General features: G+C 44.7%; 3 protein-coding genes, 1 long non-coding RNA gene, 1 other non-coding gene and 1 pseudogene across 5 annotated transcripts; 2 read left to right on the forward strand and 4 right to left on the reverse strand.

The window, feature by feature from the left end:
• The first annotated feature begins 19,945 nt into the window (after window positions 1–19,945).
• On the forward strand, window positions 19,946–20,898 carry LOC114699340 (S-phase kinase-associated protein 1-like). Its single transcript, XM_037208379.1, has one exon. The coding sequence runs from the start codon at window positions 20,033–20,035 to the stop codon at window positions 20,522–20,524; it is 492 nt and encodes a 163-aa protein (XP_037064274.1). The 5' UTR covers window positions 19,946–20,032; the 3' UTR covers window positions 20,525–20,898.
• An 8,359-nt stretch (window positions 20,899–29,257) lies between these two features.
• Window positions 29,258–29,329, reverse strand: Trnae-uuc. Its single transcript has one exon. It is a non-coding gene; the product is annotated as a tRNA-Glu (tRNA).
• A 1,943-nt stretch (window positions 29,330–31,272) lies between these two features.
• LOC119088572 lies at window positions 31,273–34,354 on the reverse strand. The gene is made up of 2 exons (XR_005092242.1): window positions 32,318–34,354; window positions 31,273–31,570 (listed from the first exon to the last, which is right to left on the reverse strand). It is a non-coding gene; the product is annotated as an uncharacterized LOC119088572 (long non-coding RNA).
• A 17,300-nt stretch (window positions 34,355–51,654) lies between these two features.
• Window positions 51,655–79,084, reverse strand: Nufip1 (nuclear FMR1 interacting protein 1). Its single transcript, XM_028878335.2, has 10 exons — window positions 78,627–79,084; window positions 77,975–78,057; window positions 75,935–76,033; window positions 75,169–75,231; window positions 74,282–74,358; window positions 65,542–65,634; window positions 63,237–63,421; window positions 60,512–60,625; window positions 53,699–53,925; window positions 51,655–51,925 (listed from the first exon to the last, which is right to left on the reverse strand). Exons 1-10 carry the CDS (start codon window positions 79,036–79,038, stop codon window positions 51,800–51,802), a joined length of 1,479 nt encoding a protein of 492 aa, XP_028734168.1. The 5' UTR covers window positions 79,039–79,084; the 3' UTR covers window positions 51,655–51,799.
• Window positions 79,085–79,135: 51 nt separating this feature from the next.
• Gpalpp1 (GPALPP motifs containing 1) lies at window positions 79,136–100,845 on the forward strand. Its single transcript, XM_028878323.2, has 8 exons — window positions 79,136–79,331; window positions 83,676–83,808; window positions 84,810–84,908; window positions 88,163–88,268; window positions 92,690–92,821; window positions 93,295–93,459; window positions 95,374–95,472; window positions 100,501–100,845. The coding sequence occupies exons 1-8, from the start codon at window positions 79,244–79,246 to the stop codon at window positions 100,717–100,719; spliced, it is 1,041 nt and encodes a 346-aa protein (XP_028734156.1). The 5' UTR covers window positions 79,136–79,243; the 3' UTR covers window positions 100,720–100,845.
• On the reverse strand, window positions 96,228–99,847 carry LOC114699774 (annotated as a pseudogene).
• Window positions 100,846–144,179: the final 43,334 nt, after the last annotated feature.

Consider the following 144,179-nt stretch of genomic DNA (forward strand, 5'->3'; position numbering starts at 1 on the left):
CGCCCATCCCCACAGTCTGCATTCCCCCAGTCATGCCCGGCTCCATTGTCCCTCAGCTGCTCAGACCCAAGTAAACACACAGAGGTTCATATTACTTGCAAACTGTATGACCTAATGGCTCAGGCTTCTTGCTAGCTAGCTCTTATAACTTAGCCCATTTCCATTAATCTATGCTTTGCCATGTGTTCTGTGGCTTTACCGGTTCTTTCACATCCTGCTTCTTCTGGTGGCAACTGGCGTCTCTCTCCCTCTCCTCTCCTTTTCCTGTGTCTGTCTTGGTTTTCTGACCTGCCTATAAGCTGCCTTGCCATGGGCTAAAACAGCTTTATTTATCAACCAATCATAGCAACACATATTCACGCCATATAGAAAGACATCCCAGCTGGGCGGAGGCAGGCGGATCTCTGTGAGTTCGAGGCCAACCTGGGCTACTAAGTGAGTTCCAGGAAAGGCGCAAAGCTACAAAGAGAAACCCTGTCTCAAAAAAAAAAAAAAAAGAAAGAAAGAAAGAAAGAAAGAGAGAAAGAAAGAAAGAAAGACATCCCACAACAGGGTGTTAGTGGTGCATGCCTTTAATCCCAGGACTCAGGAGGCAGAAGCAGGTGGATCTCTGAGTACAAGGCCAACCTGGTCTACAGAGTAAGTTCTAGGACAGCCAGGGCTACTGAGAGAAACCCTGTCTCAAAAAACCACAATAATAAAAATAATTAAGAAAATGGCTCATGGATTGTGGCACAGGCCAATCTGATCTGGGAAATTTTTCAGTTGAGGTTTCCTCTTCCCAGGTGACTCTAGGTTTGTGACAAGTTGATGGCTGAAGCTAACTCTGACAGGGGATGTCTCCTGACATGTCCTAATCCCTCCTTAATTCCATAGTTGTAGAATTTGAGCCAATCAAAGGCCACATCTCACAGACTCCTCGGCAGCTTAGGTGTGGCCATCAGACAAAGCTCTCTACAACAGGAAGTGAACAAAAGGTATATTTTTCATTTCCCAAGGGTAAACTCGAAAAGTTCCCTTTTAACTTCGCAGAATTAAATGCACATACGGGCTGTAGTGCCCTCCATGCAGACGAGGAAGGGCACTTTCCAAAGACGGCAGGAATAGAAGGCGTCTGGGTCAACACTATCATAGCTGCCATGCACTCTGAGGAGGGCATGACTACACCTCTTCCGCCTTTCCCACCGAGAAAGCCCCATCTCCATGCTGCCAAACTGAGGTTTTGAAAGAAGGAGTATGCCCACAGCACTCTGTAAAACCCCCAGGAATCTGGAGGTGGAGCCAGCACCTCCTGGGACTTTTCCCTCTACCTCTTCTGCCAGACAAGCTTGTCTCCGCTGACCTGCCCTTCGCCTTCTCTCCAGTCCAACCTTGACCCCGTCATGGACACCAATCAGGTAGCAGCAGCATCTGGGTAATAGATATTTTGTAGTAATAACTATATCAGAGGCCCCGCGCAAGCTTATCTGGCCCCAGCAGCGCCTCGTCACATTCCCAGAGGGAACTTAACCCATTTCTTTTTCTCAGCCTTCCCTGAGGTTTCATTTAAACAAGATGGAAGCTTTAGAGACGGCTTTAGAGACGTCTCCAGAACATGTGATCAGGGCTGCTCACTGGCTTGTTTTCAGGTCATGGGAGTCCTCCTGAAACAGTAATACTCTTCGCTGATATCAGAGCGCTTTGAAGTGATCTCAGCTTGCCCTTGACTAGTCCCCATTTGTTGGAAATAGATGATTTTCGTGTCCCTGAGTAGCCTCAGCCAAAGCAGCCAAGAAAGTAAGCAGGCAGACAAGGGACTCATGCTACAGATGCCCGGAGCCTGCGCAGACTCTCCAAGGCATGGGGGATTGCGTGGGAGACCGGTAGAGAAGGACACAGAGATCCTACTTTAACTGGAGGGACACATACAAGGAAGAATAGATGAAGAAGGGAGGGGAGCTCGGAGGAAAAATAGCCATCTCAGACTCTTATGAGCAGGGGATGAAGACAACACAGTGCTTGGGGGCTGGGGAGATGGCCGCCTTGGTGTAAAAAAAAAATTGCCACACAAGCCTCCAGGCCTGAGTTTGATTCCCAGGACCCATGTCAAAGCCTGGAGCAGTGGTGCACATCTATGTCCCCAGAGTAGGATGGTCCCTGGGGCTTGCTGCCCAGCAAGTCTAGACAGGTCAATGAGTTCCGGGTTTAGTGAGAGACTTGAGTGCTACAAATAAGTTGGTTAAAAGCATTTGCTGTGCCATAGTAAAGACCAGGGCTCAGATTCCTAGAACCTGTGTAAGTTCTGGGCACCCACGGCTGCCCACCACTCTGTGGAATCCTAGCACTCCGGAGCAAAGCCAAAGATTGCCAGGCAAGGACGGCTAATTGGGCTTGCTGAACAGGCAGTTGTTAGGTTCAAGTGGAGAGCAATTCAGAAAAACACCTGGTGTCAACCTCTGCCCCCCCCCATACGTGTGCACATGCATGCATACACAAATGCACCCTCACACATGCAAACACATGTACACACACACACACACACACACACACTCAATAAATACATTAATAAATGGAGAGTAGTTGAGGAAGACACCAATTTCGACTTTTACCCTCCACATGCACACACATGAATATGCATTTAGGCGCACGCACCACAAAGATGTACACATACATACACAAATGAAAACAGAGTCCTCCACAGTCAGGGGTACTCTCCCCAGAGACACTCACTGTTCTGTATGGAGGCTCCAGAGACACAAGGTCAATCCTGGGGATGACGGCCTGAGGCAGGGAGCAGATGCCAATGTCCTGGGTGTACTGAGGGGCCGATAGGAAACACAAGACCCCAGCGATTTAAACTATAGGGTAAAAGTATGAGATGGTTTCCATCCCTGCTTTTTTCAGACCATCAAGAATACATATAGACATGACAAGGCTGCCTTCAACTTCCCAGAAAGAAGAGAGGAGCTTAAGAACCTTCTGGAACTCCAGGTTCACGTCCACACTGCCAACAGTACTCCTATAATCATAGCAGTAAGTACTGATAGTGGCCGCGATGCTGAACTTCAGTTAAAAATTACCTCCTGCATTGTCTAAAATGCATTCTTTCCAGAGCTCCCAGAGTGTAAAATTTCTCTTAACAGGCCCAAATGTTTAATGGAACACCTCATCCAAACAGCAGGCCTGGGACTCTGAAAAAGGACATTGCCTCAAATTCCCTTTCTCTGTGCTTGAGACATCGCAGCTTTGAGTTGCAGCCAGGTTTGTGCCACGGATGAGATGAGCCGTGGGGACTCACTTTTGCAGCTCTGGACTTCAGAGCAACCTCTGAAGTAACTATAGTCGCTGGGATGAATGTCAGCCGGATGCCGTGTGGAGTCTAGACTCTTACCTTCTGCCTTGGTTTGCTAAGCGATCACAACCTCACTGTCTGTTGTGACGTGGCCGCCATTTCACAGCGATGACCTGCTGGCACACCCTGGTCAGTTACTTAGTGTCTGTGCTGTGGGCGGGGGGCCAATGAAGGATGGACCATGGCTCCTCTATCCAATAAGCTTAGGGCTAGCAAGTAACACAGACACCAGCAAGTCGTTTCTAGGCTGATAAGAGCTGTGGACGTCTTGGAGGAAGAAAGTCCTGTGATAACAGCCATCGATGCCACGCCTTGGATTCCTCAGAGAGCCCAACACTCCCCAAAAGACTTGCCCAGTGGGGCACAGGGGTAGGAGCAAAGTTGAGGCTGGAGAGATGGAGAGATGAATCTGTGGATAAGAGCACTGGCTTCTCTTCCAGAGGACCTAGGTTTGATTCCCAGCACCCACATGGCAGCTCACAACTGTCTGCAACTCTCTTGCCAGGAGACCTGACACCCTCTTTAGGCCCCCGTGGGTACTGCATGCACACGATACACGTGCAGGCAAATACTCATACACATAAAATAAAATTTTAAAAAATTTTTTAAGGCTCACCCCAGAGAAATTTGTTCTATGCTTTGAAGACAGCTTTACTTTGTGATGGACATTAAAGGAAAAGATAAGAGCATCCATCCCACTATCCTGCGGGGCGGGTGTTCCCTCTCATCCTCCTCATCCAGAGTCAAAAAGAACCTTTGAGCTGTATATAATGCAGGGTGGTAGGATGAGCCCAACGTTTGGCGGGAGATGCTCTGGGCTCCAATCCCAGCTTGGCCTCTGAAAAGTCCCTGCAAGCTCTGAGGATAATGACTCCCATCCTCTCTTCCCAGGGTCATTATGAGGATGCATGAGATCATTTACATGACAATGCTTCCCAGACTCTGCGGCTTTATTCTCCTGTCAGCGGCTGTTTCGCAGGCTTAGCACATTCTGGACTGGAGCGTTTCCTGACACTAATATGGATTCCCGCTTCTCTGACACCCTCCGCGACCGCGCCCCTCCTTCCCTCTTTTGTTCGTGTTCATTTAAAGTCAGAGTCCACGGCCATCCCTCGCCACCACGCTGCTGCCTCCTCTCCGGGCTCCTTTGTTGGGGTCCCGGCTCACGTACAGATGAGGGTGTCGTCGGAAGCTTCACTGCGCAAGTCAGCTTAAAGCCCAAACCTCAGACTCCTTCCGGGGCCGTTTTACAGATAAAGAAAGTCCCTTTCATCCAGATGAAAGTTGTGTCTGTGAGGCCGAGGCCAGGAGAGCCCGGCCTAGCCCTCAGCTTTTCCACGGAATCCATTTCCTCTGGTGGCGGTCCTGGAAGGACCGTATGGAAGCTAGGGAGGTCAGAATCCCCTGGAGGGTCAAGTACTGAACGTCAGCGCCTCAGCAATGGGTCTACTCATCCTCTCCCTCCAAAGCCACCTTGGTGCTCTCAGAGCCACCTTGAAACAAGCCTGGACAAGCTAAGAGGTCCCCTTCAGTGTGGCTTGCCCCGCAGCAGCCATGTCTCTATTCTCTGTCTCCATGGGGGGAGCATGAGCTTGGCTCCCCCCCTCTCCCCACCCCCTACCCGCCCCCCAAACCCCGGAAGGCATTTGCATCTGGATGGGGCAGCCTTGGTAGATCTCCACCTGTGGGTGGGGAGGGGCACTGTCATCACCGACTGCTCCAAACTGCACCGAGGACTGACTTTGTATGGGAGCATCTGGAGTCAGGAAAAGTGTGTCATAGCCCTCCATGTGGACACTCGGATGATTGCCAGGTGGCATGGTAGTGGGGAGAAGTCTTGAGGCTGGCAAGCAACAGAAGCTGAGAATTAATCTGGTGTCCACACAAACGTGTGAAAACTCAAGCATGCGAGAGGAAGTCAGCATCACCTTTTCCCACTCCAGTTAAAAAGGTCCCTGGGTGATTGCGATTCCTGCCGGCAACAGGAAATGGGGAGGTCCGCGGAATGGATGACAGAGGCTAGGTGTTGGAGTGGCAGCCTCTTGATGCTGACCCACGGAACACTGTGCAAGCTCCTTCTGAGAGGAGGAGGGAGGCCAGGGATCCAGCACGCCTAGTGTCTTCATCCCAGAAGCCAGCTCATTCCTCCTGGCCAAGGCAGGGTGGTCTTCAGAAACACACTCCAAAGAGCAGCCCACTAAACAGTGCTTTTCTTGAGCAAAGACCCAAAGCATATAGGAGTTATGCCTGTGTTCAGGTTCCCAGCCTGTGGCCTCTGCTTTACCTACCACAGTTCCCTCCTCTCAAGTGACTTACGAGTCACCCAAAGAGTGCACATGCCATCGAACACACAGGAGCTGTTTGGTTACAATGCAGAACCAAGTACTTTCCCTTTCTTTCCGTTCTTAAGCCTTCCTAATTCAATCTGCACTTCTTTCATCGCTATTACCAAATGTCACCAAACCCCCAAAGACAGACAGAAACACCATTGTTCGCTTGGAACACAGGTTCATGTTTTGGCTGGCATAGGACACATCATATCAATGGCAACTTAAGAAGCATTCTGGAAAAGAAGCACTGGCCAGAAGGGGAAAAAAATGTAACTTTTTATTGCCCAAAACACTCAAGGGGGCAGGATGCCTTCCTTTTCTCCTCTGCCATTAGAGCCGTTAATAGAGCTTGTCTTTCCAATTCTGCACACTTGTTTAAAATATGCATCCCTTTAGGTTCTGGCCAGGAAAGCTTGAGGATTTTGCTGGTATTTTGGTCATTAATTTGGAAGTGTTTAATGATTTTGTGGGAGTTATTTAAGAAAGTATGCCCTTTTTCTTTTCTGACTCTTTTTTTTTCCAGTTTTATGGAAATGTTGACCCATCGGGATTTACTTAAATCCTGCTTGCTTGTGGACCTCCAAAGACAAAGCCATATCCATGGCAACCACAGGCTACCCAGCAGAAAAGAACTGCATCCAGACACTAAGCATTCTAGCTGTTTACTGATGACTAAGGACTTGAAAGCTTGCAGCTTGGGCCAGACTCCAGACTGTCACCATCCTTCCAAGCCCAGGATCTATAATCAGAGACAAAAAAAAAAAAAAAAAAAAAAAAAAAGACTTTTCCCAGCCTTGGGGGTCAAAGGCATGTGCCAGTTGCTCCCACAGCTTAGGACAGCCGTGCAGGAAATAGTGGGCCATATGAGAGGGAGGCTGGATTAAAGAAAGTCAAGAGGACTCTGGAGCCCTAGAGCCCTGGGGCTTTGCCTGTTCAGCTCCAGAGGCTGATGTCCTCAGAGGAGATCTCTCCCCCAGAGATGGTCCCCTTGGGCCTGAGAGGCACAGACAGCAAAAGCAAGCCCTGCTAGAGTTTCTATCCAAGTGCTTTGTGATTTCCCGAGACTCCGAGCACCAGGAGTCTCGTTCAGCCGGTCTTTTCCATGTGCCAATATAAGCCTGGTAATGCTGCGTGAGGCAGGCAACAGGACCCTTGTCTGGCTTTGGATAATTCATCTAAACATCCCATTGGAAGTCCCTTGATTTCTAAGCCCTCCCTAAATAGCAGGCCACATAGGTCATTCATAGTTAAGCTCAACACATGTGTCAGAATTTCGGTCCTAGTGTCCGCTGCCCAGAACAGGTTGGAGAAAGGGAAACCTATGTCTTCCTATGCATCTGCAAGTCCTGGAAAGGCTCTTACTGCTGCTGCCGTGGACATCAGATGGGGGATAATCAATGCATGATCCCTGTAAATTTCAAAGGGAATGTCAGGTTCTTATTGTTATGGGTTTTGTTTGTTTGTTTGTTTGTTTTCAGTTGCTCATTGGTGTTTAACAGTCTCTGCCATATTCCAGGCTAGCCTAGAATTCACAATATAGCCAAAGATGACCTTGAATTCCTAATCCTTTTGCTTCCAACTCCCAGGTGCTAGCATTATAGGTCTGAACCACCATGTTCCGCTTGGTTTTCTCTGAGTAGAGAAAATAGAATACAAGAGAGGACCCAGGGCAAATGTAAGTTCCTCTGGATTCTCCTCAGCCTCCAATGATGGCTTCTAAGGAGGACCGTGGAAGTTGGGCACAGTGGTGTATGCTTTTTATCCCATCATTCAGAAGGCAGAGACAGGTGGATCTATTGAGTTTGAGGCCAGCCAGGCTGCACAGTGAGTTCCAGGACAGCAAGAGATACCCAGTGAGAGCCCATCTCAAAACAAAAAAACAAAACAAAATGATGGAGGAGCATGGACCTATGCTGAGGCTTCCAGAAACTCTGCCATTGCTGAAATTTATATCTGAGAGGGACTCTGGTTCTGAAGGGACAGTCTCAATCAGTTGATAATTTAAGATTGTCATGTTAAACTATCAGTAAACTCTCAGGGATGTGCCCTTTGGCTGTGGGAGTGGGGTGAGCATGGGAGGTGGGAATCCCGATGAACACACAAACCCACGTCAATATCTGTGCACACCAAGTATGTGGGAGCTGCTCATACACATCAAGAAGCAGAATCAGACAACGTTCTCAGCAAATAGCTCATCACCACATGCTGAGCTCCTCAAGAAGCAAGGCTATGGTTTCCTCTTACTGCAGATATCAGGACTATTTCCTGCTAACTAATAGGATGTTTTCACCTTTATGTTTAGCAATAATAACCAGGGACATACCCACTGAATGTATATGAGAGACAAATTATCCCGTTGATCCAACTTTCTTTTGCTGAACTAAATCCATTCCAAGTGAAGTCTGAGTGATGCAAAGGTCCCCCACCCATGCTCTTAGCCTTTGGCAAGCACAAGGGTGTGCTGGAGTCATATCACACACACACACACACACACACACACACACACACACACACACACACACACACCATTTGTTGCTCTTGCCTTTAGATTTGGGTGGCCAGGCAGACCCTCGAGTGGCTAGCACTGGCAGAGAAGGGACAAGTCTGCAGGCCAGGTAGCCCACACCACTTTTCCTTCACCAAGAGGCAGGTGGGTGGTCCATCTTTGTATGCTGAAATAAAAGTTCGCTGCTTGGCCTTGCATAGGACATGCCAGCTTAGTGGTATGTGACTTTTTGTTCTTTATTTAATCAACATTGTCAAACATTCATGAAACGCTCCAAATTTGGAAGACTTTGTAGTACATTACCCTCGTACCCTGGAATCTTTTTCATCTGAGTAATTAGTTCTTTGCCGGAGAGTAGCCTTTCCTTACTGTTCTTTAGTAAATTAAATCAAGTGCTGTGTTGTTCTTCTTCTTCAAATCTTGAAGAAGAGAGCCAGTGAGGTGTCTTGGTGCATCACCAAACCTGACAATCTTTTTCTTTTTCTTTTCCTTTTTTTTTTTTTTTTAAATTTCAAGACAGGGTTCCTCTGTGTAGCCCTGGCTGTCCTATGAACTCTCTCTGTAGACCAGGCTGGCCTTGAACTCTGAGATCCGCCTGCCTCTGCCTCCCGAGTGCTGGGATTAAAGGTGTGTGCCACCACTGCTGGCTACTAACCTTGACCCACAGGACCCACATGGTTAGAGAACTGACTTCCATAATTTGTCCTCTGACTTCCACAAGTGGGTCATGACATGCATGCATGCTTGCACGTGTGCACACACACCTTCGCAAACACCTGCATATACATAAACATAGGAATAATTTAATAACAAAATAAATACTGTAAGAAGGAGTTTTTGATATACTCCTTCTCAGTCAGCTTTGGGAAACCTTGGGAGACTTTATGAAAATGAATTTCTATGTAGAAAATCACAATAGCTGGGCAGTGATGGCGCACGCCTTTAATCCCAGCACTCGGGAGGCAGAGCCAGGCGGATCTCTGTGAATTTGAGGCCAGCCTGGTTTACAGAGCGAGATCCAGGACAGGCATCAAAACTACACAGAGAAACCCTGCCTCAAAAAAAGAGAGAAAGAAAGAAAGAAAGAGAGAAAGAGAGAGAGAGAAAGGAAGGAAGGAAGGAAGGAAGGGAGGGAGGGAGAGAGAGAGAGAGAGAGAGAGAGAGAGAGAGAGAGAAAGAAAGAAAGAAAGAAAGAAAGAAAGAAAGAAAGAAAGAAAGAAAGAAAGAAAGAAAGAAAGAAAGAAAGAAAGAAAGGAAATCACAATAATCTAAGCTCTTATTTAAGGTTTGGCAGAAACAGTGGCAACTTTTCCAGGCTGAAAAGAGATGAATGCTAGATAAGATGAGTGAAATAATAAAAGGAGGGGATGGAATTCTGTTCATATTGGCTCAGCAGTCACAAAAACATGAGGAAGAGCTTGACTTCTTAGTGGCAGCTCTTTGCCTCCCAAATATGCTCTTCTGGGGACAAGATCATAGAAGCGCATGTAACCATTCTGTGCCCGGGAAAGTCAGATCCAAGAGGTCAGCGTGTGGCTTACTATTGGATTTTGTTCTTCTTTACTCAGGTTTCTTCCTCATCAATAAAGGAGCCTACCAGAAAAGACACAGCAAGGCCACAGCTCTCTCAGATAAATTGCTATCAAAAGAAGTGTATGCAGGTGCTGGAGAGATGGCCCAGTGGTTAAGCGCTCTTACTGCTCTTCTAGAGGACCCAAGTTCAATTCTCATCACCCATGTGGTGACTGACAACTATCTGTAACTCTAGCTCCCAAGGACCCCCTTCTGGCTCTGCAGACACCAAGCACACAGATGGTACAAATATATGCACACAGGAAACATGCATATATATGGCATAAAAAGAAATAATTTTAAAAGTGTTTATAGCCAGGCATGGTGGCACTCCTTTAATCCCAGCACTTGAGAGGAAAAGGTAGGTAGATCTCTCTGAGTGCCAGGCCAGTAAAGGCTACATAGTGAGACCTTGTCTAAAAAAAGAATTTTTCTTTGCCTACTTCTTTTTACATATAATTATGTGATAATAGAAAATTGATAATAATAAATATAAGGGTGTTACTAGTGGTCAGAATCAGGCCTAGTATTTTCATCTTCTTGACATCTGTCTTAGGGTTTCTATTGCAGTGAAGAGACACCATGTCCATGGCAGCTCTTATAAAGGAAAACATTTAATTGGGGCTGGCTTACAGTTTCAGAAGTGCATTATTGTCATGACAGGAAGCATGGCAGTGTAGCTGGTTGTTTTTTTTGTTATTTGTTTTTTGTTTTGTTTTTTGTTTTTTGTTTTTTTGTTTTTTTGTTTTGTTTTGTTTTGTTTTTTTTTTTGCTCTTAGCTCTTTGGGAACCCACCATCCAGGTCCCAAATAAATACACAGAGACTTATTCTTACTTATACATGCCCAGTCTTAACTTGGCTTATTTCTTGCAAGCTTTTCTTTTCTTTTTAAAAATATTTATTTGTTATGTATATAGTGTTCTATCTGCATGCCACAAGAGGGCATCAGATCTCATTATAGATGGTTGTGAGTCACCATGTGGTTGCTGGGAATTAAACTCAGGACCTCTAGAAGAGTAGCCAGTGCTCTTAACTTCTGAGCCATCTCTCTAGCCCCAGCTTGTCTTAACTTAAATCATCACATCTACCTTTTGCCTCTGGGCTTTTACCTTTTTCTATTTCTGTATCTCTTTGCTTTCCTTCTTACTCAGTGTCTGGCTATATGGATGGGTGGCTGACCCCTGCCATCCTCCTCTCCTCCTTTTCTTGCTCTTCCTTCTTCTCTCCGTCTATTTATTCTCTCTGCTAGCCCCACCTATTTCTCCTGTCTAGCTATTGGCTGTTCAGCTCTTTATTAGACCAATCAGAGGTTTTAGGCAGGCACAGTAACGCAGCTTTACAGAGTTAAACAAATGTAACATAAAAGAATGCAACACATCTTTGTATCATTAAACAAATATTTCCTCACATAAAAGACTGTAACACATCTTTAACTAATACTCCACAACATGGTGGCATGCAGGTAGACATGGTGCTGGAGAGGTAGCTGAGAGTTCTATATCTAGATCTGCAGGCAGCAGGAAGTGATGTTGACACACTGGCCAGGCTCAAGCTTCTGAGACTCCAACCCCACCCCCTAGTGAGATACCTCCTCCAACAAAGCCACATTTCCAATAAGGACACACCTCCTAAGAGTGTCACTCCCTAGCCGGGCGTTGGTGGCGCACGCCTTTAATCCCAGCACTCGGGAGGCAGAGCCAGGTGGATCTCTGTGAGTTTGAGGCCAGCCTGGGCTACCAAGTGAGCTCCAGGAAAGGCGCAAAGCTACACAGAGAAACCCTGTCTTGAAAAACCAAAAAAAAAAAAAAAGAGTGTCACTCCCTATGAGCCTATGGGGGCCTTTTTTATTCAAACTGCTACAGCCTCTTACTCAGGACGTTGAAATAAAGGCTCACCCAGTTTGCAAAGCAGTAAAGAAACTTATTCCAAAGCAAAGCAATAGTACAGTTAAAAGAGAAATATACCGTCAAGAGTGACAACAGGTCCTATGAGTGAGGGCACTCAAGAGCCCTGACTATTGTCTGAAGCCTCCTCTTGTGAGTTTCAGAAGAAGTTTTGTTGCTGATTGACAGGCTTGGATTGTGTAAGGCTTTGCTCACTGCTCATGTCTCTCCCCATGAGACTTATGACGTCATCATTTGAATGCCTGGTTGTGCATGGACATAAGATGCTAGGTAGGAAATTCTCCCTAAGCATTCACTCAAAGGACATAGTTTGCCTGTTGAGCATGTGCCCCAAACTAGTTCAGGCCAGACCGGCCCATAGGTCTTGGTTTCTGTGACCTGCTTAATAGACATGGGGCATTGACAAAAGGTTACTAAGGGTAGTAACTTATTTCCAGTTGTTAAAATGGGAATACAGGAGCTGGAGAGATGGCTCAGCAGTTAAGAGCACACCAACTGCTCTTCCAGAGGACCTGGATTCAATTCCAGCACCGGAATGGCAGCTGACAACTGTCTCTAACTCCAGTTCTATGGAATCCAATGCCCTCTTCTGGCCTCAGAGGACACCAGACACACACATGCTACACAGACATGCATGCAAGCAAAGGATCCATATACATAAAACAGGTAAATAGATGCTTTGGGAGGGGCCAGGTATACAAGGAGCCTGGTGCAGGTAGGGGTTCCAGGCTGCCAACAAGTTTCTCGGCACATTGTACAGAGAGGGGAATGTACACACAGTACATGCAGGTGAGGGTTCTAGGTTTCCAAGTGTGTGTGGATAGCTTCAGTCACGCTTTGGTTGCTAAGGTACTGCCTGTGCTTGTCTGCCTCAGAGGGAGCCTACAGTCTGTATGCAACACACTGACTATAACAATTCACCAGTGTCCCTGAATGCATGATTGGAAAGCCCAAAATGGCTCCTTTGACATATGAAGGAAGAAACAGTTGACTTTCTTGGTTGTTCAGTATTCAACAGCCAGATATAGATTCATACCTCTGCATCTCAGGTGGATCCCAATGTGAGCTGCCTGGTTGTCTGTTCCTTTCTTCTTTTTCTTTTTCTTTTTCTTCTTCTTCTTCTTCTTCTTCTTCTTCTTCTTCTTCTTCTTCTTCTTCTTCTTCTTCTTCTTCTTCTTCTTCTTCTTCTTCTTCAGATGGTTTGTTTCTTTCTCCCTAGTTCAACAGCCTCTGGGGAGGTTCTGAGGATCAGGCGTACACCTAACACTGGGTGCTTTTGCAAATCTCTGTCTTTGATTTGTTCTCCAGCTTTTGCTTGGGCCAGAAGCTACTTTAAGCAAATTAAGCTCTAAGTCCAGAGTCTGAGCAGAAGGCATGGCACTCAGGGCATTGTGATTGTCTGGACACTCCAACTAAACACAACTTCTTTGGCAAGAGTCCCAAACTGGTGAATTTTTTAAAAAAGCAATCGGATCTAGTCCAAGACTCTTGGCTGCTTCCACCAGGCTTTTAGTTGGCACAAAAGCTGGTCCCCCTTGTAAGCGGTTGCCCTCCCAGGGCTCTGGGCCTGCCTTCCAGTCGTTTGCAAGCCCTTCTCCCTTGGACTTGTAAGCTGAGCTCACCCTCCCTTTCTGGCAAGGAAACTGTGGAAAATTCCCTGTCTGTGGAGAGCTGGCTGTATTTCCTAGCAATTCTACGAAGTTCTTTTCCTGTAACCATCTTAAAAACACAGAGCACCTAACCATCCTCAGTGCTGACATCCTAACCCAGAGAGTCCCTAAACGCTGAAAAATAAGACCCACGTCTCAGTGCAGAGCTTGACTGGATTTTACAATAAACCTGGCTAAGTTGTGTAGCTAGAGTTTTCCTGCCTTGCCCACAGTCAGGACAAATCTTTGTCACCCGCCAGTCCCACAGCCACTCAGACCCAACCAAGTAAACACATTATATTGCATACAAACTGTATGGCCGTGGCAGGCTTCTTGCTAAATGTCCTTATAGCTTAAATTAATCCATTTCCATAAATCTATGCCTTGCCACGTGGCTGGTGGCTTACCGGCGTCTTCACATGCTGCTGGTCATGGCGGTGGCTGCAGTGTCTCTCCCCTCAGCCTTCCGCTTCCCAGAATTCTCCTCTCTCCTTATCCCACCTACTTCCTGCCTGGCCACTGGCCAATCAGTGTTTTATTTATTGACCAATCAGAGCAATTTGACATACAGACCATCCCACAGCAAAGTTGTACTGATTATTTCAACTTGGAGCCTGTGCAGACCTTAGCAGACCCCTTGTGAGTTTCTTGGGGAAACAGTGAAGCCTACGTCACCCTTCTTGGTGTCACCAATACTATGATCTGTAATTATAGGCAGTTACTATTTGTATAGAGAAATCAATTGGAGAAAGGAGGTGATTTGTTACCTTGGAGCAGCTTCATTTCTTTACACAAAGTTTTGAATGAGTGTGCCCATGTTTGTGACCTTGGGAGAAATTCTGCACTTTCTTCCAACCCTTGTTTCTCCCTTCTCCCCTCCTCTCCCCTCTCTTCCTCTCTCCTCCCCTCTGCTCTTTCTCCCCCTTCCTCATTTACTCTCCCCACACCCAGACAGGGTCTCCGTACACAGATGTGGCTGTCCTGGAATTCACTATGTAGACTAGGATGACCTTGAACTAATCACAGAGACTCCCCCTGCCTCTGCCTCTCAAGTGCTGGCATAAAAGGTGTGGGCCACCATGCCTGGCTCAATCCCTGCTTCTTGGGTGTCAAAAAGGAAAAGAGGAAGATGAGGAGGAGGGAGGAGAAAGAGGAAGGGGAGAGGGGGAAAGAGAAAGAGATGAAGAGGAGGAGGAAGAGAAGAGGAGGGACGAGATAAAGAGGAGAAAGAGAAACCCAGCAGCAAACACAGTGCCTCCTTGATGGTCACTGTGAGGATGGTCAACTAAGTCAGCGCAGGGGCTGGAGAGGTGGTGCAGTGGTTAAGGGACCCGGCTCTATGCCTAACACCCGAATGGTGGCTCACAACCCATCTGTAGCTCCAGGATACCATCCACTGCCCTCTTTTGGCTTCTGCAAGCACCAGCCATGCACATGGCCCACAGATAGGCATGCGTGCGGGAAGAACACCCATACACAGGAAGTAATAAAATAATGAATTGAAGAAGTCAGTACACACCCCAGGTGACTTGCTTCCAACAGGCACATCAGTGTTCTCTCTCTCCTTCCCATTCATCCCTCCTCCTCCTCCTACTGCAATCTCTTTCTTGAGCTGTGATTTTCAAACTAACTATAGGCACTTTAAAAAAATTCAAATAAATACGTATGTAAAAGCCAGATCCAGAGAATGGGTAAAAGCCTAAATGACCACAAATGAAGCACTGGGTTTGACCCTTTTTCTCCCCTTGGTGGTGGCTTCCTTAATCTAAATACTCTAGAGAGGGTCTCTTTTGTTCACTGGAAACCCTTCAGGGGTTCATACACGTAGGCTGCACCCCACTTTCCAGGGCTGAGCTCTCGGGAAGTGCACTAGTGTTGTAGGATATTATTTTAAGATGTGTTACGTTTGTTTATGCTGTGGAACATTTGTTTAATGATGCAAAGTTGTGTTGCATTCTCTTATGTTGCATTTGTTTGACTCTGTGAAGCTGTGTTATTTTGCCTGTCTAAAACACCTGATTGGTCTAATAAAAAGCTGAATGGCCAATAGCAACGCAGGAGAAAGGATGGGCAGGGTTGGCAGGCAGAGAGAATAAATGGAAGAAGAAAAAGAGGGATTGGGAAGCAAGAAAAGATCAACGAGTGAGAGAAGGGGCCAGCCACCCAGCCACACAGCCAGACAGGGAATAAGAAGGAAAGAAAAGATATACAGAAATAGAGAAAGGTAAAAGCCCAGAGGCAGAAGATAGATGGGATAATTTGAGTTAAGAAAAGCTGGCTGGAAACAAGCCAAACTAAAGCTGGGCATTATAAGTAAGAATAAGTCTCTGTGTATGATTTATTTGGGAGCTGGGTGTCAGGCCCCCCAAAGAGTAAAGAGCCAAAAAGAGTAGAAAACAAACAAACAAAAAACATGCTGGTGTGTTTAGGGTTCAACCAAGACTTCTGGGGCCAGAGTTCTTTCCATTCTTCTGGAATGGCTGGGCTGGCAGCCGGCAGCTCTTCCCAAGCCCCAGCTTGACCAGCATCGAATCAAGTGAACAATTTCTGTCTCATATATTCAGTTGAAAATTGAGCCCTGGATCCCTTGAACTGAACATGATGATTACAAACACAATTATCTCTTCGTTTCCCAAAAGTTGGAAAATTAGCATGAGTGTAAGGGGAAAAAAAAATCTATCACGTGTGATTCCACCCTCTAGAAATAGCCATTGCTGACATTTGGGTGTATTTCCTTCCGCTTTCATGTGTGTGATACTTACTTATATACATATATTAATAAGTAACAAGAATCTCAATTCCAATTATGCATATAATTTGGCACCCTGGTTTCCTCCATGCAATTAAATGATTGACTATAAATAGCCCTGCCTGTAAAATATTCTGTCATCTAGAAGTATTGTTTGTTCATTCTGTTACAGGTCCTGTTATCATTCTTAAATATTCTTAATTAAAATGATGCTGTATTTTTTTAAAAGCCCTTATTATGATTAATATTAACTGCCATCTTGACAGGATCTAGGATCACCTAGGAGACAAACTTCTGGGCATGTCTGTGAGGGACTTTCCAAACTGCGTAATGGAGGTAGGAAAACCCACTCTAAATGTTGCAGGCAGGCAGTCCATAGGCTGAGGTCGTACTGGTTAAAGGGGAGGGGGCGAGGTCATGAGCATTCATCTCACTCTCTTCCTGACTGCACACATACTTTCCCGCTGTGGTGAAACACCTGAGCCAATGGAAACGTCTTCCCTAAGTCACGCATGTCAGGCATTTTCTCATAGCAACTGCAAAGAAAATCGTCTTTCTCTGCAAAGCTGTGTCTCTGCCCGAGATACTTGGTGCATCGAAGATGTCAGTTCTAGAAGTAGAAATAGAATTCTCAAAGTAGATGAAAGCAAGAAGTGTATGGTGGGCTCTTGCACATGTAATATGTTCAATGAAGATGAAACAGCAAATGCACATGAATCTGGGTTACCAGCATCAAATCGCTCGGCTTACAAAGCTATCACAGGCTCTCACATAGTGTAGCAAGATCAGAACGGACTTGAAAGTTTGCAGACTCTATCCAAGGCTTATTAAAAAACAAAACAAAACAAAACAAAAACAAAAAAAAAAAAAAAAAAAAAAAAAAAACTAACAAGCAGCCCAGAGGCCCTGGTAGCTCATATGACACTTTTGCACAAATTATAAAAACTCACACCTTCCTCAGGAGACTCTCCTGCCCCTGCACGAGGTCACAATGAAGGTCAAATCTATAGTGAGTGTGAAGGGACTGGAGGTCATCTGAACCCTGTGTGTCCGTGTGGCCCTCTAAGGTATCTGCCACTGCAGGTGGAAAGGACCCCACATACAAGAGGTTGCTTCTGCAGGCCAGATCGGAGTCTGGACTTCCACACCTGCACTGTGCAGATTCAGCCCGCCTCTGCCCACCACCACCCACTGCTCAAACAGCCAGCACTGTTCAGTTAGAAAACCCCTAAGCTTCCGAAGTCTGGCAATTAGGCTGCTGGTAGGTGTCTGCTTTCACAGGTGTCCCGGCCTGTATTTCCTGTTCTCTCGCTTGCTCCGTTTACACAGCCCAGCAGCACCTCCGATGTGTCAGAGGGAACAAATCTCCTCCTCTCTGCCCCACTTCTCTGTCTCTCTGGGGATGCTTATCATTTGGGGGTTGTCAACAATCATGCCTTCCCTTCACACCCTACCGCCCAGCTGTTGCCAAATTCTGATTATCCCTCCAGCACCGCCCTCCCACCCTGCCCTGCTCTCTCTGCCTTCCCTGAATCCATTAACCTCAATCAGGACGTTAATGGAAAATTACCCCTGTTTCTGATACCTGTCCGGTTCCCTACTCCTACCTCGGACTGAATGGACACGTTTGATGCATACACAATCTCCTGCCTTGTCCTGCGCTCCCACTTCCCCTCATTAGGTCTCAGACGGACAAACAGCCCCGAGTGGGGGGGGGGGAGCAAAGAATGATGCCGCTAGTTTGGTCGGGGGAGACCAGCAAACATGGCTGACCCCATTGCTAACAAGGCAGGGTCCCCAGGTCTGCCGCCCAATGCTGCCAAATTCTGACAAAAGCTGCATATTTGCCACTCACAGCAGCGGTCCAACCCTGTGACTTTGCTTTTGAGCATCTAGTGCAGCGGTTCTCAACCTGTGGGTCGCGACCTCTTGGGGGGGTCGAATGACCCTTTCACAGGGGTCACCTAAGACCATCGGAAAACACAGGCGTTTACATTACAATTCATAACAGTAGCAAAATTACAGTTATGAAGTAGCAATGAGAATAATTTTTTGCTTGGGGCCCACCACAACATGAGGAGCTGTATTAAAGGGCCACAGCACTAGGAAGGTTGAGAACCCCTGCTCTAGTGGAAATGATTCTTCAAACTAATCTGCAGCTCTGAGGAGGACAGAAGTCCCCACAAGGGCTCACTGTCTCCACTGTACAACTCAGAGGATGTCACTGTGAAGCAGCAAGGGGATTGTGTGGGCGGGAGGGGGGATGTGGGAAATGTGCTATTCTTCCCAGTCCTTTCTCTTCCATCTTTAGAAATTCCCCTTAGAAAGCCTAGAGAATGGGGGCTGGAGAGGTGGCTCAGTGGTTAAGAGCACTGGCTGCTCTTCTATTGGACCCAGGTTCGATTCCCAGCACCCACATGGCAGCTCACAACTGTCTGTAACTCTGGTTCCAGGGGATCTTACACCCTCACATGGGCAAAACACCAATGCACATAAAAATAAATGAATTCTTGAAGGAAAAAAAATGCCTAGAGAGTAGATGAGACACCAGAGTCAGCATGTCTGAGGCCTCAGCATGTCCTGAGCACTTGCTTCTCTATTAGCAATCCTCTCTCCTCCATATCTACTAAGAGGAAATCTGGGGGCCAGTGAGATGGCTCAGTGGGTAAAGGAGCTTGCCACCAAGCCTGACAGTGTGAGTTCGATCCCTGGGACCCACATGGTGGAGGAAGAGAACCAACTCCTGCAGTTGTCTTCTCACTTCCACACACATGCGTACACCCACACACATGCATACACCCACACACATGCGTACACCCACACACATGCATACACCCACACACATGTGCATCCGTTCCCTATAGTAAACCGCAACCATGTTACAGCCTCTGGGAAATTCTGAAGCATCATCAAACTGGAGGTGGTTCTGGGACTCTCTTAAAATTGCAGTTGGTGCTTGGCCTGGTGCCCCTCCCCTCACAAGTGCCCCTCATGTAATCCCAGAATTCAGGAGGCAGAGGCAGGTCGACTCTGTGAGTCTGAAGCCAGCCTGGTCTACACAGCGAACTTCAGGTCAGTCCAGGCTACAGGGTGAGCTCTGTCTCAAATAGAAAAACTACGCACAGGGATGCTGTTTACGGCCAATTTGCCAAATTCTGAAGATGAAGTGATGGGACCCTGCTCAAGTGATAACCTTTCAGCCCAGCGTGGTGGCACATGCCTTTAATGCCTTTAATGCCTTTAATGCCAGCACTCGGGAGGCAGAGGCAGGCGATCTCTGTAAGTTCGAGACCAGCCTGGTCTACAGAGCGAGTTCCAGGACAGCCAGGACTACACAGAGAAACCCTGTCTCAAAAACAAACCAACAAACACATCTTCCTACCAAAGAGTGACATGCTCTGTGGGCGCCATCAAAGCGGCAGCAATGAAAACATCCATGTGGTGACAGATCCGTAGGATGACGGCGATGGCTGCCGGCATTTGCTGGCCTTCAATCAAGCCAAGCACACTACATGCATTATCTCTTCCAACACTTAAACCCTCTGGCGTGGGTCCTACTAGACACCCCACTTTAGAGATGGGGAAGCTGAAGGGCAGAGGGGTGGCAAAGAGTCCCGGTGACACCTTGGACAGTAAGGAAATGGGCAGGGGGGACTGAGGAGGGAAAGATGACTTCTGCGCACATTGAGTTTAAGTTACCCTATTGCTCGGAGCCAAGCTTCTTGCCTGCCACACAAGAGGGATCTTTCCTCCATTTGCCTGGGGACAAGACACAAAATCCCAGGTTTTCTTAAGTCAGGAAAGGAGCCTTGCCTGCTCCCCCGCATCCACCATGCCTGGCCCTCGGTGACAAAAGGAAATTAGATTCATCCAATAACTTTGTTTTTCATAAAGTAATGGGGGTGGAGTAGTGGCCTCGTCCTCGGTGTTTCTCTTCTCCTCTGAACGCCGCCCGGCTGCCTCGGGCCCGCGGTCTTGAGACCGAGCACCATGCCTTCGATAAAGTTGCAGAGTTCTGATGGAGAGATATTTGAAGTTGACGTAGAAATTGTCAAACAATCTGTGACCATCAAGACCATGCTGGAAGATTTAGGAATGGATGATGAGGGAGATGATGATCCTGTTCCTTTACCAAATGTTAATGCAGCAATTCTAAAAAAGGTCATTCAGTGGTGCACCCATCACAAGGATGACCCCCCTCCTCCTGAAGATGATGAGAACAAAGAAAAGCGGACAGATGATATTCCTGTTTGGGACCAAGAATTCCTGAAAGTTGACCAAGGAACACTTTTTGAACTTATTCTGGCTGCAAACTACTTAGACATTAAAGGTTTGCTTGATGTCACATGCAAGACTGTGGCCAATATGATTAAGGGGAAAACTCCTGAGGAGATTCGTAAAACCTTCAATATCAAAAACGACTTTACTGAAGAGGAAGAGGCCCAGGTACGCAAAGAGAACCAGTGGTGTGAAGAGAAGTGAAGTGCTGTGCCTGACACTGTAACACTAGAAGGGTTGTTCCAAATGCTAGTTGCACTGCTCTGTTTATAATTGTTAATATTAGAGAACAGTAGACAAACGCAGCCTTGTCCTCACTGCATGTGTAGTTCCAGTACAGATCTGACCTATGGCTGAGTTTCTTCTATGAGCAGAAGTTTCTTTCTTTCTTTTTTTTTTTTCTTTTCATTACTCTGAATAAAACTGAACTTTGGGTTCTCTGTGGAAAGTGGCATTTTGGGCTTTCCCTCTCTCTGTAAAGTGATTTCTGCCTAATTCATTGTCCATTTAACTTCAGTGAGCCTTTCAAAGTTGGCATTGTAAATAAAACAACATATGAGAAGTATTCTGAACTAGAATTAACAAAACATGATCTTTGTTCATGAGTCGGAAACTGGAGCAAGGCAACTTGAAGTTAATGTTGGACTCGGGTGGTTAGGTTAGGGTGTCTCCCAGCCTCTCTGCTGCTGGTAAGCTTGTATCCATCCAATGGGCTCTCTCAATTGGATCTGAGGACTTGTTTTGTCTTGTTTCCCCCTTTAATTTTTAATCTTTTCACCTTTGAATATGTTCAGTTTACTACCCGGTTTGGTTTGGGAGGGAGGCTGTAACTAGACAATTTGTTAGCTTTTCAATTAAAAAAGACACTTACTTCAAAAAAAAAAAAAAAAAAAAAAAAAAAAAAAAAAAAAAAGTAATGGGGGTGATTACCCAGTGCCCTGTGGTCTTGTAGGTGTTTGCAAATTGATTTTTTTGTTATTATTTGTTCCAGTGATTTTCCAAGTATTCAGTGTTTTTCCGAGTCAGACTTCCAATGCGAGGGAGCTCATTTTGACCCCCACCTTCCCTTTCCTGTGCTAGTACTGAGTGTTAATGCTGCAATTATTAAGGATGCCCACGTGAGGCACCAGTCAAACTCTGAGGGAGCACACATATGACAATTTGAAGTCTACTTATTGAAGGATATAAAACAAAATTCTTCAGAGTGTGTGACTATGTGCAAAAGCAAATGTACTGAGAAATATGTTAGTTCAAATGCTCCAAATCAATTTGGCTCATTAATTTAAAAACAACAACAACTTGATTGGGGAGCTCAGAGTCCCCAGAGTAAACTCATTGCTATTATTTTGTCCAATGGACACAGTGTCAAGCTGCCCTCTCAATTCTTATCTGTATCCTCATAGATTAGCTCAGCTCTCAGACCTTATCAGAGAAGCTTCTCTGTGTCGCGGACAGTGGTTAATGCAGAGACTCCCAACTGATCAAAGTACAGAAGGTGTCTGTGGATCGTACCACCACAGAAGGGGCATCTGTCTACGCCACAGCCCCTCCCCACAAGGCGCAGGGAACATCCAAGAAGAGGAGACAAAAAGACCATGAGAACCAGGGAGCTGGGAGAACCAGGAAGGAACAGTGTCTTCTGGACATGACAGGACCACACACTCATGAACTCTCAGAACCTGTGGTTGCCTGCACAAGACCTGAACAAGACCAAGCCGGTCAACATTCTGGCATGGAACATGAGTCCTCACGCCTAGCTGAGGAGCTACTGACAATGGTTTCCGGGGAAGGGAGAGGCTGCTTTCTTTAAGCATGTGGTCCCCAGTAGGCTGGACATGCTCCAGGAGATGTCCCCATACCAGCTGACTGTATGGAAACCACAAATTGGACTCTGTAGACAATAATAATAATAATAATAATAATAATAATAATAATAGGACTCAAAGTAGAGAAGGGGTGAAGGATGGGAGTGGATTGGGAGGAGTTTACGGTAGGAGCGGAGGGCAAATGTGATCAAAATATAATGAAAGCATGTATAAAATTCTCAAAGAATTAATAAAACATTGTTTTGAAAAATAAAATTTAAATATCTAAAAAAAGTAACATATCATGTTCATGTAGTTATAGTGTAAACATGGACTGAAAGAAGAATTCAAATGACTTTAAAATCCATCTTCTGCTATATCCAGCCATTTGGAAATTCAAATTCGGTTTTGAGAATGTTCTTTTGGGCTCATATAAAATCCAATACCCACTGTTAAGTGGTAACTTAAAACAACCACCTTGATTAGAGGTGGGACCTTTGGGTGGCAATTACAGTTACAGAACATCATCAAAGTCAAGTCCCCTGAACAGCACTGGTCTCGTCTGATCTTGGAAATCAAGCAGATCTGGGCCTGGTTAATCCTTGGATGGGCGAGGCATAGTGCAGAGGGAAGTTTCCCCGGTCCCACCGGGCCGGCCGGTGTTTGTCCTGCCCGGTCCCGAGGTCCCGCAGCCGCTTATAAAATAATTATTCAGAGGCTTAATATTAATTGCAATATATGGCCTATGGCTCAGGCTTCTTATTAGCCAGCTCTTATAACTTAACTCAACCCATAACTATTAATCTATGTATTGATATGTGTTCTGTGACTTTACCTGCATCCCATTACATGCTGCTCCTTGGACATCAGTTCGGCGTCTCCCCTTCCTCTCCTTTCTTCTCTCACTCTCTCTCTTGGATTTTCCCACCTGACTCCATCCTGCCCTGCCATAGGTCAATGCAGCTTTATTTATTAGCCAATGGGAGTAACACATAGTCACAGCATACAGCACACAGAAAGACATCCCACAATAGCTCACTATTGAAGATGGGTATTTTGTGTAATGAGGGAGAGGGGGGCAAGGAGGAGCACATATCTCCTGGTTTGGGATAATCCACATCTCTTGAACTCAGCTAGTAAGAAGGCCAACTTAAGGAAGTCACTCCACCTCAAACTTCCAAGCCCCCAAATTGTGAGCTGTATAAACCACGTTCTTACTTATGTTATGTTATGTTCCACTAACAAAGAACAGAGTAAGACACGATCTAAAGTACTAGCCGGCTGTGGCAGCACACACCTTTAACCCCAGCACTCAAGAGGCAGAGGCAGGAAGATCTGAGTTCAAGGCCAGCCTGGTCTAGAGAGTTCCAGGACAGCTAGGGCTACACAGAGAAACTCTGTCTCAAAAATTAAAACAGAGAGAGAGAGAGAGAGAGAGAGAGAGAGAGAGAGAGAGAGAGAGAGAGAGAGAGAGAGCAAAACAAAACTAAAGTCATGAGTCGAATGGAGGTCTTGATTAAAGAATGCAAAAGGTATTTCTAGCTCAAAAAGTCAATGAATTCAAAGACTGGTTTGAGGATGACTAATGAAAATTATGGCAGAGTTGCTGCAAAAACACAGACCCGTAAAGATGCCACCTAGAACTTAAGTACCCTCTCCCTGCAGAGTGAAGCCCCTCTGTTCTTTCTACTAAGTACTGTGGGAAATGTCGCCTGTGCTCCGAGTCCCTTAAACATTACAAGAATCTAGAGGGTTTTCTTTCCCCCTAAATCCATGGGGCCAAAATTGTGTTTTATGGTGAATAGAATGAACAGATCTAGCAGTTTGTAGGGATGGGCTCACCCACCTTCTGAAAGCAAGTTTTAAAACAAAGAAAATACTTCCCTGACCGGAAGTCCTTGCCATCATCAGTCACTTTGTTATCTTCTCCCTTTGTTCCCAGGAGCACCGAGGGTGCTGTATAGGCAGGATTCTCGGGAGGAGCAGAACTAAGAGTGTGTCTGTCTGTCTGTGTGTGTGTTTATGTCTGTATGTGTGTGTCTGTCTCTGTGTATGTGTGTGTGTTATGTTTGTGTGTGTGTGTCTGTCTGTGTGTATGTGTGTCTGTCTGTCTGTATGTGTGTGTTTATGTCTGTATATGTGTGTGTGTCTGTGTGTCTATGTGTATGTACGTAGTGTTATGTCTGTGTGTCTGTGTATATGTGTGTTTATGTCTGTATGTGTGTCTGTCTGACTGTGTGTATATGTGTGTGTCTGTATGTAATAAAAGGAGACTTATAAGCTAGCTTACCCATTAGAGGCTGGGTAGTTTGACAATGGCCATATGCATAATGGAGAGACAGAGACCCTGATAGCTGCTCACCCCATGAAGTTGGATGCCTCACAGTCCAGTTCAGCACTGGAGACCTGCAGCTCCCTGGAAAGTTGCAGTATTGAGTCTACATTGGAAGGTCAAAGAGGTTACTGTCGGATGTCAGAAGGCGAAGAAGTGCAGGAAAATAGGTGCACACTGCCTCCTTCCTCAGACCTCTCTATCTGGGCCACAATGAAAGGTGCCTCACATGTTGAGGGTCTCACTCCTCCAGTCAATCCTTTCTGGAAGTGTCCTCACAGACATGCCCAGAGGTGTGTCTTCCAAGAGATTTTAAATCTTGTCAGGTTGACAATCAAGCCCCAAGTTTTATATATATATATATAAAACTACTCATTCCATATTCACTCCACCCTTCCAAACATTTCAGCAAGTCTTGGTTGGAGTTGCAACACACATCCTCATTCTAGAAGGATCTGGACCATTGATCATCTTCCCTAGATTGGATCATTGTAGTTTCCCATCCACCTTAATTATAAGACATGATTACACCAAGAGATGCCCATCATGGTTGAATAAGAATTCACCCCACATAGGCACATATATTTGAATGCTTAGTTGCCAGGGAGTGGAATTTTTGAAAGAATTAGAAGGACTAGGGGGAGTGGCCTTGTTGGACAAACTGTATCATTGGGGGGTAAGCTTTGATGTTTCAAAAGCCCAGGCTAGGCCCAGTTCTCTCTCTCTCTCTCTCTCTCTCTCTCTCTCTCTCTCTCTCTCTCTCTTTCCCCCACTCTCCCTGCAGATCAGGATGTAGCCCTCCACTAGTCTCCAGTGCTCCTGCCATGATGATAATTGGCTAAACGGAAACTGTAAGCCAACCCCCAATTGAATGTAAGAGTTGCCTTGGTCATGTTATCTCTTCATGGCAATGGAACAGGGACTAAGACAGCTCCCTAGAAAGGATTTCCTGCATGCTCCTTGCCTCCACTGTGGAGAAGCTGCCTGGTTTTCCCATCTGGATCACCTATCCCTCCAAACACCATAACCCACTTCTTAGCCTGTTGACTCAAGGGCATCATCAGCCCAAAGTGGCCAGAGGAAGGCTTAGCTTCCAGTTTACTGAAATGTTTGTTGTGTCTCCTGGAAGGACACTCTCTGTGGAATATTCCTTTACATTATGTAAATATATGCCGCTGTGATTGGTTTAATAAAACAGCTGATTGGGCAATAGCTGGATAAGATTAGGCAAGAGAACCAGACTAAGGACACTAGGAAAAAGAAGGGTGGAGTCAGAGGAGTCACCAGCAAGACACAGAGAGGAAACAGGAGATGTAAGATAAAGAGAGGTAATACCATGTGGCAGAACATAGATTAATATAAATGGGTTAATTTAAGTTGTTAAAGCTAGTTAGTAATAAGCCTGAGCTATTGGCTGAGCATTTTTAATTGATATTAAGTCTCTGTCAGTTATTTGGGAAGTGGCTGGTGGGACAGAGCTGATCAATGGTCTAGACAGAAAATTCTGCCTACAACTCTCCTCTCTACAATCAAGATTTCTTGGCCAGCAGAACACAAGGCCAAACTTTCCTAATGAAACCATTCCCATTTCTACTTCTTGATTTTGGACCCTTGGATTCTGGCTATTGAAGAAACAACACCATACACTGTATACTGATTCAGGGCATGCACCACCTTCTAAAGATCCTTGTCCCAGCTCTACAAGCCACTGCCACCTAGTTGGTATTGTAACTATCTTCAAAGGCCATTCTACCATTCTAACAAGCCAGCTGCTTCAGGATAGTGGGGAGCACAGTCAGACCCGCAAATTCTGTGACCATGAGCCCATCACCTTACCTCTTTGGCTTCAAAGTGAGTTCCTAGACCAGAAACAAGGTTTTGTAGAATTCCTTGATGGTGGGTAAGGTATCATGCATGTCCATAGTGTTGTGTGCAGGTGATACATCTACAATCAGAATAAGTATCTATTCCATGAAGGACAAAATGCAGCCCTTTCCATGATGAAAGGGATCTAATATAATCAGCCTGCCACAGTGTTCCTCTCTGCTGCTGGCAAGTTTGGCGCTCAGCAGCAGCCACAGCCAGGTCGACCTTGGCAAGTGGAAGGTCATGTTGCTGAGCCCATCTGTAGCCTCCAGCCCTGACACTTTGTCATGAACCCATTGCCCAGTGACAGGAATGGCTGGAGAAATCACTGACTATACTATGCACAGAATGGACTGTCCTGTCTATTTGATCGTCCTCCTCTGCTGAGGTCACCATCTGATGGGCATTTACATGTGACACAAATATCTTCACATCCTTAGCCCACTTGGAGAGGTCTAGCCACACATCTCTTCCCAGAATATCTTTCTCACCAATCTTCCAGCTCTGCTCCTCCCAAGCCCCCAACCATCCGATCAACCCATTGGCTACAGCCCATGAACTAATATATAATAAGCCACATTGCCCTCCAAGTGAAATGTTTGACATTGTACACTGCCTGGAATTCTGTCCACTGCAAAAATTTCCCCTTACCACCGTCCTTCAGGGATGTCCCAGGACGGGGCTATACTATGATAGTGCCAATATCTTTTCCCCACATGCTATCTGTATAGCTAGTGTGTGGCACCATCTGTAAACTAGGCCCCAGACTCCTCTTTCTCAGTCACTGAGCTTAGGACCCATTCCGCGAAGCCGTCGAACATGCTTGGGGATATAAGACACCATGTCGGGAGTATGGATTGTAGGCATTTGGGCCACTTCTTCATGTAACTAACTCACCCATGCCTTCAGGAACTGCTCAAGCCCAATCCCGTAGATACCACTTCGATTTACTGCTGTACACATCCAGTGTTATGGCTTGGTGGATCAAATCACTCCCGGTTCACGATGGGCAGCTCAGGCTGCATGGTAAGTGGGTGGCCTGTTGTCAAGGGTTGAGTTCCCACCAAGGCCTTGCAGCAGGCCAGAAACTGTCTCTCAGAGGGAGACTGTCTGTTTGCAGATGGCCGTAGGGCCCTGCTCCAAAGGTGCCCATTGTGATTCACCTGGGTGGGCCTGCCAAACCTGCGAACAGCATTGCCACCGGCCTCTGACCAGTGACAAAGCAGCTGTCACTTGTCACACAGAACCTTCACCCCTCTTCTGGGTCCCAGTCAGGACGAACAGCTTTTGAAGTAGAAGGGGCCGCGTGCAATGACGTATTCCTCTCTTTAAAAGGAATATAATTGTATGTCCCCCCACCACCACCACAAGACTCACTGACGCTCTTTATTACACTTATTTATTTTTGTGTGCATGTGAGCATGCACATGCCATGGCACTCATGTGGAGAGTCCGAACATAATTTTAGGAGTGGTTTGGGGGCTAGAACCCCGGTCATCATATCAGGCTTAGCAGAGGTAGGCGGCCCTTGAATTTTGGTTGGATTTACATCTCATCCCCTGACAGGAAAATTCTGTAGTCCAGAGGTGCACTTCCTCCCACTCACACAGCACAATTAGCATAATGTCACCCTTGTAATAGACTGGTGTCATGCCACCCATATAAGGACCGTTGTCAGGCATGCTTATTTATCCAAAACTCTGTGGAACATTTAAAAGTCCATTTATTGGGGCTAAGTGCTTGCCTTCCTAGCAACAAGGACCTGAGTTCAGCCCCCAGAACCCACAAAAGCCAGGCAGACCAAGCCTGAAGAACTACACCTAAGACTTCCCTCCACAGCACACACACTAAGTTCCTTTATTAAACACTCTACTATGAACGTGCCACCAAATCTCCCTGACAGAAATAATGCTATCTAATAATAACATAAAGTGTGCTAAATTATCCTCGTTCACATTAGGTGCTCAATAAATATCACCTGCTATTGTTAGGATCTGCGTTTTCTGATCAGATCAGCTCTAACTGGTTTAATAAATAATGAACTGGCTAATCGATCGTTTTCTCCTCTAAAATCCCGTTGGTGGTTTTGTTCTGTTGCGTTTTGAGACAAGGTCTCACTGCGCAGCCCAGTCTGACTGAGAAATGGTGCAGTCCTCTTGGCCTCCCAGATTGTGGGGTGGCCAGGCATGAGCCACCGCAGCGGCAGGGATTTTAATAAGCATGCATTCTGCCTTTGGTCCTCATGAACGATGACGTTTGTTCCCCTTAGAATGTGAAAGAACTTGGATGGAGTGGGTTTCACAGCCACGGGGAGGCCAAGTAGTTTTCATGGACATTTTTCAGTGTGGTTGGTAGTTTGGGAACACACTGCGAGTTTCAAAGAATTCAACCCCAGTGGAGGCGAATGGAACCTCAAACCCTTGTGGGGTTTCCTATCTGCACATGTCAGGACAGGTAAAGGGGTGCAGGGTTGGGGCGGAGAGGGGTGAGACACCTGAGCGCTGGCCACACCGGAATACTGCGATTTCTGATTCTAGTCAAACGTGAATGTTGGAAGGTTTCGCTCACTCACTCACTCACGTATGCATGCATGCATACATTCATTCATTCACTCATTCATTCATTCAGTTCATTCATTCAGTTTTAAACAGACTGTCAAATATTTTCGAAAATCTGCTTTTCCTCCCTCTCTCCTCTCTGAACATTAGCGAAATAGGACGTGCGATCGCCAAGTCCGGGAGTCCGGGAGTCCTGCTCTCCTAGGAGGAAGGAATAAGCACATACATGCCTGTCCTCAGGCGACCGCAGTCTCTAACCCTGTTTCCGGTCGTACTTTGGTCTTTCTACTGCCGCCACGGCTCAGAGAAGGGTCTGTTCGTCTAAAAACTCTCCGCCAGTGTAAACCTAGTGTCTCTATTCTAAAAGGTTGGGGCGTTCCCACACCGGGAGTCGAACCCGGGCCGCCTGGGTGAAAACCAGGAATCCTAACCGCTAGACCATGTGGGAGGCGACGAATGTGAGGCCGAGCTCAGGCAAATTGAGTCTCTTTGCTTTGCTCCTCCCACGATCTGCAGATAATGCACATGACGGCGAATCTGATTTGCGCATGCGTGAACCCACTTCCCTGGGGTGCGCTCCGCTCTGCTCCAACCCTGGCTTTTTGTCGCACATCGGATCCACTGGACGCGGTCCTGCCCTGGTTCTGCTGGTCTCCACGGGACCAGAACCTCGCAAGGAGCACGCAGGCCACCCCCACTGCTGCAGCCACGCGGGGCAGGAAGGCTGGGCTGCGGCAGTCGCCACGGTGCCCGGCCGCCGATCCTCTTTGGGACCCGGGGCACCCGGTGCGCCGGGTGTCTGCCTTCCTTCGCGGGCCTTTCTCCGTGGGTCGGAGCCCCGCGCAGAGGCGGATGCTCAGCCGCACAGTTCTTTCCGCAGACCTTGGGTCCCCTTTAAACGTCCCGCCTGGCTCCCGTCCTGGTCCCGGGGACTTGGGAGGGCCACGGGCGGGTCCGCTAAGGCTTCTGAGTGACACCCAGAGGCCAGCCCGAAATAGAAACTGTTCGCTGTGCTCGCCTTACAGGACGGAGCTCCACGGCGGGAGAGCGCGGGATCCCAGCACCCAGCAGTCAGATGACCCTAGAGAGGCCGGCAGCTCCGACGGCAAACCTACTGTGCGCAGAAGGCGCCGCTCTGTGGTCGCCGGTCCACCCGCCGCGACGGTCTTCTGTGCTAGCTTGGAAGATTCCTTTGCTTTCAACCCGTGAGATAGCTGCTTTCATTTTGGGAGACACCTGATTGGGAACACCCAGAATACTCTGCAAAACTAACCCTACCAACTACAGAGAGCCCTGCATCCTGCTTCTGAGTTTAGGGGGTGGAGCGGGCAGGGATTTCAAGTTTACTTTCCGATTTTTCGTCTCCTGGGACAATAATTATTACTTTTAGGTATCTTGCAGTTTTAAGGATACAAATCACCAGTGCTACCCATTCATTGGGTGGACGCCGTCCTTGGGATATAAACAAATGCAAGTTTACTTTTTTTGTTTGTTTTGTTTTGTTTGAGACAGGGTTTCTCTGTGTAGTTTTGGTGGCTGTCCTGGAGCTCGCTCTGTAGACCAGGCTGGCCTGGAACTCACAGAGATCTGCCTGGCTCTGCCTCCCGAGTGCTGGGATTAAAGGCGTGCGCCACCACCGCCTGGCTTACTTCTTTTTATTTTTTTGTTTTGTTTTCGAGACAGGGTTTCTCTGTGTAGTTTTGGTGCCTGTCCTGGAGCTTGCTCTGTAGACCAGGCTGACCTCGAACTCACAGATCTGCCTGTCTCTGCCTTCCTTAAAAAAAAAAAAAAAGTTTCACTATAAACCAGGCTGGCTTAGAGCTCACAAAGATCCGCCCCGAGGGCTGCAACTAACAGCACGCACAACCTTGTCCCGCTGCCAGTTTACTTTTTAAGTTTTATTAGCATTCATTAGCTGTACACAATAACGGATTTCGTTGTGACATTTTCATACGTCATATATTTTGGTCACACTATGTTACCCTCCGACAGTCCACCTCCAGCTGGTCCTCTCCCTCTTTCCCACTATTCTCCCGAGTGTGTCTGTGTGTGAATGAGTTTAGGGATAGTTACAGAAACACGGGGAAAAGGTTGTTGACAGGAGCCACCTTGCTAGTGGCTCCGTCACTGAAGAGAGTCCCCTCCCCCAGCAGCCATTAACCCAGTAATGCCTCAAGAATGGGCGGGGCCTCCTGAGTTCTGCCCGCCCTTCTCCCCCCACCCACCCCGCATCTTAACTGTCAATCACATGGGAGAGAGTGGCCTCCCCCTCCCCGTGCAAGCACCTCCCCAACAAAGTTCACTTTTGTCTCACCGCTCCCTGAACCGAAACTCCACTGAACAGTAATTACCAGAAACTTTCAAGGCTCCTTAAGAAACAGAACACAGAAAAATTCATGATTCAGCAGCTCGATCTTTATTGTAGAAAGTTCACCACCTCTATCCCATCCCTGGCTTGGGAATAACTGCTGGCTGATAATGGTTCTCAAAGTTCACTCTGGGTTTCTCTTCCTGACTCTGTGTCAGGATGTCGCACTGGCAGCTGGAGACAGCCACTGAGACCATGGAAGTGAGGAAATGTTGCAAGGCCGGATGGATACCTTTCCTGGGAGAGCAGGCAGACTAGTGATGTTAAGACCTAGTTAAGAATTAGTGTAACAGCCAGGACTGCTTCACAGAGAAACCTTGTCTTGAAAAACCAAAACAAAAACCAAACAAACAAACAAAAAAGAAAAGAAAAGAAAGAATTAATGATGTGCTAGTTAAATACCACACCAGGGAGAGACAGTCTGCTTCTCACCTCCAGTGGACACTCTAGGGTGTGAGGGAGAGCTGGACAAAGGGAGTCAGATGCAGCCCAGGCTTGCTGTAGGTGTGTGCCTGCACTTGCTTTAGGCTGCCTCTCACTGGACATGGGTTCCGAGAAGGCAACTGTCTTAGGGTTTCTATCGATTCAAGGAAACACCATGTTCAAAAGGCAAGTTGGGGAAGAAAGGGTTTTTTTCCGTTTACACTTCAACATTGCTGTTCATCACTGAGGGAAGTCAGGACAGGAACTCAAACAGGGCAGGAACCTGGAGGCAGGAGCTGATGCAGAGGCCATGGAGGGGTACTGCTTACTGGCTTACTCTCCATGGCTTGCTCAACCCACCTTCTTATAGAACCCAGGACCACCAGCCCAGGGATGGCACCACCCCCCATGGACTGGGCCGGCCCCAATAGATCACTAATTGAGGAAATGTCTTACAGCTGGATCTCATGGAGGCATTTCCTCAACTGAGACTCCTTCCTCTCAGATGACTCTAGCTTGTGTCAAGTTGGCACACAAACCCAGCCAGCACGGCGATCCTTCTTGGGCCCCAGAGACAGGGCCTCACAAGGAGGCCAGGAGACTTTCCCAGTGACTGTGTGGATCTAGAGTCCCTGCTTCACCTACCTGGGACTTCCAAGTGAGAGCTTCAGGACGCAAGGCTGGAAGTCTGGATGTTAGCAAGCACCCACCATTGTGACGTCCCTAGATGTTGAGACGTACCAAAGCAAGGACTAAGCAGCCAATTTCTTCTAAAAGCATGTGGCCACTGAAGCCCAGAAGCTCGGGTCCACGTCCACTTCTGGTTGTCTGTAAACTCCAAATTCCCCAGCCAAGCCTTCGCAGCTTTCCACACCCTGCCCTGGCACAGCCTGCTCCCATCCACAGAGCAGCGTACCTCCTCCACCCTGCTTGTCCCTCGGCCAGACCAGCCTCTTTCCACTCTGAGCCAGGGCAGCTCCATGAAACTGCCTCAGGTCTCCCAATCGCAAGGCACTCCCATTTTCTCTGAATCTCAAAACACAAGCCTGAATATTAAAAAATAAAAATTAATAATAATAATACATGCATCAATAACTACCCTTAAGTTATTCAATAAGATGGCTCAGGAGTTAACGTCAGATTCCATAATTCCCCTGAGATCCTAATCCCGTACCTAATCGTTTGGCCAAGCAGTCCCTCTTTTTTCTTTCCTTTTATCTCACTTAAATACTTCCTGCTGTATTTCTATGTGAACGTTGCCACCTTTTACCCAGCAGCAAGAACAAAATGTTCCCTGGGAGAAGGAAACATACACACAGACAAAGCTTTCTTGTTGACACAAGGAACAGTTATTTCTGTCCCAGGACATACAAGGCCGATTCTCTGAGGGACCGCTCCCGTTTTATCCACCATTTGATACTGGGAAAGCCCCAAACACACTGCACTTGCCAGAGGCTACAGTAGCCGAGGGGTACGGGTGTGATTCAGGCCTGGCTGCCAGGCTCTTAGGTGTGAAGGTAGTTTTCATTTCAGGGGGCCAGAGAGTTCATTTTTCAGAAGAGCTGTTAACTCTGCTCTGCAAGGAACGTTCTCATCAGTGGACTCAGCTGGACTCAGAGTTAACCTCGGAGCTCTTCCGGGTAACACCCCCTCCCCGGCTGAGCACCAGGGCAAGTTAATCTCCACAGCCTGGGCCAGGTCCAGCTTCTAAGACTGGGTGTGATCTCAAAAGGTCGCTGGGATGGCAAAGCTTCCCCAACAATTTGTTCAGATCATGTAACTTTGCTCCAAATCTAGCAACATCTCCATGTCCCATGACTGGGGCGAACATCTCTGTGCCCTCACACTGGGTCAGCTGCTCATCCTGGGCCCGGCCCAGCCATCACTAGCTTGAACCTATGTGCTTGCTTCCTTCTGAGACTGGCTGCTCCCCATGGGCAGAGGATGGCCCCTTCTGTTAGTCCCAGCTGCTGCACAGTGCTATGTACACATATATCTCCATCCTCGGGTGCAACCATGTCCACAGCGTGGTACATTTCTTATATATTGGGTTGGTTTTCCCGCCCCAAATGATCCAGTTGAGAAAAATTCCTCACAGGTGTGCCCAGCCACTTGGGTTTTAGTTCATTCCGGATGTACTCAAGTTGACCACCACCTAGATTCGCCATCACAAGTCCACCTCTTGGAAGCAGCCTTGGCTTACATATACGTGTGTGTGTGTGTGTGTGTGTGTGTGTGTGTGTGTGTGTGTGTGAAAACACCTAGAGTAGGGATGTCCAATCCTGAGAGTGCATGGGTGCAGAGCTTTGAATGAGACCCAGGAGGGGGAGGGGTCATAAACTTACTAACTGTGAGAATTCTGTGTGTGTGTGTGTGTGTGTGTGTGTGTGTGTGTGTGTGTAGGTAGTTCTATTGTGCAGTTCTCTAGCATCAATTTATAGGTGATGTCATGCAAAATAAGCATACATGTACTCCTGCTGTTTACACACAGGAATGGCTTCAGTCTCATGGTGTGAGAGGCTTCCACTGGGTCACCTCCAAGGGCAGCTGAACTGACACCTTCAGATGTCACATTTGCTCTGAGTGACAGTGAAACATCAATGCTCAGTGAAGTTGGCATGTCCCATTGCAAAGGACAGGCAATTGATGTTGTTGAGAAGCAGGGCGATGGTCTTAGTGGATTGTTAAGGGATTGCCACACCTCAGCAGGGCTTCACACCTTCTCCACTGCACTATGCAATCGGCCCTCTGATTTGTTCTGCACCAGCAACTGAGATGTGAAAGAGTCCAAACCTTGTTTTCTATTTCCCTAGCAACTAGTTTTCATAATAAAAGCAAATATAGTCCCTTTTCTATTGTTTTATACATATATATGGCTTGTTTGTTTTGTTGTTTTTTCAAGACAAGATTTCTGTGTGTAGACCTGGCTGTCCTGGAACTCTCTCTGTAGACCAGGCTGCCCTCCAACTCTGCCTGCCCCTGCCCCACAAGTGCTGGGATTAAAGGTCTGCACCACCACCCAGGTCTATTATTATATTTTTAATCCCAGGACAGCTTCTGCAACATCTCCAAGGGGAACAGAACCCCAAAAGAAAGGTCATGAATGAAGACAGATTGGTTTTTGTCAAGGTAAATGATAAGGTTCTGTTTATTCTGTAGGAATGTATGAAACTGTGGAAGATTGTTAAGAAGGCCTTATGTCAACCAGATCTCAAGCAGACCAAGGATTGTTACCAGGACAAACCAGCAGAAATAGAAACAGGCTGCCTTTGCCACAGTGTGTGTGTTTTGTGAAGATGTGTATGTATTGGTGTTGGTACATAACTAACTGTAAGCCACATACACAGGGAGGCCAGGTCCCCTGGAACTGGAGTGAGAGGAAGTTGTGAACCACTTCTTCTGGCCTGGATACTGGGAACTGAAGTTGGGGCCTTTGGAAGAGCAGCAAGTGCTCTTAACCTCCGAGCCATTGCTCAAACCTCTCCCCCATTTTTTTAAAGTTAAAACTGAGATAATTCCATTGTAAAAGCTATTTATGTAGAAGCATATTTGATGGCAAAAAAGTACTTTTTACTGATAGTAAATTTATTAAGCAATATATGGAGAGAAGGGTAGATAGACATAATATGCCTATCTATAGGGAAAAGGGGAATGTTTCCAAAATGGGTTTGTCTCACCAGACAATAGCTAAACAAACTAAGGAATCTGGAAAATCTATTCAAAGAAGTTTGGAGAGCAGAACTACCAATTTTAAATTTAAAATCTTCGGTAATGGATGACCAAATGGATATTACAAATAACGGCTCCATTTGCCATCTTTATTCATGGTATTACTGATGAATATGATGTCACTGGTGAAATGGTTCCAAGAGATTACACGAAGCAGCAAGAATACATGCTCTTGTGGTTGTGATTGTAATTGTTGTCAACATATCTGGTATGGTTACTGATGGTGCCCTAGTGATGGTAGGTAAGAGAGGGGGCCTTAGAAAAATAATAAAAGACAGTTCAATTGCTGCCCAAAACTCACACTTAATGAAGTATCATTGTATAGAATATCAATAACATCTATGCACAAAAGAGTTAAAAATGGGTAACGTCATGCAAATCACCATCAAGACGATGTCTATCACATGGGCCAAGAGACTAAACATTGCCAAGCCAGGGACTTCTGAAAAGGGCTGGTGCTGAGTTGAGGTCACATGTTGAAATTTTATATTACTAAGTCATTTGGTATCAAAACCAAAATTTATGATGAAAACTGGCTTGCAGGCAGCTTAGCATTTTAGTTATTGTAACCACTTATTTAAATGGGTTGAACATGTGTCTTCAAAGTGAAAACCATCTTAACAACACAATGTTTCAAATCATAACAAGATTCCAAATGAAAGCGAAATCATGGTGAGCTCTGACTGAGGCAAACAGTCTCATGGGTTTGGACACTTGTCTAAACACAGCCCTGTGAACAGAGAAAACATGTAGGCTTGTGTTTCAATTTGACACAAGAATTTAAAAACATTTCAACATTTCTGGGAAAACAATAGCTTAGTATATTTGCAACTCCATTTTCTGCTGACATAAATAGCCTCCAGATTTTTATTTAATTTGTGAAATTTTGGCAACCTCATACTTGTGTACAATGCACCACGGTTCCATATTCTCACAGCACCTTCTCATCCCCTCCACCTCCACCCCTTCTTATCACCAACTAGCCCTCCCTCACCCTCACCCTCCCTCCTCTTTAGAAAGGTTTTTTTCAGATTTATGGGTTTCGCCTGCATGTATGTATGTTCACCACATGTGTGCAGTGTCCTGGGAGGTCAGAAGAGGGTAATCAGATCCCCTGGAACTGGAGTTACAGTTGGTTTTGAGGTACCACATAGGTGCCGGGAACGGAACCCTCTGGAAGAGCAGCAATCTCTCCTCTCCTCTCCTCTCCTCTCCTCTCCTCTCCTCTCCTCTCCTCTCCTCTCCTCTCCTCTCCTCTCTCCTCTCCCCTCCCCTCCCCTTCTTCCTCTTCCTCTTCCTCTTCCTCTCTCTCTCTCTCTCTCTCTCTCTCTCTCTCTCTCTCTCTCTCTCTCTCTCCTTCCCATGCAGGCAGTCATAACTGCACTGTGTTCATGAGAACAACCTCCATGTCATACTCAGAAGTCAGCACCCACCGCTCTCCTTCACTTCCCACAGTCCTACCTCCTTCCCCAAAGTTCCCTGGGCCTCAGAGTAGGTCACAAGACTTCCTGGGGGGGAGGGGGAACTCCACACTCAATTACTTTCAGCACTTTAAGCGGTCATGGGTCCCCACTTGGATCTGCCCACTCAGGCTTCTCTGACCCAGGCTGAGAGAGCTGCGTTAGACTCTGGGCACAAGCATAAATATTTAAAAGGAAGATTAACATGTCCAGTTGGCTTGCTAATTTTCCAAGGGAATGCACAGAGCTGGTCTGACGTTCAACTTGAAGAAAGATTTGCTCATGACTTCCTCCTAGACTTTAAGTCCCATCTTCCCAAAGACTGAAACCCCTCACCACATCACCTCCTCACCTCCCTCACCATCCTCACCTCATCGCTTTTGGGCATCACCTACTTTTATGAACAAGGATTTTTTTTTTTCAAGAATGAAGGGCATTAAGATGAAAATCTGAATCAAAATATCTGCGGATGAGCTTGAGAAATCGCTGGAATTAAAACATCTCTGTCAAACCAGCTGTTGGTGCATTCGTGTCTGATGCAATGTGAACTATCCACATTCCCAAGAGCACTCTGCCCACAGATTCCAATGGCTGTTCAGAACCGTGCACTCCCGCTTGGATGAGAACAGGAATTATCAATGGGCTAGGCAGCTGAGGGGCGGGGACCTGGAAATCAGTAGGACCAGGAATGTCCTTGGTTCTCTGGTTTCCTGTCTCCCAAATGATCACCCTTACCCAGAAGTTATGCTTGAGGGTGTGACTAAAGCGTCAGTCACGCCTTACCTCACCACGTCTAAACCTCCTAGTGACCAGCTCTAGAATTGGACCCCTGGATTTCCATGGTAAAAGTGGGCTATCTCTAGTTCCCAATTTCATTGCACCTCCTGTGACTGTAGGGTTATCTCTTCAGAGAGATACACAGAGAGAGGAATGTTATGGTAGCCTTGACCTGGGCTCTGTGAAGGCACATTAGGGAAAGCTATTTCTCTAGCCTGGGTACGGGCCTAACATTCTAAGCTCCCCTGCTTCTAAGTGTTAATCCAGTTAAGAGGTCAGCCACCAGCCTAGGAGACCACACCTCAGCAAGAGCACTTCACTTTTAGCGCGATAAAGACATGGTGGGTTGTTGGTGGTGGTGGTTAATTATCTGTTTAATGCGATCATGTAGTTTTCCTTCCCAAAACTCAACCCTGGTGCAGTTAGCTGTGGAGACTGACTCGGGAATCTGTAACTCTCCCTTTTTCTTTCTTTTCGATGTCGACCAGCATCTAAGTACTTTGGGCTTTTTTACTTTTGTACTCTTTTCTTCTGAAGTTGTCTCCTCCACACCCCTTTCCTGCCATGTGGCTGCTTATAACTGATACAGTTTTCTCGCTTCATTCTCCTTTGGGCAGCTGCTGAGATCTACAGCTTGTCTGTCATCAACTTCTGATCCTGCTGCCTCAATCCCCCTAGCGCTAGCTTATGTGGTGCTGGGGCTCGAACCCATGGCTTTATGCATGCTGCTAGGCAAAATCTACCAAATGAGTGACTTCCCTAGGCCAGTGGCTAACAATTGTTTATGTAACGTCCATACTCTTAATGTTGCAAGGTTATGCCACCAGAGGCCACCACACAGACACTCTTAGAGCCAGGCATAATGATGCATACCTTTAATCCCAACATGAGGCAGAGGTGGGCAGATCTCTCTAAGTTCAAGGCCAACCAGGACTACACAGAGAGTTCCAGGTCAGCTAGAACTACACAGTGAGACCCTGTCTTGAAAAAACAAACAAACAAGCAAACAAACAAAGCCGAAAGAAAGCCAGCAGCTGTATGGGAAAAGTTGCCTAAATCAAGCAGCACCAAGCCTTACAGCTGTCGAGAGATAGTTGTTCGCACTGACATTCTGAGACTGCCAATCAAGTTTATCTTGAGTCAGAGGGTGGAGTCAATGATTGACTGACTGGAATTACCATAGAGGTTTTGGAGGACTGAGATAAGAGGGCACAGGAAGTAGCAGGGAGGGGCTTAAAAGGATGTGTGGTCTTTTCTGGTGGGTTGTGACTTTCTCTGGGCCCCCTCCTCAGCAGATTTGGTGAATCAATTGGGATTTCTAGAAGGGAGGAATTAGTGAAAAGAAAGTTTTTTTTCCCTCACATTAAAAAAATGAAATATTTTTACAATGGAGGACATTTGGTCTCTGTTTGACTATACATTAAATGATATGAAAATGAACAGTTAAATGAGAGGATAATTGATGTTGATGGAATTTATATAATGTCAATTATAAATATTATTAGTTGACCATTTCTGTTTTATCATAAAAAAAAAAGTTGGCTAATATGAGTGCCAAGATAAAAGTTTTAGAAAAATCTGTTAAAACAGATCTATTTACTACAGAAGTCAGTCTTTGTAAGAAATCAGTGAAGGTTTCTTTTGGGCCCTGTATAACTTTAGTAAATGACTCAATTTTTTACCCTTCTTCTTCAATTCTGTCCCAAGCATTCAAGGCTGCCATTCAGCATTAAACGAGGGTGTGGTCATCACATAAAGATTGTCTTTGTATATCAGCATAATTGCCCTCCCCAAGAAGTAGACCTTGGGAAATTTGTTCCAGATTAAGATACATCAGGTTTGACCAGCCAAGACCCCCTGAAAGGTCTCCAGTGACATCATGGCCCAGATGATCCAACATCCAGAACTGTTTCAAGGCAATTGGCTCAGACAATACAGCCTCACGGACTACTCCATAATCCTAAAATTTTCTTTGTGTTCCCATAAGAATACAGCACCCTTATCCAGCAGGAAGTTGTATCAGAATTCCCAAATATACCAAGCTGGCTTTGAAGATGGAATTGGCTCACTCCTTCTCTAAACCCAAGCATATTGCTTAAAAAAAAAAAAAAAAAAAGGTTGAGAGATTCTTCTGTCCATATCAAAAGAGCCCTCTGGTGTGGGACAGAGGAAAACCAATGTTTTTATTTAAAACAGGTTGATTATAAATACAATCTCTTTCTAAAGAAGAAAAGGAGACAGTTTAGATATGATAGATGAAAGGGTAGATTAATGAACCTACTTTTAAAGGGCAAAAACTTGTTTAAAAATGTTTTACATTGCTATGGATTTTAGTTTATTAATACAAGTTTAAACTTAATTTTGTTATACTGTGTATATATTTCTACTCTCGTTTGAGGTATTATGTTTATGTAACTCATTTAGGTTGTAATGAATAATTAAAAATACAGATTAATAATAGTCTTCTATGATAGTCAAATTTATAGTCATGTTAAGTTTTCTAGGTATACATAGATATAATTCAATTAGATAGGTAATCTTCAAACACTTCAAAGACCTACAGAATATGGCATTTAGAATGTTTTAAAAATTTAGACTTTTCTGGACAATGAGACAGTACCAAATACGTCAAGAAAGATGATGGGCATTGAAGACCTCTATATGGAGTTTATCTTCTTCTTGGCAAAAATAGCCATTTGGGCAAGAAACTGTTCTTGCCTGGACTGCTTGACAAAATGTTGTATCGACTGGACATGCAGGACCCATAGAAAGGTGACCACTGAATTTTGCAAGGTGAGATGGTCCTTCAGGTTCCTGCTTCACAGAAGAAACTGCCAAACATTCTACAGGACAGAGAGAAGTGACTGAGAGACTCTAGGCCTGTGGGCTGAAGAAGGGGTCCCACGAGACAAAGGCATCCCTTTGCTCCGGAACAGGTCGGAGGCCTGATGAGGCCATGTCTTTAACAGGACACCCTGAAAATCAGAGGCAGCCCTGGGCCTCTAAGGCAAGGACTTGGAAAGGACAATTTACCCAGTCAAAAGCCAATCTTAGCCTGGCGGAGAGCAGGTGTGAGAGAGAAAGGTATTTTCCTACCATGCGGCCCCAGGCCAGTGGAGGAAAAATCAGCTCCCATGGTGGAACCTCCAGCTGAAAAGTTTTTGCATCCTGATAAGCCTCTTCACCAAAGTAGCAATCCAAATCAGACCAAATCAGACCGAATTAGAAAAAGCCCTGGTTTAATGGGTAAAGAGTTCCCAGGTGATTCTCCAGCCCCTCAGGGAGGAGACAGGGCGAGAGACTGAAAAACCATGTGTCTGTTTTCTAGGGTATAGTTTAAATACCCTGTGGGAGTGGTCTTGAGCATCTCTGGGGGAGGAGCCATGTTTGGCGGGACTTTCTGGGGGGGGGGCAGGTTCTAGGCAGAAAGGTGGGGCTTCCACCAGAACACAGGGGTTATATTGTCCCCTCAGCTTGAACAGAAATTACTCTCTGCTTTACATACTTACAGAGACAGTTGAGCAAGCAGGATCCTATAGTCAAGGCTAGAAGGAGAAACAATGGCCCAGCAATGGTAGTAAGTAGCATAGTTAACCATGGAGACCAGGAAAACAAGGTTGGTACCAATTGTCAGATTCTTGTTGCCTTTTTTCTCTTCCCTTAAGGTTATTTCTGACCATAGCTAAACTTTCTCTAATTACCCCCAACTGGTTAGCATAGAAGCAATACGTTTCTCCAGTGCCACACCAAGACATCTTGTTTCATGAAGAGGTCCTCTGTATTCTGAAGAACCTCTGCTAAGGAGTGAGTCTCCCTGGGCTTCCAGATGGGAAATAGAATTTTCCAGATGGCCTCGGTCTATGTCCACTTGAGCACCGAGGTCCTTTAAGTTTTTATCCTTCATCATTAGGGCTGAAGTTCCAACTGCAGCACAGCCCATGATGCCTGCCCCTACCAATGAGGGAATTCGAATGGGGATAGCTGCCATGCTCAAGGGAGCCCCGAATCTAGATCTAGATCTTCTCCATTACAGATGAACACCTGTAGTATGACATACATGGAGTGGAGTCTCCTCCACTGCAAAACATTCAGAAGATGCACACTTGGTCAAAGAGTTAGTGCAAGCAAGCCAGGAAGCCTCCAGGACCTGAAATATCCTCGACTGCCATTTCTGGAGTTAATCTGCTGTGTGTGGCTACAGGAAACTCATTAGGGGAGTCTTGGTGTGGTAGTTTGAATGTAATTGACCCCTATAAGCTCATAGGGAATGGTATTATTGGGAGGTGTGGCTTTGTTGGAGTAGGTGTGACCTTGTTGAAGGAAGCATGTCACTGTAAAGGTGGGCTTTGAGGTCTCATATATACTCAAGCCATACCCAGTTGCAGACCAGTTCCTGTTGCCTGTGGGATCAAGATGTCGCTCCTCCACTTTTAGCTCCTTTTCCAGCACCATGAGAGCCTGCATACCATCATGCTTCCACCATGACGATAATGGACTAAATCTCTGAAATTGTAAGCCATCCCAATTAAATGTTTTCCTTTATAAGAGTTGTTGTGGTCATGGTGTCTCTTCACAGCAATAGAAACCCTAACTAAGACACTTGGTGACATTAGGCAGACACCTCCTTGGAGGCTCCTCAGGGTGAACTTTGGTTGGTCTCATTTACAGTTGTCAGCGTTAGAAGTGGAGCTTATTGTTTGGTTAGTTCCAATCTAATACAATATGGGGACTTGGGCTCCAAACATAGCCATCGATCTTTACCTATGTCATGTTAAGAATGGTTAAGGAACGGATATACTCCTGGCATCCTTTAACACTGAGGGGCTGGCTTCTGCTGCTTCCTAGATCTTTATCCCTATGGTTACCCAAGGAATTCCTGGGGAAATTGGAGTTTTGGGGTTTGCCTCCTTAGGGGCTTATATTCCAGGGATACCAAGATGGGCCTATGAGCCAGATGACCCTAGGTGAAGGTTTCTTTTGGGTACTAAATTTGTTGCCAGGGTCTTGATAGTTTACATAAAACCTGACTCTCCAGGTTCTGCCAATTTCCCAATAATGACCTTCAGTTTCCTGCCAGGCCCCAACCTTTGTAGATATGGTATTGAGACCACAGGTAGGTTGTGATAGTTTCCTTTCTAGGGCCTGGCATGAAGGAGCCAGTGTGCTCCCAGGAAGACTCATTCACAGCCCCATTGAGCACAGGGGCTTGGTGGTTTGAGAGGCCATCACCAGGGCCAACACCATTCAGCTTTGTTGACTGCAACACAATTCTCTTGGGCTGGTTCCACTTCCTGTTGGCAGCTTTCCTTGGAAGGTATCCCATGACTCTGGCATCTCCTTGATTCTAAAGCCAGAACCACATGGCCAAAGCTGCCAAGTTCTGCTGCTTGCTGGGGCTGGAACATGGACCCCTCACATAGGTGTACTTTTTTGTCTCACCAGCCAATTCCCAAATAACCACACAGAGACTTTTTACTAATTATGAATGCTTGGCAGATAGCTCAGGCTTGTTACCAGCTAACTCTTAGATTTTAAACTAACCCATATTTCTTATCTATGCTCTAACATGTGGCTTGGTACCTTTTCTTAGTACAGTAAGTTCATCTCCTCTGAGCCTTCTCACAATTCTGAGACTCCTCCTTCTTCTCAGTGTCCTCTTAATCCCATTCTTCCACCTAACCTTATCCTGCCTAGCTATAGGCTAGTCAGCTTCTTTATTAAACCAATCACAGTGACATATATTTACCCAGTATAAAGGAATATTCCTCACCCTCATTCAATTACATCTTCACTAGTTTTCTGTTTTTTTTTTTCCCCCCCGGGGCTGAGGGCCGAACCCAGGGCCTTGTGCTTGCTAGGCTAGCACTTTACCACTGAGCTAAATCCCCCAAACCCCCTAGTTTTCTGTTTTCAATGGTTACCTTCACTGCCCAAGCTCAGCTGTCCTGGAACTTGCTCTGTAGACCATGTTGGCCTGGAATTTAGAGATCCACATGCCTCTGTCTCCCTAAAGACATGAATCACCACACCTGGACTTATACTGTTCTTTAATTCCTATTCACAAGTTGTAAGCTTAGCTGGGTGGGGTCTTCCCCTGAGGTCACCAGTCCCTTTATTCCATTTCTTAATCTGTTTATCTCCTTAAACACAAGATTTAGCTCCATTCCACTCCCTGGAGCCCCCTTTCTCCAAAATCTGTATGTTTTGAATTTTTACTTGTTCAGCTTGCTCCTTTTCATTATAAATTTATTTCTTTATTTATATATTCATTCATTCATTCATTCATTCAGTTATTTAATGTGTTCTGCCTGCATGTCGGATCCTCTGGGACTGGAGTAACAGAGAGTTGTGAGCTGCCATGTGGGTGCTGGGAATTGAACTTGGGTTCTCTGGAAGAGCAGCCGGAGTTCTTAACCACTGAGCCATCTCTCCAGCCCTATAAATCTTCTTAAGAGTGGCCACTAATAACCATAAACAGAATCAATATTAGGCTGTTTTGACATTTCCTCTGCCAATATAATTAATCCAAAATTCTTCACTTTAGCCTCAGGCAGACTTTTTGGACAAGGGCAAAACCCAGCCATATTCATCACCAAAATATCACAAGACAAGTCTCTCAACCACATATGTAGGTCAAGCCAGGAACCTGCCATAGAGTAGCTCAAGCATGCAGGCTGCGACTAACTTGAAAGAGAGACAACTAGGAAGCTGTTTTAGAATCTTCTTTCTCAGGTTTTAGGTGGAAACTCTTGCCCCACGTTCTGGCACCTTTTGTAGCAGGAGTTTTCCTGTGTCCGGGCCTGCCTACAGTCGGGACAAATCTCTCCTACTAATGTCCCCTAGGTAAACACACAGAGACTTACATCACTTACAAGCTGTATAGCCATGGCAGGCTTCTTGCTATCTAGTTCTTATATCTTAAATTAACCCATAATTCTTAATTATGTTTAGCCACATGGCTTGGTATCTTTTCCCAGTTCTGCCTCCACATCTACACACATACTAACGTTCTCCTCTGAATCAGGCTCTCACAGTTCAAATCACCCTCAGCACCACTGTCTTCCATGCTCCTACTAGGATAACACACACACACACACACACACACACACACACACACACACACGTGCGCGCGCACATACACACACACACACAGCAGCAGCAGCAGCAGCAGCAGCACTTAAAGCATTCAACTTCTTTTCTAAACCACAGTCCCAAAGTCCACATTCCTTCAAACAAAAACATGGATCATCCCATCACAACACCACCCCAGTCCCTGGTACCAACTCCTGTCTTAGTTAGGGTTTCTATTGCTGTGAAGAGACACCATGACTATGACAAGTCTTATAAAGGGGAACATTTAATTGGAGCTGACTTACAGTTTCAGAGGTTTAGTCCATTGTCATCATGGTGGGAAGCAAGGCAGCATGCAGGCAGACATGGTGCTGGAGAGGTAGCTGAGAATTTTACATCGTGATCTACAGGCAGCAGGAAGTGAACTGTGTCCCACACTGGAAGTAGCTTGAGCATATGAGACCTCAGAGCTCGCCCCCACAGTGACACATTTCCTCCAAGGCCACACCTACTCCACACCTCCTAATAGTGCCACTCCCTATATGCCAAGCATTTAAATGCATGAGTCTATGGGGGCCATACCTATTCATACTGCCACAGGGCCAACCTAGGATCAGTCAGCCAGTTCAAATCCCTACAATGTGCATAAAAAGCTGGGTGTGGACACATGTATCCCTGTAAAGCCAGTGCAGGGTGGAGCAGACAGCAGCATCCTTGGGATTACTGGTCACTCCAGGGAGTAAGGCAGCAGGGTGACAGAGCAGGCCGGTGACTCCTCCTTTGGCCTCTGTGCTCACAGTCACACACATACATACATACATACACATTCACATACCACATACAGACACACAGACACACACAGAGATACATAGACACACAGGGGTGGGGGAACTAATCTGTAATCTCCATGGGAACAGACAGTAGATTCTACATGGCATGCTTGTTGTATGTAGCCAAGACATGTGGTGATATTTTGTACTCTAATAAAATTTGCCTGAAGATCAGAGGACAGAACAAGCCACTAGATAAAACACAGAGGCCAGGAAGTGATGACACACACCTATAATCCTAGCACTCAGGAGGCAGAGATCCATCTGGATCTGAGTTCAAGGCCATACTGGGCTACATGAGATTGACTCATAGGAGAGAAACAGAGCCAGGCAGTGGTAGCACACACCTTTAATCTCAGTATCTAGGAAGAACACACGCCTTTAATCCCAGCACTATTCCAGGCTGAGGTTAGGAAGTGAAATGGCTGGGCAGAGAAAGGCATGTACAGCGTGAGGAGACAGGAACCAGGCCCTTTCGGCTGAGGACACAGAGACATTCAGTCAGAGGATTCGTGGAGCTGGTAAGGTGAGAAGTGGCTGTGGCCTGTTCCTTTGTCTCTCTGGTCTTTCAACATTTACCCCAGTAGCTGGCTCCGGGTTTTTATTAAAAGACCATTTAGGATTTGTGCAACAAAGACAGAACTCAGAAGAGTGGTTTTGTCTTAAATACATCTGTTACAAAATACAAAATGAGCCGAGGGGGTGCAAACCTTTTATCCCAGCGTTTGGGAGGAAGAGATAGGTCCAGCTCTATGAGTTCCAGGCGAGCCAAGGCTGCACCGTGAGACCTTGTTTTAAAAACAAAACAAAAACAACAAAAACCAACCAACAAAAAAGAAACGGGGAAAGTACAATGATTTGTACCTAGCTTCACAGCGATTGCTAATACCCTTTGAAATATGGCGATCCAGGCAGTAGTATTGGCATCTGGGAATTCATTCCTAAACCTTACGCCTGAGGAATTCACATGCTAACTGCTGGCAAACTGCTGACTCAGCACTTTAGGGATCCACTCGGTTTGTGACTTGAGTTCCTCCCAGGAAGATGAACTGGGTTGAGAATCACATCACTGAATATATGAAAGTTAATGAGCTTCTTGAAGTCAGCGAAGGTCTGTTGTACTGTACTATGAGCACAGGAAGGCACACAGGTCAGGCTCAACAGAATTACAAGCACTGAACTGGGCAGACTACCTTTCCAAAGCAGAGCAAAGTTAGCTGGAAGAAAGGGATGAACCAGTCAAACAGGCTGGGAAACGATGACTGATTGTCATCATTTACCTGGGATCTTCGGTGTCACCAGCGCTGAAAGTCAGGCGGTCCAGGGTCCTAGAGAGTTCAGGGCCAATACAAAGGGGCAAGCTAAGGTCCACGAACTTCAGTAATCCAACACCAGGACAAAATTAATTCTTCAACTATACTAACAGACTGGTTTTTCAGAATCTTGAACCTGGTAGGCATGCATGACCCAGCCTTTATAAGCCGGCGCTATATTCCCGGCTTCCTTCTTTATGCACGCGTCCGTTCAACAGGCCTGAGCACACCTGTCTCTCTCTTATCTTAATAAAACTCTAGTTAGTGAATTCTGTTGTGTTTCGTGACATTTCCTCGCAGGGTAAGAGTGCCGCCAAATAACTAACAATTGGTGCAGCGGGAACATCCATGCACATAAAATAAAAAATAATACATTTTTTTTTTTTTTAAAAAAAGGAGAAACTTATCATGGTTAGGTTAGCTCAACGCTAGTGAAAGATCCAATTCCCTGCTTTTACATGAGACATGATCTCAGTAGCCTTCATTTACTTTAAAACATTACAGGGGAACAAGAGAGAAGGGACATGTAACATGGAATGGGGGACTATTTGGGGACAGGCAGGATTGGGAAAGTCAGAATAGCAAATACAAAGTATGATAAAAGGTCAGAGCGGAAGCCATTGCTTTGTATGAATACTAAAGAAAATGAAAACTCTTAAAAGCTCACTTACTATCTATCTCGGACCGTGGGAGACCAGCTCCCGCGATCAGCTCAGGGTAAGCCAAGGAATGCCTCGGAGTAGTGAGGGAAGCAGCTGAAGCATGCTGGGATAACCCAGAGGTTGATAGATCGAAACCATCCTCCGCTAACAAGAGACATTTTTAGAGTAATAGGCGCGGGGGTTGGGGGGGGAAGGGGCAGTTGGAGAAGCAGCTCCCGCGTGTTGAGAGAAAAGTGAAAACGGGGGTGGGGGTGGGGGTGATCTTCTTTTGAATTTCCAATCAGTAAGTCACAGAGGCAGACTGCTCTGAATTCCACGCCACAAGCAGTCGGCAAGTTAACTCTTTCAATTCTGGAAATGTTGTAAGAGACCTGTTTTTTCTTCTTATTTCTGTATACCAGTCAAACTCTGATTAATTTATTCTGAGGGAAGGACAAAAACACAAAGAAAAAAACATAAGGAAAGTTAGGGAAACTACTCACCCAACTTTTCACGGTGCTCTCAACCGAGGGATCTCCAGCATCCTCGCCTCGAACCAGGGCTATCTGAGGCCAACCATTAGAGTGTCTCTCTTGAACACTCCCAGAAGGCGCCACCTGGGGCTTTACCTCCGATCTTCTCCCTAGGATAATTTTCTGGTGGTCCTTTTACTGGTCCCTGTTCAGGCGCCAGAATAACGAACACCTTGGGAGACCAGCTCCAGAGATCAGCTCAGGGTAATAAAGGGAATGCCTCAGAGTAGTGAGGGATTGTAAACTTCCTTATCTGAGGGTAATTAGGAATAAGTTTTCATCTCTACGGCTGGTGAAATAAGGAAACACACGTGATTTCTGGTGTTAATGTTGTCTTTTACTTTATCTTAAAAATGGTCTCTGACTCTGTCTCCACACAGCTACATATCTCCACACCACTGCGTACAGTTACATATCTTTACATATACATTTTTACATATATACATTTTTTCACATGGCTATACATCTTTTGCATACATTTCTCTTCTACGTCTCTTTTCTATACAGCTTCATCTTCCTTGCCTCCACACAGTTACAAATCTCCACACAGCCATAACTAAACATCTCATATAGTTTTTTTTTTGTTTTTTTTTTTGTTGTTGTTGTTTTTGTTTGTTTTTCAAGACAGAGTTTCTCTGTGTAGTTTTGGTGTCTGTCCTGGATCTCACTCTGTAGCCCAGGATGGTCTCGAACTCACAGAGATCCACCTGGTTCTGCCTCCCGAGTGCTGGGATTAAAGGCGTGCGCCACCACTGCCTGGCTACACAATTTTCTTATCAACACTTTACACAGTTCCAAGGCAGAGCTCTATGTAGCAGCAACTCACTCACTCACTCACTCACACGTCTCTCATGCTTCTTCATCTCACTCAGTGCATACGCACGAGCACACTTCCCTCACCTTCTGCGGCAGCGCTCACGTAGCTCTACACAGCCGTCTCTCTCCACAGCCGTCTCTCTCCACACCGACACTACTGCTCCCTCACAGCCAAACTGTGGACAATTATAAATTACATTTTCAGGGTCCTATCCATTCTCACCACACAAGATAAGTCACATAGTTTCTCTTAGGCGAGTAATGTCACACTGACCCATGCCCGTAGCTCTAAGTTGGTGAGGGGTCCCAGACAGTAAACAACTGGCTGAACCTTGAGCAGTCAGGGTATGTGCAGAAAGGGAGCTACTACTGCAAGGAGCCAACCTCAGTGTAAACAGCCTGGCCTTGATTTAGCAATGACCAACACCTCGGAATTAGAATTAGTCTTTGTGTATATTCTGTAGGGGCAGCTTAGTCTGTTTTGGACTAGTTCGAAGGTCTTTGCAAAACGTGTAAAAGGCTGTCTTTGTGACTGAGAATACTTTTACTTTCCTGTGTCAGTAAAGAATATTCTGGTAATATTTCTGCTCATCAGAATTATACAGCCTAAACAGAAATCTACAGCTAAATGTGTGCCCAGAGATGCAAAACACACTATCCGCGGGCTGTGGAAAGCACCTCACAGCTGTTCTTGTAGGAAGGCATTGCAGTGGTACCCAAGAAAGTTACAGACAGAAAACAAGGGATTTCCACAGCCAGTGACCCCACAGCTTTGTCAGGTGGGGCTCCCCATCAGGGAGTTACATGTCAAATTTGTCAAACACTAATCACCCGCTGTATACTTCCATGGCCCTCAGCAACTATCTTCAGAAAATAAATCTTAATTGTGTATCTTGAAACAGATGAACACTTACATCACCTCACAACCACTCCTTCTGCTACAAAAATCAAGTTGGAACTCACTGAGTACTATATATTCTTTTTTTTAATTGGTTTTTTAAGACAGAGTTTCTCTGTGTAGCCTTGGCTGTCTGGGAACTAGCTCTGTTTACCAGGCTGGCCTCTGAACTCACAGAAATCTTCCTGACTCTGCCTCCCAAGTGCTGGGGTTAAAGGCATGCACTACCATCACCCAGCTTATACATAATTTCTAGTGTGATATTAGAAAAAGGTCTGTCTGATTTTGAACCTTTTAAGAACCACTTCATTTAGACCACATTATGGTCTTCTAACTTCAATATTAGAGCTCTGTGGTATAAAGAAAAATTTTAATTCCAAGAGTTCCTGATTATATTAATTTGATGTTTATTTTTGAATTTTTATTTATTAGTGTGTGTGTGTGTGTGTGTGTGTGTGTGTGTGTGTGTGTGTTAGAGAGAGAGAGAGACAGAGACACACAGAGAAATCATGAAGGTCAAGAAGACAACCCTGTGGAGTCGGCTGCCTCCATTTTTATGTAGGGTCTAGAGACAGAGCTCAGGGTGTCAGGCCTGTGTGACAGGTGCTTTACCCACAGAGCCATTTTGCCAGGCTCTTTAAAATACTACCCTTTGCCATTATTAAAAACAACTCTCAGGTGAGTGGCGGTGGCGCACGTCTTTAATCCCAGCACTCAGATGGCAGAGCCAGGCGGATCTCTATGAGTTCGAGGACAGCCTGGTCTATAGAGAGTTCCAGGACAGTCAGAGCTGTTAAACAGAGAAACCCTGTCCCAAAAAACCAACCAAACAAACAAACAAAAAAACCCATTGCTTTTGATTAAAACAAAATATATCTCCCTAATTATGTCCAGCTAAATTAAGCATTTAAAAGTGTGGCCTATTACTACCCAGTGTCTTCAATTCTTAATTAACCAAACCACAGTCTTCCTTACTTACATGACAGCAATCCAGAAAAACATACAGAATTGAAAGGTTCTCCCAGCAAATGCTACACACCCGGCTCCTTCAGCTATGGGCGTGCAACTGAGTGTGGCAACAGGAAAAAGTACAAATGAACTATGACCACAAACAATTCAAATACTACATGTAAGGAATCCAAAGAGTCTGGTTGTACATGCCAGTGCTGTGGTTTTAACTTTGAACACACAGTCTGCACTGTGCCTACCATCATACCCCTCAACAAATGCCATCCCAGCCTCAGCTCAGGTTCCAGACAGCTGGGGGACTGTGAACTGCAGTGTTCTTACTATGCTTACGGTGTTCTGCTCTTATGGTTTAGTTACAGAAAACAAAGACATTTAGTTTTTTCCTATTGCTATGCTTCTCATGTTTGTATCAAATTAATCTATCACTAGGCTGCATAGTGTTTGATTTAAAAAACTGCTGTTTGCATTGCTAATTTGAGATTCATAAAAACCCTTACATGGATTCTGGTTTGAGATTAGGACAGAATTTCCAACAATTTCTGAAATGGCACTCTACATAATACTGCCATTTGGTACTACATACTTATATAAAGCAGCGTTTTCAGCATTAACAATTACAAAATCAAAATATCAATCGACTCTGGAAAACGATGAAGATGTTCTACATCATGTGGCATCAAATACTCAGCCAAGATGTAATTCTTCTATAAAAACAGACAGATACATCTACCTCATTAATATGCAAATACGCTCCTCTTGATGAAATTATCTGCACACCAAAGAACTATTTTATAATAATTTCCTTTATGTCTTTCTATCTTTGACTTGTACACCTGTCTTGTACACTTATGTGAGGTCATACAAACATTCCTTGGGCAAAAGAGGTCATGAGAGGAAAGCTAAGAAGCCCTGCTTGGTCACCACCCCAGTAACAGACACACTCTCTAAAAAGACCAGCTGTGCATTTATTTGCATAAAGACAAAGGTCAGACTTAAAATCCAAGCTAACAGCCATGAGGCTTACAGTTTCACACTGATCCGGTCTTGAAAAGGTCTTGGTTTTCTCTGCTTATGAAGATGCTGCTCTCTTTCATGCTTCACTTACACCTTCAGTTTTCACAGAATCAGTATTAAGTCCAAAAAAGTCTTTTTTGATGATGTACCGAACACACTGCAAAATCACATTTCTTTCATGTCGAATGTCTGGAGCTAGAAGCTAAAATATACATTAAAAAAGATTAGCTGTTTAAAAAAAATGTCCAAGAAATACAACTTAAAATACTAAGTGTCCCCTCCTAAAAGAAAGAGCACAGAACAGAGGCAGATTTGTCAAAATACACATTTCCTTTTTCCATTTAACTTACAGCGAAACTATCTTGTTCACATTTGGGCTCCTCTCTAGGGACACAGAGCAAAGAACAGGAAAGCAGGACTTAAAAGTCACGACCTTTCCTCTTCACTGGGTGTGTGGGTGTGTGTGGGAGGGGCACACTCATTGATGCAGGGGTACTCCCCTGCACACTCGGCTCCTTGAGACAAGAGCAACCACTTCAGCCCAGGAGTTCCACGGCAGCCCAGGCAACATAAGACTCGATAGCTTTAAGACTCTAAAAAGTCAGTAAGAAATAATAAAGAGGATCCTCCAAATGCAAATCTATAAACGGCAAAAAATGAAATGTGTTAAATACAGTAAGAACTGAAACTAGCACTAAAAACAACTCCACATTCCTTGATTTTCCTTATCACCATTGAAAGCTAAAATTCCCTGGTATCCAGAAAAAGTACGCAACCAAGGAGTCGTGTTATCTGCCAAAAAGGATTGAATTCCATCTGGATGTCTTTCTGATGTCTATAATACAGATCAGGAGCACCACTCGGTGACCTTCAATAGCATCAGATAAACGTCTGAAAACTGCAGCTGGCTGTATCCAGCAGTTACGGTCATACCACAGAGTATTTTCTAGATCTGACTTAATAAGAAGCAGCTGTGAGAATCTAACCCTGACAGGACAAACAGGACACTCTGGCCACAGCAGAAGCACTCACCTGATAAGCAAGAGACTTCCCAGCTCCACTAAAACTGTTTCTCTTAGACACAAATAGATTTTTACCTCTGAATAGCATCATTCCCTTCTTAGAAGCAAGACACAAGTGCTCCCTTTCTTACGGATTCAAGCGTTTAGTAAATGTTTGAATACATAATGGTGGCAAGACCATTAAAGCCAAGACAGACACAAATCAAGTGTAGTCAGAGGAAAGCAAATGGAAATGTGACCTGGAGGAGCACACTCCAGGACTTGTCTGGACATTACTTTTAGGCTGTTTCAAAGGCATTTAAAAAAAAAAAAAATTCATTCATTCATATATTCATGCATTTTCATTTTATCTGTATGGGTGTCTTGCCTGCATGTATGTATGCATGGGTGCCTGTGAACCCAGAAGGGAGTATCAGATACCCTGGAATGGGAGCCATACACAATTGTGAGCCAGCATGTGGTGCTGGGAACTGAACCTGGGTCCTCTGGAAGAGCAGTCAGTGCTCTAAACTGTGGAGTCATCTCTGTAGCCCTCAAAAGGCATTTGTATTTTAAAACAGAAAATGATTTTCTTCTCCTTCAGCTTGCCACTGTATTTAGCTGTGCTTCCAATGAAAATTTCACCCTTAAATACATCCCTCCTTATCAACAGTTAAACTATACTTAAATACACTGGTGTTGAGCAGCGAGGGCAACTGTAATTGTTCTGCATATACTGAATACCAGCCATGTATATGCCAGACAGCTTTAGAGGACAGACAGCCACACATGAGTCTCCAAGGAACATATGTAGCCTGGAAACACACACACACAGCACCCCAGTGACCCCACGTTCACTACACACACACACACACACACACACACACACACACACACACACACACACAGCACTCCAATGACACCACTTTTACGACAAAAGCACAGACATCTCAGCATGAACAAATACCACTTACCATTTCCAAGAGGTATGGGTGATGTGTTCTTGGTTCAAATAATGGGTGGCAGTAACTCTTTTTCCTCTTAAGGGCCATCTTCCTGAAGCCAATCTTCTGGCTCTCCCACTTGGCTCTTGCGACAATTCTACCAGCTATTTTAACATTCTGTCTTGGACTCTTAGGAGGACTGCTGTAGAGAACATGGTTTTCTGTAGGGACATCTGCTTCAGTCTTGATAGGGATTTCTAAGTGTGGTGAAAGACAAACATAAAAAGGTGTAATAATCCTCCCAGCCACAACACTGGCTACCCAATCACTTTTTAAAAATGGTTTTTCCAGACAAGGTTTCTCTGTGGAGCCCTGGATGTCCAGGAACTCGCTCTGTAGACCAGGCTAGTCTTGAACACACTGAGATCAGCCTGCCTCTGGTTCCTGAGTGCTGAGATTAAAGGCGAGTGCCACCACTGCCTGGCTTAATCTTTTTTTTTTTTTTTTTTTTTTTTTTTTTTTTTTTTTTTGATTACCCAATAACTTAAACCCAAGAAGGATTTTTACAACAAGCCTCCACCCCCCAACTAGGTGCTTAAACTACCAAGAACTAAGGACAGTGCCTCAAGAGTCTGGAGAGCACTCACAGAAGCAGCAGCTTGGGACTACTCCAAAGAGTAACAGACACCAGGGAACAGGACATAATGGACAAACCTAAAGATGTTCTTTGAAAAGAGTTAAACTAATGACTATTGAAACGAACAGCAGAGGAGAGAACGATGCTATCAGATGATATTGCAGTAAGAAAGGGAGAAATGTAAGTGTGTGGCCACACATCTCAAGCTTTATCAACAGACAGTTCTATATGGATGGCCTGGACACGCCATTTAACAGACAGAAATGGTCAGACCAGAAACAAACAAGACCCAAAACGCAGGCACGCCTCTCCTTACAGTCTGCACCAGCATCACATCCTACCTAGCGAGGAAGCACACGTGACAACTGTGTACACCAAGTCAAACATCCCAGGCAGAGGACGGACGGAGACACAACACACACGTCTATCAGAAGAGAGCTGCAGGGCTCCACCAGGGTCAGACGCAGACTCCAGGACAAGGACTATTGCCGGGAATAAAGCAGCTTAAAATGCCAAAGGGCTGAATTAATGACCAACACAAACACACAGGTACAGTGCTCCACACCTGTCCACCCAGCACTGGACAAGACAGGTGGGAAGCTGCAGGTTCCAGTCTAGCCTGGGCTGCATGGTGAGGCCTTGTCTTTCAAAACAAGAACAAAACCCTCATAAAGTATCAATTCTTTTTAAATTCTTTTTATAAACGGGTGTGCGTGTGTGTAAGCATGCACCAGGTCTTCAGGCTAGCTAGTAAGTGCTTTTATCCACTGAGCCATCTCACTGGCTCTACAACAGCAGATTTCCCCAAACTTCATGAAACCAAAAGAAGCAATATACAGGGGCCAGCCAAATCGCTCCGTTTCTCCAAGCTGAGTTCAGGACCCAAGTTCAGTCCCTGGGCCCAACATGATGGAAGGGGAAAACTGACTTCTGCAAACTGTCTTCTGTCCTCTGAATGAGTGTACACCACATCCCCCACCCCTCCTTGCACACACACACACACACACACACACACACACACACACACACACACACACAAATATACAAATCTATCATTAGAGAAAGAAGCTCCAATTCTCAGTAAAACAAAGAGAAAATGAGTGGAGATATAGAGGTCTATCACCAACACCAAAATCTGATAAAGACCATTCTATCCAGTGTGTATTCTTGTCCAGTTCACTGGCTAGTTGTGTTGGGCCATGAGGATGTCTCAGTAAATTGAAAACAAACAAACCCCAAAACCTAAAAGCATGTAAGTTACATCTTTGACTCAAATAGAATCAAATTAAACTAATTAACAGGAATCTAGGTAGAAGTCCTAATATTTGAAAACTAAACAATATTTCTGAATGAGTGCTATTCTAAGATATACATTCCCTCCCATTTCCTGTCATATAACAGCTACAGTTCTTGAAATCTACAGTCTTCCTGCACACCTCTGAGTTGCCTGATGACTGGCAGCCCCTGAGTAGCTTCAGGATGGGTGGGGAGGGGGACTTGCTCCTGGAGACCAGGCAGATCTTTCCACACACCCTCCAGCTCCCAGGGAGGGGAGGGCTGAAGGCGAAGGTGGTGCCCATCATGTCTATGCAATGGAACTTTCACAAAAACCCTGGAGGACAGAGTTCAGAGAACCCAGACAGCCATACTGAGGAAGAATTCTGGAGAGTGGCAAGCCTAGAGAGGAATGGACATGATTCCTTCCCCCATCCCTGGCCCTGTGGACCACTTTACCGGGTGTATATATTGGCATTCTCTGGAATACTCTATCTAATGGGCACCTTGACTTCTTGCCAATCACAATCAGATGCACGAGGACAAGACCCTAGGACTTGCAACTGGCACCAGAGAAGGGCACTGGTGGGAACTGACACTCCCTCCAGGTAGGCAAGTGTCGGAAATGGACTGAAGGTGTGGGAACTCAGTCGTCCATATTGTGTGGGGAAAACCCTCCCTCACAGTGGCCTCGGCAATCTCTGTGGTCGCTGCATGGACACACAAAACAGAGTTTGACTCTTTGTCTTCAGAATAACCCACACACTAATTTCTTACATTACTAGGTCAGTCACAGAATGTTTGACAATAAAAATGGAAAGGTAAGGCATCAAGTTTGCAGAATTTGGCTCAGGCAACACCTGAGGGCAAATTTAAAGGTTTGACGTTCATGTAAGAGAGGAAGAGTCTGAAGTTCAGGCACATATGAACGGGTGATATACAAAGGGAGATGAAGAGTGAAAATGTGTCGGCGGTGGTGGTACACACCTTTAATCCCAGCATTTGGGAGGCAGGGGCAGGCAGACCTCAGTGAGTTGAGTTCAGCCTGGTCTACAAAGCAAGTTCAGGACTGTTACAGAGAAACCCTGTCTTGAAAAAACAAAAACCAAACCAAACCAACCAAACAAACAAAACAACAAAAACAAAAGAGTGAAAATGTATGGATTTGAAGCTGGGCAATGGTGGCACACACCTTTAATCCCAGCACTTGGGAAGCAGAGCCAGGCACGTCTCTGTGAGTTCGAGGCCAGCCTGGTCTACAGAGCAAGCTCCAGGACAGGCACCAAAACTACACAGAGAAACCCTGTCTCAAAAAACAAAACAAGAGCTGGAGAGATGGCCAAGAGGTTAAGAGCACTGACTGCTCTTCCAGAGGTCCTGAGTTCAATTCCCAGCACCTACATGGTGGCTCACAACCACCTAATAAGATCTGGTGCCCTCTTCTGGTATGCAGGCATACATGCAGATAGAATACTGTATATATAACAAATAAATAAATAAATCTTAAAGGAAAAAAAGAAAAAGAAAAAAAAGTATGGATTTGAGTGAAAACCACTGAAAAATAATAAAGAAAAATTGATGAAGCCAGACTTAGTTCCTTGGAAAGATAAATTCAGTAAGTACCCAGCAAGACTTAACAAGATAAATGGGACATGGGGAGAATATTTAATACATGGAAAAAGTGAAAACATTACTATAATATTATAAGGAATACTACGACTGACTAATTTTATAGCAGTAAATTCTACTCAGAAGGAACAAGAAAGCTAATTAACCCTGTATCTATAAAGGAAACTTAATTCATAATTTAAAACCTTCCCAAAAGAAAAATGCTATGTTCAGAAAATCCTACAAAAATAAAAAAAGGTGAAAAAGTAAAAAATCCCACACAAACCCTTAAACAGACCAAATCCACCACAAAAAAGGGAAGGCCAGGGACCAGTTAGTGTCCCATCTGAGCACAGATGCAAACCTCCGACAAAATGTCAGCAAATCAAATCCATCAGTGCAATACAAGTATACCACACCATTACCAAGTGGATTTTATCCACAGATACAGGTTCACCCGACACCTGAAAACTGATTTCACAATATCACTGCAGAAGGGAAAAACACAAACACTGGACCAGTTACAGGTTCTACGACAGGAGTTTCTACCCCTCCTCCCAAACAGTGACTCTAGGTATTTATTTACCATGAACCAATATGGTATGACACTCTCCATATTCAGGTTTTATACAGGACCAAATGTGGAAGTTCTATCTCACAGGAATTATAGGGCATATATTTCAAGCACAGACTTGTGTGTTAGAATACTGGGCTCAAGTCAACATCACTCAAGAGTTTTCTGGCGAGCTATTTATCTCCGCTTACACCTCCTCATTTATACAATGCAAACAGTGGTATCCAGGTTACGAGGTCGTTGTAACTGATTAAAGCACACAGAACGGGCCTGGCACGGAGTGAGCACTGTATGAGTATTTGCCATGACCACATGAAAGATGCCTCTTTAGTGATGAGGAAAAGAGGAAGCAGAGGTCTGCAACCACTAAACAGTACAGCTGAGACTCCCTGAAGCCGACTACAGAGCCCAGCAAATGGACAGAATGATACAGTCACAGTATCTCTGTTATTCCTTAACCTTCAGTATTGACCACTCAGCCAAGGACCACAAAGGTCAGGTGAAGCAGAGCTTATACAGTCAATTTTCTGTTAAGGAATGAGGACACGGAGCCATCTGTCCGCTAACTGTCACATATTAATATAATGTCCACCAATTCAAATCAGTTCTAACTACAGCTACACTACCCTTTTAAATTAAGATCATTCTTTGGTTTGTGGCATTTTAAACCAGTTCTCAGTTTGGGGCTCTAATCATAGCTGAGCCAGTTTGCAGGGGGGGGGGGCACACACGACGACAACCAGTTGAAGCCAGGAAAAGTAGCAGGGCAACCCCCTCCCCCAAACAATTCTGGCCACCCCAGATTCAAGCATGACCTCTTCACGGCTTCAGTCTTGCCCGAGGGCCCTCCTTTAACCTGTCTAGAAGACAATTAACACAAGACATCTGGGAGCAGCTGGATGGCTTGATGAAGCTGAATTCAAATGACATAAAATAATTCTTAAGCTCTAACAGTACTAAACAAAGGCTTTCTCCTTAAAGCAGGGGCCTTCAAATAGTCAAAATAAAATGAATTCACATAAAAATCTGCTGCGGCTATTAAAGATGCTACATGTCCCTTCCTGTTCAGGGAGAGAGCAAATGACCCAGCGCAGAGGCTACAAGGGAATGCAATACAGTTAGTTGGCTTCTCTCTATTATTCAGTCCCCAGACCTACATTTTCACACAGGTTCTGCTACACACACCCCAGTGCTAACAAACTCGGCCTCTCTAAACCTGAGAGTGTGAGATTTCATAAAGCAGAGGTGTGAGATTTCAAAGACTTCTAATTTCTTTTCTTCCAGCCAACTAAAAAATGGTGGCAGCCTCCAGTTGAAGACCAGAGTATGCAAAGTATTTATTAAATGTTTCATCTCCAGAGGGATAGAAGAAAGCATTCGTTTACCTTGTTTTTATGGGGTTCATTAACCTGTTAACAGTTTTTTTCCTTATCATGTTATAAATACAACTGATAGGGAAGAAATACAATATGTGTTTAAAGAATAACTCCATCTACCCATCAGTATATGGGAAACAAGAGTAAGAAACAAATACTGTTTTTCTTAAAAGTAAAAGAAGGCAACCATCTGTTAAGGAACACGCTGATAAATCACAGCAGCTTATATTTCAAATCCAAGTAGCTTTTAACTACCAGAAGAGCCCATAGTCCATTAATAGCAAAGAATTTCCATGTCACAGATAGATACACAAGCACCAAGCTTTGTATCGAAGCCAGCTCTTCCTTAGTCTACATCCTCCAAGTACACAAACAGTGCTTATCTCAAAGAACTGCTAACTTCACCCAATGACACCCCCTTCATTCTGCATGAACACTTCTCTCTCACTCTTAACAACAGCGCCTACTCTGATCACACAGCTCCACCACAAACATATGAACTCTCTCTCTCACAGTAGGAAAGGCCTAAACACAATTACCAAGAAGGACCAGGTTCAGCCAACTACAGGCCATTAGTTTATTCAGTAAGCACATACATTACTGATGCAAATCTGGGTTAAAACTATACTGTATGAGAGTATCAGCCTATCACAACTGAGCATGTGGCCCTAAAAGAGGCTGTGGGAGGGTAAACCAGCTTTTCACAACAAAGCCACACACACTATCGTATGTAAAAGTGAAATATGTCTCCTGGGTATGCTAACTTCTCAGACAGAATCTTGTAAGGATTCCACGTCTTCAATCCTTTAAACAAACAGGTGAGGCTGGGAAGACAGCTCAGGAAAAGCTGGGTGTGGTGGCACACATCTGTAAGCTCTGGCTGCAGGGAGATCCCATCTCAAAGAGGAAGGTGGGAGCAATCTGGAAAATCATCCAACATGGACCTTTGGCCTCTGCACACACATCCATGTGCATACACCCACATGCTTGTCCAACGCACACCCAAAGTAAATAAATATATCAGGCAAGCCCAAGTGCAGGGCCACTATGCATTCCAAGTGAGAAAACTTACATAAACATGTTCTATAAACAGCACTGTGCCCAACAGACTTAAATTTTATTCTATCTTATTTCATTTCATTATTTTTTTGAGACCAGGTTTCATGTGGCCCAGGCTGGCTGCGAGCTCACTATACAGCTGAGGATGACCATAAACTTCTGATCCTCTTGAGTGCGAGGACCACATTCATCTCCCATAGGTGTTACAGACTTGACCAGGGGCCTTGAAAGGGATAGGATGCTGCATGCTGAATGCTACAACCGCCCAGCATGAACCAAAGGCAAAAAGCATCTGGAGTCGCACCCCGCCTTACCTTCCGGTTCACTCTCTGACCCCGAAACACTGCCGTAGCTGCTCATCAGTGAACACAGCGCTGGTGTCACCTCCTTAGGTACTATAGTCTTTAGTGGTTTCTCCTCATCAGACTCTACGACAGAAGGAAAGAACCATGATTCAAAGAGGGAGCCCAGGGTGACTGTTACCATCATAAAGAAAGCTGACTTCTCTATGGTGGTATTCTAATTGTACTGAAATGTGATTTTGATTGTATGTTAATAAATAAAGTTGCCCGGGGGTCAGAGCTATTAGAGCCATAGCAAGAGTGTGGCGGTGGTGGCGCACACCTTTAATCCCAGCACTTGGTAGAAGAGCTAGGTAGATCTCTGTGTGTTCAGGGATACAGCCAGCATTGGAGACATACGCCTTTAAGACCTGTAGGGCTACATACAGGCAGTGTTTGGGTTTCCAACCAATGAAAAGGCAGAACAGAAAGACTATGTAAAGACATACACACAGGAAGTAGGTCTCTTTCGGAGAGCTAGGACCACCGCAGGAGGAAGGGTGAGATTTTAGCTCTGAGCTTTGACCTCTTGGCTTTCTCTTTTACATTGGTTCTGTGTTTCTTATTTAATAAGACAGTTGGTTACAGCTACACTTCTCGTTGTTAAGTGAAATAAAAAGAAGTCATTTCTGATGATTTCTTTCACCTTCTCCCCCAAAATATTCTAAGAGGGCTAAAAACTTTGTCCTCATTTTAAATCTTTTTTTTTCCCTCATTTTAAATCTTAAGCTAAGCAGTTCTTTACTCCAGGGGAGACAGGGACAAACGTAACTGTACACAGCCTAGCTAACTTATCATACTTTGTGGGATATGGAATTTGCGCCTTTCCTAAATTAATTTACACAGTCCCCGATATTACAGGTAGCGGGAAAGCCAAAATATTCATTGAGTGTTATTGGGACAAGACCGTTAACTCTGAAAATTAAATTTAGGAATAAATATAAAATTCTACTTTTTTATTGTTTAATATTTAAACAAATCAAACATTTAAAGCATTCTACGGACTCAGTCAAAGAGTTCATTGAAATGAATCTAACCCAAACTTCTAAGAGCTCAATTCAACAAGGCAACAAGAGAAGATGGAAAGTACTGAAGAGCCTGCCACAGGTGAAGGGTTTCATGGCAGCCCAGAAAGCCTCTCGGTAGCCCCAGGACACCACCCACTACATTCACTTTTGGCACTGATCTAGATGAGGCATTAAACAAAGCTGGACCGAAGACAACATACAACTTGTCTACTTAATGAACCAATCGGCCCACAACCACTATGAAGTGCTTCAAGACCGAGCAGTCACTATTCCTCAAGCCAGTCTAGGGAAACCAAAACTTGTCACTAGGAAATGTACGTATCTTTGTATGTGAGCACTGGCTGTGAACCTCTACATAAGGTACACATAAGGGACAAAGACTTATCTACCACCCGCACTACCAAAATGTTAACTGATGTATTAACAATGTCTCAAACTATTCCTTGTTCATTTTAAGCTAGATGATTACCTCATCTTGCATATTAATAAGGAGAAAGGAAATTATGCAATTTCTATATGCACATTATAAATGTTACCACGCAGCCTGTTCCTCCACTGTTTAAATGACCAGACAACATGATCTTCCAAGACCTAAAGAAACTGATCCGATAGCAGTAAAATGTTATATTCTTTAATACTCACTTAGATCTTATCAATCCTGCGATTTCATATGGCTTTTACAATTCTCCTGCTTCAGTTTCCTAAGTGCTGGGATTCTAGGAACAGACCCCCCCCACACACACACCCAGTTTTGTTTTGTTTGGTTTTTTGACAAATAACAAAAAAGAGTTTCTCTACTTCTATGAAGTTAGGATCTTCCTCTTCATTATTCCATTCTTGAAATGAGCTACTATTGCACACTTCAATTTGAGTATCCACTCAAGTAAAAAGTGCCAGAAAACTTTTGACATATTTTAAAAGCACCATAGTACTCAGTAGGTGTTTGAGGAACAGGTACTCTGAAGTAGTGTAATTACTTTAAAACAACTATTACCATGTTACCCTAGTGATTATTTTGTATTTCTCTCATTTTTTCTACATATATGCACTGCAATTATTCTCTAAGAAAAATCTGTTCCTTGAGCTGGAGTGGTTAAGGACACTTGCTGCTCTTGCAAAGGACAAGTCTGGTTCCCAGGACCCACATAAGGTGGTTCACAACTGTCTGTAACGCCAGTCCCAAGGGATCCAACAACCTCTTCTGGCCTTCAAGGGCACTTCATGCACATGGTGCGGCTGGCAATGTCTCCTGAATCAGCCTTCCACTCCCCAGAATTCTCCTCTCTGCTTGTCCCACCTATCCTTCCTACCTGGCTACTGGCCAATCAGTGTTTTATTTATCAACCAATCAATCAGAGCAACACATTCACAGCATACAGAAAGACACCCCCAGCAATTTTTAACCATTGCTACTGAATTGTATACCATTATAACCAACCCAACATTCCACTGTGCCAAGATCCTTTTCCAATCTAAATCAGTCAATGAATTAGCAATCCCCTCATACTTAATGGATCTGAATTTTCCAGAGGGCTATGAGAACAATATTAGTACAACTGTGTGTGTGTGTGTGCGCGTGCGCGCGCGCGCGCACACACACACACACACACACACACACACACACACACACACACACCCCTGTAATTATGTTATTTTCCCATTTAGCTTACCAGAGTCACTGCGTATCAAAGTACCAAGAGGGTCTGCAGATGGAGCTTCAGGTTTAAAATCTCTGGCATGATTGCCTAGTCCAGTGGCTGCTCTCTGTCTAGCCCTACCATTTTTCCATCTATGATGTTTACCAGGACTTCTGATTTTTGCCATCTGGGAATGTCTGGACATGCCTTTCATTTTGCTGGAGGAAGAAAAGAATGAAACAAAAGAAACATGGGTGTGAAATTGACCACTTAGCCCCTGAGGCGTGAAAGAGAACAAAGGCTCACATGCTACAACATACATCTTACTCATTTCCAGCTACAAGTTCCCATGAGTGTTTTGAGCCCCTAAATCAGGCCATGTTGTGCCATCATTGTGAGAGCTTGGCTGGCGGCATGTACATACTGTATATAAACATGTGTCTTAGAGTTTACTAAACTCACCCATTATATCTACTCATTTTTAAGGAGCTTCCAAGTTTGCAAAGTTTACAAGTATGTCACCTTTAGCAGATCCTCTCCACAAGAAACATTCAGGTCCTATGAGCAGAAGGAAGATGATGTCTAATGGATCTACACAAAAGAATGAATCCCTAAACAGGAAGCATTTCATACAATCACAGCCATTAGCCACCCAGTCCTTAACTGTGACTGAGCTGTATCACAACCAAGCCAATGTGATTGACACCAACCCAACCGAAAATGCCAGTGAAAAGTATTTCCTATTGTATGAGTTTGTTTGTTTGTTTGTTTGTTAAGGACATGATAAAGAGCACAAAGGCAAGAAAAATTTAGAGGTATATCTCTTAATGTATACAAACCACTCCGAGACAGTATCTATGTATGTAACCAAGTATATAACTCCTGAAAATCAAGGACAATAAGCCCTCTGAGGCTAGAGTGGCAGCTCAGTAGTTAAGAGCACTTCCTTCCCTTCCAGAGGACTAGAGTTCAGTTCCCAGCATCTACATTGGACAGTTTACAATTGCCTGTAACTCTAGCTCCAGAGGATTATCAGTATGTTTAAAAAACAAAAACAAAAAAACAATTAAAAACAGTCAAACATTTGAAGTGGTACCTCACCAAAAGAAGATGCTCAGTATTTTTAGCAATGTTACCAAGTGCTGACCAACATAGAGAGAGATCGGATGCGGTGAGAAGAAGTCTAAATTACCCCAATCACTTGGCAAACTATTAAAGCTCATCATATAGATAACCTATGACATACCATCTGGTACGTGAAAAAAATGAAAATGAACATTAACAGCCACAGAAGACACATAAAAGAAATGTTCATAGGAATCTGAATCCTAACAACCCAAACTGAAAACAATTCATTATCACTAATAGAATACATCCCACAACTGAATTCTATATAACAGTATGAATTTACAACTATACATAGCATGGATGTTATCTCATAAAGTAATTTTGAGACACAGAAATCACATTTATTCAAGAATGTATAGTGTATGATTTCATGTACATAATTCTAAGAATAGAAATAATCTATGATATGAAAACGAAAACAAGGTTAACGTTTATGGGGAAACACTAAACACGACGGGGTTTTAAGGAGCTTGGTGAAGTAAGACATTCTGTATATCAATCCATGTGGCAGGTATGCGGATGCGTATCCATTCGTGTGTGCGCGTGTGCCTGAGTTTGTGTGTGTGTGTGTGTGTGTGTGTGTGTGTGTGTGTGAGAGAGAGAGAGAGAGAGAGAGAGAGAGAGAGAGAATGAGAATATGAGCAAGAGAGCAAGCACTCATCAAGTTCTGCATTTAAGATTTGTATATTTAAATTATAAGGCAAGCGATAAAATGGAAAAATTCTGAGCTCACACATTACTGACAGAAGAGCACAGTCTGGCAGCCATGACAGATCCACTTCTTACTAATAAGTAACCGGCTAACAGCTTGAATGCCAATAGGGAGTTGGCTAAAACAATCCTGTGGGACATCCTTAATTATGCTTCCTATACATGCCTGAAACGAACATTCTCCCGGGAGGATTTTGATCGTCTGAAGACGCACAGGGCAGACAGCACCCCACGGTAGAGACTGTCCTCTCCGCCTGTGCTATAAGAAGGCTCTCTGGGAAGACTACAGGGAGACAAGGATGGAGAGGACTTGTGCAGAACTTAACATGTGCAGAGGGTAACAGTATTTTAAGATACAATTCAAACAATTTTAAAGCAAAAGTCCCAGAGCAAGATTCCCAAGTGGGTAATACAGTGTGGCATGTTTCTTCTCTCACTCTGTAAGCACGTGCTTTTATAGAAAGCTGAGAAGGCCTATGTGAGCACTCCAAGAACTCACCCATACTGTGCTGTTGTCAAGACTTCTCCTCTCTTTTCCTTTTCAAGCTGTAACTTTTTCTTCCTTTCAATGTTGGCCAGAGTTGGATAGTTTCTAGAATAAAAATAATCAGTTACTATTATAAACTTTTATTTACTTCTAAAATTTAAGAGAAAAATGCAGTTTATGAGTCAATGTTACTCAAAGCTGTCCACACACTCTGCAACCAGGTAAGGAGTGTATGCTAGAATTTCAACTGCAAAATTCACACATCATGTGCAAACTGCTCTTAATGTCTGTTTATCATGTACCCCCACACAAGAAACAACCTGCCTAGTCAATTACTTTTGCAAAATACATGCTATACACATGCAGACTCACCACGGTATGAGACAGTTCTCAAAAGTCTACTGAGGAGGACAGGAAACGTACAAGAAGAGCTGCAGCTAAGATAAAATACAGTTAAGCACCCAGGAGAGTGGGGCGATTTCAAAATGAAGAAATCCACAAAGAAAGGGACACGAAAGGGTCTCAACAGACGGCACTCAGGTGGAAAAGCTTGGTAAACCAAGTAATACCAACAACTCAAGACCACAGAGAGAGGACCACCACCCGGGGAATTATTTTATATGAAATGTAATTTAACCAAAGGGAATTGAACTACCAAAGGACGTTCATCCCAAAACATGTCTACAAAGTTTGTACTCAATCCACCAGGTGACAGCAAGCTGCAACAAAGTTCTAGAGGGCTGGAGAGATAGGTGGCTTAGTGGTTAGGAGCACTGACTGCTCTCCAAAGGACACAGGTTCAGTTCCCAGCATCCATCTAGTCACTAGGTCCTAGTGGCTCACAACTATCTGTAACTCCATTTTCAGGGGACCCAACACCCTCTTCTGACCTCCCTAGGCAACAGGTACAGAGACATACATGCACGCAAAACATTCATATATGTGAAATAAGCTAATCTACTGGGCAGTGGTGGCATACGCCTTTAATCCCAGCACTCAGGAGGCACAGGCAGATGGATTTCTGTGAGTTCTAGGCCAACCCAGTCTATACAGTGAGTTCCAGGACAGCCAGTGCTATGTAGAAAGATCCTGTGTCAAAAAAGGGGGGGGGGGAGAGTTCTAGACATACACGTGGCTAAGAGTGAGGTTAGATCTGACAGCCATGTGCAAACTGAATGGCTTTCTCCGTTGCTGGCAGAGATGTATGGAGCTGCCAGCCCTAGAATCTCACAATGAGACACAAGTCTTCACAACATAGAAAACATGAAAGAGGGGAACACAGCTCTCACCATCAGGCTGGTGCCATCAGAAACATCAACAAGAGTTCTGCCACTTTCTCTACCTTCTTTTACATGTGTACTCCTGGACTGGGGCTGCAGCTCAGAGAGAGAATGCTCAGCAAGCATCTGCCCTAGGTTCAACCGTCAGTATCCCTACACTAACATGCATATCTGCATTACTAACTCGAGGAGCACACGCAATGACTCCTGGGTTAGTTATACTGGAGAGAGGAGTGGAAACGGCTTTGGTTAGTGGTGAAAGAATCAGGGGGGAAAGGCAATGAATTTCACTAAGGACGGTGCGAAGCAGGTACCAGCCATAAATAACCTCCATAAATAAGAGACGATGACTGCACATGCTATAAATAAGTGTAATAGGAAAGGAGCAAGGTCATACAAGATGAGAATCGGAGAGCAGTCGCCAACACATACTTGCAAAAGCAAACATGACCTAAGGCTTGGATGAGTGTGAGTTCTTCCCTGATACTCTAGACTGGTCAGACATTGCCAGGATGCTTGTGTCAGTTTGGTGGAAAGGCAATGCTGAGGAAAACTGAAACCTGGAAGGGGCTCAGAAAGACTCAGAGATGACTAAGAGGGTGGAAACGGAAACCTCTGTAGAAAGATGAAAGGTGCTACTGCCGCCTGTAAAAGATGAGAAGTGATTATGAAACAGCCTTCTGTGAGGACGGTCAGCAGCTCTTCTCCATCTGCAGACGGAACACGGAGAAGCAGGAATGGGAAGCAGTGTGCGATGTGGTGGCTAGGCACGGAGCTCAGAGCTCCTCACCACCCTCCGAGCAAAGGGGACAGCTCAGTTTCTCAGAGTACATGTGAAAACATTACTGGGGGGAAATCCGTTACGTCTTAGTGTGTGCAGTTCCACACGCCGTGACTTAGCGCAGGGCCTCCTGCTAGAGAAGAGCACTGGGAAGCTACACACTGCGAAAGGCCAGCCTTTCAACAGCCTTCTCTGTGTTTTGTTTAGTCTATCATCACCCCTCTCCTGTCCTTCTTTCCTCACTATCCTAAGTGGATTGGTCCTGATGACAGCAGACATTCATTTCTGCCTCCTGTCCTTGTGTTTCTTTCTTGGTTTTTCAAGACAGGGTTTCTCTGGGTAGCCTCAGGTGTCCTGGATCTTGCTCTGTAAAGCAGGCTGGCCTCGAACTCACAGAGATCCGCCTGCCTCTGCCTCCTGAGTACTGGGATTAAAGGCGTGTGCCACCACTGCCCAGCTGTCCTTGTATTTCTTACCTCTGACTTGTCCCTGCCTATGGCCTGGGTCTCCAGTGGTGCCCTTATGGGGCAGAGACCACCTTTGGGAGAAACTATGCCAACCATTACCTCAGCATGCTTGATCCAACTTTCTCCTATACTCAAATTACTGTACTGACTTTTTTCCCTAGGCCTGTTCTCTACAAAACACAATTCCTCTTTTCTCTCATCAAAACAAAACTGCTCTAACACAAGCTTATGCTAATATATATTTTAATTTCAAAGTCTTCCTGAACGTCATTCTGCTGGGCATCGCATGAACTGGGAACACCTAAGTGAGCAATGACGGAAACAGAACAGCTCCACCTAGTGGACTTCTGTCCTGATAAGTGTCTGTCTCACAGTTCAGGAATTAAGATTCACCTTTTTTTTTTTTTCCTTTGTTGGGGGAAGCTTTGGTTTTAAAGACAGTGGGTATCTCTAACTTTGGCTAATCTGAAAAAAATAAAGTAAAATAAAATAAAGATGAAGGAATAAAGGCAAAGATGCAATTTCTTCAGCACTTGGTTTTAAAGCCTGAGTCCTGGGATTCTTTCACAGGTTTTCTAGCAGAGTGGCTACACAGACATTAGCATTCTAGAATGCCAGGAACACAGTGGCTTCCTCAGGAAGAACAGCTCTCACAAGAACAGTAACATTCAAAATAAAAAGCATTTTGCTAAACCATTGTGGAATTCACTTTTTAGGACACACTCTTCAAAAGCTGAGCCTGAAGCAATGTAAAATACATACTTGTATGAAAATACCGGTATGTGACACAGTATCATGTACTATCGATATATAGAATGGAAATTTAAAGATAAAATACACTGGGGCTGGAGAGATGGCTCAGCGGTTAAGAGCACTGGCTGCTCTTCCGAAGATCCAGGTTTGAGTCCCAGCATCCACATGGTGGCTCACAACATCTGTAACTCCAGTTCCAGGTGATTCAACACCCTTATCTGGCCTCTTTGGGCACCAACCATGCAACATGCACATAGGCAAAACACCCATACACATAAAATAAAAACTAAAATTCCTTCAGTTCTTTAAAAATGTTACTTTTAAAGTGTCAAAAAATAAAGATAAAATAAATTAAGGATAAGTACCTAGAAATAATATTTCATAATGTTTTAAAAAACTGCTATATGTCTTAGAAAGCTATCCAATGAACCAAAAATAAAGAAAGTGTTTCCCACATTCCTTCTCTCCTGCCAACTCACCCCACCTCTCCCTTTCTAGAAGAGGCCTTCCTTTATTATTTGCAGGCAGACTGGCACAAGGTCAGCCTTCCCACCCCAGCCTCCTGAACCCCAGAACAGACATCCATTCCCACGCTCAGGTCCCACATCCTACTAATGAGTGTGTCACCAACACTGCTGAGTATGTGACAGGGCAGGAAGCTACAAAGTAAACCGTCAAAGCACCCCAAAGGAACTGAAGGTGCTCAACATACCTCAGAACACTTGCTAACACGGCACCATCACAGGTACAAACGAACTCCACCCAACTGCCCCTCCAGTGTCCAGTGTCGGGTTCCCAGTCCGTCCCTCCACTCCATCACTCAGCACCTGTGCCCGCTCCTTTCCAGCACTTCTGAATACTTGCACCCACACTCTGGAACCCAGAACCAGACACACCTGTTCTCCATGAAACGTTACTGTAATCGGTAAACCTTGCTTCTGCTCATCCTCTAGTCCAGAAGGTAGAGCTTTGTTTTGAAAAGCAACAAACCGAAAACTACCACCAAGCATGGTCAGAAACAGCTGCATGGTCTCCCTCTTGTCAATTTTGTTTGGAGGACACTCCATCAACTCCACTGCCACTAAAGATGACCAAGCAACCTGCTTTGAGACAATGAGGTCTGAATGGAAATATATTTCAAGCTGAAACACACCTATTGCTCTCCTAATGAAAGCTAAAAATTTGGCTTTTTTTTTTTGGCCTATCTTGTCTAGAATGTGGGTGTAACAGAAAGATAAATGTGAACCTTCCGACGGGCAAAATCACAACGGGGCACTGAAGAGCAGTAAGAACGGCTTGCCCAGTGGTGCCAACAGCAGGCACAGTGCCTTCAACTTGTTCTTATGAGGAAGGATGGCCACTTTGCACTAAGCTATGAAGGCAAGGCTGCTACTCCTTCTTCTGGAGTACATGGTCACTGATGCTAAACCCTCCAGCCAGACCCTTCTCTCTGAATGCTTCGCCTGGTCAACAGGCACAGTTTGAGTTCAAACCTCTCCCCAACAAGGTTTGGCAGTTTCCTTTAAAGTGAAGTATATACTTACTACGTGACCACCCAACCCCATTCCCAAGTACTTATCCAATGCAAATAAAAGCCACATTCAAAACACAAACTCACACATGAATGTCTATGGAGGCGTTATCAATTCCAAATACTGGAATCCATTCTCAACCGGGAAATGAAGAGAAAACTGTGATTGATATAGCCACACAACAGAACAGAAGACTACTCAGAAATGAGAGTGACCTAGTACACACCCAACATGTGTGACTTCTGAATCTCAAGTCTACATGGTGTAGGATAGCACTTAGATGACTTTCTGCAGAGGCATATTTGATCAGCAATTGCCCAGTAGTAGGGAGGCCGTCATGAAAGGTACGACTGAACTGGGGACGCAGTGTGGAACACTGGTCTGCACCTACTTGTGCCAGTGTTCAAATAACTGTGCTTCAAAAGAATAAATTACTTGCCATGTGCATTATCCCTTAAGTGTGGGGTGGGTGGCTCACTTCTCACAGAAAGCCAAATACATTGATGGCACTGCTTTCCAAAGACTCCCTCTGACAAAGTACTCTGACTAAGAAAGTATCCTTCGAGCCAGGCAGGGGTGGTGCACACCTCCCAGCACTCAGGAGGCAGAGGCAGGAGGATCTCTTGAGTTCTAGGCAGCCTGGTCTACAGAGTGAGATCCAGGACAGCCAGGGCTACATAGAGAACCATGCCTGAAAACACAACAAAAGAAAAAAAAAAGAAAGAAAGAAAGAAAGAAAAGCACCTGTGCCTAAGCATTATTATCCCGAGGTGCTAAAGTCAGTGTTTCAATTGCATGTGGATTTCTAGGCCCCTCATATATTTACTTACTAGTTCCCATTAGAGTGAGAGTCTCTGGGTTTGGTGACCTTAGCCATAAGCAGCAAAATGCTTGCCTTCTCAATTACAAAATGCTGGCTTGTGAGAAGGCTTAGTAAATAATAGCACCTGTGGCCAGGTCCCATGACCTGAGCTCAATTCCTAGAAAGAACCAACTCCCTTCAGTTACCCCTGACCTCCACACACATACACACATACACACACACACCCACATACACACAAATAAAAATGTAAACTAAGTAGAAAGGAAATGTTTACTCCTAACCTTCAAGATAAATCACTGCCAAGCAATCACTAATAGACATGATTTCCACCAACACATGGTCAAAGGCTGCTAAGAAAAGCACTGGTTCTCCCAGAAATGTTTTTTTCCTTGACTCACTTGCTGCATGAACCACAAGGGGGAGGTCTTGAGTCACTTAAGAAGGAGGCTTTTAAACAGGGACTGATGGAATCTAGTATTGAAAACACAGCAGGAGCCAACAGCATGGATCCAGGGTAGAAGAACCTGCCACCAAGCCAGACAACCTCAGTTCAATCCCAGGAACCCACAGGGCGGAAGGAGAGAACCGACAGACAGACTGTCCTCTGACCTCCATGGTGACACGAACACCCATGTGCGTGCGTACGTGTACACACACACACACACACACCTTTAAAAAAGGAACAAAATCGCAGAAGTTTAAATATCAGATACATTACTGATTTCAAACCATGATTATGAATCAGTGTAACACACTTTGACCAAACTTCTCTAAAATAAAGGCACTGTTCAAAACATAACTTAAAAATATGGGTTTCTCCAATTATTTTCTTGTGTACTGAAACAGAATTATATTCATAATGAAATAATCTCAAACCCCATTTACATAGAGTACTATTACATGCTCCCCTTTTATCTAAGGCACCAGGTGATATAAACAGCCAGATAAAAGATGTCCTTACCTCTCCAATACTTATTCAAGAATACACAATGCAAAATAGTTCTCCAATGGGACAGTGCTGCCTATCTATACTAAACAGGCTGAGAGGAGGCCATATTTAAAGACGGGAAAGGCTTTCCTGTAGACTCAGGATGAGTCAACAAGCCTGAAGGGCAGGAGCTCTGGGCTGAGGCAGTAAGCAGGAACTCAACGGCTGCAGAAGCTCACCTCTCTGTGCCAGGAGCAGCATCACGACAAAACTAACGTATCAAGAGCTCAGCTGCACCCAGGGCCTTCACTCGCAGCACTCAAGAGGCAGAGGCAGGGGGATCCCCATGAGTTCCATGACAGCCAAGGCTGTTACACAGAGAAACCCTGTCTTGAAAAACAAGACAAAACTCCCAAAGTTCAGCTAGCTGAGCAACACAAGCTCATGATCCCAACACCTGGGAAGCCAAGGCAGGACTGGCATGAGTTGGAGACTAGCCTGGTCTACAGTGAGTTCCAGACCAGCCAGGGCTATGTAGTAAGACCTGTCTGAAACAAGCCCACATTTAGAATCCTGATTACCAATTCTGTTGTAGAATGTTATTTTAAGGTGTGTTGATTTTGTTTATGTTGCATTTGTTTAACTCTGTGAAGCTGCGTTACTGTGCCTGTCTAAAACACGTGATGGTCTAATAAAGAGCTGAACGGCCAATGGAGAGGCAGGAGAGAGAAACAGGTGGGGCTGGCAGAACATTTGTCTAGTATAAGCAAGGCCTTACTTTCAATCCCAACGCTACAGTAAAATGAAAACATTTAAAACCAATTACTTCTTGTTTTCGTATCTGACTTTCCTTCCTCTGTTAACTCTAGGAAGAGAGTACCGTGGTGGTTTGACAGAGAATGTCCCTGACTCAACTATGCACACTTGGCCCCACTGCGGCACTGTGTGAAGAGGTTATGGAGCCTTGCTGGAGGACCTACGTCTCTGGTAGCTGACTTTCAGGGCTGATAGCGTCGCCCACTTCTAGCTCACTGTTTCCTGGTTTACCACCAGAAGATGATCAGCTGGCTGCCTGCTGCCATGCCATTCCTGCCGTCATAGACTCGAACTCCCCAGACCCAGACCCAACTAAACCTTCTTCCCTAAGTTGCTTCTGGGTATTTTATCAAAGCAACAGAAAACAAACTAATACGAGTAAGTGGTTCTAAGTGCACCTTTTCATTCTAATAGTTCTACCTCAGTCTTCTGCTACAGGATCAAATACACGAGGAGACAGTAAAATGGAGTTCTGGGCAGATTTTTCCCAAGTACACTGTAGCCAGACATCAACTATGCTGTCTCTCCTAATATATGTAAAGGCACAAGTTACACAGTAAGGCTCACATCTCTTAAACGTTAATTACAGGGATGAATTCCTGGACTTTGTACAGGTAAAGACAAGTACATGTACATCCTGTTCACTGCTGTACTCACTCTGCCTAGCAAAGAAGTCATTCAGCTGTGTGTTTAAACAACAACAACAAAAAGCACAGCAATGTATTACAACATTTAACTATCATTACAAGCCCATTATTGCCCCAGCCACTGAACATCTCGTAGGAGGCATGGGTGCTCTGTTTGGAGTCCATATAGCCCCTTTATGGCACAGCTCTTATTTAAATGGAAAGTTCCTGTAACTCTCCCCTAAACTACATCCAATAGCCTCATATACTGTAGCTTTCAGTTCTCTTTCTTAGTGTTAGCATTACGAAATAATTCAATGGACTTCACTACCTAATAAAGATGTTTAAACTATCAACTAACACTATTCTCATCCATAATGTACCACTACTGAAGGACACAAAATCAAGCTGAGTCACTTCCAGTGAAATGTCTACAATGTTACAAAAGACCACATTTCTCTTTTCCTATTCATTAGGGCCAGGCCTGCCATTAGTCTTGCCACAGTAAAAGAAAGTTATGCAGGGCTGGAGAGATGGCTCGGAGGTTAAGAGCATTGACTGCTCTTCCAAAGGTGCTGAGTTCAATTCCCAGCAACCACATGGTGGCTCACAACCATCTATAATGAGATCTGGTGCCCTCTTCTGGCCTGCAGTCATACATGCTGTATACATAATAAATAAATAAACCTTTAAAAAAATATAAAAAGAAAAGAAAGTTATGCATCAGTTAACAGCTCTTTACTCACTTTCTTCTTTCTTCCCTCCATCTTGCAATCTCTTCTGGAGTGTCTAGCTTGATCTTCCTCATACCAGGAGCATGCATCTAAGGGCAGAAAGCCTGCTGAACATCAGGAAGCACACTGTGTGCTCAGAACTAAATGCAGCATTGCACCCAACATTACACTTACAAGCAGAACATATTTTAAGCTAACGAGCATTCTCACCGTGCCTTATCCCTTAAAGGAAAAGCAACCGCTTCTCATGCAGCTGGATCAATGCTAGAGATAGGGAGGAAAGCAGTGTAATTTTCATTACATAGATGCATAACCCATTTTCTCAATTGACATTAAATACCCACCAAGCAAAACTGAAGGTGACAGATAAAAAAATTAACAGACATGATCATTTTTCACAAGTCTTTTGTTTATTTTAGGGCACGCGTGTGGTGTGTGTGTATGTGTGTATGTGTGTAAGTGCCCTCAGACACCAGGACACCAGATCCCTGAAGCAGGAGTTATAGGCAGTTGCATGCTGTTCAGTGTGTGTGTGTGTGTGTGTGTGTGTGTGTGTGTGTGTGTGTGTGTGTGTGTGCTGGGAACTGAACTGGAGTCCTCTGGAGGGGCACTATAAGCTCTTAACTGCTAAGCCATCTTGTCAGCACCCAGCCACCAAGCATGGCATGGTCAAACCAGCATACAACTTGCAAGTCCAAGAATCAATTCTGGGTAGGAAAGTCATTCTTTTCAATCTGTAAGAGGAGCTAATATCTATCTATTTTGCATGGTTTGAGACTAAAATAGAGTAAGAGATGCAAAACTTCCTTACAAAGTACAAAACACCGCATGAACATTACTTACCATTAGCACACATAGAGAACGCATTTAAAAAGGTGAAAAAAGCCATAAGAACTTACATTTTTCCAATGGAACTGGACAATCTTCTCATGTGCACTAAAGGAGCAATCTACCTCAGGGCACTGAAAAGTTTAACAACAAAAAGACATTTAACGATGGCCACAAGTTAACGGGGTTCACACCACCAACGGGCTACAGACTACGGTCAGCCAGCCATTTCTCCACCTGTGCTACCTCCCTCCTTCATTCTTAGTCCAGCAGCAAAACAAAGGAATGGCATCCTCGATGGGAGCAGCACAGCTACTCAACTCATTTCCTCCTCCATCTGAGGGAAACTAAACCATTCCTAATGCCTAAAGGAGGCATTCCTACAAATGAATGTTTCCAAAACAAGAATTTTCTTAAAAAAAAAAAAAAAAAAAAAAAAACAAAACCTTTCCAACATTCCAACATTTTTAAATCATCTGGGTTGTATTTAGAGAACAGCACACTACGACAAACCACACAGTGAGCTGCAGGTCAAGAGAGCAATAGAGGGAAAGTGTTCAGAGGTGCCAGGGCGACTGCAGGGGAGGCCCAGCTCTCTCCTCTCTCAGAGCCATGGAGGGCACCTACACAGAGGTCTCCACAGCTCCTCCTCTCACGAAGCAGTGGGCTCCCAACCCCCAAACTCCAAATCCCAGGCACTGTCCCCATGTGTCAAGTCACCTAACCTTTCCTTCTGGAAAAACTATGAACTTAGGAGAAAATAAGCTTGGTCCTTGTACCAAAAACACAAATCAAGGGCCATTTCTACATCAGTTCGGAACAACCAGGAAAACCTACTTTTATATGTTCGGACATGTGTATGTCATATTTTTCTTGATTTTTAAAGCCACGATCACAGGTATCACAGAAAAAGTGGAAAACTGGTTCCTTTCGTTTCTGCAAACAAACAAACAAACAAACAAACAAACAAACAAAAAGCAGTAAGACTGTGGTAGAACACCTCTGCCCAACCCAACACAAGTATTCCAGGAACACACATTTGATTTGTTTTAAAACACTCCCCTGGGGTGGGGGCTTCTTTTACTTTCTAGCAATATAGCAAAAGTCGGACACAATAAACAAAATTTAAATCTAAAAAGAGCTAATTCAAACTATAAGATTTCAAGTGAGAGACCCAACGAAGATTTGGTATAACATCTGTCAAGATCTAAAAGTACCGATTTAAGGTTTTAAAAAAAAAGAAAAGAAAAGAAAAGAAAGAAAAAGTGCCTCCCAAGGGACGTTACCATACTAGAATCACCGATACTGGAAACAATCTCCAATTTTTAAATGTTATGTTACTGTAACATTAAATGGACCGTTCATAGATTATACTGTACCTGTGTAATACTAATAACACAAGTTACACAGTTCTCACAATAAAAGGATATTAGCCAGGCAGTGGTGGCGTACGCCTTTAATCCCAGCACTCGGGAGGCAGAGCCAGGCGGATCTCTGTGAGTTCGAGGCCAGCCTGGGCTACCAAGTGAGCTCCAGGAAAGGCGCAAAGCTACACAGAGAAACCCTGTCTCGAAAAACCAAAAAAAAAAAAAAAAGGATATTAATTTCAAGTTCTACACCAGCAGTTCTCAACCTGTGAACTGTTGGTCATGGCCCCTTTGTTGGGGGAGGGGGTGTCGGCATATCAAATATTTACATTACAATTGATAACAGCAGCAAAATTACAGTTATGAAGTAACAATGAAATAATTTCATGGTTAGGGGTTACCACAACATGAGGAACTGTATTAAAGGGTCACAGCATCAGGAAGGTTGAAAATCACTGTTCCAGACAGTACTCAACCTACCCTAAAGTAATTGTATGACTTATACAAAGAAGAAACCTGATCTGTAAGTTAGGTTCAGACCATGATAAAGAAAACCTGTTTCAATATAGTATTTGGTTTGTGACATATAACCAGGCATTCTTCCTCATTTGAAAAAAAAAAAAAAAAATGGCTTCCAGGCCGGAGAGACACCTCAGCAGGTAAAAGCCTTAGGACCTGAGTTCAATCCCCAGAACCCACATGGTAGGAGAGACTTGACGCCTGCAAGTTGTTCTCATACCTCCACACGTATGCACCCACCCCCAACAAAAATAAATGTAAAATAAGAAAAAAGGCTTTCACTCCAATGACAAATATCCATTACTGAAAAAAAGGAGGCCTTACCACGTGAACAAACAAAAAACAAAAAGGCTTTCACACCAATGACAAATACCCACTACTGAAAAAAATAAAAGCCTTACAATCAGGATAAACATTAATAACACAATAAATCCTGTCTGAATTTAAGACATTATGTGCACAGCTTGGGAAAATGTAAACTCTCCTAAATTAGAAACATTAGATTATAGCTTAATTGAGTTTAATGAGAAAAAAAGGGGATCTGCTTTTATATAGAAGGAAGATTCTTCTATGATAAAAAGCAACAAGATTATGAAAAATAAAAGATTTGTCATTACAATTTGGGCTTCCAACTCAGTAAAAAGCTGGAACTTCCAGTCTTCTCCTAATTTCAGCTATCAGTCCCATTCTTTGTAATCTTTTAAACGTCCCTGAAGTTTAATAATGTTTATATTTATTTGTAAGCATAATGCTCAATTATGCTTGTATATCCAAACAGATTTAATGTTCTTTCTTCTTCTGCAACTTCATCATTTGTTTTTCAAAACTATTTTGATTCAACTTTTTTACTTATTGTTAAGCTCCTTAAAAATCCTATCCACTAAAATCCCACATGTCCATAACAGATGTGAAACACACCGACAGTTAAAACACAAGATATGAAGCAATAAATATAAGGGTCAAAGCGCCACATTCACCAGCTCAGAAATACCTTCTTTTTCTGTTTTTTGTTTTGGGGCATACTGAAGCCATTGAAGTTTGCATCGTGTGTTCGTGGAAAATAAGACTGTGTAACTAAAAAAGAAAAGAGAGAGTCACTTAAGAATGCAAATGTACAATTACTTATTAATCACTTTTTTTTATTAGATTAAAAAAAAAAATGCAGGTAGCGTGTGAGTGCAGGTCCCCAAGGAGGCTGGGAGACAGTAATCAGCTCCTCTGGAGCTGGAATTATAGGCGATTGAGAGCCGCCTGAAGAGTGTTGAGATCCGAACTCTGGTCCTCCGCTGTAAGTGCAATAGACTCTCCTCACCGCCAAGCCATTTCTCCAGCCCCTACCAATCCCTTTCTACTGCACAGATACAATCACTACTTTATAATACGTAGTCTTATTTCCTGGACTGTATCTTCCTACATTATGGAGATAGGAAGCCCCCAAAAGGTAAGGATTTTTGTATGTCTTGTTCATTGCTATGTAAGTAGCCCCCCAGTAAATAGTTGGGCTGAATCAATAAACTTTGGAATGAGCAGATAGCGGGAAACCAAAAATACAGGGCAGTGCTGAGAGATTAAAAAGGGAAAGCTGAGGTGGGTGTGTGTGTGTGTGTGTGTGCAAAAGGGTAGCACTAGGAACCGCCGCTTACCCGAAGAGTAGTAGTAGGACGTGGGGTACGTAGGGAAACCATTAGGAGACAGCCCCCAGTACCAAGGCGTCGAGGCTTGGAAATTCCAGGCCGGCTGGCCGCTGAACTGAGGTTGTACATCCAGAGGAGCCTGGGCATCCAAAGGAGGCTGCGCCGCGGGAAGAATCTGAGCGTCGAACGGGGGAAGCGCTCCAGCGGGAGGCTGGGTCTGCACGTGGGGCTGTCCGGTCTGGCACGGCTCCGACTCCGCCGCCGCCGCCGCCGCCGCCGGGGACGGCAGAGGAGGTGGCGGCGGGGGCAGCATGGCCCAGTACACCCAGTTGTCCTGCGGCGGGGCAGTTTCGCTCGGAGTCCCCAGCGCGGACGTCAGCTCGGGGGCTAAAGGCCACCCGGCGGGAGTCGGCTCTGCCATGCCACCTAGCAAGCGGAGAGCCCAGCGTGCAAGTGTGGCGCTAGCCTTAGGCGTCACTTCCGCTACGGCCGTCGGACCTATGAGTCTACCGCGGGCGTGACGTCATCGAACGAAGCCGGAAAAACTTCCGGCCCCGGCTGCAAAGCTTGGTCTGCCGTCGGGACAGAGTTTAACTTGGACGCTGAGCGACTGTGTGTCGCAGCGAATGGCTAGGGACCTGATCGGGCCGGCACTGCCGCCAGGCTTCAAGAAGCACGCGACAGCTGAGGACGAGGAGCGGGACCTGAGCCCAGGTAAGCCGCAGCGGGCTCCTGCACTCGGGGGAAGGGCTGGCGAGCACCGCGGAGTGGGCGCGGCCGGCCCAGAGTTGCAAGCTGGGCACGAAGGGATGTTTGGGGCCTGACCATTACTAAAAAGACGATACAGTCCCAACTGGCGATTAATATGAGCCGGATTATGCTATGAACCGGATTGTGCTAACTGATAATCTTCGTCCGGTCGTCTATTTAACTCTTCCATCAACTGTCTAAGAAAAGATCATGGTACATATGTTACAAATGGTGACAGCGACTGGAGAATCGGTGCCTAGGTCACACAGCTAGTCAGGGATGGAGCCCAAATTAGATCCTCGTAGCTCTCTCTATTCCTTCCGAGTTAGAAGACCCTTACCGAAGATCCTATGCTTCTCTGGTCCCTGGCCTGACTCCCTGGCCTCTCATCCTATCATTGCATCTTTCACACTCAGCCCAGTGCCCACACAGCCCAAGTTTATGCTTCCTCAACGATAGGCTTCTTTTGGCTGCTCTGGTTGTACGTGTATGCCTGACAACTCCAACACATCTTTCCAATCCCGGCTTAAGTGTCACGTCTTCCTCGGGGTTTTTCTCTGCCCAATCACACTAATATTTAACACTCTGTTCGAATAACTTGTTGACATGTCAGTCTCCACCGTTTCACTATGTCTTGTATCCTTACCATGCAATAGGCGCGTCCTGTTGCACACATCAATGCCTCTCATTCTTTCATGTTTTTCTGTCTTTAATTGGGAATGACTATAGTTGGGAAAGAACAAAACTGAAAAAATACTGCAACTATTTCTAAATCTTATTTTCCTTTGCTGGCTACCCATACTGGGTAGCCAGAGTCTTCCTTCCAGATGTTGGTTCTAGTGTAGCCATTTTTAAAATTTTTTTTATATTGCCAGGTAGTGGTGGTGCACGCCTTTAAACTCAGCACTTAGGAGGCAGAGGCAAGTGGATATCCGAGTTCTAGCCAGCATGGTCTACAGAGCAAGTTCCAGGACAGCCAGGACTACACAGAGAAACCCTGTCTCAAACATTTTTCTTTCATTCTTTATCAAGAAGTATTAATTAAGGTTAAAGAAGTGTGAGTGAATTATATTGGGTAAATCCCCGGCAATTTATTTACACATTTTACTGGTAGCAGACATTTGAGTAGATTCTGGCTTTTTAACTCTTACAAAGAGTGCCACTATGCATTTTGTGTGCATGTGCGTGCGTGCGTGCATGCGTGCGTGTGCGTGTGCGTGTGCGTGTGCGTGTGTGTGTGTGTATCCTGTGTTATATCTCAGCTTCAGAGTCCTACCGTTTTACCAAAGTCCTCAGCAAGTATGGGATCTGATTCTTCCCTGTTCTCCCTAATCATTTTTTTCTGTCTTTTTAATCTAGTGTTTTGATACAGTGTTCTATGATGTTTTAATTTGCATTTCCTTGTGAGAAATGAAATTAACCACTTTTCTTATTTTTTAATCACTTTTTTCATTATGCTCATTTTCTATTGAATGATGTGTCTCATACAAAGCCTTAGGTTTCATTATTTATATTCATGTGTCTGTGGGGCTGTGTTCTTGTGAATACAGGTGCCTGAGGAGGCTAGAGGTTGTGGGGTCCCTTGAAACTGGAGTCACAGGCGATTGTGAGCCTCCTGATAGGGGTGCTGAGAACCAAGCTTTGGGGCTCTGCAGTGTGCACTCTTAACTACTGGCTGGCCTCATTATGGCATTTTTTTAAACAAAATTTGTTTTTTGTTGATTCTTCTCCCTATCCCCCTCACACTTCTTACATCCTTCACCCTTCACCCATAACTTCCTTTTACAAGTGTTACGTCTCTGGAGGGAAAGGTACCCTGACTTTCAGAAGTCGGGCAATACCTACAGCTGTGAAGGGAAATAATCTGGATACCTACAGCTGTGAGGAGAAAGGTATCCAGACTTGTTGGGAAGTCAGGCTATAACTGAAGCTGGGTTCCGGTGGGGAATGGTCTCCCCACAGGATGTGTGGCAGTCCTGCTCCCCTCCAAGAGAGAGCCATTACAACTGAGCTCTGCTCCACTCCCTAAGGGAGTTTCTGTTGCTTCTCTGCTTTGCTCTGCAAAGAGAGTTTCCCAGCAGAGATTCTGCTCTGCTCCAGCGAAAGAATGTCTCCACCCAAGACTCTTTCAAGAAATTGATTTGGGAAGGAGAAATCCAGGAGCGTGGCTGCTTCTGGCAGGGTGGAGAAGGGCGGCCGCCAACTGAATGGGCATGGGACTTACTGGGGCTTCTCAGGGACAGAGTTTTTCCAGGGAGAAGATGTTCAGGGTGGCAATTGGTGAGATTTCAATCCCCTCCGCTTGGACAAGCTCAGATTGGCTAGATTCTGTGCTCAGGGATTGGTTGGTTATGTGCTCAGTTGGTCAGGGGCAGAGTGTGTTTCTTTGGCTCTGGTTTCAGGGTCAGGGTGGGTTTCCTTGACTGGCCCTCTTACTCTATATCTTTCCCTTTTCATGTGTCATGTGTGTCCCCCATTTCTCAACACCACTTTTCACCCCCTTGTGGTCTCCTTTCTAGTTTCATAGCTTATACACACCCCATTTATAGACGGACATGTGAACATTATAAACCAGGCTGCTCCTATCAGAGAGAACATGCTATATTTGCCTCTCTGAAACAGTTACCTCACTATAGAATTTTTTCCAGTTATTTCCATTTTCCTGCAACTTTCATGATTTCATTTTTCTTTATTTCACTTTATTCTCAGCTGAATAAAATCCCGTTGTGTATTTCATACCATATTTCTGTTATCCATTTATCTGTTGATGGACATTTAGGCTAACCCACTTCCTCCATATTGTGAGTAGAGCATCAGTAAACATGGATGTGCAAGTGTTGCTGTACTGGCTGGAAGTCTTTTTTTGTCAGCATGTTACAAGCTTTTGGTCATGGTGTTTCATCACAGCAGTAACTGTAACCAAGACACTAGCTTTTTCTTTCATGTTCTCATAAAATAGTAATCGGGTCTACTCCATTAGGCATTTTTAAGCAGACTTTTAAGTGGCATTTAGTTATAGTCAGACTGTTTATGTAGCCCCTGCCACCATGGATCTCTAAAACTCTTCATCTCACAAACTGAAATCTGTTGAACAAAAGTCCCCATCCCTTCCTGCCCACAGCTCCTAGTGATTGCCGTTCTGTGTTATGAGTGTGTAGCTCTAAGTACCTCCTGTGAGTAGTCAGACAGTAGGGGTTTCTGTAACTTTCTCTTGCACTTATCATAATGTCCTTAAGGTTCATCTGTATAGCATTCTTCAGTATTTCCTTCAGGTGAGGATTCCTGGCCTCCAGGTTTAAACCTTGTCAGCCTCATTTTACAGGGCAACAAAGTAACGCAGGCAGCTTAGCTAACTAACACAATCCATACAGTTAGTACGTGGCAAAGGACAGATTCAAAGCCGAAGAGGCCAACTCCAAAGCCTGCAGCCTTGCCCTCCTTTGTGTTAGACACACTGGCCTCTTTAGCCTGGAGCATCAGCTTATTCTCTCCATGGAGAATGCACTGCTTGTTCTCTTCCGCTGACTCTTTCTCTGTCTAGAGCAGTGGTTCTCAACCTTCCTAATGCTGTGTGACCCCTTACTACGGTTCCTCATGTTGTAGTGACCCCCAACCATAACATTGTTTTCATTGCGACTTCATGACTGTAATTGTGTTAGTTAGGAATTGTGATGTAAATGTCTGATACACAGGATATCTGATATGTGACCCACCAAAGGGGTTGCAACCTACTGGTTAACTGCTGGTCCAGCCGGACAGTGGTGGTGGTGCACACCTTTAATCCCAGCACTCGGGAGGCAGAGGCAGGCGGATCTTTGTGAGTTTGAGGCCAGCCAGGGCTACAGAGTGAGTTCCAAGAAAGGTGCAAAGCTACACAGAGAAACCCTGTCCCAAAAAAACAAACAAACAAACCAACAACAACAACAAAAAAAAAAAAAAAACCAAAAAAAAAACCCTGCTGGTCTAGAATGTTCTTTTGGATTGCTGTATGACCATTGTTGTCTCATCACTTAAGTCTACCCAAATGCCTTGTCAGAGTGGCCTTCTGTGACCACCGTCTTCCAAATTGTCCCTCCACACAGACATGTTTTTACTGTTTCAATAGCAGCACTTTACCTGAACTGATCCTTTCGTGTTTGTTTCTTTAGAAGTATTTACTCTGTCACTGGTGGATGGATGGGTTGGTAGGTGGAGAGTCAGAAGATTAAAGTCCATAGTAAATGCCAGCCAACTGTGGCTATGAAAAGAAAATGTCGGCCAGGAGGACTCATTAAAAGAGTCGTAACATGTCCAACCAACATTGTCCAGTTGCAGGGCCAGCTCTGCCCCCTAATTACAGGAGCAGCAGTTCGGATTCCTCAGACAGCGATGAGGACAGCAGTTCACTGTCTGAAGAGGGAGGTCAAGAGTCTGCGGAAGATGACAGTGGTCCCACTGCCAGGTCAGTCACTGAATCTACGGTGGAGCAAGCCTCACACCTCTCCTGGGTTGGCTGGAACCGATCTGTGTCCGCGCTGTACAGCACAGGGAAAATGTCTTCCCGTGTGGCATGTCACACACTCTACATCTTCTATACAGGAACTTACTCTAATTGGGCGTGACGGTACCCACCTTTACTCCCAGCACTCCAGAGGCTGAGCCAGGTGGTCTATGTAAGTTGAAGGCCAGCCAGGGCTACATAGTGAGACCCTATCTCCAAAAAAATAAAAATCAGCTTATTCTAGTAATGTGTAGATAAAGAGATACCTAAAGTGAATGGATGAATTAATGAATTACTAAGATTTGTGTGTATGGTGCTAGGCAATCAAACCTATGGCCTTGAGCAGGCTAAGCAAGCTCTCTGCCACTGAGCTACATACTCAGCCCAATGAGGTTTACTATATAGAAAGTTTTTCCTTAACATATTATTGAAATAACTAAGTATTGTAAGTAAGCCCATAGAATTTCTTTTTAAAATTGATAAACAGTGAATGTTCTGTTCAAATACATGATTCCCTTCTAAGATAGTTTTACCAGCCATGGGTCAGGTAGATAAGCTAAACCTTTGTTTTTTACAGGTTAATAAGATTTTCAATGTCCTTTTAAGATTAGGAGACAGAAAAAGGCAACTTCCAGTGCTTTTGAGAGGGAGAATAGAAGCTGAACTATGCATTTCACTCAAAAAGGCTAAAGAGACCCTGAGATTTTTTTCACTTAGTGTAATCTTGAATACTTCACTAGGTACAGAATACTGATCTAGTCCTAAAAAATAAATAACTGAAGATAAATTCCAGGAAAAGATTAAGAACTATTGCAATACATATTTTTTAATTTGGCAGGGTTAATTTATTGTTTCAAGTTTAGGTATATACTTAAAGTTAATGTTTTCTTTCACAATTAAAGCTTTTCTTTTTGTAAAAGTTTAACGTATGTTTAACTTAAGTTATGCTACTGTGTTTCCAGAAAACAGAGGCGACATCAAGATAGAGATGACGACGATGATGGGTTTTTTGGACCAGCCCTTCCTCCTGGATTTAAGAAGCAGGATGACTCTCCTCCAAGGTGATAATGTATAATGTGTCAGCCAATTTTTTTCAAGTTCATAATGCTTTATAGTTTGAGACTGACTCATGATAGCCATCCTTTTAGTTTGGAATGAGTTAGTTTATTGAGTATGTAGCAAGTGAACATAGAAGACTAAAACAGCAGATAGAGAGCAGAACATCAACAGACAGACACACAACATCCACCAGGAATGCCTGCAGAAACACTGGGGGAATGTCAGCTACAGCCCCCGATGGACCAAGAGGAACCGGCATGTCTCCTCCTGGGTAAGACTCCCAGTCAGCCATTCCCACCCCAGGCACTGTATAGCATGGTAAACAACAGCAGAGTCTCCTGCTTAGGGAAGGTGCTGGGGTGATTCCCCTGAAGCTGTGTTCGAGAGCAATGTTTCTACCCAACTGATTTACTCTCCTTCTGGACTCACAGTCGGGGAGGGGGGTGTTTTGTATTCTCCTTTCCCTGTCTCACAGGGTGGGGGACAAGCCTGTCCCTGGACAAGGGGCTTTGGAGGACACTATAAGACAAACATGTTTGGGTCTGAAATGGGGCCCACCTCCAGAACCCTTCTCAGGGAGCTCAGACAGAACATGACAATTTATAATATAATGCATATGACGTGCGTGCCAGTGTGTAAGAGCACATAGAGTAGATGGCTGTTTCTTTTTATATTCAGAGCTGAGAATCTCATGTGCCAATTCTTGATTTCCATGTAATGCTGTTTCTTTTAAGTATAGCAAGACTACACAGTCTGCTACCATTTTAAATAATCCCCAAACAAATAATACTTTCTACATCTCTAAAGAGGAATGCAACTGATATAGGTGCACGGATGTGGCTCCAAAGGCCTAAAAGTTAGGACCTTCTGCTAGCGTTTTGTAAATAAGTTACTGGCCCCGGGATAGCCCATTCCTTCCAGAAGAGCTCATTATAGATGGACCATCTCACCTGAAAGTCTGCAATCCAAAATGCTTCCAAATCCCAGACCTTTGTGCAGCCAGCATGACACCACAAGTCTGCTGGTCAGTATCCACAATCTTGTTCTATGCGTGTGATTATCACCTAGCGTATCATGTACAGTTGCTCAGGCTATTTACAGAAGGTGTGTATGAAACACAAATGAATTTGCACATTTAGACTTGAGACCCTTTCCCCAGGGTTTCTTATTATGCATATGTAAAGAGTTCAGATTCTGAAATTTGCAGTGCTCACCGTCCAAAATTTTAGATAAGCTGAACCCAACTTGTACTTAGTCTATGGTAGTTTCTCTCTTGAAATTGCATCCTTGTGCTTTGTCTAGACATTTGTGCATATACGATGATTTCTGATCTTGTGGGGTTTTGTTTTGTTTTGCTTTGTTTTAATGAGGTTGCCATGTGTATGTGTGTGTGTGTGTGTGTGTGTGTGTGTGTGTGTGTGTGTGTCTGTATCTGCATGTGTTTCTTGCTTTCTCTTTGGCTTGTTTTTCCTGCTTGTTTGTTTTGTCCTATTCTGGTTTGTTTGTTTTATCTTATTTTATTTTGAGATACCTGTTTGTTTTCTAATGGGAGAGAGAATGAAAAGGTGTAGATTTGGGTGGGAAGGTGGGGAGGATCAGAGAGGAGTCGGGGAAGGGGAAACTATAATCAAAATATATTATATGGGAAAAAAATCAATTTTCAATTTAAAAAAAAGAAAATCGCATTTTGGACAATAAATCACATGTGTGAAATAAATAGTAGCATATTTTGGAGTTAAAAGTCTCTGATACAATTGTAGAATGCCATGGCTGTATTACATTTACTATATTTAAATTTTTTATTACATTTTATTAATTTGGGGGGGGCACACTTGACCCCACTGCACATATGGAGGTCACAGGACAGCTTGTGGGGGTTGGTTCTCTCCTTCCGCTCTCTGAGTCCAGGAACTGAACTCAGGCATCGAGAGCCTTTACCCACTGAGCCTGGTCCAATGTATTTACTATCTTCTCAGATTATGCCACAGATTTCATCTCCACAAATTCTAAAGTCATAAAATTAATGTCTGTAGCTCTGGTAAGAATTATACTTAGAAAAAAAAGGCTCCCCTTGTAGCTTGTAAATAACAGCTAATTGGATCTTTCTGATAACTTGAAGCTTTGCCCTTTCATATACAAAACTATTATACACAGAGAAGGTTCATGAAGCCAAGACAAGATTATGAAGGGGTCAGAACAGTTGACTCTCAATACTTTTTCCCTCTGCTAAGAAGCCTGTCAGGGAGGCTCTGAGTGAACAGGTACCACCTGGAAATCAGCTGACAACTGGCGTCGCATCTGAGCAGGTAGCACTGGCCAGGTGGAACCATGAGGAAGACACTGGATAAAGGATCTGAAAGTGTGAAATGAGAAGGAGTTTCCTGTATCTTCTCACAAAAAGGCTTAGTATTGAGGCAATTCTGTCTTGTATTGATGACGGTCCCTGAGATAGGTAGTAATGCTACTCTAAAACTCATGAAATTTGACATTAGAGAGTCCAGGGCTCAGACTCCAGCTCAGCCCCTTGCTGGCTGTGTTGATCTTGGCTACTCGTTTTTCCCAAAGTGCAGTGGCTTCCATGGACAGGGGTTGTTTAAGGAACCACAGACATACACCAAGTGAAATGTGATTGGTACAGTAAGTGCCTCCTCCTTCATCTGCGGGCCACAGTGGACCGGCTGCGTTCTTCTGCATCACTTCTGGATTGTTAGCAAGGACTGTGTGTAGGTTTGGACTGCTGTGGTGCATTACCAGCGTCTGCAGGCAGCTGTTGTATGTACCCGCTGGAGATGTTCTTAGAGGAGCACACTTTCTCCTTAAGTAGCTCTGACTCTAATTACGAGGCTGAGTGGAATTTTCAGTAGATAGCAAAATCAAAACAGCAGAAGTCAAAGTGCAAGATGGCGCGTACCCTCGTGAGTACAGCTGGGTCACAAAGATTGACAGTGTTCCCTTTAGTGTCTGGTAGGTGACTCAGCAGGTAAAGGCCCTTTTCCTGCAGCCTGAGAACTTGAGTTCATCCCTGGTTCCACTGACCACCATATGCATACTGTGGCACACACATGCCCATAAGTAAATGAAATTTTCTTTTCTAAAAATTAAGTAGAAAACTATTATATTAATACTAGTAAAAATAATGTTCAAAAATTATTTTCAACATTTGTTACTATCTGGCTTTCTTATTATTGTGAACTTTTATTCTAAAAGCAGCTTTTTAAAGTCAAGAGAGAATGATAATGGTGTATTTTATTTTCAGGCCTATAATAGGTCCTGCACTGCCGCCTGGTTTTATTAAGTCTCCACAGAAAAGTGACAAAGGCAGAGAGGATTCAGGACAAGTGTCATCATTCTTCAACTCAGAGGTTTGGAAAGTATTCATTTAAAAAATAAAATGTATAACAAACTCAGAACTTGAATGGTGTCTGTAATCATGTGGCTCACATGAGATATGAAACTCCAAATATGAGTCTCTTAACACATTGTCAGCTCACTGTGAGAGTAGAACACCCAGGGGCGAAATCAAAAGCTGTTCTCACACCTGATAACTTAGCAAAACGAGATTGTCAGGGCTTATGGTTTATACTCCTGTCTTTGAAGGGTGGTATTTTTGTTACTTTTCACTTCCTGTCTTAAGTAGTTTCCCTCCAAGACAGAAGGTTCTAACTGCTGCACAAGGAAGATCCTCTGCCTAGGGAATGGTGCCACCCACAGTGTGTGGCTCCTCCCACCTCAGTTAACATACTCTAGATAACCTGCGCGCGCGCGCACACACACACACACACACACACACACACACGCACACACACACACACACACGCCCACAGGCCAACTTGATTTTGCCAGTCCTCACTGAGGCTCTCCCTAGGCGATTCTACATTATGTCAAGTTGTCATGGCAATCAAAGCTAACCATCACAGTAGTCTACACTGTATTCTGAAAATGAGGGAAGTGTGTTTGATACCTAATAAGAGGACTAGAAGTAAGGTCAGTATGAGATTGGTTAATTTAACAACACCATCTCCAGTTTTCCATCTGTCTGCTCTGTCTTCTTAGGGATGCTAATCCCCTTCATCTGAGTGCTTTCTTTAGACCTCTTATGCCTGACAGTCTTCACATTCACATGCAGTTCCCAATATCCAGACACTGAATGTGAATGGATGCTTTCACCCCTAATGGAGGAAGGGAGAACTTTCCAGAAGGTTTCATGTAGGCTTTCTTTATGTTTATTTGATCAAAATTGTATTTGCCCATGCGTAAATCTGTCAAGTTAGTGCTAATGAAACCAAAATGAATGGCTTTGAATTATCCAAGTTTCTCCCCCAGGACCTAGAAAAAGGCCAATTTCATGATTCCAAAGAGGGCAAATAATGTAGGTTCTTCTAACAATAGAGTAATTATCGGTAGAGACTATTACCACCACAACCACCCCAGAAAAAAGGAAAAAATGCCAGGGCTTAGAAAGCTTAAAGCCTTCGGTCACAGGGCAGGGGCTGTGGCAGCGCCCTAGCATAGGGGTAATTTCTGTTGTGATTGTAAGGAAGGTTGCCGTCACAGATACTGGAGCTCAGTGGACATCCCCAGGGGAGTTCCGGGTTCTCGTGTCCCCAGACGAGGAGCTGAGCAGTGGCACAGTTTGCTAAGAGAAGACACACTGCCATCCAGGAGGACAGCCAGTGTCTGGGTGGGTCTGCTGTGCAGAAGTGGCCTCTGCATCCCATGGTGCAGACTCTGGCTTATACTCTTCCTCTTAAGCCTCCCCCAGGAGCAGGAGTCAGGTGCACCTGCAGACACTGGAGTGCTCTGTTCCTGTGTCGCTTTCCAGGTTCAATCAGACAGGGAGGTGTTTAATCTCCTCTTCGCCAACTGATTTCTTTCATACACCGATCTTGCCACCTTTGCCCAGGGCTCTACAGGCCTCGCTCTCTGCCCTGTTCTTCTGTCTTGAGCTAATAAACCTGTGAAAACACTATATAAGTTATCCAGGGTATCAAAATGTTGTCCTGTCCCAGGTTGGGTTTGGTCCTATGATTCTGATTTTCAATTAAGTTGTTATTGCTGTTTGCTTCTCTGATCCTCCATCCAGTTCATGTCTTTCAACATCATACATGATCTTTGTTTCTAAAAATAGCAAGCAAGATGTGATGAAATTTTACTTTCATGAAAACTATCTTATTAGCTAGATGTTAAAATAGTATTAGCATATCCTGTCATCAAACACTGTGTTTTTATTTGTTCATTGAGTTTTTTTGGTTTTGTTGTTTTATTGTTTTTTTCCCCCCACTGGGTTTTGGGTTTTTTTTTTTTTTTGTTGTTGTTGTTGTTTGTCTTTTAAGGCAGGGTCTCTACATAGCCCTGGCTGTCCTGGAACTTACTTTGTAGACCAGGCTGCCCTCAAACTCACAGAGATCCACCTGTCTCTGCCTCTGCCTCTCAAGTGCTGAGATTAAAGACATGTGCCACCATGCCTGGCCACAAACACTAACGGTTTTTAAAACTTTAAAAGTTTGTCATAGGGTCTGGAGAAATAGCTCAGCAGTTAAGAGCATTTGCTGCTATTCCAGAGGACCCAAGTTCGGTTCCCAGCACCCACACTGAGTGTAACTCCACCTCTAGGGGATCCAATACGATCTTCTGACCTCTGTGTGTATCCACATATATGTGGAATATACACACCAAAAAACACACATGCACATAAATAAAAACACATCTCTTTTTAAAGGTTCATCACGTATTTTATATTTGCTTACCTTATGCCACAAAGGATTATGTCTAAGGAAATTACAGATACACTTAAGACGATGTTTGTTGGCCAGTGAGCTGGCTCAGTGTGGAAAGGTGCTCAGTGCACACGCCAGGCAGCCTGAGTTCCATCCCTGAAGTGCACGTGAAGATGGAAGGAGAGAAATGGCTCATAGTGTTGTCCTCTGACCTCCACACACACACACACACACACTGGCACACATGTACACACGCACACCGACACACACACTATTATTTTTTTTTAATTTGGAGATGTTGTGACAGCACAGTTTAGAGGTTAAGCTGTCAACACTTAAGCAGCAGATGGATTCAAAAGAGATTGGAAAGGCTCTCATGAGAGTGCAGAAAACACTGGTCCTGATACCACTGGTTATCAGGTTAGGTTAGGTGCTAGATATAAAACGAGGTAAGCTCTCTAGTCTTCTTAGTAGACTTAGTCAAAGATCCATTTCCTCAAGAAGAAAGGAAAAAGAATGTCATTTCACAGTTTATTGTAAGAAGCAACTGTGGTGTGTGTGTGTGTGTGTGTGTTTCAGAGTAAGCCATAAGAGCATAAAAGGGATAAGATTATTTAATTGCACTTGTATGAGTTTAAAAAGAACAGCCCTAGATAGAAAGCTACTTTTGAGTGGTTAAAGGGGAAATGAAAGGGATGTAAACAAACTCTTCATCCAGTGAGCTCAAAAAAATAAAATAAAACAAGGTGTAGAAGCTGTCAGAACCGAAGGACAAACATGTTGTTATTCATTGTAATAAATCTACTGAGGACGAGGACAAACTATAAGCCTTGGAGTATTATAGCATCTATCCAGAGTCATACCTGGGAACCATCATCAATGTGGCTCAGGACAAGATACAGTTCCAACCCGTCTCCATTCCTTTGTGTCAGCCAAAACACCTACTGGAGGCCCCCAGTGGCCACACTAGGTGGGGATTCAGGGGGTGATTTTCACCGTCCTTCCTGACCTTCGTCCGTCCGTAAGGATCTTTCCAGACTTGCTCTTAGTCCTATAGCAGCCTGCCTTCAGGAGCCCCTCTGCCCACCCACCTGCCTCCCCTGGGGACTCTGCCTCTTGGTGTGGACCCCTGTCCCCCCAGCTCTTTACCACAGCCCTCTCAGCCTTTCCTCCTGGCCCATCTGTATTCGTTTCTGTCACTCATCAACAGAAGCAATGTCTACCAGGGGCCCCACAGTCACCACATCTGCCTAGGATCCAGAAAGAGAAGAGCAACCAGAGAACAGAAAACCTACCCAACAAAAACAAGACCTGTTGTGGACACCAGGAAATACATCAAACATCATGGTTCCAGTGCCTACTCTTGGTACAAAAACACAAACATGAACAGACAAATAATATGCCTCCACCAGAAGCCAGTAACCCTATTGCAGTATGCCCTAAAAAAATCAATATAACTGAACACTTAAGACAAAGTCCTTAAAATGGCAACTATGGATATGGTTGAGGACCTTGAAGAGGGTATGAATGAATGCCTCAATGAAGTGTGTGAAAATACAAACAGCTGAATGAAATATTGAAAACAATTCAAGTCATGAAATAGAATTTAACACAGAAATAGAATCTCTAAAGAAAACCCAAACTGAAATAAAACTGGAAATTTTAGGGTGTCAAACAAAAGCCTCAGGTAAGCCTCACCAACAGAATACAAGACATGGGAAAGGAAATCTCAGGGGTCGAAGGCAAGGTAGAAGAAGTGGATAGCTCAGTCAAAAAAAGTTAAATCTAAAAAACAGGGGGAGGGCAGGGGACAAGAGGTATCCAGTTATCGGCACTATTTTGTTTTTTGTTTTGTTTTTCAATGAGACAGTCCACATGCACTGGAGCTGTCGTCTTCAAGGAACCCAAGGGAAAGCTCACTGTTCGGTGATCGGCTTGCAACAGACTTTTTGTTTGTTTTATTGTTTATGCATAATCCATTTCAGCTCAGTTCCAAGTGGTTGAAGATCATTGTCTGTAACCTGTTGGTCTCTTCTTAGAGTAAAGATCCTGTCTTGTTTTAAAAGGAAGCAGAGAGCAGTGACGATGGGGATATTGTTGGACCAATGCCCGCAAAAGGACCGGTTAACTACAGCGTGACAACAGAGTTTGAAAGACGGGCCCAGAGAATGAAGGAAAAATTAACCAAAGGAGATGACGTAAGCTTTCAAAGTTGTTTTTACCAGTGTGTTTTATGTGTATGACTGTTTTGCCTGTGTGTGTGCATGTGTACCACATACATGCCTGGTGTCTTAGAAAAGGGAGTCAGCTCTCCTGGAACTGGAGTTACAGATGGTGGTGAGCTATCATGTGGGTGCTAAGAACTGAACCTGCATCCTCTACAGAAGCAGCAAGTGCTCTTAACATCAGAGTCAACTCTCTACCCCTAGAAAGTAGCGTAGATTGTGTACATATGTATATAGTTTTGTGTGTATGTGTGGAGTTTTTGTCTTTTGTTTTGATAGAGTCTCACTTTGTAGCCCTGGCTAGCCTAGAACTCCCTATGTAGCCAGCACTAGCCTCGAACACATACATAGAAACCTGCTTGCCTCTGTCTCCCCAGAGCTGGAGCTAAAGGCAAGTGCCACCATGTGCAGACACCACTTTGTTTTCAACTTTATTTCGCACCCAGGATTCATCTAAACCAATTACAAGAGAGTCGTGGATGACTGAGCTTCCTCCAGAAATGAAAGACTTTGGTCTTGGGCCGAGAAGCTTTAAGAGAAGAGCGGATGACAAATCCGGAGACCGCTCCATCTGGACAGACACCCCAGCTGACCGCGAAAGGAAAGCTAAGGTAGCGGGTTTTTCCTTTCTTTTTATTTTTTGTTCGTGTATTCTGTCTGGTTTGGCTTGAACTTGCAAAGATACAAGATGAAATTATTTAAGGGTAATGATGATGTAGGGTTTTGAGGACAACAGGACAGTTGTACATGACCCAAGGACTTGGGTTGGTGACTCTGAGTTCATTGGCTCACACTAGTGAGGGTTGAAAACACCAGTACTGATGACATTATACAAAGTGGAAACAAGCTTTATTCAGGAGAATTACAGAGATGTGAGAAATGAAGGGAAAGGATGAAATGAAAGAAAATTGGAACTTTTGAGAGTGATAGGGGTTTCCAAGAACTTCCTTGTCTCAGGTTTTTATAGGTCTATGGCAAAGACTAGACAGGGGCTGAATAATTGCTACGAGGTTGGTTAGTTCTCTGGGCTATCATGAAGGTAGTGGATAGCGCATGTGCTCTATGCATGTTTCCTGGTCCAGCCAGAGAAATGTGCTGTTTATGTGGCTGCCCACCTAGCCAGGGATCGTCAAGCCTCCCTTTGCCCCTCTCTGACTTAGGCTCTATTAGCCATTGACCTTGACCGTCACTAGTTGCTGTTTCTCACTCTGTCTTTGCAAGTATTTCAGGTTGTACCAGGCTTTTTTTTTTTCCGGGGGAGGCGGGGAGGGGGGGGCAACCAGCTCCCAAATCACGACACAGAGCTTCTTATTAGTTATGAATGCTCGTCCTTAGCTTAGGCTCATTTCTTGCTACTTCTTATAACTTAGCCTGTTTCTCTTCATCTCTGTTTTGCCTTGGGGCTTTTTACCTTTCTTTCCTTCTGTATTTTTACCTTTCTTTCCTTCTGTATTTTTACCTTTCTTTCCTTCTGTATTTTTACCTTTCTTTCTTTCCTTCTGTATTTTTACCTTTCTTTCCTTCTGTATTTTTACCTTTCTTTCCTTCTGTATTTTTACCTTTCTTTACTCTCACTGCTTTTCGTTTCTGGCCAACAGCTGTCTGCTGACCCCGGGAATGTCCCTCTCTTTCTCCCTCATTCTCTTCTTCTTCTCTAGATTCCTCCTGTTTACTCTCTCTGTCCTCCAGCCCCACCTGACCTTTTCCTGACTAACTACTGGCCATTCAGCTTTTTATTAGACCAGTCAGGTGCCTTAGGCAAGCAAGGTGAAACAAATGCAACACATCTTTATACAATTAAACAAAGGCAGCAGGAACAAATGTAACACATCTTTGCCTAGTTAAAATACTATTCCACAACATCAGGCTCTGTTAATTATACCAAGTTCTGTCTGTTCTCACAGCCACCAAGAAGTACTGCAGAGTAATCTAAGTGTGTGTGTGTGTGTGTGTGTGTGTGTGTGTGTGTGTGTGTGTGTGTGTAATGGAGTGTTTATTTTGTTTCTGTTATGGTGCATCCTCTTTGACTTTGTGTCACACACCTTTGCTGTTCTTTTGTTCTTGCTTCTGTTCTAGTTTTTTGGATTTTTATACAGAGACACTCATGGCATCATTGAATGCTGACAGTGTCCTTTTTTTTCTCTTCCGTCATTCCTCCCCCCCCCCTTTTTTTTATCAATATGTACATCCTTTTTAGTTTTTCCTTTTACTGTTTTTGAAATCAGACAGTGGAAGATTCCTTGTGTGTTACTTTCCTACATTTTGTCATTATTAGTCCAAACTCATCCTGAGTTTCTTCCAGTTGGGTTACTGGGAGGGTTTGGTTTGGATCCCATTGTCCTCTTCTCAGGAATATCACAGACTCCTGCACTAACTGATCCCTTCTCAAGTGTGCAGCTTTTTATGACTGGGAGGAATTCAACCAGCCTGGCTTTAGTTCACTTTCTTGTCATTTAATCTAAGTAAAATGAATAGTATCTGTTTCTAATTTTATTTTAAATGATGTTATTATGTTCACTCTTCAGGAAATGCAAGAAGCAAGGAAGTCATTCAGTAAGAAAGATGAAGAAAATGTATTGTCAGGAAGGGATAAGAGATTGGCTGAGCAAGTGTCCTCATACAACGTAAGTAAGACAATAAAATACATAAGGACATAAATAATCTCTCCTCACTCTTTTCACTCTTCCTCTCTTTCCAACTTGGTTTTGTTTTATGCTGGGATTTCACTACATAGCCCACGCTGCCCTCTGACTTTCACTCCAGGGTTTGCTGGTCTCATATTTTTCTGTCTTTTAGGTTTTTGTTCTATTTGGTTTTGGTTTTGGTTTTTCAAGGCAGGGTTTCTCTGTGTTGCACTGCCTGTCCTAGAACTTGTTCTGTAGACCAGGCTGGCCTCGAACTCACAGTGATCCACCTGCCTCTGTCTCCCAAGTGCTGACATTAAAGGCATGTGCTTCCACCACTTAGTATAGTTCTATTGTTTCTCTCTCTCTCTCTCTCTCTCTCTCTCTCTCTCTCTCTCTCTCTCTCTCTCTCTCTCTCATTCTCTCATATTTGAAATCAACTTTATTCTGATTCTAAACAAAAAGAATAGGGATGACAGTAACAAACTTCACTGAATGTTGTGATGTGCTATAGCATTCTTATCTTTGAAATTCAAGAAGGAAGCAACTGTGTTCCAAACAGCTTGACATGCAAGTCCAAAACAGGGACGGTATATTTTAACTGCCACATTCACCCCCAAGCCCCTTCACCTCCCTCGGCATCCCAGTGAAGTACACGATCTGCTTCGCTAACTAAGGGGTGCACACACTGTACCACTGCCATCACTGACAGTTACCTCACCAGTCCTGTGATGCAGGGCTCCAGCTTCACTTTCTCACAGGTCGGCATCCTTACCAGGGCGGGTAGTTGTTTGAGCAACCTCTAGATCATGCTAAGTTGTACTGTGCTGCCAGAGCCGGGTCCGTGACGGCCTCAGGTGGAGCAAGAGCAGGCGTGACAGCAAACTCCCAGTTAGGATCTCCAGTGAGCTTTCTGGCAAGCCGAGGAAAGACTTTCCAAAGCTGGAATTACTTTTGGCAGAAATGTCATAGTGCTGAAGATTCTTACTTCAGTGGGAGACAATAGATTTTGCCTCCACTTTCCTGTGTTAATATCCACTTTGTTGCCACACAATGCCATGGGGATGTTTTCAGACACACAGCAGACCACTGTGCCAGTTAGGTACATTCATGTAACTCCTGACATTACATCCAACATTCTAACGGCACACTGGCTTTGTAGTAGCCGTCGCACAGGCCCCCAGACTTCTTCCGGCCGGCTGTGTCCTACACCTTGAACTTGATGGGTCCTCTGTTGGTCTAGAACACAAGCGGATGCAGCTCCACGGCCAGGGTGTCTGCATACTTCTTCTTGAACTCTCATCAAGTGGTACATCAAAAGTGTCTTCTTCCCAGTGCCACTGTCAGCCACCAGGATGAGCTTGAACCAGACCTGCAGCTCTCCCTGGTGGCCATCACGGTGGTCCGTTTCTCTCTTTTTACAACCTCCTTTTACCTAAATCACTTCTATGGCCCAGTCCTGAACAATACTTGACTCTGTGATCTGTGAACATTTGTATAAGATCCTTCTGCATATTTGATAAGTTGTTTTTAACTTTTAAGTCTTAATCAAAAGTTTAATTCCTGCCAGGTGGTGGTGGCACACGCCTTTAATCTCAGTGCTTGGAAGGCAGAGGCAAGTGGGTCTCTGTGAGTTTGAGGCCAGCCATGGCTACTGTAATTAGGCCTTGTCCCAAAAAATAAACTCAAAGTTTAATTACTAAGGGGCACTTTGATCAGAAAGTGAGAGCCTGTTCACAGAGATTATTAGTGTATAACTTTTAACATTATAAACAGATTTGGAATGTCTGGTGGGAAGATTTGTAGGAGAAAAAAACTTTAAAACACAATTCAATCTAAATTTATAAACTACAGTCACTATTCATTAACATTTTTTCATTTTTTTGTTATAATCTCTCTTAACTCTCAAAAACTAGGGAGTGGTCTATCTCCAAAAACAAGTGTTAATTCCTGAACCCATTGGCCCCCAAAAGGCTTTGGGTGTATAGAAAATTACCTTGGTTCCAGATGTTTGAGTTAATGAAAATCGTGTAAGAACTGATTTCTTGGCCATGTGTTGACTGGAACCATAGTCAGAAAAGCACACATGAAACGTTTTTTGGAAACTACCCAGGCTTGGCCCATCTGAAACGGTCACAGAAGGTTCAGGAGTCAAGTCCCAGTAGAACTGGATGAACTGTAGCCATTTAGACATGCTCTCTGCATTCAGACTAATCTAAATGACATACATAACTGGGAACATAAAAATCCAAAGAGGAAATGAAAATATAAGTTGGACTATGTAGACCTAAATAATAAACATAATTTGTTGAAACATGTGGGACACAAGTATGTAGCCAGAATGGGTTATCTTAGGAAGAATGGCTTAAAATTCATTAGCTAGATCTTTCCAAGCCAATATTTCTTATAAAACCAGACACCTACAGTGTGACCCTGGAAACATGTCTCCTCCACAAAGTAGAACATTATTTGCAGTAGCCTCAGGAAGATGCAAAAATATCAACAGAAGGTAATTCATAATAGCTATCACTATAACAGCATAGGTATTCATCAGTGAGAGAAAGAAAACCCAGGGACATACAATGAAATACTCAGCAACAAAGTGTAACAAATTATAAGTGAGTGCAGCAGTGAGGTGAGTCAGTCATCACAGAATCTGACATAGGAAAAGCATCATCATTGGGTGGAGCTGGGTGTGCAGAGTGAGTGGTCTGGCCATGGGTGGCTGTTGGAATCGGAGTGTTTACTAACGTTTACTAGGGAGTAACACTCGGAGCTTCCTAGAGTGATGGAAATGGCCAAGATCCCGATGGGATTTGAATTAAAAAAACATCAGTGAATTTATACCTAATATCTATGCATTCCATTGCATTTTTAGGAAAATAAAGAAATATTGAGTCTGGTTAATGAATGTGTGCTGACATGTTTAGGGAGCATGCAATGATGTCTGCCATTTACTTTTAAATATTTTTATGAAATGAAATTGTGTGAAATTCTGATTACTATGAGATTTACTGTTCAAAGTAGTGATGAGTCTTTTTTATTAATTTTTTTTTTCATTTATTTTACATACCAACCACAGTGTCCCCTCCATCCTCTCATCCCGTTCCCTCTACCTACCTCCCACCTACACCCCCCCCCATCCACTCCTCCTCCATCTCCAATCAGAAAGGGGCAGGCCTCCCATGGGCTTGAACAAAGCATGGCACGTCAAGTTGAGGCAGAACCAAGTTCCTCCCCCTGCATCAAGCTAGGCGAGGTTCCAGCATGGGGAGCAGGTTCCCAAAAGCCAGCTCCAGAGTCTTAAGACGAAGCTTCTACATAAGCCCTGCTTTGATAAATTGAATACTCTTGAAAGTAATGCCATGAAAGAACAAACCAGCCCACCAGAAACAAAGGAGTTTTTCAAAAGCTGTGAAAAAGCCATCCTAGGGCCAGTGAGATAACTCAGTGGGTAATGGCGCCCGCCACCAAGCCCGATGACCTGGGTCTGATCCCTGGGACCCACAGGGTGGACAGAGAGAACCAAATCCCACTAGTTGTCCTCTGAGCTCCTCACACACAAAATAAAGAATGTCAAAGCCGTAGGATTCAGGGTCAATTGCTCTCAATTTCATAAATTGTTAGAAAATGCAAGCATGTTTTTGTTTTGGTGCTGGGAATTGAACCTAGGTCTTTGTATCTGCTACACATACACACTCGACCACTGAGCTACCCCCTAGCCCCCAAACAGTTGTGGTGTGGTTTGTTTTTGTTTTTGTTTTTTCAAGACAGGGGCTCACCACTGCATGGGTCTCAGGCTGACCTAGAACTCACTGTGTAGTCCAGGCTGACCTCAAACTCTGGATCCTCGCAGCTCTGCTGGGATGGCAGGCTCACACCCCTGCACCCAGCCACCCTCAGCGTCGCCTAGCATTGCCTTACTTGGAGCCCCATTCACTTCAGTGCTTTTGTGTGTATTCTTTGACATAGGCAGGGCCTTTAAGAGTTAGAGTTATAAACAAAATGCATCCTTTCTGCCATTCCCCCTCTTCACATGCTGAATATTTGGCACTACACTCTTACAGGAAATATGTACAATAGAAACCACTATTTGTAACTCCTGTTCCAGGATCTCCAATGCTCTCTTCTGGCCCCTGTGGACTCTTGCACACATGTAGTACACAGAAACCCATTCAGGATCACACACATGTATTCTTGTAATCTTTGTAAAAAGACTAAATGGCAATCGTTGTGAATAGCCTTAAAAGGGCTCCTGCTTTACCTGGTCTTGGACACCGTTCTGTGCAGCACTGAGGATGCACACATCCACCCAGCTTTGAGGCTGCTGATCTGCACTGTGATCATCTCCTCCATCCCTGCCTGGTTGCTCCATCCCAGGCTAGTCTACTCAGAGCTCCACAGCAAATCCCTACTTTATTAAACCAATTGCCTTTGTACAACCTTGTCTGAAAATGGTATCTGGATAGACCTGAAAATGTGAACATCAGCCTAAGCTGAGAGGAGAAGGGGAGGGAGGGAGGTTGGAGAAAAGAGACAAGCAGAACAGTGGGCGAAGCAAACATCCCTCGGCTCTGGCCGTGCGCCATCTGCACAGGCCTAGAATCAGGTCGCTTCTGTGCTCCTTAGTTCACTTCTGTTTTGGCTTCTGCCAGTGCCTTCGCCTCTTCCACCTGAATGGCTTCAGGGACCAGGTCATCTGTGAAGTGGGAATCAAATTGTTCGTTCTTTCACACAACTGCTCTTGGTTTATATTCCCATTAGGACTTTCGTAACCATAACGACTGTGCTACCTCGCTTTCCTACTCTTTCACTGCATGTAGCTAATAGATGTCTTCGTTCCTTCTGGATTGTATTTCCCACAGCTGTGCATTTTCTCCTTAGATGCTGTCTTGGATCCAGAAATCCCCGTCAGGGTTTGCAAACATCTCTCATTCACATGCACTAGTCCAGTATGCTTCATGGTTGTAGACTGTCTGTGACCGACGTGAGCTAAGGTTTTTATTTCTGTTCTCCTGCTTTCCCTAGGAATCAAAAAGATCAGAATCCCTCATGGACATTCACCACAAAAAGTTAAAGAATAAGGCTGCTGAAGATAAAAACAAGCACCAAGAGAGAACGCCATTTGATCGTGATAAAGATCTCAAGGTTAATCGGTTTGATGAGGCTCAGAAGAAAGCCCTAATAAAGAAATCCAGAGAACTAAATACCCGGTTTTCACATGGCAAAGGCAACATGTTTTTATAAGTGAGTGTACTTCAGTGAGGTACACTCATTCATACTGGTCAGTCTGACCCCCTCCGAGGACCCCTTTGTCTATAGCAATTATGTGCACAGACTTTTCCTTTTGTAATAAAGTAAACTCAGAGTCTACATTTTTAGAAATTGTGACTGTTGACAAGTTAGGAGGAAATGTGGCTAGCTGGAAAAATAGCTCTGTCTTCACGATAGCCTAACAGGACATGGCTATTAGAAAAGTGTGGGTTCCAGTGAAGAGAAATGGTGCTTCACAGAGTGTGATGAGCAACTTGATGGGTCGTGTGCTCCAGTAGAGAGAAGAGAGAGGTTTGTTGGTATCTTTGTGTGTGTGTGTGTGTGTGTTTGTTCATTTGCTTGTTTGTTTTTCGAGGCAGGGTCTCACTGTGTAGTCTTGGCTGGCCTGGAACTCACTCTGTAGACCAGCAGGCTGGCCTCGAACTCACAGAGATCCACCTGCCTCTGCCTCCCAAGCACTGGGATTAAAGGCGAGTGCCACCAGGCCCCGTTCATTGAACAGGATCACAATTAGAAAAGAGTCATTGCTTCAAAAGGCCTCTCTAAGTTTTTACAACCCTGCACTGTTTATCCATGGTCCTGTCTGATGAAGGCTGTGATGTCGGCTAAGGAACTGTGAGAGCGAGGATGCTTCCTGAGTTCCTCGTGATCTATAGCGGTATGAAATGGACTCAGTATTCAGGGGGGATTTTTTGTTTGTTTGTTTGTTTTAGACAGTGTTTCTCTGTGTAGCTTTGTGCCTTTCCTGGAACTAACTCTGTAGCCCAGGCTGGCCTCAAACTCACAGAGATCCGCCTGCCTGTGCTGGGATTAAAGGCGTGCGCCACCACCGCCCGGCTCAGGTGGGATTTTAAAGGACAATGTGAACTTTAAAATGTTTTCCAGCTTACTGAATTGTGACCTCAGAGGAAGTCCCCTATGTGATGTCTGCCTGTCCACCATTATTTGTTAGAAAATGATCTTTTAAAATATACAAATTTGTCTTGTTCTGTGTGTCCTTTAAAGTAATATGGGAGCAGACCATCAATGTTTCTTATATAGAATAGAGTATTTTGGGTGTTCTTGGCTTTTCTTCATATAATTATTTTAATAGTCCAGTGTTTTGTGGTATTTTACGAGTTTCTTCTTAGTTCTGGGGGGAGGGGGGGACTGTACACTGACTCTCACCACAGCCTGGACCTTCTTCCTCAAATAGATTTAACCGGCCCCAGAGTCAGTATCTCAGGCCCTTGCAAACCCATGAATTTTAGATGGCTTGGTTTACCCTCCAAACTTCACCAGTGGAGTTTCGTTCTTCCTGCCTTGGCATGTTTTGATGCCTGGGGGTTTTGATTTGCTGTCTGATAAGTTGTTGGTTTTAAGGCAAAGAAGGCTGTTTGGATTATCTCATATTAAGGAAATATTCTTGTGATTTTTTTTAAACTTAAGTAAATATTTGTAGGGGAGGCAATCTGAAGGACATTATACACATCTGTTGTCATCCACGGAGTCTAGGACTCCTGTCTTCATGGTCTGCCAAAGCTGTCTGCATCTTGGAATGTCACAGGGGATAGTCTGATTCATATATGTATATAACACTTTGTAGCTGTTTTACTGGAATATTAATCCTGGATAGCTTTTTTAATTAACCAAATAATCACTGAAAATGGGAAGTCTGTACTCATAACCACACTAGTGGGAGTAATATGTGTTTTAATGCTTTAATCAGTGTTTCTTAAGCTGTTAAACAGAACCTCCTAAATAGGGAGATGAAACCCAAGTTTGAATTCTGTGTATTTCTTGCAGGTTTTCTTGTTCTGCTAACTCTGTATTCTAGTTCTAATGAAGCCAGAGTTTTAATGAGAAACATTCTGATTCCCGATTCATGTGGACTTTATAAAACTGGGCACACTGTTCAGATTACAATATAAAGTATTTCTTAATAGTGTCACTCTTTTATACTGGTGTAAACAGCCCATCCAAGGACTGTTGCTTTTAAAAACCTGAGTTATTCTGAGTGAATTGAAGAGGCTTGTTGTCTACATAGAATTGGACAGACCTACCCTTTGACTAAAGTGAGGGAGAGTTTCTGCACATAAAACATTATACAAGAGTATTAGTTTTGGCGAGGCATGGTGGCACACACCTTGAATCCCAGCACTCAGGAGGCAGAGGTAGGCAGAGCTCTATGAGCTCAAGGCCAGCCTGGTCTACAGAGCAAGTTCCAGCATAGCCAGGGCTATGGAGAGACTCTGTCTCAAAAACCCAAGAAAAGGGAGTATTTATTCTGTCCATTTTATTTTGTAGGGGTTTTTCCCCAATGAGAGGGAAAAAGAAATTTTTTTAGCTATGAGAAAACCTAACATTTTGTGAAATTTGGTACTTTTTAAAGTTAAAATACTAAAAATAAATAAATCTTTTAAAAGGTGATGCTGGTCTAGAGAGATGGCTCCAAAGTTAAGAGCATGCCCTGTTCTTCCAGATTACCTGAGTTCAGTTCCCAGCACCTCAGCTGGCGGTCCACAGTCCCCATAACTCCAGCCCCAAGGAATCTGACCCCTCTATGGACCTCCATAGTCATACTCATGCACACAGTCCACACACAGACACATACTTTTAATAAAAATAAATCTTAAAAGTAAAAATAATCTTATCTGGACACTCACTGGCCTTGCGTTTTCGAGGGAAGGGGATAGGAATATTTATAATGTGCTTACGTTTCCTGTGACCTCAGCAGACAGGCCAGGCCACCACGTGTGCTGCCTCATGGGCACCCTGGGGACAGGGCTCTTTTCTGTCACTAGATGATAATTTCAACAAAGTGTAAGCCATTTCCGGGGAGGGTTAGCCACATGGAGACACAACCTCAGTTTAATGTGGACAATTAAGCATGTAGCTGTGTGTACATTACAGAAAGGTGTCCTGTGTGCCATCCCCTCTCCTCCAAACCACAGGAGGCCTGTTTGGACCCACTCTCTTGGCCGTTGGCATTTTCTACTAAAAGCATCCTACATGTTTCGGCCAAGTCGTATAGGGCTGCAATACAAGAATGAAGAAAACTAGCACCAGACACAGATGTCTCGCCACTGACAGTGGCCTTCCAGGTCCAGCTCTCTGGCTGCTCAGCTGGGGTAGATCACAAGCCTCAGGCAGTAGCCACACTGCTCGTGAGCAGATGGTGGAGTCCTTGGTTTGGGTAGTGGGGGAAAGAGACGGAGGGAGACTTTCAGATTAACCTCAACACAAAAAACTGAGCCCTGCTTGGGGGCTGAGGGATGTAGCTTACCTACAGTTTTTCATGTTTAGATGTAGCAACACATCACTTCAGTACTTAATTGTCCTTTGTGAGGTGTGAGATGTGTCTCAGAGTTATATAAATTATTCGAGGTTACTTTTGGGTCCTTGCGCAGGCTAGGAATGTTGACACTTCTGAAATGCATGATGGTGGGAGCCCAGCTCTGAAGCCCTCATCCGCTTGCGCTGTTCCGTGGCATTACAGGTATTTCTAGAACAGCCTCTCCAGTGAATTAGACCTAAGAGGAGGAATTAACAGGAGGGAAGCGGCTCCTGAAGACAGACTCACGAAGCATCCACAGTGTCTAGTCTCCCGTCTCAGGATGTTAGTTTACTCACTTCTGCCATCCTGAGGCACCAGACCACAGATGCAGAGCCAGAGCCGTGTGCTGCTGTAGGAGAGCTTTCTATTTGTTTCGTTTTTCACAGCTTAAGAAAAAAAACAAACTGTTTAACAGAGCCCGGGGCTGTGGGTGAGTGTGAGGTCCTGGGCTCAGTCCCCTGCACCCACCACCACCGAAATACTGTTTACCTGTGACCATGGTGTGTACAAGGTTAAAACACTGTTGCCTTTTCATCTGGAGGATTACAATTAAAAGCCTGTTTTTAGAAAAGGAGAATTCTGAAGTATAATTTTATATGTTATATGAATAAAATGTTCTCTGTATCTGAGAAGTTTGCAGTCTCCCTTTTGGGGTGTTTTTTGTTTGGTTGGTTTTGTTTTTTTTTCCTTGTTGTTCTAATATTCTTAGCTTTCCAGAAGCAGGCAGTACTGGCAGCAAGATCTGGTCAGCCAGTCATTGTGGATTATGGGGGGGGGGGGGGACTCCAGGGCGGGGGATGAGGGAGGGGAAGGGGTGAAGACCCTGGTGGCACACACCTGTAATCCTACTCTTCAGAAGACCACTAAGGCAGGAGAACCACACATGCAAGGCCTGCTTGGACTGCACCGTGAGTTCAAGTCCAGCTGAGACGGGAATGGAAGTCTCACCGAATACAGGATAATTAGCAGCACAGGCAAAAATGTGCTGTTTCTGTGGCTTCCATCTTGCCTTTGATTCCCACCAGGGCTCTAATGAGAATTCCAGTGTTTCTTGTGTTGTATCATCAACCCTGAGTTCACCCCCGGATTTGCAGTGTCTGTGTCTGGCCATCGGGAACCCCCTTTTCAGTGGGTAACGTCTCACCCAGGTCTCAGAATCATTGTGTAGAACAGCCAAGGAGAAGCGGTCACATTCTGGCATGTTTTGGCTGATGTGGCTGGGGTCGGTGCTCACAGATGAGGTGGACTGTTTCTACAAAGCCTGCCCGTCCCCTCCTCATTCACTGCCGTCAAACCTCTAACATCAAGAAGTACATTTACCACAAACAAGGTAGATGAGAAATGAGGCCTTTGCAGGGCATTCACTACAGTCTGCTGTGGTTTATAAATCACAATACAAGTCCAAATGATAGATTTAGACTTTACAAATAAGAATGAAAAAAATAGGATTTTCCAACTCCAACCCAACCAACAGCCAAAAAACCTGTCTGACTGGCAGTTAGTCACATTTCTCAGATAGAAGGGCAGTGGCTAAGGTGGCCCTGGACAGAGGGGTAGTCACAGTAGGAAAACAGATTGGACCTCACTCCTTCAAGCCTGCCTCATCTAGCAGCCGTCATGGGTCAGGGTGTCTGGACAGGGTGTCCTTGGGTTCTCTCAGTGCTGTGTGCATTTTCTTAACTCTGAACCACAAGATCACACAGAGAAAGTGTAGATCATAGTTACCAAAACAATGGCATAAATACATGGCAAGCAAAATTTGGAGGAGGACAAAGAGAAAACTACCATTGGCAAGAGACCCAACATGGAGTTTTTTAGTACATTTGCGGAGCGGTCATTTCTAATTAACAGTTGTATATTATTATATCCTTAGTAATTAAATGTGTTGCCATGGCGCTTCCAGCCTCTCATACAGAGCAATTAGATCATTTGTAAATGTATGATTCCAGAGACAATAAGAGACAGGAGATTTTTCCTGCACAGGAAGCTGTTCCGAAGTGGGCTTTGCTTATGTTCCTAGAAGCTACCAAGCTTCAATGTGGGCAGTAACTGCAGTAAACTAAGTGTTAATGATACAAATTATGCTCGTTCTAGAATGAGCTCTGAGTTCTCTGTTAGAATGCAGGAGAAGTTTCTGGGGCCATTTCAACCAACTCAGTAATTAGCTACAACCAAAAACCTAGCAGAGTACTGCACAGAAGAGGAAAAACACAAGAGGAAAGTGTCCTAGAGTCGGACAGGTGAAGCCTCCGCCTGGAAAACTGTTTTCTGCTCTGGACAAATGTCTAGGAAAGAAAACTAAATCAGTTCTTGTTGACATGTATTTATTGAGCCTACACAATGTGCAAAACACTGATCTGAGAATACAAGAATATTAAATAAGATATGACCTTCAACTCCACAGTCCAGTGGGACAGACAATGTGCAGAAACAGCCAGAATGCTGTGTGGTGAGCACGTGTCAGAGGCATGTACGTGTACTGACTGTGATCACAAGGGATGCCTGGGCAGGAGCTGAGAAGAAAGGGTTACAGTGGATCCCAGGGGGTGCTGTTGGGGGTGTATGCACACTGAGGAGTGGAAGAGACCAGCTAGAAAGGAAGGTCCAGTGCAGGGGGACAGCCTGCAGAGCTGAGTGATGGCGAACAAGTGGGAGTCAGCAATGATGCAGAGGAGCCAGCCTGGACTAGGAAAAGGAGGCCAGGCAAGCCGGCTCTTTAAAGTGCCTGTTAGTTAAGCATTTAAACGTGAGTTTGAAGGGCAGAGATACACATCTGTAACCCAGCCCTGGGAGTAAGATGGAGACTGGCAGATCCTAGAGCAGTGGTTCTCCACCTGTGGGTCATGATCCCTTTGGATATCAGATATCCTGCACATCAGATGTTTACCTTATGATTCGTAACAGTAGAAAAATTACAGGTACAAAGTAGCAACAAAATAATTTTGTGGTTGGGGGTCACCACAACATGAGGAACTGTATTAAATGGTCACAGCATTAGGAAGGTTGAGAACCACTGCTATGAGGCTTTCTGGGCAGCCAGCCAGCGTATGGTGAGCTCTAGACTCCGTGAGAGACCCTGTCTTAAAAACATAAGGTTGGGGCTGGAGAGACGGCTCAACAGTTAAGAGCACTTGCTGCTTTTGCAGAGGACTTGGGTTTGGTTCCCAGGACCGAAATTAGAGAGCTCATGACCACCTACCTGTAAGTCCAACTGCTGGGGATCTGACCCGCGTTTCTGGCAACCGCATAAACACGATGCACAGACGATGCACAGATGTGCACCCAGGCACTGATGCATGCACATAAAATTAGGTGTAGCGCCGTTCCCAGGGGTGACAGCCTGGCTTCCGCCAGGCACCCCGCTAATCTGCCACATCTTAACCACAGACACCACCTAGGGAACCTGCGTTTTACCTCGATCAGTGTCCGAGCTCACTCGCTGAGAGTGTGGGCTTGGGCTTCAAGGTTTGGAATAAGCACCGAAGGCCAGAGAGAGACACTGAACAAAGACAGCAGAAAGCTAGGCGGGGGGCGCCCAGAATGGGTTAGAAGCCACAATGGAGGATGTCTGTTGACGCAACCATGCAAGGCAAGGCTCCGCCGAGCCACATGGGGTGGCAGACGAAGAATGCCCGTGAGGGCATGCGCAGTGCAAATTCCAGACTAGGCAGGGAAGAGGAGGCCAAGAGGGGACAACAGACTAGGAGAGACACTACCTGGGAGAGCTAATCTTTTTAATTGTTTTAATTACCATAGATTAATCATATACAGTGATGGGCTTCATTATGACATTTTCATACATGTATATAATACAGTTTGATCATGTTCGCCCCATCTCCCCCAACCCCACCTCTTCTTGTTGATCCATTTCCTCTTCCCAACCAGCCGCCTCCAGATATTCCACCCCTGTGAAAGGGTCGTTCTACCCCCAAAGGGCTTGAGAACTACTGCATTAGTGGGCGATGGTATGAGACAGAAAATAGGGCCTAGTTTCTACTAGGAAATAGGTTACTGGAGAGGTATCTTTAGGAGAGAGGTGCTAAGTCATACTCTGACTTCTTCCTGTATTCCTCCCTCTCTGCTTCCTGTCCTTCATGAGGTGAGAAGTGCCCCGGTCATGTGCCTTCACCATGAGGCTCAGGCCAAGAGCATGGAGCGACTGACCGAGGACCGAGGCCTGAAGCCACGAGTCAAATCAATCTCTGCTCTGTTAGCTTGTTTCTGTGGGGGTGCTTTGTCGGCACACAAGTACATCACGTTAGACAGGGGGAAAAATTGGAAAACGCACTTTCTTGCTCAGACATACAAGCCGATTTGCTCTTTGGACCTGTCACTAATTACTGACCCCATCTTGTGGTGATACTTTATTTGTGCTGAAATGTGATATTATATTTGTATGTTAATAAGTAAAGTTTGCCTGGAGATCAGAGGTCATAGCCAGCCATAAAGAGAAGTCAGGCGGTGGTAGCACACTCCCTTAATCCGATCACATGGCAGGCAGAGTCTCTGTGTGGTCAAGGACACTACTAAGCGTAGTGACACTCGCCTTTAATCCAAGTACCAATCATAGAGACCTGGAGGTCTGTATAGACAGGCAGTGACGAGGAAGAGATGTGGCTGGGCTTAGAGCCAATGAGAAGGCAGAACAGGAAGGCAATAAAAGCTCAGGTAAGTCAGGAAGAGGAGCTCTTGGGAAGCTAAGGTTAGTTGGCGGCTATTGCTCTGGTCTCTACGGCTTTCACCCCTGTATTTGGCTCTGTGTTTCTTAATAAGACTGTTTAGAAATTCGTCTACACCATCTCATCCTCATCTATCCTTCACCAGTTGCTGCTCTCCCTCTGCATCTACACATGCTCGAGTCTCTCCCATTTAAAAACCAAATGACAGCAACAGTGAACCTCCTTCAAGGACAAGGTCAAGACAGAACTAAAGCTCATCTGTCACGGGAAGTTCTGACACAGATGCAATACAAGGGTGGCATTTCAAATCCGTGAGAGAAGCCAGTGTCTTCATAAAGGGTGTCGGGGCTGCTAGATAGACAGGTGGGGAAATAGGTTGATATCTGTCTTGCAAAATAAGTAAAAATAAATCCCAGGAATATTAAATATTTGTCATGTAGAAAGCAAAGCCATAAAAGTTCTGGAGAAAAACATGAGAGATTTTTTTTTTCATTTTAGGTACATACACTTTCTATAAAATGAGGTGGTTTTGTTGTCATGGAGTTACAAGGATTTTCTAAGAATAGCATAATATCTAGAACTCCTAAATAAAAACTGATAAACTGGTCTACATTCAAGACAAAAAAAATCAACATTAAAATCATGGTCAAGAGATAAGTGAATATTTACTACTCATAGCACAGACAGAAAGCTCAATTCCCTTTGAATAAGAATTTGACCAGAACAAAATTAACTATCCCTGGGGGACTGGGAAAAGAATACAAATACAAAACTCATAGAAACAGAAGAATTCTTAAAAATATGAGAAGAAACAAATTTACTCATAAAGAAGAGAAGTGTAGATTAAATACAATTTGAAGCCAGGGGGATGGCATGTAACTGTGACTCTAGCACTCAGGAACCTGAGGCAGGAGGATCACCCAAGCTTTAAGGTAGCCTGATCTGCATCATAAGTTCCAGGTCAGCCAGGACTGCATAGCCAGACCCTGTCTCAAAATGATAGTAATCGTGAAATAACAACTGTGAAGGTCTAGACTGACTTTACAGGCTCCATCTTAGGGAAGGGGCCACCATCTCAGACCACCTGTTGTTCTCAGTTCCAGGAAGGACCTCAGGAATTGCCATGACAACTGATACAGAGCAGTATCCTCCTGCAGACATCCTGTCTGGTTTATGGCCCTTGAAGCTATCTAGATAATCCTGCTGAGCAGTCCAGATAATCCTGTTCAACCGGTTGTAGTTCCCTGCCAAAAGTTTAACCCAATGGTTTCAAATGTGGTTTTGTGCCCAAAGTCTAATCCAATAGTTTCAAAAAAATCACCTTGCCCCATATTTCTTCTACCCAATCCCAAGTTGCCAATTCCCGGCTTGTGGTTTTTCCCTATAAAAACTCCCTACACCTGGGCTTGTGGCCACCGCCATATTTCTTTTCATCTGCTGTGCAGTGGCCAGGTTGAACCTGAATAATGTTCAAGTAAAGCCAGACCTGCTTCCATGTGCACCCCGATGGGTCTACTAAAATAGCTGCCATTAAGGATTTCAGTGAGCTTTGGGAGGCTAAATAAGCGCTGCACAACTCACTACAGTGTGCTTGGCACAGAGCTGAGGAAGGCAAGGGTTTATCTGGGTGTCTGGAGTCACTGGAGCAGTCTGGAGACCCCTTTATCCTACCTCTGAATCCCTCTGAGTGGCCACTGGTCTCATTCCCTGCAGGCTGACCTACTCTACTTGGTAGGAAACTGGGCCATTAACTCTGAGCTTTGCGTCCTTTTTATCAACCACACTGAGAAGACTGGCCATTCTTGCTCTTTCAGTCCAGAAACTCTTAAGGCTACAGCGGGGCCTCAGTTCTCTTTCTGTTAGCAGGCCATGTCGGAAGCTCATAACCAGCCCTGCAGCTCTGGTTCATGGCACCCTTCTGCTTGATGAAGTGTGGGTGCTCGGGGGAGTCCTTGGAAAGCATGGCAGATAAGTGTGTCCTGCGGTTACCTCCACACACCTCCCGTTCTAGCCTCCCAGGGTCTTTGAACTGAACCTGCTTGGCAACAATACCTATAAAAACAGACCCCAGGGGCACGTCGAAACTGGTGTAAGTGGGCTAGATGGCTGCTGTAGGAGACACAAAATACATCTCCCGGGGCTCACTACACAGCCACCTGACAGGCCAAGAAGGACTGCGTGTTTTGTGGGTGAACAGACAGCAAGAACAAAGGTGTGCCTTTCTGGGAGCAAGTGGTGTGAGATTCTAGAGGCAGGACTCCACAGGTGACTGGATCCTGAGATGTTGGGCACTAGCTGTATCCCTTCAGAGGGTCTATGGGATACTCCTTTCTTGAAGACCGAGCAAACAAAACATTCCCCTCCCCGACCCCAGGCCAGAATGAATGTGGTAGCTATGGACTACAGTGAAGAAGTCTAATCGTCTCATAATGTTAATACTAACTCCCCAGGAAGACTCGGGCTCTGCTGGGGTCAGCCGCCCACACATCCCTAGACAATCCAACGGAGGGAGTAGAGGAGGCATTTTAGTTCTTGTTGGTGTCTGGGTCCCAGCAGGCTGGTCTGATGGAGGCTGCCACTCTTACCAGGGACTGGGTGATGGATGCCAGATGCTCAGTAAAGTTAGAGCAAGGAAGAAGGCAGGGATGGACGATGGAGGAAGACCATTTTCCCTGCTGAGTCCTGTCCATTTTCAGGAGTCCTTTTCTAGCTGAGGGAAAAGCTGGAAGTGTTAGAGTTACCACAAGGGGGCTCTTGGATTCCACGTAGGCGATCTGTACCAAGAGGAGCCAAATCCAACTCTGAATCTTTACCTGGGCTGCTACCTCCAAACAGATGCTTGCTTGAGTGAGCCAAGGGAACTGATTTGAAATGGAGATGGTGGGAGAGATGAGTGCAAGCAGGCAGCCACACTGGATGGTGTGACACACAGATGGATGGTGGCTTTGAAGGAAATCTGATCAGAGTCCAGCTCCGGACAGCAGCCTCCCAGCCCTGCCCCAGAGCCACACATCCAAACAACCATGCATTGGTCCCTCACTGCAGACAGCCTTCTCCTCTAGTTCAGCAAAATACCCAGGCTCATAACACCGGGTTATCAGTCCACCTGCAGTATTGCTCCTCTCTGAGTCTGCTGCTCTTTCTAGGTAGACTCAGCCGTCATAAATATTATTACCATCTCCCCCGCTCCCGCCAAGAGGTCGCTAGAACTTTCATCCCAGACCTTTGGACCCTAGATATCTGTGTAGGCAGGCAAAGAAGAAAAAAAAAATCCTTTTAAATTTCAAATACGTGTCTAACTCCTGTGAGGGACCAGGAAACGTAACCATGGAAACAGGAGCATGAGGGTAACCATGGAAACCCATTTAAACCAGCTGGGCCATTGCCGTCTGGAATCTGGTGGGCTCTGGATGCTCTAAGGACAACTAGCCGTGGTTAAGATGGTCAAGTGATATCAATTGTTCATGTCAGTGCTTTGTGGACACATATTATAAGTACTGTCTGGATGCTGCCAGTATTTTTAAATGTTAGGAAGAAAACCTTCATAGAACTTCCTCTGCTGTTTCAATTTCTTCCTTCCTTCCTTCCTTCCTTCCTCTCTCTCCTCTCCCTCCCTCCCTCCTCTCTCTCTCTCTCTCTCTCCTCTCTCTCTCTCTCTCTCTCTCTCTCTCTCTCTCTCTCTCTCTCTCTCTCTCGTGCGTGCGCGCACGTGTGTGTGTGTGTGTGTGTGTGTGTGTGTGTGTGTGTGTGTGTGTTGAGGGTCCCACATAGCCCAGCCTGGCTTTGAACTTGCTGTGTAGCCAAGGATCTCCTTGAGCTCTCAATCCTACTGCCGATGCCTCCTGAGGCTGAAATTGCAGATGTGTGCCACCACACCACACCCAGTTTGTTTATTTTATTTTATTGAGACAAGAGTCTCACTACGTATCTCTGACTGGCCTGGAACTCACTGTATAGACCAGGCTGGCCTGGAACTCACAGAGATCTCCCTGCCTTTGCCTACCAAATACTAGGATTATATGTGTGCACCATCACACCTGGCTGGTTTTTTTGTTTTGTTTTAGACAGGGTCTCCTGTATCCCAGACTGATCTGCAACTCACTGTCTCACTATGTAGCTCAGGAAGACATTTAATTTCTGGTTCTTCTGCTTTTAGCTCCCAAATGCTGGGATTACAGTCATGGGCAGCCACACCAGTTTATGGAGTGCTCGGGATCGAACTCGGGGCTTTGTACATGCTAGGCAAGCACTTTTCCAGCTGAGCACCATCTTGAGCCCTGTGCACCAAGTTCTCTAAGATTCTCCAGTCCTCCTCCCCTGCCTTCTGGCCATCACTTTGTCATCCTTCATTCATTCAGTGGACACAGGCCAATCACTCCATATTCGGGTCACAGGTAATAAAGATTCTGTCTCACCAGGTTCATTGCCGAGGAGGGAGGTCTTTCAAGAAAGGATTCATTTAGCGAAAGGGTTTGTCACCAGGATGACCGAATTTGGGTTTGTTCTTCCAGTAACTGACATACGCTTTGAGCAAGGCTCTCCCGGGGTTTTGTTGATCTATTTTTGATGATGTTTTGCAGTGTGTGTGGACATGTTGAACTCGGGTCTTTGCACATGGTAGACACACGTTAACCATGGAGCCACACTGTCAGCTGCTTCCCCGGCTCCCATTGTGTGAAGGAAGCTTCCCTCTTCCCATGTCACAGCTACATTTTGCAAAGTTGGATCCTTCTGTACATCCCTCTCTTTCCTTTTCTTGGTGCATTCAATACCTTTATCCCTGCGGCAGCTTCAAAGGCCTGGCGGACGGGTTGGCTTGAGAGCTGCTGTGGGATGAGTTTTGTGCCTCAGTGGAGTTAAAAGGCAGAGTACAGAGTCAAAACGCTCCTGACTGCCGCTTCTCAGTGTGCCACTGAAGGCAGGCTACTGGCCCTCTCTAAACTGCACATTCCCCACGCCACCCCCCCACCCACACACACAAGGGGAACACAAAACCCATCTCTTGGGATTATTCAGTGCTAACTCCACACAGTGTGCAGATTTAGACTGCCACAGTTTATCTCCACCCTTATCTGTACCTTAGCCACCCCCTTCCATGTCCTCAGCCCTCTCTCTTCTTTCATTTGACCCCCAGTCAAAGCTTCAGCCATGCTGCTAGAACCCTGTAGATCCACAGATAATGACTGAGATGGTTAATCTTGGCCCAAACTGATAGGATTGGAATCACCATGGAAACAAACCTCAGGGTTTATCTGTGAGGGAGTATCCAGATTAGGTTAATTGAGGTGAGAAGACCCGCCCAATGAATGCTATCATCCTATCAGGAAGGAGTCCAGACTGAACAGAGAGGAAAAAGCAAGCCAAGCACCAGCATACATCTGTCTCTGCTCCTTGACCAGATATCTCTGCTTCCTGACTGGACATCTCTGCTACCTGACCGGATGTCTCTGCTTCCTGACTGGGTGTCTCTGCTTCCTGACTGGGTGTCTCTGCTTCCTGACTGTCTCTGCTTCCTGACTGGATATCTCTGCTACCTGACTGGGTGTCTCTGCTGCCTGACTGGGTGTCTCTGCTACCTGACCGGATATCTCTGCTTCCTGACTGGGTGTCTCTGCTTCCTGACTGTCTCTGCTTCCTGACTGGATGTCTCTGCTACCTGACTGGGTATCTCTGCTTCCTGACTGGGTGTCTCTGCTTCCTGATTGTTTGTCTCTGTTACCTGACTGGGTGTCTGCTTCCTGACTAGATATCTCTGCTACCTGACTGGGTGTCTCTGCTACCTGACCGGATATCTCTGCTACCTGACTGGGTGTCTCTGCTTCCTGACTGGATGCAATGTGACCAGCTGCCTAGTGCTCCTTCTGCCATGGACTGTGCCTTCAAACTTTGGACCAAACTAAAACATTCCTTCTTTAAGCTGCTTTCATCAGGCATTTGTCTCAGCAATGAGGGAAGTAACGAACTGGATGGTGATGGGGAGGGTGGCCAACCATGCTTGTTGTGTAGGGCTTGTTCTACACCCGGCTGTGCCCTAACCATCTCACAGGATTCTCACAACTCAGTGAAGGTCCTTATTATCTCCACTATATCAATGAGGAAATGAAAGTTCATCACCTTCGGGTAAACCATGGCCATAAACTACAGAATGGAAGAAAGAGACATTGAGCCCCAGCCCTGTGTTCCAAGTCTACTATCTACCACTGTGCACTCGTCACCTTCTTCCAAGCAACAATGTTCTTAGTTCACGACAAATACCACCCAATGACATGAACTATTCCAGTGTCTCCTGTTCAACTCCTACATCCACATAACACAGCCTGAGGTTGCCTTAGAAGAGAGTTTCAATCGAGCACTTGTACAGACGAGATTGGCTTGTGTAACGACTGTGAAAGATAGTCTTGATTGCTAATTGATGCAGGAGGGACCAGCCCACTGTGGGCAGCATCATTCCCTAGGCAGTTGGTCCTGAGCTGCATTAGATAAGCATGAGCTGGAGTGTGTGAACCAGGAAGCAGCATTTCCCCCACGATTTCTGCTTCTAGTTGCTGCTGGAGTTCCTGCCCCAACTTCCCTCAATGTTGTACTATGACCTGGAAGTATAAGCCAATACACTCTTCCATATTCTAAGTTGACCTTGGTGAGAGTGTTTTACTAAATGAAACTAGAGCAGTCTCTGCACAGAGAGGCAGAGAGGTCCAACACCAATACATAAGGGCGAGGGAAAGGACCACAAAGACTTGAGTTCAATCCTCAGAACCCATGTAAAAAGCCGAGCCTAGAGCCTCTGGCTCTGGTATGTAGTCCCAGTGTGGAGATAGGAAGATCCCTAGGGCTCTCCAATCAGCCAGCCTAACCTACTTGGCAAATGCCAGGCCAATGAAAGACCTTGTCTGAAAAGTTAAGTGGATGACATTCCTGAGGAAGAACACCCAGGTCTGTGCTCTGTCCTCCATGCACATGCACAGAAGGACGTTTCAAAAGGCCAAGGGAAGAGTGTGGGTGTCTCTTAGAGAGGGTGAACAGAAGGGAGTGAGTTCCTCAGTCAATTTCCCAGTGGCAATGTTTGGCCTGGCTTTTGAGAGGACTAATGGTCTATTCAAGAGCAGAAGAGAGAGTTCCACAGCGAGGCAACCGTATAAACAGAAGTACGCAGGGCCTGAAGCGGAGGTACCTAGGAAACCATTGATTTTTATTTTTCCCCCCGGGTCACAGATATCAACAGCTGAGCCACAGCTCAGCCCTCCACCTGTGACTAAGGAAATCCTGCTTCTGGCTAGTGATGAGTGGCCCTGAATGGCTGGAGCCTGGGAGGAGGGTTGAGAAGTGAAGGAGGCCGGTGAGGAACGTCAACTAATGTCACTACTCAAATGAGAGGAGGAGAAAGCAGATTTAACTTAGTCTGTCACAGCTGGCCCTCTCTGCCCTGCCCACACAATGGCAGAAGTAGCTGCCAGCTGCTACAATCACTTACAACTGTCCGTGAAGGTGATGGACACTCACACGCCTTGCTCAGGCAGCCCACCTTGCGCTTGGCTTCTCTTCCTAGGCTAGTGAGGATTACAATTTTCAGCACTTTTCCCCCTTCAGTGCAGGAGTTCGAATCCAAGGCCTCACCCATGTTAGGAAGTGGTCTACTGCTGAACTACATCCAAGTGAATACTGTGGCTTTTTATAACTTCCACAGAGACCATGAAGAATTGGGGTCCTTGTGAACCTGGTTAGTCCTTTCCCCTCGCCCCCTACCCACTCCCTGACATCAGCTTTAACCAGCTGGCCCCACCCAGTGTCACTCTCTGGGAGGTCTGTGACTCTGGATGAGCGGACCTGAGGGCTCTTCCCAGTGGAGATTCTCCATCACTACGGCCAGCTCTTCATCTAAGTGCTCGTTTTTTCATTGTACCTCACTAGTACCTGGGAAGGCTTTGAACCGCTAAACCTCAGAGACTCCCTCTGCCCAATCAAGATGAAATGATATAAATCGGAGTGACTGAAAGGCTAGGAGGCCACGGGCCACCAATTAGCACAGAGAGAAACCGGTCCTGTGAAGCATGCCGGGCAGCCAAGTGTGACTGTGATGGCCCTGGGTGGCGCTGAGCGCAGCCTGATCTAGTTTCCCTCACATATTTATAGCTTGCCAGACACAGCTCGCAGCCGCTTCATTCTTCTCTCCACAATTCCACGTTTGAGAGCATCTCCGTTTCACACTCATGGGTTCCAAACACACAGAAGCGGCTCTGTCGGAATTAAAGAATAAAGGAAATCATCAGAAGTGATGACAGGGTGGGGGGCAGAGTGGAATCAGGGACACCCACCCCCCAGGCCCTGTGCTCCGCTGCCGGGAGTAGCCCATGACAAGCTCTTAGGAAGGAGCTCTACTGTTGCCATGGGCACTGGACCCAGGTTCTATCAACTAGACTCTGAAGGTGGCCATAGTCAAAGCCTTCCCAAACACCCAAATAACATCCCACATGGGCTCGGCACAGCGCTTGATTCTTCCAAACACCTGCTTGCTGCTCACATTCATGATTCGTGTGTGTGTGTGTGTGTGTGTGTGTGTGTGTGTGTGTGTGTGTATGTGTGTGTGTGTGTGTGTGTGTGTGTGTGTGTGTGTGTGTATTGTATGCCCTTGCTTCTGTTCAAAGGTGGCCGCGACAGCAAGGATCGTGGACTTTCTGTCTCTAGGATGGCCGCAGACAGTGTTCAGATAGAGAAGGTTCCAAGGTCGCATGGTTAGGGTGAGGAGCATGCTCTCCTCTGCCGGTGCCCAGATTGTTGTCTTACCCAAGTTGTCCCTCTGTGTCATGAGACATGGGTTCCAGGATCCCCCTGGAGTTTCCCAGAGCCAGTGTCCATGTCACATATAAAATGGCGTGTTATTTACATATAATCTACATACAGCCTCCCTTATACATTAAACCATCTCTGTTTTAGTTATAATACCTAGTACCAGAAGAATGCTAGGTAAATAAATACATGTCATACTATACTGTTCAGAGAATATTGACACCATAATTAACGTGTTTGGTACAGATGTGATTTTTTTTTTCCCGAGCTATTTCTGCCTGAGGTACAATGCATCTGTGGATATGAAATTCCTGTGTATAGTCAGGCAGGGGTGGTGCACGCCTTTAATCCCGGCACCCAGGAGGCAGAGGCTAGTGGGATCCATGAGTTCGGGGCCAACCTGATCTACAGAATGAGTTCCAGGACAGCCAGGGCTACACAGGGAAACACTGTCTCAAAAAAAGCAAGAGAGAGAGAGAGAGAGAGAGAGAGAGAGAGAGAGACTCCTACTTGTGTTAGGTCTCAAAGAAACCCAGGACAAACAGTTGAGGTGCCTATTAACACATCAAGCGGAAGCAGGCCTCCACTTCTCACTGCGAGACTAGTACCTGTTACAGAGTCCTGGCTCCTCTCAGCACTTCTCACCCCAACCCCCTACCCTAACCCTCTCCATGCCCTCAGCTTCTCTTTTCCCTGTATAACTCAGCCATTTTGGCAACATGCTTTCTTGGTCCTCTCTTGATTCTTGGTTCTCGGCTTTCTCTTGGTCCTTTTTCTAATCTCTCTTCTCTTTCTCGCCCCCCCCCCCCAAACTCCTCTGCTGGCCGGGTTCCGTCTGGACTCTTCTAGATGCCTCTGGCTGTTCTCTCCATCATATCTACAATAAACCTTCTCCTCAGCCACACCTAGGATCCGTCACGTCCTCATCTTCATCCACTGTGTATAAAGGGCCAACTGTGTATAGTGACATTGACATCATCATCCTAACTTAGTGGTTAGATTACCAGAAAAAAGAAAAGTGCAAAACACCAAGTTACAGTTGAATTTCAGATAAACAATGATTTTTTTCAAAATATAAATATATCAGTGTACTATTGCAGCATACACAAAAAGCTATGTATTGTTTATTATCTAAAATTCAAATGTGATTCATTACCCTGTATCTTGTCTGAAAAATCCTCCATAAGGGTATTTTTCTAAGGTTTCTTTGTGTGTGTGTGATGTGTGTTTATTATTTTTATTTGTTTTGTCTCATGTAGCTCAGGCTGGCCTGGAACTCACTATGTAGCAGAGGATGACCTTGAACTCATCTTTCTGCCTCCACTCGGTAACAGGAGTTCTGGAGCTGCAGGGGAGCAGAACCATACCCAGCTTCCGTGTTGCCGGAGATCAAACCTAGAGCTTGACACACGTTAAGCAAGCATTCTACCAACTAAGCTACATCCCAGGTCCGTTAGGGCATTTCTCTATTCTATACTTCCCTAGTATACATTGTCCCAGGTCCTGTTTCCTGCGCGTGTTAGAGATGTTTACATGCAAGATCTGGATTCCTGCTAGCAGCCAGGCTCCCTGGTCCTGGGTTTGATGCCCTGACCTCAAGCTTATCCAGCCATTCTGTTTTCTCCCACACCACATTTCCCCCTCCACCAGTCAGGAGCATGGCTAAAGCCATCCAAGGTAAAGGCTGTGTCCTTGAAAAAGCCAAGGAAAGCAGCACATTAAAATTTAAAAACCGATTATCCAGATGTGATAGGAAAAGGGAGAGTAAGCAGCGCAAAAAGATTTGATGAATTTTTTTTATATATATACAGGGCTCTCCAAATTCTCCAGTTTGCTATGACTCACACTTCCCAGGGCTCGCACAGGAGATGAAACGACAAAGTAATGAGACTGATTTTCATGTGTGTTATATGGAAACGAGGCTCCGTGACTCAACAGTTTCTGCTGCTCTCAGCTCCCACGTCCCAGGTCAGCTCCGTTACCTGATTGATTGCTGGTCTTTTCTTTGAGTGCAAAACAGCAAACAATTTACAAAGCGCCCATCTCGATATTTTACAGGCAAAAAGCGACAGGGCTGTTTCCTCGGGTTTTCTTACGATCGTAAACGACACAAAGGAGACACACAGTTATGCCAAGTCCTCATTACGTGACACACACAAAGACTTATTCACCCAAGCCTTATGTGAGGAATAATTAGGCCTTCCCAAACCAGCTTCGGCTTTCTCTGGCCTGCCAGAGAAACCGCAGTAGGATATTTCTAAGCCATAAAAAATAATTGGTGTCTTTCAGAGTTGGTGCACACGGTAGAATGGATTTCATTAGTCAGCCCCAAGTCTTTGGAAGGATTATTGATTTACGTTTCTAACTTCTGAGGAGATTCCTCAGGCACGGCCCTGTCCCTCCCCTCTTGGGTACTTCTTCCTTCCAAAACCTTTGCCTTTGCTTCATCTTGTCAGTTCCCTCGGCTCAAAACTGTGCCCTCAAGAAAACGTTAATTCTGTGAACTTTGACTACCCACCCTCCATAACCAGATTATAGGTCCTTCCTTCCTGCTCTGAGGGTGCATTCCATCATTCTTAGATTTATGGGGATGTGATTGTGGGGTTGGGTGACTGATGCCATCTATCTTTCCTCTTCCCTAACAATGGAAGTTTGATCTGGGTACATGACGAATCAGAGATCACATTTCCCAGCTTTCCTTGCAGCTAAACGATCCAGATGAGGCCCCATCCCTAGCCAGAAGAGATCTCTTATGTTCTATGACATTAGCCTGAACCTGAGATAATAGACAAGAGGCTCACGGTGTTGAGAAGCCATGGTTTTGGTGGTTCAGAGCTGGGTGATGAGGAGAGCCTGGGTTCCAATCTGCATTCCTTTAATACTGACTTCTTTGCTCAGCACAAACTCAGTACAATGACTTAAACAAAAGTAGTATAATTCCTTTTGAAATCCACAATCTGGATAATGAATAAGGGACAGTTTGGTGGCGGGATGATGTTGGATACCCAAGCTCCCTTTTTCCCCTCTGCACTGCCATCCCTTCAGGAGTTTCTCCATTTACTTTCCAGGAGGCTGGGAGTGAGAGGAATAGAAAAATGAGAAGATATTTTCTTTTGTGTGTGTATGTGTGTGTGTGTGTGTGTGTGTGTGTGTGTGTGTGTGAGAGAGAGAGAGAGAGAGAGAGAGAGAGAGAGAGAGAGAGAGAGAGAGAGAGAGAGAGAGAGAGATTCTCTGTATAGTTCAGGCTGGCCTCCAACTCGCAAAGATCTGCCTGCCTCTACCTCCTGAGTGCTAGAATTAAAGGTGTGGGCTATCATCGCCAGGTTCCTTTTGGTCTAAGGACTACTCTCAAGGGTTAAGCGTATTCCATTGTCCAGATTCCACTCATATGACACCATTTAGCTGCAAGGGAGGCTAGGAAATATGGTCTCTGATTGTTCTGCACCCAGCTTGAAACTGTGCTGTTAGAAAAGAAAGACAGGTAGACGTTGATAGACCATAACCAAGAGGCTCCATCCTTCCTGGAGATCAATACTGCCAGGAATATGTGTCCAAGACAGTGCAAACAACAGAGCCTTGATCTGAAGAAGCGAGCTGGGTTTTGTTTTTGTTTTGGGGGATCTTTTTTTTTTTCACTGTAAAATTAATTATTTTTATTTAAAATAGTGTGTGTGTGGGGGGGTGCACACGTGCGTGGGCACATGTGGAATGTCTGTGCCATTGGAGGCCAGAAGAGGGCATTGGATGCTCTGGAGCTAATGCTACCTGATGTGGGTATAAAGAACCAAATTCCGGTCCTCTGCGAGTGTGATATGCACTCTTAACTGTGGAGCCATCTCTCCAGCCCTTGTTTTTGTTTCTAATGTAATGTTTTAACATGGTTTTGGCGGCTGTGTTATAATCCAGTAGCAGACTCGCGTCTTTATGCGATGGCGCGGATGGAACTCAGGACTTCAGGCGTGCGAGGCAAGCGCTCTGTTAGCTGAGATCGTGTTATTTTACATGGATGCATGCCGTCTGCGCTTGCTGTTGGGGTGCAACGCTTCCTGTTCCCCCTTTTCCTTCATCTTCCTCCTGCCAGGAGCAGCCATCTCCCCACTAACACCCAATGAATGGCACCAGCCAAAGGTTCTTTCAAGTTTTCCTCCATACTCACAAAACTATGTCTATGGGTTTGAAAGGTCATTTAGCGGTTTTGGCTTTGGTGGTTTCTTGGCCTTTACAAAAGTGAAACGTCGTACACTCTTAAATACATGCTCTCATGCCTTGCCTTCCTCACTTAACAATACTTCATGGAATGCTCTCCAAGTCAATTGGTTTCCATTTAATCTGTTCTTTTTAATGGGTGGGTAATAATTCGTGGTGTTGATGTATCACGAAGTATTCAGCCAGGGGCTTTGTTTCACAGTGAACACTGCCTTAAAAGCATCTATGTACATGTGTCTATGTGAATTAATGACTTTATTTCCTAGGGACAGATTCCCAGGAGTGAGTTTGCTGGGACTAAAGTCACATGAATTTTTAATTTTAATAAATATTATCCCTGAGGCCATCCATTTTTCTCTCTTTTCTTCTACATCTTTTCCCTATTCCAGTTCCTGTAATTAAAAGGCTAAAATGTTTTAGGTCAAATTTCATGAGCTTTTGTTGATCTGTAAAAACATGATAAATTATAACATTGTAAGAAGTCGACGTTGTTTTCAAAGGCTCAGCTGGAAGAAGCCCCTTCTGCAAGTGACCAAATAAAGACTGTGCCTGCAGGTGTAAAAGATGACACAGACTTTTCCAGTTTCTGACTTTAATCAAGATGTGTGTTTAAAAACAACCCAGAACTATAGCAACTGAATATCAGCAGCAGCAAGTTACATAACCCTCTGCCAATGTTTTCCAGGCAAGTCATTACATGAGATCCTGCGTTCCTTGGGCATAGTCTGTCCCAAAATCCCATGCTGTGGACCCTTCACTCATTTTACAATGTCTCTAAAGCCACTGCCATTGGTAGGTACTGCACTGGATGGTGAGCAGAAGGACAGTGAATAAGATCTACAAGGTCCCTCTTACAGAACTGGCCTTCTGGATGAAGGGGAAAATATTAAACAGCTAATTACACATGTGTTTGCCTGATACTTGTTTATTGCACTGGAAATATAACTCAGGGCCTTGGACACATGCTCTTCTATTAAGGTATACCTCCATCCCATAATCACATATTTTTGTTGTGCTAAACTATTCATAACATAACAGCTGCTTTCTTTGCCATTTTATGTACATAATGCTGATAAACCCGAGGACACTGTGCTAAGTGAAATAAGCTGGTTACAACAGCAAATGTTGTAAGATTCCATTTATAGGTTACCCAGAGGGCTTGAATTCAGAGACAGGAAACAAAATGGTACTTGCCGAGAGGTAAGTAGGGAGGGAGGACTGGAGAGTTTTATTATGGGTATGGATGTTCAGTTTTGTAGACCAGAAAAGTCTGGAGATGGAGAAGTAGACCGTGGTGGTGGTTTCAAAATGTGATGACTAGTTTTATGTCAGCTTGACGTGAGCTAAAGTCATCAAAGAGGAGGGAACCTCAATTGAGGAAATGCCTCCCTCAGACTGGACTGTAGGCAAGTCTGTAGGGCATTTTCTTAATTAGTGATTGATGGGGGAGGGACTAAACATTGTTCAACGGGGCACCTCTAGAGTGATGGTCCTGGGTACAACCAGGCTGAGCAAGCCATGAGAAGCAAGCCTGTAAACAGCACCCCTCCATGGCCTCTGCATCAGCTCCTGCCTCCAGGTTCCTGCCCTGCTTGAGTTCCTGTTCTGACTTCCTTCAATGATGAACAGTGCTGTGGAAGTGTAAGCCAAAGAAACCCTCTCCTCCCCAACTTGCCTTTTGTTCATGGTGTCTCATCACTGAAATAGTAACCCTAACTAAGACACACTAATAATATGAATGTACTGGATGCCACTGAACTATTCACATAAAAATGTTGAAGAAGAGGCTGGGGAGATGATTCAGTGGTTAGGAGCATTTGTTGCTCTTTCAGAGGACCTGGGTTCAATTCTCAGCACCCAAATGGCACCTCATAACCATCTGTAAGTCCAGTTCCAGGATATCTGATACACTCTTCTGGCCTCCATGGGGGCTGCACAGTTATACATGCATGCAAAACACCCATACGCATAAAATTAAAAAAAATCTCTTTTTAATCTTATAAAAAAAAAGGAACAACAGCCATGTCTCATCTCTAATATTTCTAGCCCCTGATAATTCTACGTCTTCTCCCAAAATTTTTCTCACCGTTGTTTCACCACTTGAAAAACTTGCCTATCCAATCCTGCAGGAACCCTAGGTTCCCAATCATTAACATTGTTGCGATGTTCAAAGATCCTTGTGGACATTGTTTTTTTCTTGGCACTTCATATTAAGAACCACTGGATCACTGAACTTGATGTTGTATTTACATATCTATATCTGTATGAAATAATGATTATAAATGTTTGTTTAAAAAGGTGAAGTGCAAAATGTGAATTTAACAAGAAGTTGTAGATTTTCAACACTGTACACAAACTCCTTTGTTACAAATAAATATTTATGCTTAAAAAAAAAACCACTGGAATACTTTAAGACATCATCTTTTATTCTTTAAGAAATTTTTTATTCATTCCACATACCAACCACAGATGCCCCCATCCCTCCTCCCATTCCACCCAAGACTTCCCCCCAGCTCACCTCCCACCCCCTCCTCAGCTGTAAGACATCATCTTGATGTCTGCAGCGTGTCTGCTAACCCTCTGAACATTATCCACAGACATGTCAACTTACAAATCTTTATCTTTCATAATGACCATAATCAGTCCTAACACTCCATCTTTCTCCATAAAAATCTATTGTGTTTCAAAAAAAAAAAAAAGGAAAATGTTTTCCCACATCACTGATTACCCCATTTTTACCCAGGACAAGCAGTTTCTCTATTTTTTTCCATTTGGACCAGCAACTCTGGCTTCCAGATGGGACTCCTGGGGCTTCTAAGAGCTTCTGTCATTAGAACAGGCTTTGTGCCTTTACAAGAAAAATAAGTCTCAATTAAAGGCACAAATTTCCCCCAGTTACAACAGGCAAGAAATTTAGTGATTAATTTTTCAGTTCCTACTAATGATTTTTTTCAGTCGTTGTAATTATAGTAAATTTTTATTGAAGCACGAGTAAATTCTAATTTAACTATTTGACATCTAGTTTCTGAGCCTCAGACTCGTGTGTTTGATTACCTGCTGATATTGCCTGAAAACATAGCTTGTTACGAGTGTCTTAAAGTTGCCCAAAACTGAATTCTTGGTGCATATATTTCTAGGAACCGAATCTCCCAGACTTGGAAATTCTAGACCCAAACTGAATTCTGTTGCTGTTTAATGAAACATGGTTTCACTCTGTGTCCCACGGTAGCCTCAAACTCACGGCAATCCTCCTGGCTCAGCCTCCTAAGTGCTAGGATTGTAGGTGGGAGGCATCTTATCTGGCTCCAAAATGGAATTCATGATCTTTTTTCTGTAAATCTGCTTTACCATCTCCCATATACATAAATACCCACCCAAACACACACACACCACATACGCACACACATACACACAAATACACACACATACATACTCATACACACATATAATACATACACACACAAACTAACACTTGTTGTGTTACCATTTGTAGATAGTTGGCTCTCATCCTCTCTCTCATCATCATGGACAGAAAATGAACAATTATTTAACATTGTCAAATACTCAATCTTCAGATTTTATCAACAGAATCTGAATCATAAAAGTCTAGATTTTAAGGTATTTTAAAAGATAGATTCTCAAATAACACTCTCTTTATTACTCAATACTATTTATTTATTAGAAAACTGAATTATTTATCCTTTAACATTTCCCACATATTATGCCTTTGGATAATTGTATTCCTTTCTTAAAAACATGGCTTACCCTGTTGAAATACACAGCGTGGCCCTCAGATTCTGGTTATTTACACATTATTTCAGGACCTCATGTCTGCAAATAACAAGAGCAAACTGAAACCAGCTGTCTTAGTTTGAGTTTCTATAAAAACAGATTACTATAGTCTGGGTGGTTTAAATAAGACACATCTATTCTCACCGTTTGGGAGTCTTGGAAGTCCATAACCAAGGATCTGACAGATTACTACCTAGTGAGGACACTTCCCGGTTTGTAGAGAAGAGAAAGCAAGCCTTGCCCTGCCTCTTTCATGAGGGGACTAATCCTCCATGACCCCTCCAAAGGATCCTACTAATACCACCACGTCTACAAGTGCCTTCACCACATGAGTCTAGGGACAGAAGTGTTCTGTGCACAGCACCAGCCTCCACAGGAGGATGGTCCTTTTGAAGGCGGCCTCATGGAGTGGACTCACCTTAACCTACGTGGCAGAGTTCAGACACTCGGTGTGGTCTCTCCATGCTAAGACTGCCTAAAATTGAGGTGTATAAGAATGTAACCGGCTGGATTATTTTGCAGTAAACATTTTAATATGTAAGTAAAATTGTGAACTCTGAAACAATAAGAAGTGTCATGGTGGGATGCTTAGTCTTCATTGACATCTTAACTGGATTTAGAAGCACCATGGGAACACATCTCTCTGTGTGGAAAGAATTTCCAAAAATGTTGAAGCTAAGAGTGAAGACGTACCTTGAATGTGACCAGCAACACCCAGGGTGATCTATCCTGAATGAAAAGGAGGAGGCAAGCTGAGCACCGGTCTCCATCCTTCTCTGCTTTCTGATTATAGACAGTGAGCACCTGCATCTGCCTCCCTGTCTACACCCCGATGGACTGCTCATACCAGCATTCCCACAGACACATTCATAATATGCTTTGCTGCACAATGAAAGTTAAGGTGTAGTTCGGTTTTTCTTTTCTTTTCTTTTCTTTTTTTTTTTTTGTTTTCATTTTGTTTTTGTTTGTTTGTTTGTTTGGGGGGATATTTTTGTTTGTTTGTTTTGTTTTGTTTTTCAAGACAGAGTTTCTCTGTGTAGCTTTGGATGCTTTCCTGGAACTCACTCTGTAGCCCAGGCTGGCCTCGACCTCACAGAGATCCTCCTGCCTCTGCCTCCCGAGAGCTGGGATTAAAGGTGTGTGCCACCACCACTGGCTGTAACTTGGTCTTTAATTCCATTATGACAGTTAAAATATCACTAGGTTTGTCAGGTCCGTTACAGTTTTTATTATTTATTTTCTGAGACAGAGTCCTATGTAGCCCAGGCTGGCCTTGAACTCACCACGTAGCCAAGGATGACTTTGAGTCCTGTCCTGCCTCTGTCTTTTAACTGCTAGGATTACAGGGACATACCATGACATCCAGTTTCAATTTTATTATAATTTTATGGAGCTGTGGTACAGGCAATCCTTGTGCGGCACGTGACCAGATAGGAAGTATCAAAGGACCGAGTCATAGAGAGAAACAGATGAGTCAACAAACATTTCTGGAGTGTGTGTGTGTGTGTGTGTGTGTGTGTGTGTGTGTGTGTGTGTGTGTTGTGTACAGTGTGTGTTGTGTGTGTGCATGGTGTGTGTGGGGGTGTTGTGTGTGTAGTGTGTGCAGTAACTCAACCCAAGGCTTCATGTATAACAAATAAGCACACTACCACTGAATGACACTCCCAGACCTATTTTTGGGTATTTTAAAGACATCTCTAGAAACTGATACAACATATAAGCAAAAAAGCAAAGTAAGATCATTTAAAAATGCATTGAACTCATGTTGTATGTAGATGCTTTCTAGACATTCAGCACATAACAGTGAATGGAACAGTTGGGATCCCTATTGGGAACTAAGGTTGTAGCTCAGTGGGAAAATGTTCACTCTCATCTGTGAAGTCTTGGGTTTGACCCCTAACCCTGGAGAAAGACAGCTTATTTTCCAAACATGTAGAGACAGAAGCAGGTTTGAGGTTTCATAGGATTGGAGTCTAACAGAAATTAATGGTACAGAAGCACAGGGGTTGTTTGGGGAGATGAAAAAAATGTTCTAAATATGATCAAAATTGAGCAGTTCTTCTCCTTTACCAAAATTAAAAGAGCTCACATTTTAATGGGGGAAATAAGCAATAAACATTAAGTCCAATGCATGCTATGTTTAATGATAGTAAATAATGCTCCAGAGGAGACACGTCAGGGTGGATCAGGCAGGAAAGTCGGGCTGAGGAGGAGCCATTTAAAGGACATTTGGAAGCAACAGAGTGAGCTTCATGAGCTGTCTGGGGGAGAGTGTTCTGAGCAGAAAAATCAGAAAACAAACAAACAGGCTAAAACCTAGCACTGAGAACAAATGAGCTTAGGAAATCACAAAACAAACAGGCCATACTCGGAGGACCGAGAAGAAAGAAACCAATAAAAAATAAAGGCAGAAATTAAACAGAACACTGACAATAATTACACATTAGGGACTAACAATGAAACCACAGCTTAAAAGAAAAAAATCTTTTCATTTTAGAGATCTGGCAAAACAAATCAAGAATACAATAGACAGAAAGGGACAAGGGCAAGAAGCAAGGAACAGCAGAGCAGGAAAGAAAAGGGACAGCCACAGCGGGGCTTCAGGGGAGGGACTAAGCAACAGTGTGACAAGCTACATACACACACACACACACACACACACACACACACACACACACACATGCACACACACTCCTGAGTTAAGACTCCTAAGCAATGAAAGCTGAGGTTGCACTGCCTCCACACACATTTGCACACACAGCCACACAAATATTGTGCCTGCACACATACACAGGAACATGCACACATGTTCACACACAAAGACTCTCGGGTTATCCAGGTGCCTTGACTGGGAAGTCTACACAGGAAAAGTGACTGGGATAGAAAGAAAAAAGGATAACAATGAACATCATAAATGCGAAGGCTGCAGCCTTGGTGAGCCACTGTGCTGTGCGGACTGAGATCCCAAACGGAGGGGTTGACAGGGTCTGAGGGGGAAAGGATTTCTATGCCAGACCTCTGAACTTCATTTTGAAAATAAGGTTTGAAAACGGAGCATTCTGGACCCAGGAGATGTCACAAAACCACGCATGGTTTAGAAAACTCAACCCTTCAGCAATGTGGAGAAAACTCCGGGGCTGTCAATCATGTCAAACTCCGGAACCAGTAGCACTTGATGATGAAAATTGTTTTTGAATTTATTGTACTCTCCAATTTCATCTGGATTTATTGACAAACGTTTCTTGGAGAAATGAGAGACGTTGTTGAGCCATCATTGCCCTTGACTAGTAAATGTGCAGCTGAGTCCCAGAATCCCCCTCACCACCTACAGCGCAGAAGGTAAACAATGCTCCTTGTACCCTCAGCAAACCAAAGGCAAGATAAACAGAGTCCACAGAGAGGGCTCAATGCACCTCCTGGGGAGTCAGCTCATTGCCAGTCCAATGCCATTGGTCACCCATTGTGAACAGTTAGGAACAAGGCACGCTCCAAGCAAGAAGGTCTAAGGAAGCTGTACTCACCTGTAAATGCCAGGAATTCAGGCTGATCGGTTTATCAGAGTCTCTCCCTTGCTCATCTCTATGCACTTACATAATCTACCAACACCTGCTTTCAGGAATTGACTTTTGACGAGCCAGTAACACACACTCAGGATGACAGTACTTACTATGTTCATGAGAACTCCTCTTAGGCCCGATTCAACTTTAGCTAAGGCAACCATTCACTGCAGACCATTGTTGGAGCAGAATTTTATTTAAGTGAAATGAAGCTTGTGAAAGAAAAAATAGCCAGAGCAAGAACAGCACATTCACGGTAGATATTAAGAATTAAGTAATTCGGGGGCAGGTTCACAAGGCCTCAACCTAGACAAAGAACCACAGGCAGCTAAGGAATGTCGAGAGCAAGAGAAAGAGTCTTCTCAAGGGAAGAGCACACCGATTTGGCTATCCAACACCTCACAACATATATATATATATATATATATATATATATATATATATATATATATATATATATATATACACATATATATGTAACATTACAAAGACCGAGCAGGTTGTATTTAGGAATACACACACACACACACACACACACACACACATACGCGCATGTAAAAAAAAATTAATGAAAAAAGAAGCCAAGAATTTAAAGGGAGGCTCATGGGAAGGTTTGGAGGGAGGAAGGGGGAGGAGGGAAAATAATGTAATTTCATTATAATCTCAAAAACTAAAAACAATATTTTTTTTAAAAAAATATTGGGCAGTTATCTGGCTGGAGGTTGTAGCTCAGTGGCACAGAGTTTCCCGGGGTGCAAGGCTTCAGCCCGCAGCATCACCCTCCCTAAATGATAATGGGGCAGTTGCGATCCTTTGTGTCCAGCTTTGTCCTTCCTGCACGTGGAAGACCAGAGCACACCTCTTCTGCTCCCTATCCTCTGCTGTGTGCTCCCGTCATAGGCAGGAGGGCAGTCAGTGTATGTCCCGTTATATAGCGAGGGGGGGAGAAGACTGAACAATGTAGTAAGTTGTAGCTTCTCTGCTTTCCTCGCTGTTTCAAGACCCAATGAGACGCATTTGGAATCCACGTCTAAACTGTAGAGAGAAAGCCGCTTCTACCACAGCCTTGCCTAAAGCCCGCTGCTCGCCCTAGGTTTTAGGGGGAAGCCCAGAGTTTGCGGGTACCTTACAGAGGCTCCCAGATGTATCGCACGCTGAGGTGTATCTGTCTCTCAACCTCTTTTCCTTCTGCTCCAGCCTCCGCGGTTCTGCTTACCCACAGCCACCAGCTTTCGCTCACGCATGTCTCTCTACTTGCCCCCGATTTCCCCTACTTCCTGTCACGCTCATCTAACACCTCACCCTCAAAGCCTCCTGGGTAACTCATGCTTCACCTAGGACGTTGAAGCAGCAGCCACGTCATGGATATTCTGGAAAGGATAGTCCTATTGTGACCAGTTGTTGTATTAGTTACATTTGCATCACTGGCCAAAATAACTTTGGGAAAGCTGACTTCAACTGAGAGTCTCAGAGGGACTCTGGTCAGAAAAGGCAGGCTGAGGACCAGGACCAGGGCATGAGTAACCCTCAAAGCTTGCTCCTAGTGACCCAGTTCCTCTCACCAGACCCCACCTGCTGGAAGGGCTTCTCAGCCCTCCAAATAGTACCACAAGCTGGGGACTCAACTTAAAACATGCCCGTGGGACATTTCTAAATAGAACCATTGACAGTTGCCCTGTACATTGTATAGAGTCTACTGGCATTAGTGGCCACCGACCGCTAGATAAATGTCTCCAGTCACTGCCCTCTGTTCCCCTGGAAGCAGAACTCTACCACCTGAGAAGTTCTACTCTAAGGTACCACTCACAGTGGGGCCGGTTGCGTTCCATCTGCGGTCAGGTGCTCACAGACCAGACAGGAAGGCAAAGCAGTTTTATTTGCTAATATTGGGGCTGATCTTGCTTTCAATCTACCAATCACATCGCGTGAGGAAATGCCGCATCTGGCCCCTTAGAAGTGCCTCATTGGGGCTGGAGAGATGGCTCAGTGGTTAAGAGTGCCTACCGACTGCTCTTCCAGAGGTCCTGAGTTCAATTCCCAGCAACCACATGGTGGCTCACTACCATCTGTAATGAGATCTGGCACCCTCTTCTGTACACATAATAAATAAATAAATCTTAAAAAAAAAAAGAAGTGTCTCATTCTCTCTGCTTTCAAATCGCTCATTGCATGAAATCTGAAGAATGTGCTCTAAAATTTCGTTTCCTCATGTCCGTTCCTGACTCACACCTGCTCTCGAAAGCTGTTCCCTTTTGAGTAAATATGGGTTGGTTTCTGAGCACAAACGTATCTGCAGGGGCTATTTTGGTTGGCATCTCAGGGGAAGTGAGGACTTACCGAAGCTGTATATTTATAAAGTTACAGATTCAAATCCTGGGCAGTGGGCCAGGAGGAGGGCGTATCAGAAGACCATCTTGATTCTTTTGTAGCTTACTGTCAAAGCAGTGGGTATTGTCTGGGTACTGTTTTTGATTCAATACCTTTCAAAGGGCATTTGAAGATTTCCCCGATATTTATCCAAAGAACCCAGCAACAATAACGCCTGGATAAGAGCTTCCCAAAACTTTTTCTTTGCGGGTGGGGTTCAAGACAGGGTTTCACTGTGTAGCCTTGGCTGTCCTAGAACTAGCATGTCTATAGACCAGGCTGGCTTCGAGTTCACAGAGATCTGCCTGCCTCTGCCTCTCAAGAGCTGGGATTAAAGGTGTCCACCACCACCACCACCCAGCTCTTTTCTGGCTTTTCAAATCTCTCCTCTTTGCCCAGATTTGGAGCTGAAAAGAGCTGGGAAGACGAGCCTAAATGGGTTTCCCTCCACTTCCTTCTCTGCCTCTTGTTAGACCCTCATGGGCTTGGCTTCCCTTTGCCCGCTTTCCTGGAAGGGACTCCCCTGTATATAACCTCTGAACCCTCCAGAACGCAGTCTCTGTTACCCTTCCCAAAGCCACTGAGAAAGGAGGCTTCAGGGAATGGTCCAGGCTTACTGATGCGATGCCATTTGTTTTAAGGTTTATTTACAGTGTTCTGCCTACCTGGATGCCTGCAGGCTAGAAGAGAGCACCAGATCTCATTACGGATGGTTGTGAGCCACCATGTGGTTGCCGGGAATTGAACCCAGGTCCTCTGGAAAAGCAGCCAGCACTCTTAACCTCTGAGCCATCTCTCCAGTCCCGGGATGTCATTTATCAGCTAACATTTAGTCATCTTTTTCTTTGTTTGAGTCCCTAGGACAGGACTGTGCTTGCCTTTTGGATCCCACACCCACAGCAATTGGCAAGTTGAGGCATCCCAAATTACCAGGAGTGCGGCAGTTTGGAATAACAGACACCTACACTGTCACCGTTTCCATGGAGCCCAGGCATGGCAGCACAGGGTCCTCTGCTCAGATCTCACAGATCTGTAATCTGTAAGGTGACAAGCCAAAGGACGGGCTCTCATTCGAGGCCCAAGTTGCTTACAAGGCTATTGGCAGAATTCTTTTTTTTTTTTTTTCCTTCTCCAGATAAAAGAGCTTGCTACAAGGCCAGCAGGAGAATTGATGTTTCCAAAACTCTCATTGGTTGGCATATTCAATCTGCATTCCAGGATAGCCGTGATAGCACATTTGTAGATCACAGCATATCACAATGTAAACAACATGTCACCTTTGAATGAATTTCTACCGAGTATCATTTCCCTTTGATTAACTCAAAAGCTCAACTGATTGAAGCTACTGAGCCTTTCCTGTGACATCCAACCTAATCACAGAAGTGACACCCACCATTTTATACTTCCTGCCCACATCTGAAGGGCCATAGGTGAGCTTACAAAGGTCCGAATCACTGGGGGTCATCTTAGAGTTCTGCCTACTGCTAGTATGGTGAACTCACTCAATACACACACACACACACACACACACACACACACACACACACACACACCTTTGTTCAATGTGTCTGTGAACTGGGACATTAGTATTATACTCTCTCCCACCAGGCTCAGGGAACATCACAGAATTATTAGAGTCTGAGATCAGGGAGGTTTGGAGTGAAACAGTGTCTCCTGGACAGGACAGGACATTGCACTCCTGAGCTCACAGGAACTGTAGGTGTCTGCACAGTCCTGCACAAGACTAAGTCAGCCAACATTCCAGCATGGGTTTGGAAGGGGCACATAAGCCCTCACTCGTAGCTAGGGGGCTATTAACAGTTGATGGCTGCTAGAGGAAGGAGCAGAGATTTTCTTTAGGGACGTTTTCTGGCAGGTTGGCTATGCCCCACACCATAAGTATATGGGTAGCATTGATTGGACTCAGTGGGTTATGAAAAAAAAAATGACATGAAGTTGGGAACAGGTTGGGTAGAATCCAGGAGAACTTGGAGGAGAGAAGCAGAGAGTGAATATGATCAAAATAAAACTTTTGTAAGCATGTATAAAATAATCAAAGAATAAATTAAAATATTCAATCATGTTTGTTCAATGATTAAATGAGAACCAGGATGAAAGTTATGCATCTCATCTGTCCCCACAGGGCCTCTGTGGCATAGGTGGTATCATTTTAATTAACAGAGAGAGACATTCAACCTCAGCACAGAAATGAATTCTCCTTTGTTCATAGGGATAGAGACTGTAGGATGATGCTCCACATGCAGTCCTCAGTCCTTTATCCAAGAAGATGCTCCTTCTTAAAACTCAGTCTGCCGCCGGGCGGTGGTGGCGCACGCCTTTAATCCCAGCACTCGGGAGGCAGAGGCAGGCGGATCTCTGTGAGTTCGAGGCCATCCTGGGCTACCAAGTGAGTTCCAGGAAAGGCGCAAAGCTACACAGAGAAACCCTGTCTCGAAAAACCAAAAAAAAAAAAAAAAAAAAAAAAAAAAAAAAAAAAAAAAAAAAAAACTCAGTCTGCCAAGGCAGACTGTAAGTGCCATAATAGCTTTAGCCACTCGGCTTCCCAGCCAAGCTACAGGCAGCTGTGAGATGGAGGAGCCCACAGCGTGTCCTTTCTGTCCTTCCTTGGTGGGACTCCTGGGTGCTGGGCTGTCCCACAGGACTCTGGGACCAGTCCTGGTTATGTACCTCAGGCTTCTGTGGCCTGAGCACTGAGGGAGTGCAAGGATTGGGGTGCCCCTGGCCAGGCCTTTTGCCTTACAGCCCACCCCTAGAGCAGTTCTGCTGTGGTTGGACTGTGTGGGAGGCAGTGATAATAATTCACAAGTATTAAAAAGAAAAGAATTCTCAGAAACCCTTATGTGAGGTTTCAGGGCCCATTTAGACAGTAGTTTTACACGTGTGAAAAAAAGAACTTGTGGGAGAAAAAGCAACAGACTGATTTGGGGTCCTCGTGAAGTCCCATGAAAGACAACCTGTCACGTATGCTATCAACAAGAGTGTTTATTTAAAATATCCAACATGCTGGGGTCTAACCATCTGACAAAGTGGCAAATGGTGACCCTGAGTGGAGCTGAGCAAGCCTGGTCTGGCTCCCAGGCCCTCTCAACTGGCCTGCTTCCGTCTGTTTTCCGCCTACTTTTCCCCATGCCCCGGAAGTTATTCTCCATCTTCAATGTGTCTGGCACACAATGGCTGCCTTGGCCTCTCTGTCTTCTGACCTCTCCTAGTTACTCCTAATCTTTAAAAGGCAATACTTTTCTCATCTGCCTTTGTGTTGACATTTAGATTTTTATTTCTTTTTACTATTTTATTGGTGTTTTGCCTGTATGTATGTCTGTGTGAGGGTGTTGGATCCTGGAGTTACAGACAGTTGTGAACTGCCATGTGGGTACGGGTAAAATGAACCTGGTTCCTCTGGAAGAGCAGTCAGTGCTCTTAACCACTGAGCCATCTCTCCAGGCCCGACACTTCGATTTTTATCACTCCAAATTATCTATTAAAGTCCCCTCCATTGTAGCATAATATGGATAATGTCAGTCATCTCCTCCACAACTTCACACCGTGCTAGGCATAAATCCAAGGTGGGAGATATTTGTTTGTCTATGTTCATAACCCACTTTAGGCCTTAACTGCAGTGAAGCAATAAGAGAAAAATATGAACCCATTCATCTTGTGGCTGGCGTCTTCGTCATCTGCTCCATGTCGACTTTCCCCGTTGAAATGAAGTCATTTCTCCTCATCCCCTGCTGTTCCTCTGTCTTCCGAGAGAATCCAAAACAAGTTATCTGGAACCTTATGAATATACAGCTCATTCTGTCCCAGTTCCATCCGTCTCTTGAGCCGTGGGACAACAGAATCATTGAGCTATTTTTGCACCAAGAGACATAAAATTTTCAGAGGAACTTTTGATACGTCCTACAAAGAAACCTAACTGCTTTTAGCATAAGATCAGGTCGAATGGCAGAGTTCTCCAGCGTTTATCTAAATTGCCCCAAAGAAGCTTGTACTCACTAACAACATTTGGCAAAAGAGCATGTGCTTTCGGTTACTATCCACCCCACCCCCACCCTCACCCCTCCTCCACCACCACCAGCACCACCGCGTTGTACGATATTTTGTTTGTGTTCTGACGAATAAAGCTTGCCAGGAGATCAGCGAGCAGAGCTATCCACTAGTTAACCATAGAGGTCAGGCGGTGGTGGTACGCACCGTTGATCCCAACACATGGGAGGTTCAAGCCTTGAATCCCAGCACAGTCGGGAGGTGGAGCCAGGAATATAAGGTGGGTGGAGACAGGCTCTCAGGCCCATTCAGTCTGAGGATTCATAGAGACAGGATTGCCCATTCAGGTTGAGATTTCATAGAGGTGAGAAGTCTCTGATGGCTGGCTGTTCTGCTTCTCTGATCCTTTAGCTTTCACCATAATATCTGACTCTGGGTTTTTATTGTTAGACTAATTAGAATTGTGCTTTACACCCCACCCCCCACCCCCACACACACACTCCACCCTCAGCAATCACTGCATCCCATGAACCTCCCTTCCAGGACTTAATGATTAACACTGAATCAGGGAGGAGCCAGTGAAATGGCTCAGTGGTTAAAGATGCTTGTTGCCAAGCCAAAAATCTGAGTTCAATTCCTGGGACCCAACTCCTGCGAGTTGTCCTCTGACCTCCACACTTGTGCCCATTTATGCACACGTTCACTCCCCACATGAATAAATAAGATAATACTTTTAAAAAATAGTAAATCAAAAAGTACGACTAAATCATAGCACCAGCCCTCACCTTCAAACCTCCTTCCATCCCCTGATCCTTGCTTACACGATGATGTGAGGTTAAAAAAAGATTCAGGTTTGCTCCCTATACAGGACCCAGAGCGGGACTTCCTACGAGACTCTTTACTCATCAGTGGCAGCTCCTCCCCCTTCCTGGCTCTCCCGACTCATCTTCACCCTGTTGGAACAGCTCAGGAAGGCTGTACAGCTGCCTTCCTGGGAGGAAGGCCAGGATTCATCATCTCACGGAGCCTCTAATAAGAGGTTAAGTGAAATACACACGGGAGGCATGGCTGACACACAGAGTGGAATTCCACAAACTGTAGAAAACAGTGTGTTCCTTCTGGATCCTTTTCCTTCTGCTGTGACTGGGGTCCCTCTAGGCTCAGTGGCCTCAGCTCCTAGAGCTTTCCTGCCAGAGTCCCCAGTCCATCTTCCAACTCCCTTCTGTCCCAGGACTTACCCAGGGAAATAACAATCCTGTCCTTCCTGGGCTATTCTGGTTTGGATGACCAGTGATCTCCCAAAGACCTGTGTGTGGAGGGCTTATCCCAACAAAGTTGGCACTGATGGTGGATGCGGGAACCTTTAGGAAGTGAGAACTACTTTGTGGGAAGTTGTTAGATCGTTGAACGTCATGTCTTTGAAGGGAAGAGTAAGACCCTGGCCACGTCCTCTTCTCTTTGCTTCCCAGCTAATGGGAAGTCAGCAACTTCCTCCACCACATGTCACTCACTTCCACCAAGACCAGAACAATGAATCTTCAATAAAGGCCCCAAAGCAACAGACCAAACTGACCAAAGATTGAAACTTCCCAAATTGTAATAGCCCCCCCCCGCCCCCGACCTTAGCACAACCAATGTCACGATAGTATCAGGCAGGCCATAAAACACAACACAGACAGCACCACCTGCCAAAACAAGACAAAGACCTAATCCAGCAAAGTTCATGATTCTGGGAAAGTCTCTAAATGTACCAACCTTGCTTTTTGGCTTCTACAGTTCCTTTTCTGGCTAACTGTTTTTGTTAATTAAAGTATGTCAATCCATAATATAGACTTTGTGCTTAAAAGCTTATCCTGAGAAAGGTGTGGGGCTACATTGGGATCCAGAACACCCAGTGTAGTCCTTGGCCAGCTAATAGGGACTTTTTGTTGGTTTAAACCCATGTCTGAGTAATCTTCTCTCATTGATGCCCCACAACAAAACTGCACAAAAGAAACCTTTCCTCTATTTAAGTTGGTTGACTCAAGTATTTTGTTCCAGCAATGAAAGGCTAGTATGTCTAACCCTTTCCAGGTGGTAATTAGCCCTAGCCCAAGCTGCTCACCCATGGATTTCACTGAAAAATGGTTCTTGAATTGATAAGTCAAGGGAAAACACTTTTGTCCATCACCTGAAATAAATAAAATTTTTTATTTAAAAAATTGTTTTTTGTTTTTTGAGATAGGGCCTTTCTTACGTAGCTCTGGCTGGCCTGGAATTCACTATATAGACCAGGCTGTCTTGGAACTCACAGAGATCTGCCTGCCTATGCCCCCCAAGTGCTGGGACTAAAGGTGTGTGCCACCCTGTCCTGATATAAACATTTTTAAAATCACAAGGCTGAGATGCTGCCTAACTGCTGATAGGCATATGTATCAGAACAATCTGTTAGGAAGGGGGTTTATGAGTTTCTGTTAGCATTTAAATATGTTTCCTCTTAGACCTGGAAATCAGTCTAGGGAGACAGTTCCTGGAAAGATCTTCCCAAAGTGCTCACAGATATGCATACAAAGTGCTGGAGTGCTAGCAAAATACCGAGAGGTAACCGGCAATAAATCAGCACGTGGTTAGATCATAACACACAAGAAGCAGTGCAGGCCTTGCAAGGCATGCTCAGAAAATACACTGCCTGGCTGGACAGACTCTTGAGAGTCACCTGTATCTGAGTTCTAAGTTCTATCACCCCACAGTCAAACATATAAATAGCATGATATTCTACCGGAAGCCAGTGTAGACCTGACCCGATGAACTCCCATCACTTGAGATGGTAAGGACAGAATGTTACCCCCAGACCGCAGTCTTGACAGAATCCACTGATCTCAAAAAACATTTTATTTACTGAAGTAGAATACGGTAGAAAAGACCGATTATTAGATACTGATTTATTGATTTCCTTAAAGCACTGGTTGTACACTTGTTGCCAAGCATGGCTGCACCTCACTACCTGGATCAGAACGACCAGGAGAAATAACTGAAGCAGTAAGTTGTTGCCCATAGCAACCTGATCGCAAAAGTTCACACCTACCAACTGTAACACATACCTTTGCAAAACAAAAGCCCCCAAGCTAACTGCCAGGTATGCTTCTGGAAAAAGCCCTGCTGGCTTGTTGTCCATGCACCCTACGGTTTTAGAGTATGAAATGAGAGTGTGAAGCGGACAGGAGTTAGTTATCCTGGCTTCCGTCCACCTTTCCTCTTCCGTGCTCGCTGGTGTCAGAGCGCTGTTTCCAGAGAGATTCCCACAACACTCTCTGCTTGGTAACTGGGCAAACATTCTAATTCCTCTCCAGAGAGCATGCTATATATATGAGAAGGGGTGTGGCTTCAGAGACAGCTTGGTCCTGAGGAAGTGGAGTTTGACCTCCCGACTGGACCTTGTGTGCAGGTTGATTGTGGAGTGTGGGGGTGTGCCGTCCTAATCTCGTTATCAAGCCCTAACCCACCTCATACACGCTGCACTCTGAATGCAGCCCGAGCGATCTTTCCAAAATTGCAAATCTAATCACATTTTTCCGTTCGTCTAGCAAACATCCAGAATGCTTTGCGTGTGCCTCCCCATTACATCCTGTTCAACTGCACCGCCATCAGGGCACGGTCCTTCCCTGGGTTCCTTGAGTGGGTAAGGCTTTTAGACGCGACAAACACCTGTGTGCTCCTCCCTTCATTAATTTCTATTATTTATTCAGATCCAGCCCCCAGGGTCCTCTAGTGTTATCTCCTCAGTGTTCCCATTCTTCCAATCGTGTATCACAACACTCTCTGCGAAGCCCTTATTCAGAGTTGGCAGGATGGCTCAATAGGTAAAGACTTTTGACACGAAGTCGTACCACCTCAGTGTGGTCCTCAGGACCCTCATGGTAGAAGGAGAGAACCCATTCCCATGTGTTATCCTCAGCCGTCATACCTGATTCGGGGCACATACATGGTGGCTCACAATACACTCTAAAGTAAATAAATGTGTGTAAAAAACAAAGCTTTTGGAGCTGGAAAGATGGCCCAGTCATTAGAAGTATGGATCGCTATTGCAGAGAACCTAGGTTCCAACCCCAGCACCTACAAGACAGTTCATACTCACCTATAACTCCATTCCAGGAGATCCGCTGCCCTCTTCTAACCTCTGTGGGCTCCTACATGCATGTAATGCACATTCATACATGCAGGCACACACACACACACACACACATATGTAAAATAAATAACAATTTAAATATAAGTATAATAATTTAAATTGTGTAATTATTTTAATTCTTTAAATGACTTAATTATAATTTAAATTACATTATAAATAAATATAGAAATGATTTAAATATAAATATAATAATTTATGAATAAAGTCCTTACCCAGTTTTAGGTTTAAGTGTCTTTGTGACACATATAATAGGAAAATAGATGCTGGGCAAATACTAGTTTCTTTCTCCTTTTCAGCTAATCACTTAGGTTTAGATATCAGGCTAGTGCTCCCTGAGGGAATGTTTGTTATCTTGCCAGCAATTTTCCACAATGCAGTAATAACGATAATTTAAAATTCAAGTTGATAAAGCAGTTAGAAAATCTTGGCTAAAATGAGTCAGTGCACCCAAAGCCTAGTCACATAAGATTGCAATGTTGTTATTGCTTTCTGGGGGGCTACCAGGACAAATTGCCCTAAACTTAGGTGGCCAAAATAAATTATTCTCTTACAGTTCCAGAGGCCGTAAATCCTAAATCTCCGAAGTCTTTAAGAGAGGGTCCTTTCTTGCCTCCTCTTAACATGGGGGGGAGGGAGGCGGCTGACAGTGTTCTGTGTTTCTCTGCTCAAAGACACAGCACTACAATCTACTTCAGTATCGTATCTAAGGTTCCCTCTTCTAAAAACACCAGTCTTGGAGCTGGAGAGAAGACTCAGCAGTTAAAAGCCCTGACTCTCTTCCAGAGGACCCAGGTTCAATTCCCAGCACCCACATGGCAACTCATCACTATCTGTAACTCCAGTTCCAGGGGATCCAGTGCCCCCTTCTGGCCTCTTCAGGCACCAGGCACGTACATGTGATACACAGACATGCATGCAGGCAAAACACTCCTACACATAAAATTAAAAAAGGAATAAATAAAAGCACCAGTCTTTGGCTGAGGTTTCATCCCACCAGCCTGACATTATTTTAGCCTAACTAATTATGTAAAGTTCTTATTTCCAAATTAAGGTAATAGCCTGTCCTAGTCCCGCCTGCTAAGGGCTCTGGCTCCTGCCATGGGAATGACCTCCGACCCACTGGGACCTCCATCAGATGTTTCTTCTTGACAGAATTTCAATGTCAGTGTTGGACTGGTGATACCAGGCGCCTAATGTACTGTTTCTTTCCCTGCATCGCAAGTGACTCTTTGGGATAAACAAGGTTTACCGCACACGGCGAAGGCCAGTTGCAAATTTCAGATTCTATGTTAAACCCTGGTTTGGAAAATTTAATTGGAAAAGAAAATATCTGGAACAATTAAAGAGACTGACTGCGGACTGAGTTTGGATCTAGAATGCCCCCAGAGGTCCAATTAAGAGCTTGGTCCCTGTGGTGTGGCTATTCTAGGTTGTCCACTTGACTGTACCTGGAATTAACTAGAACTATTTGAAGTGAGAAGACCTGGTTTTAATCTGGGTCTTTTGGGATAGGAAGATCCGCCTTTAATCTCCGCCACATCTTTTGGTGACAGAGTATACACAGGACATGGAAGAAGGAAGCTTCCCCCTCTTCTCTCTGCTTTCTCTCTCTCTCTCTCTCCTCTCTCTCTCTCTTTCTCTCTCTCTCTCTCTCTCTCTCTCTCTCTCTCTCTCTCTCTCTCCTTGCTCTCACTCTTGCTGGCAAGTCCACTGCTTCACTGGCTTTAGAACCCACTTCTTGGGGGATTCTGGCATACACTGAAGACCGGCTGAGACATCCAGCCTCATGGACTACACCACTACTGGATTCTTGGACTTCCCGTTGGTAGACAGCCATTGTTGGACTAGTTGGACCACAGCCTGTAAGCCAATAGAATAAATCTCCTTTCTATATCTATACATAGATTCATCCTGTCAGTTCTGTTCCTCCAGATATCCTAATACAGTCCCTGAGGGTTGGCGCTACTGTGAGGTGGTAAAACCTTTAGGAATGGTGCATGTGGGTAGTGTTCCCGTCATTGGGGATGTACCCTTGACAGGACTGTGAAGCCCTGGTCCACTCCTCCTCTTTTGTTTCCTGGCCTTGCAGAGAGTGATTTAGCTCCACCACGCACCCCCACCGCAGGCTCAAAGCAATATATCACCAACCACAGGCTGGAACCTCTAAAACAATATACCCAAATAAACATTTTCTCGGTATAAATTGACTGTGGTTATTTGTTATAGTGACAGAAACTAATGAATATAGCATTAGAGAATTATTAACTTTAAGGTGATTATGTGCCGTGGAATAATGATTTTGTACACTGGTTTAATAAAACGCTGATTGGCCAGTAGCCAGGCAGGAGGTGGGATAGGCAGATAAAGAGAATTCTGGGAAAGAGGAAGGCTGAGTCAGGAGACGCCAGCCCGCTGTCCAGGGAGCAGCATATAATGGCACACAGGTAAAGCCACGGGACATATAGCAACACATAGATCAACAGAAATGGGCTGAGTTTAAATGTAAGAGCTAGCCAGTGGTAGGCCTGAGCTAATGGCTGAGCAGTTTTAATTAATGTAAGCCTCTGTGTGATTACTTGGGTCTGAGTGGCTGCAGACCGGGTGGAACACAGGAAAATTTCAGCTACAATTATGTCACCTTTTAAGGTGATTATTTTAGCCATGCAGAAAAAGGTTTAAAAATCTAGCAGGGCAAACTAAAATAAAAACAATATTTCTGAACAGTGTTTTCTAGTTCTGAAGATTCAAATTGTTAATAATTTTTTTATGATGAAGGGATTGGAAGACATAATATTTACCTATAACTATGCCTGCTTCTCTATTGTTGGGATTCTTCACAAAAGAAGTGAAATACACATAGTTCTGTTTTTAATTTATCTTGATTTTACTTATGTGTAAGTGTGTGTGTGTGTGTGTGTGTGTGTGTGTGTGTGTGTGTGTGAGCGTGCACGTGCGTGCACAGGTGCCATTGAGGCCAGAAGAGAGTCAGATCCCTGGAAGCTGGAGTTATAGCCACATGACATGGGCAATGGGAACTAAACCTGGGTCCTCTACAAGAGGGGGAGTGCTATTAAACCCCATGTCACCTCTCCAGCCTGAAACACACTTCTGCATTACTTGATTTGATTATGTATCTACATATAGACATACTACATATATGTTTAAACTACATATGTATACATGTATATGTGTATATGTATTTACGTAAGTGCTTGGACAGTTTACTGTTAGATAGAGTATAGGTAGGTAGGTAGGTAGGTAGGTAGGTAGGTAGATAGATAGATAATAGATAGATAGATAGAGAATAGAGAAATAGATAAATGGTAGACAGAGGATAAAGCAAGTGTGGTAAGATGTTAGCATTCGGAAACTATGGGCAAATAGCACATAATAGTTCCTTGTACTGTTACTTCCCATTCATTTTTTGTTTTTGTTTTTGTTTTTTTTTGTTTTTCGAGACAGGGTTTCTCTGTGTAGCTTTGCGCCTTTCCTGGAACTCACTTGGTAGACCAGGCTGGCCTCGAACTCACAGAGATCCGCCTGGCTCTGCCTCCCGAGTGCTGGGATTAAAGGCGTGCACCACCACCGCCCGGCAAATGTGTAGCCCAGGCTGGCCTCGAACTCGTGATCCTCCTGCCTCCGCCTCCTTCAGCAAATCCTACCAGCGTGTGCCACCACCGCCGGCTTACTTCCCATTCAGAAAGCAGTTTCCTCTGACCCCAAAGCCCTTCCCCATCCCCTGAAGAGATTATGAAAGTGGCTTTCTCAGTTTGCAAAATGGAAATAAATAAAACGCCTGTCTGTAGGCCCTGCGGTGATCAAACAAGATCACATAGGGAAAGGACTCACCATGTTACGAGATAAAAACTGTATTGGCCAGGTTGTAAATTATTGAAAGTCGCTGGTTTAAGTAGGAGGTCATCTATTAGAGACCATAAGGAATTCACAGATGTGCATGGCAAAGACATGCCCCAAAATCTGCACTCACAAACAAAACTAAACTGTGCCAACTAAAGAAGGGACGTACAAAATAGCAGCTCTCTGTACCTGGGCTGCTGTGGCTAGCTTGCTTCTTCCCTTCCTCAGCAGCCTCTTTCCACAGTCCTCATGTCAAATCAAAGTTCCACATGAGTTCATCTAAGAAGGGAAGCTTAATGTGCCTCTCCCCACAAGCAGTGAGTAGGCTTTGGCAAGGGGAAGTGGTTGGATGGTGGTGGAGTCATAGCCCACAGTTTCTAAGTCATAGCCCAGTTTCTAAGCTGCTTCTCAGACTTAAGTTCCAAACAGAAAAAAAAAAAAATCTCTACTTGATATAAAACAAATGTCTTCTGTAGAAACAACAACTGTCCCCATCTCCCTAAAATGGAAAGCCCAAAGTCACAGGAGTCCCTGTGTCCGTGCCTGTGTCTGGTGGCTGTTTATTCCTCTTCTAGATTAGTCATGTCTTATCTTGACATCTTGCAACCTGTGGCCTAAATTAAAATCTAACCAAAAGCTACCACATAAAACATGTGGAGGTGGGAGTGGGAGGAAATGAGAGTAGAGAGAGGAGAGAAATA

Source organism: Peromyscus leucopus, chromosome 9 (genome assembly GCF_004664715.2).
Source record: "Peromyscus leucopus breed LL Stock chromosome 9, UCI_PerLeu_2.1, whole genome shotgun sequence".
Lineage (NCBI taxonomy): Eukaryota > Metazoa > Chordata > Mammalia > Rodentia > Cricetidae > Peromyscus > Peromyscus leucopus.

Bases quoted from the DNA above. Each gene is read 5' to 3' on its own strand.
- LOC114699340 (XM_037208379.1), top strand. From the start codon at position 20,033: ATGCCTTCGATAAAGTTGCAGAGTTCTGATGGAGAGATATTTGAAGTT.
- Nufip1 (XM_028878335.2), bottom strand. From the start codon at position 79,038: ATGGCAGAGCCGACTCCCGCCGGGTGGCCTTTAGCCCCCGAGCTGACG. The intron at 75,232-75,934 runs GTAGGTTTTCCT...TAAACTTTTCAG, and splicing joins ACATGTCCGAACATATAAAA to TGCCCTGAGGTAGATTGCTC. The intron at 63,422-65,541 runs GTGAGTTCTTGG...TTCTTCCTCCAG, and splicing joins TTGACAACAGCACAGTATGG to CAAAATGAAAGGCATGTCCA.
- Gpalpp1 (XM_028878323.2), top strand. From the start codon at position 79,244: ATGGCTAGGGACCTGATCGGGCCGGCACTGCCGCCAGGCTTCAAGAAG. The intron at 88,269-92,689 runs GTTTGGAAAGTA...TTGTTTTAAAAG, and splicing joins CATCATTCTTCAACTCAGAG to GAAGCAGAGAGCAGTGACGA. The intron at 92,822-93,294 runs GTAAGCTTTCAA...TTTCGCACCCAG, and splicing joins AATTAACCAAAGGAGATGAC to GATTCATCTAAACCAATTAC.